General features: G+C 40.1%; 3 protein-coding genes across 3 annotated transcripts; 1 reads left to right on the top strand and 2 right to left on the bottom strand.

The window, feature by feature from the left end:
- Nucleotides 1-19,945: 19,945 nt before the first annotated feature.
- LOC139472368 (sorting nexin-19-like) lies at nucleotides 19,946-34,022 on the bottom strand. The gene is made up of 9 exons (XM_071254841.1): nucleotides 32,036-34,022; nucleotides 30,515-30,644; nucleotides 27,438-27,535; nucleotides 26,730-26,855; nucleotides 26,427-26,606; nucleotides 25,288-25,489; nucleotides 23,956-24,100; nucleotides 22,740-22,924; nucleotides 19,946-20,760 (listed from the first exon to the last, which is right to left on the bottom strand). Exons 1-9 carry the CDS (start codon nucleotides 33,914-33,916, stop codon nucleotides 20,582-20,584), a joined length of 3,126 nt encoding a protein of 1,041 aa, XP_071110942.1. The 5' UTR covers nucleotides 33,917-34,022; the 3' UTR covers nucleotides 19,946-20,581.
- Nucleotides 34,023-40,145: 6,123 nt separating this feature from the next.
- On the top strand, nucleotides 40,146-101,394 carry LOC139459687 (adenylate cyclase type 3-like). Its single transcript, XM_071241312.1, has 21 exons — nucleotides 40,146-40,472; nucleotides 45,417-46,423; nucleotides 50,434-50,583; nucleotides 54,424-54,542; nucleotides 75,980-76,091; nucleotides 76,297-76,424; nucleotides 78,094-78,252; nucleotides 80,729-80,867; nucleotides 81,865-82,005; nucleotides 82,375-82,469; nucleotides 82,995-83,156; nucleotides 83,957-84,044; nucleotides 84,330-84,449; nucleotides 89,427-89,689; nucleotides 91,495-91,579; nucleotides 92,126-92,284; nucleotides 92,918-93,064; nucleotides 93,855-93,956; nucleotides 98,193-98,313; nucleotides 98,441-98,565; nucleotides 99,454-101,394. Exons 2-21 carry the CDS (start codon nucleotides 45,779-45,781, stop codon nucleotides 99,607-99,609), a joined length of 3,216 nt encoding a protein of 1,071 aa, XP_071097413.1. The 5' UTR covers nucleotides 40,146-40,472; nucleotides 45,417-45,778; the 3' UTR covers nucleotides 99,610-101,394.
- A 5,239-nt stretch (nucleotides 101,395-106,633) lies between these two features.
- Nucleotides 106,634-118,567, bottom strand: LOC139459678 (uncharacterized). The gene is made up of 9 exons (XM_071241300.1): nucleotides 118,395-118,567; nucleotides 114,058-114,218; nucleotides 113,278-113,446; nucleotides 112,745-112,913; nucleotides 111,587-111,778; nucleotides 110,042-110,174; nucleotides 109,222-109,397; nucleotides 108,327-108,449; nucleotides 106,634-107,421 (listed from the first exon to the last, which is right to left on the bottom strand). Exons 1-9 carry the CDS (start codon nucleotides 118,397-118,399, stop codon nucleotides 107,200-107,202), a joined length of 1,350 nt encoding a protein of 449 aa, XP_071097401.1. The 5' UTR covers nucleotides 118,400-118,567; the 3' UTR covers nucleotides 106,634-107,199.
- Between the last annotated feature and the right edge of the window lie 6,635 nt (nucleotides 118,568-125,202).

The raw sequence follows: 125,202 nt of genomic DNA, 5'->3' as shown, positions 1-125,202 counted from the left end.
TCATGTATCAGGTATGTCATGTATCAGATATGTCATGTATCAGGCATGTCATGTATCAGGCATGTCATGTATCAGGTATGTCATGTATCAGGTATGTCACGTATCCGGTATGTCACGTATCCGTATGTCACGTATCCGGTATGTCATGTGTCCAGTATGTCACAGATCCGGTATGTCACGTATCAGGTATGTCATGTATCCGGTATGTCATGTATCTGGTATGTCTCGTATCCGGTATGTCCCATATCTGGTATGTCACGTATCCCGTATGTCATGTATCTGGTATGTCACGTATCCGGTATGTCATGTATCTGGTATGTCACGTATACGGTATGTCATGTATCTGGTATGTCACGTATCCAGTATGTCATGTATCAGGTATGTCATTTATCCGGTATGTCATGTATCTGGTATGTCACATATCCGGTATGTCCCATATCTGGTATGTCATGTATCCGGTATATCATGTATCAGGTATGTCATGTATCTGGTATGTCATGTATCTGGTATGACATGTATCAGGTATGTCATGTATCAGGTATGTCATGTATCCGGTATGTCATGTATCAGGTATGACATGTATCAGGTATGTCATGTATCCGGTATATCACGTATCAGGTATGTCATGTATCTGGTATGTCATGTATCTGGTATGTCACGTATCCGGTATGTCCCATATCTGGTATGTCACGTATCCGGTATGTCATGTATCCGGTATGTCATGTATCAGGTATGACATGTATCCGGTATGTCATGTATCAGGTATGTCATGTATCAGGTATGACATGTATCAGGTATGTCATGTATCAGGTATGTCATGTATCAGGTATGACATGTATCAGGTATGTCATGTAGCCGGTATGTCATGTATCAGGTATGACATGTATCTGGTATGTCATGTATCCGGTATGTCATGTATAAGGTATGTCACGTATCAGGTATGACATGTATCAGGTATGTCATGTATCCGGTATGACATGTATCAGATATGTCATGTATCAGGTATATCATGTATCAGGTATGTCATGTATCCGGTATGTCATGTATCAGGTATGTTCATGAGTCTGTCTGTATGCCAGAGCTGCATGTAACCACCCGTCCTGCGTCTGTGATGGGCTGATTCCACGAAGGACGAGTGACATTAAAACATATAACACATACTGTGGCCGGGTTAATGTTTTGATTAACATTTGAAAATTATGACATCACTACTGTTAAATGCCTGATCCTCAGTTTAGGATATTTGTTGTTTTTCATAGTTAGACAGCTGTTACATCTACTGCTAATACAACAATGTTATAAAGATTTAATTATAATTGTAACAGGAAAAAGAAGATATATAATCATTTTTGAAACTTTGAAACATGGGACTGACAAATTCTAAGATGTTCAAATACTCATCACTCCTTAGATGATCTGGGGGATTGTTTGACAAGCCCTGATAGATACATAGAGAATCTCACCCGAGTGTCTTTTGATATCAACTATATGAACACATGTCAATTTAGGTTTAAAACCCTGATGCTTGCTGAGTGTTTTTTAACTTTCATGAACAAGTGTTGATATGTTTATCAAAAGACGAGGTAGAGATTCCATTTATAATCCAAAATCAGTCTTCCAGATTTCTCAGTTTGGAAACGGTAAAAAAGTCAGTTGAATGTAAAAAGTACAGGGAACCGGCTTCAGTGGAAGATTAGTGATGTCATTTGATTGTGACATCATGATAACCAATGACATCACAATGGTCTGCCAAGCATGTGAAGCAGCTATATCTCCTGGGAGATTCCTTCATGTATATCACCTACGAATGATTGAAATGGTTGATGGTTCGACATATCACAAAGTCTAATTCACCAAAGAGTATTACTGAGTTGGTATTCCATCAGGTTTTGATCCTGTATGTTTCAGATTCATTCCATAGGTTTCTCCAGCGAACACTTGGTGCCAGGTCTCATTGTCCAAGTATGCTACGGGATGTTGTTTATAGGTACCGTATTCGACGTAATAAGCGCCCTGCTCTAATAAGCGCCCATGGCAATATTTGCTAATATATTGGCAAAAGAACAATCCCAATTGGCACCCCTTCCGATGGATCAATGTACACAAGACTTATGTTTTCGCGAATAATACGCATTCTTGTGTTATATGCACCCTTAATTATGGGCAATAAAATTCTGGAAAAATATATCTGTCGTACTTAAACATTTCAGGCTGTCAGCATAAACCGCGATATTTATCTTTGAACTCTGTTTTTTTTCACCAAAATAATATTCTAATAAGAACCCCCTATTTGTAATTTTGAGAGCGCCCTGGGCGCTTATTACGTCGAATACGGTATTCCAAATATGTAGATGTATCAACCTCTCATGAACATTGTATACATGGGTAATTTTACTTAATTGATGTAGCAAAACGATGGATCTTAATAGCAGCCATAATAGAAACAGCATTTGTATTGCCTAATCAATGTATCCTTGTAATTAGATGTGCTCTTAATATTATCATCAGTACAGCATTAATGGTTGGTGAGCTACAGCGCTCCTGTATTTGCTTGACTTATATATTTTTGTTTTATCAACATTAATTTTAAAGATGACTTTCTAAAGGGACAATATTTCCATTCCCTTTTTAATGTGCTTGTCTTTACTTTATAAATAGTCTTTACTTTGTAAATATTTCATCATATACTTGTATTCTACTCTTCAGTCACATTGTTTCCAAAAATATTTTTCATACACTTTTGGTAATATTCGATTCGTCATGCTACAGATTTGATATCAAAGTGTCTGTTAGCCTTTGTCAATACTTCACAGGTATGTGTATATACTACGTGTTTCCATCACCCATGAAGATATACGTCCACTTTGCAGTGTAGTCACTAATTTTAACAAACAAATCAAGCCATAGCCTTGTTCCAGCAAGACGGAAAACAGCGAATATTCAGACCGATGGGTGCTCAGCAATATTTCTCTCACAACATTCGCGCTAATTTTGCGGCCTTTATGCCAACTAATTTCGATTCAGTATCAGGCAATGGTAGGTTTTGCACCAAGTTTGTGTCACTCGTTTCCTTACCTAAAGGACATCACCTGGACATGCATCGATCACTATTACACTGCATAGCGGCCAGACCTACTCACAGGTGGTGGTGGAATGTGGTGTATACAAACCCATCACGTGTTGACAATGCTGTTGGTTGATACACAGCTGTAATTCATGTATATTTGTGCCATGTTCATATGATTCAACAATATATGTCATGTGGTCATTATGTTAGCGTGTGCATGCACTTACATACTCCACTGATCTGTTCACAGACAATTCTTGATCAGGATAGTCAGCTTTAGTTGTAGCTGGAGACTTGGGGAGAATAGGTCTCGAGTATCTCATGTTTGTCATGAGAGCTGACTAAACAGGATCAGGTGGTCAAGGTCTTTGACTTGGCTGATTCCTGTCATTGTGCCAGATACATCCCTAGTATCCCATGTTTGTCATGGGAACTGACTAAACGGGATCAGGTGGTCAAGATCTTTGACTTTGCTGATTCCTGTCATTGTGCCAGATACGTTCCCAGTATCCCATGTTTGTCATGTGCATGGACTAAAGAGGATCGGATGAGCAATTAAGCTCTGTGATTGGTTAGTTACATGTCATTGTGCCCAATGGCGTTGATCGTTGCTCATGCCTACACTGTTTTGTCTGGTTCAGACTTTATTTTTCCAGGCGTCTGATGGAGCTGAAGTATTGCTGACTGTGGCGTTAAACAACATTCACTCACTCCCTTCACTCAATCTGGTCTGCTCAAGTAATTGCATGCAATGCCTGACATAATGACTCCCGACCCATGAAGATCTAGGATAGAATAGGTCTTCAGCAACCCATGATTGCTGTAAAAGGCGACTGCTTGCCGTAAGAGGTAACTAACGAGATCGGTTGGTTAGGCTCGCTGACTTGGTTGATGCATGTCATCTGGATTGTCTTGTCCAGGTTCGATTATCTTCAGACCGCCTTTATATAGCTGGAATATTGTTGAGTGCAGCGTTAAACAACAAACAAACAAACAAACATTATGACTAACTGACATCTCATCTATTGGTGGTGGAGAAATGTGATGAAAGGTGTGTGACTTGCCGGCTGTGTTGCCATCACTACTGTATGTACAGGATTATTACAAGATTCTTACTCAGACTTACTAAGTGCCAAGTCAGTAGGATGTGGTATGCCATGAAAGTCTCTAATCACAAACATGTAACATGAATGTGGAAACTAGGTAGTGTTGTTTAATCGAGACATGTCACAAGGCCCTTCAAAAAAGTGCAATTTTAGCTACAGTTTAACATTTTGCGTCCTCTTTAGTGGATAGTTATTGTGTTGACATTGTTGTTGACATTGCAGAGTATTCCAGTATCCACTGATCTGTACTACCAGGTACAAAGTGCTCAAAATAGGTGGGACATTATTAGCCAAGTGACCTTCTGGGTCATGGAGGTCATGTGTCAGGATGAATGATACAGTTTTTGTATTCCTTTGTATGTGATAGTCATCATCTGGTAATACATACAATGTCTTTTTAAAATAATCTTCCAGATGAAGTTTTATCAACTGTTGTAACCTTAGAAACATATGAATACGATGCGAGAGCTAGTCAAGGTCAAGGTCACATTCTTGTCCGATTTCACTCTTCTGAACCACCCAATGGATGCCAAATGGTTTGATGTTGCGTTGCAGAAACACCCAATCTAATACCTGTATCCATACTTACTGGGATCGGCATGTTCAGTCTGACACTTTATAGCTGATCCGATCACTGTTACATATTCCTTTCAATTATGAGTCTGACAATTGATAAATATGTGTATGAGGATGATGTATACGATGTGTGGTATCTCCATCACTGAAGTGTTTGGGCCATCAGGTTTAATGAGACCTGTGTTTGCCACAAGAGCTCTTCATTGTCAGTAAAGTAACTCGCATGTCATTTAAGATCTCCTTGGGGTTGTAAAGGAGCTCTCGGACTATTGAGAAATGTCAATCATTAAAGGATCTCCTTGACTGTCAAATAATTATGGCCAACAAACGTTTTCAGGAAAGATAATGTTTTTGACAAAAAATGTTTTTGATTGAAAAATTTCATCGGTGTCGGTTTGATTGCCTTCCATACTTTGATAGTGTGTTAAACATTACTTTCCTTTATTAGCAATCAACATGAAAAAGACAATATCAATTATCAAAGCATTCGCTTATGACTATTATCATGCTTTGTAGTTGCAACATTACTCTGTGTTTGTACACAGGGATTTATGTAGGTACGGTACCTTAAGCAGGCAAACTGGGAAAATTGAATATTTTGTCCAAACTGATTTCTTTTATATACCGGGTATGCCCAATCATGTATGGTGCCAGAATTCCTTGTGCCTGCAAGAGTCTTGTGATCCAGGAATTGATTCTTCCTTGTTTAGATTCTTGGTTGTCAGCACTGTTCCATGCACCTGGGTTTCATCAAAGTGGTCAATATCTACAGGACCTGCATCACTTTAGGCTTCCCTCCATAATAAGATGACACCCTGTGATATGACTGAAGTACTATTGTAGTGGCATTCTATCGAACTCACTTGTTCAGTTAGTAAAACCAAGAGGATGTATGAAATATCTACTTTTTGAACTTTTTGTTAGTTTTTGAGATACAGAAATCAGATATACTGGTTTAATGCTCCGGTCACTCTGATTAGAAAGGTCACTTGATGCGACCTCCTTTGGTGTCTTCGTATTTTCTCTCAGAGAGGTGTCGTATCAGTATAAAAGATCTGATTGTAATGAGGGTTAGTTTCTGTGATGTGGGGACCAGACATTAGAAAAACAAGTAATTCTAATTTGTGTAATACTGAATACCTTGGCAGTATTGAATGTTACTATGCACATTTTCTTTGCTTCAAAGCTTCATGGCCGATGTAGTGCTAAGTATTTCTTCCTAACATGCACATTAGTGTATATAGGATATCATACTCTGTGTCTATTTAGGATGAAATAAAATTTATTTTTCAACCTTTGTTTTGTTGCCATGTTTTTGAAAAGGTAAACTCCACATTATCCTTTCCACAAGGTGGCCTTTGCCTGAAGTCGGTTGCATCTAAAAGACAACTTACTTAAAAACCGGATTTTCACAGTTGTTGCAGAGTTTGGAGAATTAGACCTTTGAATCTGCCTCCATTATCCAGTATATTGTATATCCATTCTATTATGATAAATAATTTCACTGGCTTTATTAATTAATCTGAACTTACAACATGATGAAACAGAAATATTGCAGAAGTGAATTAAAATGGCCAGTTCTTTTAATTTAATTAGAAAATGATTAAATCTTTGACCTAAGATGCTTTGGGTACTGTCTTTACAAAATCTTTAAAGAAAATGAGCTTGAGTGAAATACTTGGTAATATTCAGCTATTAGGAAATATATTTCTTCTGAAAACCTCTAAAATCAGCCTTTTGGCAGTTTAACCTTACCTCTCATCTTCCTGAGGCAAGGGAGTCAACAGACTATAAAAGTCCAGTTTCCACCCTTGCTGAACTAGGCTGGAATTTCATGGCTCAATTGTAGCGGCACCAGTGGGTATTACAAGTTATGTCCTTGGTATATCCCTCCTATTGACCAGTCAGATTCCACCTCTCATATCACATGCATTTGGTTCAAACAAAATGGTGGCGCCCTGTCAAGACAATCTGATTGATAATCAAAATCTATATTGTAATAAAACAGGTCTTACTTTGCATAATTCCAGCCAAGTTCGGCAAGGGTGGAACTTGACTTTTATAGTCAGTTAGCTCCCTTGCCTTGGGAATATGCTTACCTCTGTGTTCTGTGTTGTAATAAATCCAAAACATAGAAGTGCTGAAAAGTCATAAGTCTAATTCTCTCTCTCTCTTTAAACACACCAGACAACTGTTTCTAAATCTGTTGCCCATTTCTCATCGGCAGATCCTGGGGGAAAAAGGGCTCCTTCAACCTTGTACTTCACAACTAGTCAGACCCATTGCTGTACATTGTGAAGAGTTGCCGCCCTTGCGCATGACATCCACAGATTCACACTGGTGTTAGTCAGGCGTGTTGTCACTTTGGACTTTCTCCAGCCAATGAGCTGACTACAGTGATTGGACTGAAATACTGTTCAAAGCTGTGTCAAACCAAGGTGACTCTGAGGAATATAGTCTCATTCTTTTTCATATGATCGGATCACTGTGGGAATTCCAGTTTAAAGTAGATCCCAAGCAATAAACAGTTTTCAACAAGTGAACTAAAATATTCCACTGACTCTGTGTTTGTTGTTTGCTATATGACGACGGTCTGTAAATAATCGAGTCTGGACAAGACAATCCAGCATCAATCCACACAATTTGGACATGAAGACATGCATCAACCAAGTCAGCGAGCCTAACCACCCGATCCCGTTAATCATCTATTACAACAAGCATAGTTGCCGTTTACGGCAAGCATGGGTTGCTTAAGACCTATTCTACCCCGAATCTTCAAAGGTTGTTTGACCCCACACTCAGCAGTGTTCCAGTTGTATGATACAATCCAGTGATTGACATCATGAGCATTATATTTGGTTTGTTGTTTATTGTTTAACACTGCACCCATTGATGGATTTGTACGAAAATGTTGGCACTGGCGGTAACCAGGTACATCCTGCATGTTTGCGGCTATAGGGATGTATGGTGTGAGGTGAAATTGGGTTTAACGTCGCGTCCAAGATTATTGCACTTATATAGTGACTATGGTGTGACTAGGGGATGTACCAATGTGGCTATACGGATGTATGGTGTGACTAGGGGATGTACCTGATGGCTATAGGTATGTATGGTGTGACTAGTGATGTACCAATGTGGCTATAGGGATGTATGGTGTGACAAGTGATGTACCAATGTGGCTATAGGGATGTATGGTGTGACTAGGGGATGTACCAATGTGGCTATAGGGATGTATGGTGTGACTAGGGGATGTACCAATGTGGCTATAGGGATGTATGGTGTGTCTAGGGGATGTACCAATGTGGCTACAGGGATGTATGGTGTGACTAGGGGATGTACCAATGTGGCTATACGGATGTATGGTGTGACTAAGGGATGTACCAATGTGGCTACAGGGATGTATGGTGTGTGTAGGGGATGTACCAATGTGGCTACAGGGATGTATGGTGTGACTAGGGGATGTACCAATGTGGCTACAGGGATGTATGGTGTGACTAGGGGATGTACCAATGTGGCTACAGGGATGTATGGTGTGACTAGGGGATGTACCAATGTGGCTATAGGGATGTATGGTGTGACTAGGGGATGTACCAATGTGGCTATAGGGATGTATGGTGTGACTAGGGGATGTACCAATGTGGCTATAGGGATGTATGGTGTGACTAGGGGATGTACCAATGTGGCTATAGGGATGTATGGTGTGACTAGGGGATGTACCAATGTGGCTACAGGGATGTATGGTGTGACTAGGGGATGTACCAATGTGGCTACAGGGATGTATGGTGTGACTATGGGGATGTACCAATGTGGCTATAGGGATGTATGGTGTGACTAGGGGATGTACCAATGTGGCTATAGGGATGTATGGAGTGACTAGGGGATGTACCAATGTGGCTATAGGGATGTATGGTGTGACTAGGGGATGTACCAATGTGGCTATAGGGATGTATGGTGTGACTAGGGGATGTACCAATGTGGCTATAGGGATGTATGGTGTGACTAGGGGATGTACCTGATGGCTATACGGATGTATGGTGTGACTAGTGATGTACCAATGTGGCTATAGGGATGTATGGTGTGACTAGGGGATGTACCAATGTGGCTATAGGGATGTATGGTGTGACTAGGGGATGTACCAATGTGGCTATAGGGATGTATGGTGTGACTAGGGGATGTACCAATGTGGCTATAGGGATGTATGGTGTAACTAGTGATGTACCAATGTGGCTATAAGGATGTATGGTGTGACTAGTGATGTACCAATGTGGCTATAGGGATGTATAGTGTGACTAGTGATGTACCAATGTGGCTACAGGGATGTATGGTGTGACTAGGGGATGTACCAATGTGGCTATAGGGATGTATGGTGTGACTAGGGGATGTACCAATGTGGCTATAGGGATGTATGGTGTGACAAGAGGATGTACCAATGTGGCTATAGGGATGTATGGTGTGACTAGTGATGTACCTGATGGCTATAGGGATGTATGGTGTGACAAGAGGATGTACCAATGTGGCTATAGGGATGTATGGTGTGACTAGGGGATGTACCAATGTGACTATAGGGATGTATGGTGTGACTAGGGGATGTACCAATGTGGCTATAGGGATGTATGGTGTGACTAGGGGATGTACCAATGTGGCTATAGGGATGTATGGTGTGACTAGGGGATGTACCAATGTGGCTATATGGATGTATTGTGTGACTAGTGATGTACCAATGTGGCTATAGGGATGTATGGTGTGACTAGTGATGTACCAATGTGGCTATAGGGATGTATGGTGTGACTAGTGATGTACCAATGTGGCTATACGGATGTATGGTGTGACTATGGGGGTGTACCAATGTGGCTATAGGGATGTATGGTGTGACAAGAGGATGTACCAATGTGGCTATAGGGATGTATCGTGTGTGTCTAGGGGATGTGTACCATTTTGTTCCTCCAGGGGATGTATTATGTGACTAAGGTATAAAAGTACATATTACTTCTTAGACAAGCCAACAAATTAATTCCTATTTTGACATAAACCCATCCCTTTATCAGTGGGAGGTGGACGCTATTCATTGGCTCCTCATACGAAATATATCCATGTGTATCTAAATACGCTGAACTTGACACTGACAAATACAGGACAACAAGGTCTGTTATCTTCTTTCATAACATAACTTCAGGAAACAGAGGTGTGATGCTACTGATACGCAAAGATACACAATGATACACTACGTATCACACTGCAAGGACAGACAACTTTCAGCTGTGACAAGGTTGGTTCGGTGTCATCATTGTCAGGACGTGTTGTATTGTTGTAAATGCTGCAGTCAACAATGTTCCAGCTATACAACAGCTATACAACAGCTAAACAACAGCTATACAACAGCAGCCTGTAATTGAATCTGGGCCCGGAAAACCCATGACAGCAGCATCTCAGGATATGCTCCCACTCTGACAGCATGCATCACACTATCAACCACCAGTTTGTTCAGGCAAGGCTCGACTGTACTGAACAACATGAGTAAGGGATCATGGAGATTTTGGGGTATACTTTTTTGAAGTGAAGACCAAGTTTCTTGAAATATATACGGTACATACAAATATATACATCTTGTGATGTGTGATCTTGTCATCCTGTCACTTAAGCCACTGATTCACCGACTTTGTCTACAGTTCACAGTTCATCCCTTCCTCAAATTTCACAAGTGTGACATCCAGTCTACTTCAGACACAGGATATGGCCGCAATTGTGTGCTAGCTTATTGACTTTTTTTGTCCATGCAAGTAGACATCTCTGAATAAACATACTTACAGAAACTATATGGATATACTATTGTATGTGAATTGATAGACTTTCATCCAACACTTTTAGGTGGAAGGCAAATTAGTGTTCATTTACATGGCTCAAGATCTAAGATTTCAATCATTATTCAACTTTAATTAGAAATGATACCCTAATGATACATACTCTATATAAAGCTTTTATTAATAGTATATTCAGGGAGTATGCATGTGCAGGCAGGGCTATTTATGTCAACTCTCACTTGAAAGTCCAGAGATTATAGTGGGGACGGAGTGGGTGGTGGGGTGGGGTGTGTGGGGGGATTGGGTGTGTGTGTGGGTGAGGTGGGGGGGTGAGGTGTGTGTTTGGCTGGCATTTTATTGAAAAAAAAGCCAAATAGTCCCCGAAAATTATTGAAAAAAATAATTATGCTTCAGACTGTTTAATTGCCAGCCACAAAACTTACATTGTTGCAAGGTGTATTTCTTAGATTAAGCTTTAGGCTCATAGTTTTCTAATTTCAATACAAAATCAGGCCGCCGGTCCTTAACCATGCAAAGTAGGGCCATTATGTTTCTCTCTGTTCACCTGTACCAGAGACAAGTCAGTTATATACTGGTAATATACCTGGCACTTATTGGAGACCTAGTTCTAACACAAAGCCAGACTATTACTTGCTATAATAATAATGTATGCCTTTAATGAGAGTGGCATGCATGTTTGATCATCACATCAGAGAGAACCATGTTTCCGGTTGTATTTCCTCTTTGTATTGTTCAACCCTTGTAAAAAGATTGCCACTGTTACCATGGTGACCAGTAGACTGATGAAACGAGGACAAATAATGATAAAAGGATTCCTAATTACCACTTTTTCCACACATTTCATAGTCACACCACTACATAACATCAGAACATTTGATTAATAATTAATTCACACTGTTTGTATTGACTGTGGCATACTAATACATGATTTTCACTTCAAAGGAAATAATGACATCTAAATGATCCACAAACACAAAATACTTAAAATCAGACATTTATTGACTTATTGATACACTTAACAGGTAACAGTTACCACGGTTACACTAGCAATGTTGTTTATGCTAATAGTTCACCAGGTTTACAATAAATATCAAGTATTTGGTGGTTAAAACTGCATTGTATTGATGGAAATCATGCCTCCAGAAGCAGTAGTACAAAAAGGATCTATACTCAAAAACAAAAGTAACTGTAATCATTTAAATGTATTGATGACTGAAAATTAGAAATTGTGTTGATGAGGATAATATGGCCTTATCCATTTATCAGTGTGTACAACATGTCAAGACCGACGAGGAACAGTAGTCATTTTAAGACATATGGGTGAGTGAGTTGGGTTTAACAGTATTCCAGTTATATCACGGCGTGTCAGCTTAATATGGGAGGAAAGCCCGAAGTGATGCAGACGTTTACCACTTCGGTGAAACCCACGAGCACGGGTATGGTGCTGACAAACCTAGAAACATAATCGGGACGAACCAGGATTCGAACCCACAATCATAGGTTTCTGGCGTGCCAAAGGGACGCAACTCTGCACAGCGAATCGCGGCGCCTTAGACGACTGGGCCACCTGTGCCCCCTTAAGACATAAGACACGATTGTGATCTAACAGATAGTAACACTTTCATGCCTTTTGAACTGCTGTTCATCTAAAATGGGGAAAGAATATCCAGGTATTTCACCATAGTGTCAAGAATACAAAAAGAATATAATATGAATTTGTGTAAATGAGGGTTGCAGATTTGAAATTAATTTCCTCCAGATCGTAGGACTAACTATTTGAAAATCTTTCCAGTCCTTGTCAAAAGTTGTCACTCCCAAATTTTATGGAATCAAAAAGTTATGATACATCTCTAATTCTGTTGTCTGTTATGTTGAAGTTGAATTGGTGTTGTTCAGTTTTGAGTGAGTGAGTGAGTGAGTGAGTGAGATGTTTTACGCTGGTTTTAGCAATATTCCAGCTATTCCGGCAGGGGACACCAGAAATGGTCTTCACTCATTGTACTCATATGGGGTATCGAACCTTGGTCTTTGACATGACAAGCGAATGCTTTAACCACTAGGCTACCCCATCGCCCTAGTTTTGTACAAAATAGACATCACGGATATTACTAATTGGCAGAAACAATACGACCATCCACAGGACGGTCAAACTTTGTATTTCCGCTGTCTTTGACAGAATTAACCTGTTGTGGATGGTGGGACACACTATTATTTGCAATTCTGCATAAATTTGAATGATGAAAATACACAAGTCTATAGAAAGCCAATAGAGTCAGTCTGAATTTATTACCAGTACTCTAATTTAAAACTTAAAAGAAACGTTTCAGTCATGCTTTTCTAAAATGTCACCATATGATGAATAAGGAATCACAGTTACTTTTGTGTTTAAGTATATATTGCACAAGGTCATAACTCACTGATGCTAGCAATCCTCTCGGGAATGACTTACAGCCAGCCGTGTTCCACAAGGTGATCTCAGCACTACGATGATCGTAACTCGTACTTTAACCAAGGTAGGCTTGCAACAGTTATGGTGCTAAGACCCCTTTGTGCAAGTGGCCCTTGTCAGAAGATTCTAATGACGATGAAATGATTCAATGACATAACATCATGGCAACACAAAATGAAACCTAGTTACACATTTCTGTACTTCGTACTTGTATTCCATAAACAGCACTATTTACTTACACGAAGAGAGGTTCACTGTTTGTCAACACGATGACCTAACACACGAGTAAGTAAAATACAGGTTATACTGTAAATTTGGAAAGTCTTGCACCATGAAATTATTTCAAGTGGCTAACAATAACTTAAACTGTCTGGAAAGTCTTGCGACATCCTGTTGATGAGATTACCAAAGATCATATTTACTTATGCGCGTTAGTTTTAATGCTTGGGAAGCAATGTGATGAAAAGGTAACTTGGTGTCAGTGTTCTTCAAACTATAGATGCATGTGTAGCTGACAAGGAAAGTTGGAGGAGCGTGTTTATCTGACAGTAGGCTGGTTGGTTGGTTTGTTGTTTAACGCCGCACTCAGCAGTATTCCAGCTATATGACGGCGGTCTGTAAATAATCGGGTCTGGACCAGACAATCCAGTGATTGATATCATGAGTATCGATCCACGCAATTGGGATCGATGATATGCATCAACCAAGTCAGCGAGCCTGACCACCCGATCCCGTTAGTTGCCTTTTACGACAAGCATAGTCACCTTTTACGGCAAGCATGGGTTGCTGAGGACCTATTCTACCCCAGAATGACAGTAGGCTGGCATATGTCTGGTCTACTTTGTGATATGTAAGCAGCTTGACGAGATGTGGCAGGTTAGTGAACTCTCCTGATCAGACTCTGGACACTGACTGACAATGTGCAACTACGGAAACACAGGGTATGAGGAATTATTTATTTAACCATGCACTTTTTGGTTTGACAATGGAGAAGCAAATAAAATAAATATGCCTCCTAACGTTTCATGTTTGTTTGGTCTGCGAAATAACTGTGTCATGAAACTATTGCGAGTATGTGTCACTTGCAGTTTTCACTGTACTTTCCTGGTTGCAAAACTTTCCACGCTCACAGTAAATGATTGTACAAATACAAAATATGATAAAAACTAAAATCAAATTTTGTAACGTTTGTGACATTTGTATGATATGTGGTATATTGTCAAGCAAATATATACCTCTCCATGATATTCACTACTCAGAACATCTATTTTGTTAATACTTATCGACTAATTCATCAATTCATTTTTTGCCAGTGTCTACAGGAATCACGTGACAAAGATGGCCTGTTCATCTGGGGTGCATGAGGTCAAAGTTACATCAGTTGAAACAACCAAGTTGATTTGTAAGCATGTAGATCTGAATCCCTGAATAAATTTGAAAGTGTCATTTTTTCACGTCTTACTTTGCATTAAAAAATAGTGCCACAGGACTGTAGCTCACCTGGATAAGTAGTCACAATAAAGACAATTAAAAAAATTTGCTATCACAGCATTAAATTTTCTGCTATTATTGAGAGAGAAAGACTTTAAAAATATGGACACGTACATGTACATCAGCTATATCTCAAGGGCTTGCATTTTGGTAAACCTACAGTAACCCCTGGATCTTGTGATCTAAAACTGCCTGCCTACAGATCCAAGAATGCCTTGAGAGAGAATTTTAGGGTGTGGTAAAAATGAAACTGTTGTATCAAGACTAAAATTATAGTCAGAACATATATGATAGGGCCCACTAACTACAAATGCATCAAATTTGATTATATTTGGTAAAAAGATGGTTGAGTCATAAAATTTAATTGGCTTTTTCAATATGGCTGCCATGATGGCCATTTATAAAACTTGGATTTGAACCTCTTGAACAAATTCAGGTGTCATAGGTGGGAACCAGCACTTGAAGTTTCAATGTCAAGTCTTACACAGACCCCTATAATGCTGGATGCGGCAGACAAGCAGACCATGACAAACCCACACTTGACCTTTTGTAAGGTGAGCTAAACGTGAATTTTGTTCAATGGATCCACATTGTCATGATGCTGTTTTTTTTAGTTTCCATGAAATAAACGAATATATTTCTTATAAAATAGACAAGAAAAATAACTTTTCAAATGTCTGCATCTTTATGAATCTTCATTAAACAGTTTATGGTACATCTAAAGGAAAGTCATGCAGCAGTTCATTTCAGATCAACTACATCTGAGGCCTGACATTAGCCCCATGAAGAAAATTGGCCATTCCCCACAGAATCATAATGTTTATCAAAATATTCTAAAATTTACAGCTCAATTTCCTAATTTATTACATTTCTGATACAATGGAATGTTACTATCTTTTGCTATTTTAATCTAAATAAAATAAAATTTCTCTAAAAACTATCAAATATACTTGATGCTGAACCATTCCTGGTAAAGTCACAGGCAAATTTCATTAAAACGATTCTTGTACAACTATTACAAAAACCTCAAAACATACTAAAAATACGTACAAAATATACAACTATAAAACTGTGAAAATTGGACTCTTGAAAAGCGTAGCACAGAAAACAACAAGCAGAAGCTAACACACAGTGACACCTCAGTAACTATCACTTAAATTCCTTAAAACAAGATGACTTTATGGTCCCCGAAGAATACTGAATGATTATTGTCTCTGAATAATGTGTGTTTTATTGGTCTTATGATCTCAAGGAGTTGAGTGATAATGGTTTAACATCGCTTTTTGCAATATACCATCAAAATCATGGCAGGAAACACCAGAAATTTGTTTCATGCTTTGGAGAATTGAACCAAGGACTTCAGCAGAAAAAGCGAAAATTTAACCACTAGGCTATCCCATGTCACCTTTTCTCAAGGAACAAAATTAGTAGTTTGGCTTGATTTCATAAATACTGTTAGATCTAGTTATGTGAAACATCAGTAGATATCATGTACTAAACATATACCTGTATATTACAATAGTTTTGATTGTTATACATGGTACAATACCGGTAAAAATGCCTTGGTATTTGATTCATATTTCATTTTAATTACATGTCTTGCTTTTCTGATTACCCGTTATTGAAATATATTTGATAATTCCTATCATGCAGTACACTTGGGCAATAAACATGTGTTTTCATATTGGCAGGTGTTATATCTCGGCATCAAAACCTCAACCCCACCAGCAAGTCTTCTAAAAACAGCTTATCAGTATTGTAAAATACAAACTATTTCAGTAATTTTCCACAGCACCCTTTCTCGAACCGAACTGTCACTGTTGTGAGACAGCATGACGTCACTCTGGCATGTAATGGCGTTGGGATACACTGGATGACGTCATCCACTTCTCTGATATCTGAACCTGCATGGTCAACAATGTGGATAAAATCAACTAAATCCTGTCTTTCTGAGGCAAGGGAGTTACACAACAATAAAAGTCCAGTTTCCACACTTCCTGAACGAGGCTGGAATTTCAGGCTCTGTTTTAGCGCCACCATTGGCTATTGTTATGTCCCTTCTATGTCCCTCCTACCTACAATTGCTTCAACCAAATTGCAGTGCCAACTTAAGACGATCTAACTAAGTTAATCGAAGAACGTTTCACATTCCCTGTCTCACAAGAGCCCAGTCCATGTGGATTGTAGCACAACACTTGGGCATGTTGGTTAAAAACAATTAAAAGATTTGGAAAATACCGGTTGAAGTCCAGTTAAAGGTACACATTCTTTGCAAATATTGCAATCAACCAAAATCTGCTTGGCAGTCGCCATGTTGTTTACAAACAGGATGTCGATTCTGTTACGCAATTTTAATTGGACGATGCATAGACTGGTTAGTTCAGCCAAATGTAACTCCGGAATTCCACCCTAGTTTGGTAAGGGTGGAAATTGGACTTTTATAGTGTTAATTTACCTCAGGCAGATTTTTAGTATAGGTTGTTCTGATGAATTTTGATCAAACTTAATATTTTTTTAGCCAAGCCAAACTGCATTTTTTTCAAAAGTTAAGGAGGTTTCCCTGTACTAAGAATATGTGCGAAAGTGTCCAAATACCTGAATACTCTATGATATGGTCACCGTGACAACTGGAAAAACTCATTTTGCCCGCCCCAAAACATAATAGCTCTATTAGATAAGCACTCTATCTGTAGTAATCTCTAAAATAGGAAGAGTCTATTAATCTTTTTGGCATATTAAACATACTTTGCAAGGCACAAAAGTGAAAAATAAAACATACTGGTGTTTTACACTAGCCTATCAGAATGTCACAAAGAATCTGTATTAAAATAATTCCGGTGTGAAATAAAAATATGTTTTTTTCTGCCATCTCAGTCTTAACTCACTTGTCAGTATGATGTGACAATAAAAGGATGAATTCATAAACTCCATACACAAGTTATACATAACATAAATAAAATCAGACACAAATACTCTCACACAGTTTAAAGACAATCACAACATATCACAATATTACTTTTTTTTACACTTGACGACATGTAACATAATAATAATATTCAGATGCCTTTGACAATCTGCACAAATTATTCATCTCGTGGTTCAACAGACATCGTCATAGCAACAGCAGCCTAGGCATGAGGGAGTTCTACTCAGGGACTCCTGAGTGAGTGAGTATTGTTTTACGCCGTTTTTAGAAATATTTCGGCAACATAGGGACCGTGCAAAGGTTTACTTTGGTTTATATATCAGCATGTCCTGGGGACTTTCAGTAAATATTTTGAAGGGTCCCAGGCATTAAAGATGGAGTCCAGAGTGACCACTGTAACAGCAAGGGAAATAACCTGTCGGGCAAAAGAAAGTAAACACTTGAAAATTGGATTTGACCAGAAAATTACAAAAGTTATGAAAAGTTTACTAGGCTGAAAACAGTTGCCGCAACACTGCAAATGTAAGGTCCAAAACACAACTATGACACCCATATCAAAAACATCACCCTCAAATAACCATGTCTTGTTTGTTTCATTGTTAGCCACCATCAAACATGGATGTATACTTCCTGGTGCCAGGCTGCACCCAACGACCCATATAGTTACCAAGCACCAACAAACAAGCTAAACATTTTCAATTTTAACACAAAAATGTTGACATCTAGTTATTTTCCACAAAACAAACTACTGTATTCGACGTAATAAGCACTCGAGCGCTCTCAAAATTAGAAAAAGTCGGCTCTTATTTGAATATAATTTTGGTGAGAAAAAAAGAGTTGAAAGATTGTAAATTTCGTGGTTTATGCTGATAGCCTGAAATGATACAAAAGAAAAGTTGGTGCGTATTATACACGACAGATATATTTTCCAAAATTTAATTGCCCATAACTGAGGGTGCATATAACACACGAGTGTGTATTATACACGAATAAATAAGTCTTGTGTACATTGATCAATCGGAAGGGGTGCTAACTGGGATTGTGCACTAGCCAATATATTAGCAAATATCGCCGTGGGCGCTTATTAGAGCGAGGCGCTTATTACGTCGAACAGGGTATTCATTTGGGGCATATTTGTGAACACACTTTCCATTTAAAATATCTTTCCCCTCCCCAAGACATCCAATGGGTCCCCCTCAATTGTTCCTGTAAACATGTGTTGATGAGGCTGAAGCTATGTGGGAGACATCAGATGAAGAAAGGCAGAAATAATCTCATAAAATGAATCTTTGGATGACAAGATAACAACTACAAGCATGGAGATAACAACCAGTATACATGAATGCAATATATGAAGCTAAAACAATGCTTCATTCGCAAGAACAATTCACATTGCAGTCTGTCTAATGAGCTGTCAATTCATAAAGCATACAGCTTTTTGACATTCATAAATAATTATGACATTCACCACAAAATACTCATATTGCCTCAGCCCACATATTCTCAAACAAATTTTCAAGACATTTTGTTTACCTATAAACATAGCTTAAATTCAATGAAAATACAACATTAGGAAATTGAGTTCCTGCATGCTGATAAAATATGTCTATCATTTCCACTCTGAATTGGTAACAGGGAATTTAAAAATAAATAAACATGGGTTTATCTTCTTTTAAACTACAATTTTGATGACTTTACTTGAATATTGACAATATGTCATTTCAGTGATTTATTTCAGAGTCCAAACTAAGTGCCCTTGGCAGGCAATTCGGACAAAAATCCTTATTTTGTTTAAAATTGGAATTTTTATACAGTTATCATTTCCCTAAATTCAGGTGTTTTACAACATTTAATTTTATCAATGCATTCCATGCAGTAATGTTAAACTAAGCATTAACGCCTCTTCCTCGGTATAGGTCCTGTTATCAGTGAAATACAAATCACCTTACAAAGCCATAACATCAGTCATAACTGTAATAGCATGCAGTGGGAAATGTTAAATTCCAATTTGTGAATTTGTACTGACATCGGCTGCAGACTTAAGGGAGAATATCGGCCTCTGAGCAGGTCTAGATAAATCCCACATGCACCTAAAACATGGCAGAAAAATAACTGTAGACTAGATTTTCTGAAGAGTGTGTCCTCCCTTTGCATGAACATCTTCCTCTGGGGGGCTGCACTAACCCAGATACAAGACACTCAATAGATGAACTTATGCCGAGAAAAATAAGTGATGTTCCTTTGGTCAGGAGACAAGACTTGTCAACAACCATGAGGTAAGTTTAGGCAAGGAAAGATATTTCTGAATTTAGAATCTGGAGAGCACTGGCATTCCTAAATCTAATGTTAAAACACAACATTTACTGATAAAAAACAACAAAAATGACTTCCCTGAAGCCCAATCAACACAAAATGATGATAAACATTATCACGAACCTAAGCACTGAAATATTTATTCTCATGTAGCCTAAAAGACATTGTTCTTAATGCTTTGTGCTATCAATATTATGTATTACATCAAGCACTGTCTCAATTTTCAGTCTTCTGACCTTGTAAAGTCAATAAATTGTAGCACTATAATATTCATAGTAATAACACATTATAACTTCCTCTACAACCCCGTTACATAAACTAGTTCTTGCCGATCCTTTCAGACTCTTGATCCATATTTCTGGGTCTTGTGCATGAAGATGCTGTTGTCTCTTTATGTGAAGACATTTTGGAATGTGAAGAGCAACTGCAGTCCTCGAGAATGCAAGAAGCAGCCATCTTGGAATATGTGCATGAATACAACGGCCATCTTGGATTACATGGGGCACCTCCAATTTATTGATATTAGCCGAATGTATCACACAACATCAAACTTCATGGTCTTATTTGTACAATCTTATTCTACAATAGTGAAACTGAAAGGTTGACCAAACACAAAACCTCTGTATTTAAGAGAACTAACTTAAGGTTTCCCACACTCAATTATTGGAGCTGCCCCAGTCATCCTCCTTGAACAGGGAACTACTTTCTAAAACAATCTTGGGACTGGAGAACAACTTTCTGTGCGTACAATCTCAGATGAAAGCATCATCCTTGGTTGACAATGTCAGTTTGGAATATATTTCAAGTACTACAATCTGCTGTCTCTGTGTTGTATTAACTGAACAATCTATCTTGCAGTTCGGGTGCGGAGATTTCGGGAAACAGTTTCTCCGTGAGAATCCCCAGGAACATGTACAGTAGATGCCTGTTTAGTTTCTCATACTGCAGGGCATCAATGATCTGATCAGCTGCAATGTCATAATCCTCTGATCCAGCCAACTGCTCAATGAAATCTACAACATAAACAGGATCAGACAATTATCACCATTGATGAAGTTTCTTCAAGAAAGAGGCATGTTACTTCAAGGATTTATCTACGATTCCAAACTAAGTGCCCTTGGCAGGCAAATTTGCCAAAAAATTGTGATATTGTTAAAGAATGTTTTACTGTTTTTATTTTCGAATATTCTGAGTAAATGGGAATTTTACTGACATTTGCTGCAGACTTGGGGCTGAATATCGGCATCTGAGCAGGTGTAAATAAATCAGTGCACTTACCATGAAGACATGAAACTTCTTATGGATAACAGTTTCTTGTATTTTCAGGCTACTTCTTTCCCCTTCATCATTTGAATACTGAGTAAGTGTCAAGAGTTGATCTATACACAATGCTGATATTAATCCCACCCTGTGACAACATCTATGCATGCGTATGAACTCAACGTCCATCAACTCAGTATTCAGCTAATGAGGGGCAAGAAGTAGTCTACGTAATTTCTGATGCCTTACGTCACTTCCTCTTGCTAAAACAAAGTCTTCACTTTCGCGATCACTTTCAGCATTCTTTTTATCAACCCTGCTTAACGTCCCCATGCAGGTGTCCCTAGCTTTAAAATTTAAACTAGTCAGCTAACAACAACACCAAGACTTCCGTGTGGTGGTATACAGAGAATCTCACCCTCGTGTCTTTTGATATCAAATATATCAACACGAGTTGATAAAAGTGGAAAACTTCTGAGGCTTGCCGAGGATTTTTGCCACTTTTATCAACGAGTGTTGATATATTTGATATCAAAAGACACGAGGGTGAGATTTTATTTATCATCCAACATCATTCTTCCAACTTTTTCAATTTGTTGACAGTAATTAGCAGTGTCTTCAGTGTAAAAAGTACTGCTAACAGCTTCAGTAGCAGAGCCATTAGTGATGTCATTTGATTGTGACGTCATGGTAATGAGTGACGTCACAATGGTCTGCAAAGCATTGTGATGTAATTTCATTGCAGAGATACCTACAGTGTAGATATCGCTTGATCTCATCCAAGCGATACCTCCTGTGCAGTTTTGGATGATAAAGTGTGATAGCTGTTTTTTTATTATAATTTTCACAACTGTTCCCTTTTCATGTTTGATCTAAGCAGGGAATTTAAAATAAATCAAACTCATATTCAAGTGAGAGAGGTCAACTCAAGATTGTTAAAGGTTCCAAGTATTGAGGCTCAAACCTTTGAACATAGTCAAGCAGTGTCATGTACTCACCATGACTGGTGCAACTGTACTGGACACCTCACCACATGGGTAAGCAGCCCTTCTAATTAGGAGATTATTTGACAAGATTGCCAAGAACACAGAAGCCGCCATATACAGTTGGCAACTCATAACTGCTTGATCCCTTGAGTAAACAAACTGACCACACTTGACACGGTGCTGTGTGAGAAGCTATAAATCACGCGCTCATCTACATTGCTCCGGGGGCACAGGTGGCCAAGTCGTCTAAGGCGATGCAATTCGCTGTGCAGAGTTGCGTCCCTTGTCTATGCCAGAAACCTATGATTGTCGGTTCGAATCCAAGTTCACCCCAAATATGTTGCTAGGTTTGTCAGCACCATACCCATGCTCTTGGGTTTCACCAAAGTGGTAAACGTCTAAGACTTGCATCACTTCGGGCTTTCCTCCCACAATAAGCTGACACGCTGTGATATAACTGGAATATTGTTAAAAGCGGTGCTAAACCAAACTCCCTCACTCAGTCATTACATTGCTTATTGTGAACTTGCTCTGTCTGTCATTGTTTCTGGCATGTGTCATGAACCGAACATGACACAAAACTCCAATAGGTTGAGATAATAATGCATCACTTCATAAATGTTAGGAAGGAGAACTTGAACCATTTTGCAATATTTTCATGATTTTCAGTACATTGTCCATCACTGTCCATGTTGGAGCAGCTCATGATACGTCTATGAACATTTCTAAGACAAGTCATCACTCACCAGGGAAGAAGTCTTTCAGACATTGCTTGGCTTGTTTCTGTGTCGCCTCCTTCTCACTCTGTGGTTTAACTGGCTTATCTTCGGCCGACAGCTTCCCATCAGGCCATATTGCTTTACGCAGTAGCTGAGAGTAATACACCCAGCGCTCTGGCGATGTCAAGAAGCTGATCTGGTCAGACAACCACCTGGTGGCAAAACGGGATACCAAATACATTGATATTATACACATGATACCACAGCTGTGATAGATGCATAAGTTACATTATCAACATGTTATTCAGCATTATTACATAAAGGATGTTTAAAACATGTAATTAGTTCAAAGGAAAGCACTATTTTAAGGAAAGTACTATCTTTACATTTTCAGGTTAATTCCTAACAACATCCAACCGTATCAGTTTGCAAACAGTAATAATCAGTTTCTTGAGCTTAAAAGGTACAGCTAACCAGCTTCAGTGGCAGAGAGATTAGTGATGTCGTTTGATTGTGACGTCATGGTCATCAACATCTTCCTGAGGCAGGGGTGTTAACTGACGATAACAGTCCAGTTTTCACCCTTGCCTAACTAGGCTAGAATTTCCAGGCCTGACTGAAGCACAACCAGTGGCTATTACAAGTTATTTCCCTTCTATATCCCTCCTGTTGACCAATCAGATTCCATCTCTCATATAATTATGTTTCAAACAAAATGACGCGCCCAGTCAAGATGATCTGATCAATAATCAAGCTTCATATTGGGTCTTACCCCGCGATGTGCATCAAATGACTTGAACACCTTGATCAATAACATGAAAAGATTTACAAAATATCTGTTGACGCCCAGGTGTATACATGCTTTGGAAATCCTGCAGTCGACCGAAATCTGCATGTTCAAATCCATGTTGTTTACAAACCTGATGTCTAGTTTCTAACAGGATTTCAATAGGACTATACATAGACTCATTGTCCAGCCAAAATGTAACTACGGGATTCCAGCCTCATTCGGCAAGGGTGGAAACTTGACTTTTATATTCAGTTTACGCCCTTGCCTCGAGAAGATGGGTAATTGATGATGTCACAATGGTCTGCCAAGTATTGTGATGTAATTTCACTTAAGTGATATCTGCTTGATTTCTCCCAAGCGATATCTCCAGTGGGGGCCAGTTTGGGATGACAAATGTTGGTAATTATATTTCATACTTGTTAAGTCACTATCCTCAAGAAACAAAGGAACTACCTGTCAAGAGCCTTGCCAATCACAATCCTTGAAACAGAGAGAACTCTTTCACGTGTCAACCAGTGCTCACGACCTTGGATGGTCTGGAGAGCCAGGTCAAGGACAGCATTGGCAAGGGGAAGGTCTGGTATAACTTGACCCTTTCCTGAAAAGATTATTAGATTTGGTAAGCATTAATGAGTAAGGGACTGGTCATTTATTATGGTGTGTGTGTCTCGATGTGTGTCTGTGTGCATGTGTATGTGTGTGTCAGAGTGTGTGTGTGTGCGTGTGAGAGTGGTGGTGGTGGTCTTAGGACTATATCATATTTTTTACCCCAACCCCCATTTTATGTAACATATTTGCTAACATATTGGCTAGTAAACAATCCCAATTAGCACCCCTTCCAATTGATCAATGTACACAAGACTTATTTATTCATGTATAATACGCACTCGTGTGTTATATGCACCCTTCATTGGGGGCAATTAAATTCTGGAAAACATATCTGTCGTATATAATACACACATACTTTTCTTTTGTATCATTTCAGGCTGTCAGCATAAACCACAAAATTTATGATCTTTTACCGGGTAACTCTGTTTTTTTTTTCACCAAAATTTTATTCTAATAAGAGCCCCCTATTTCTAATTTTGAGAGCACCCTGGGCGCGTAATGTGTCAAATACGGTACATAAAAACTTTCTGAGATAGTTAATCTACAATGCACTACTTTTTTTACTGTGTTAACTACGGTACCAGATTATTCCAATAAAAGGTATGAAGCTGACATAAGTGGAAGAAAACATAGCTGTATGTTAATGGCAATATATTACAATGCATATCACAATACAGACCTAAGTTTCAAAATATAATGCAATATAAAATTCCATGCAAATAATCCAATACACTTCCCTGGCGTGTTGTGTGTGGATGTTCACATTATTGATTGAAAAATTCAGTGTGTGTGCTAATCACTTTAGGGTGTCTAAGTTTTGGTTCATATATCCATGTGTTGTATGGAAAGTAAATAACAATTAACACTCAAACATCTGGGGCTACAGTTGTCTCACGTCCATATTCGGCCTGCGGCTCAGCAAAATTTTGAAAAATAATTGTGGATTGAGAAGTGCAGTTTCTATGTCACGAAGTCAACTAAGTCAACAATATCCTGTACCCTTTTCAAATAATAAAATCATAAAAAGTCAGATACCTTATTATACCCAAAAAAGGTAAATTTTAAAGAGTAAGTACATTTGACATTACGATTGATGACCAGGCCAGATTTGCTCTATTCTTTAAATGCTTAGGAATGATCTGTGATCTTTCAAAGCAACTGATGAATGGAACATACCTTCTTGAACCAGTGTATCTGGAGCTTCTGAACCATCTCCCTGTAACCGTGGCAACTTGGCATGAATTTCCTCAAGCAAAGCTTTCTTCTCCTTCACATCCCAGCTTGTTGTTATGGTAATGCTTTCCTCATCATGTGTATCCTTCTCACAATTACTGATGTAATCCTCGACCGCCTGAAGCCACTGATTTGATACAGAGTCCTGCAAATACAGACCAATTTGGAATACAAACAAAACACCTCAAACCAAATCATCAATGACAGCAGTAGCACATGTCACAAGGACAAGACGGAAGGGGAAATGAAAAAAGCATTCATGTGTTGTACACAGCAGTACACATGACTAAATATCTTCCATGTAATGACAGCATGCAAAGTCATATCTGGCCTAAAACAGGACAAGTGGTGAACACATGTGTAAGTAATGTCATTTTCATCTTAAAGATGATGATAGTGAGTGAGTGAGTACGGTTTAACGCCGCTTTTAGCAATATTCCAGCAATATCATGGCGGGGGACACCAGAAATGGGCTTCCACATTGTACCCATGTCGGGAATCGAACCCGGGTCTTTGGCGTGATGAGCGAACGCCTTAACCACTAGGCTACCCGACCGCCCCATCTTAATGATAAAAGGTACTGTTAAATGTTAGATGATAAACATAACGAGATCTCATGAGAGCAAGACTCCATTCAAGATGGGTGTGCCGAGAGAGTGATCGCATACAATGTCACCAGGGTAACATATACCGTAACTGGTAAGTGATGTTCTATGTGATAGTATATGTGATGTAAGGGTTGCTGGGGAACGACAGTTAGTCATTAGTCTGGTTGAGAGTGCTGCTGTTATCAAATATATAACCGATAAACAACCTTGACTCGATATGTCATCTGGGCCTTATTCCGATCTTACAGTACCAATCTTCATGACACACCAAGCCAACCAGGTAAAAACAACCCCCTGCTTCCAGGCATCTTTAACAAAGAAACATAATTGATATGATATCCTTAGTAAGTCATTCCTACTTTCCCTACTTTAAAACTAACGTGCTCACTGCATCCCTGTTATTTGACAAATTGGGAATTGTGGAAGGCCCACATGTACATGGTCATGTGACAAGGGGAGACAACTGGCACTGACCGAGTCCGGATCCTGCCAAGAATACTCCAACTCCTGTCGGTCTGAGTCCTCTACGACCTTAGATTCCTCTTGCCTCTCTACAGAGCGGTCCCGTTTCGTTACTGCAGAGAGGACGTTCTGGGGAATGTCTGGAATTGACTTCAGCTTGTCAAAAACCACTGATGCAGTCTTGACAAACATCTGCAAAGGAAATTACCTTCATACTAAATCTTGTCTCATGGTAAATGCATCTTTTAGTGTATTAAACTTGAATTGGCTAAACATAATAAAAAAAGAGATGAATATTAAAATGAAGACACTCACTTTATCCAGCCTAGGCACACTTATCTCTCGCGCCTTCTTGACAAACGCAATATGGCCATCCCCCTCATAAGCCAGAAACTCCCGGAGCTCCGGGCCATTGCAGACTGCCTCAATCTGGATCAGCGACTGGCGAAAGTGGATAAGAAACCTCAGCACCCACGGCGATATTTGCTGATATACTGGCTGGTGAACAATCCCAATTAGAACCCCTTCCGATTGATCAATGTACACAAGACTTATTTATTCGCATATAATGCACACTCGTGTGTTATATGCACCCTTAATTATGGGCAATTAAATTCTGGGAAAATATATCTGTCGTACATAAACATTTCAGGCTGTCACCATAAACCGCGAAATTTATCTTTTTTTCACCAAAATAATATTCTAATAAGAGCCCCATATTTCTAATTTTGAGAGCGCCCTGGGCGCTTATTACGTCGAATACGGTAATACAAATAATTTCACTCTGTACATCATGTACACATGGTATAAACTCTAATGATACAAAAATATTCTAAACAGGAAGATGTTTGCCAACTTTATCTTTTGAATTTAATATTTTTAAGGTCGGCGGACTAATAATAATATAAAGCCTAATCATGCTGATGGTGATTGACCACAGTAATTATTAACCAGGGAAGTGTCCTGCCCTTGTGTTATAAGAGTGTGTAGAAGGTAAATCAAGAGTTGATCCATGCTTGTTACCTTCAGAAACTTCTCCAGAAAAACTCTTCTACTCTCCACATTGTCCTTGTCCATATTCTTGAATGGCAGCGTGTTCCACCGACTTGGGCCCTTCGTTTCTGAATTCATCGGGACAACAGCCACCATAACAACACTGTCACAATGGACTCCAACATTCATCGACAGCTGACATTTGTTGGTAAGGCAAAAAGAATTATAATCTTGGTTCTAAGGCACATCATAAAGTCTGCCACACATTTCCTTTTTACTTCCATTTTTAAAAAAAATCCAAAAATCCTTATACTTAACAAAAATGGGATCGAATGTAGCACGCAGTTACTTCCCTTTACATGTGTACTGCTTTACTGTGCATCTTGTGTTTTGGTCATGGCGGCAACAGGAGTTTAATTGTATGCTTGTTTATGTAGGGAGGCCCTTTCCTAGGTTGATTTTACGCAACTGTTAATTTGGTTACATACTAGTTTCAACAAGCGGAAAAAACCACCATGCGCCCACAATATATTTTCAAAAGTCATTGCCTGAGAACCAATTCTTTTATTTGTCTACGCCTAATACTTATATATCCACATGATCCATAGTTTGTTGTCCATGAAATCATGTCTGCAGGTGAGAAAAAATTCAGGAACCGTTAACAATGGTTAAAGTAATTAGGATTAAACCATTGTCGTAGATCAGGTCAATCTCATTAAATCAGATCTTAGTTCTCGCTTCCGCTAAACAAAGATCTGAGGACATCCCATTACGGGTCACGTCAGGACGACCTTGCACAAACTTTGACAGACCAATGGAATGACCAATCAGAAGGCAGCTTTCTTGTGCTTTACGGCACAATTTTCAAATTGGCACGTACACTTCGAAACATATTTTGACAAATTCTCGATTACAAATTTGAAACCTGAACAAAAAAACATTCTGGAATGGCTAACAGATGGTCTTGATAGTAAGGATTCAGTTGTTTAACCCGTAACTATCGGTCGGAATACACCATGTTAAAAGTTTTCGAGATTGCATGACTAGAAATCACATTCTGACTGTCACTTTCATAATCAGGTAAGCCATGCACTGATTGGTCGGATGAAAGGTCATTCTGACATGACCCCTAATGGGATGTCTTCAGATCTTTGTTTAGCGGTAGCGAGAACTAGGGTCTGATTTTGATGAGATTGTAGATCAGGTTAGAGTAACAAAGACAGTAAAACCACAGAAACTGGATACATCATGTACAGTCAAGTCTCGTTAATCCGACATCGTTGGTTGCACATGATTGTGTCGGATTAACGAGTATGTCGGATTAACGAAATTAAGTGAGTTGTGATCGAAAATCGGACGTCTTCACGATAGATAATAACCGTGTGTACCTTGTAATACAATCATTAAAAACGAAATAAAGCTTGAAATTCTTTATGATCCCGGCATCTAGTGGCTGAATGTGCGATGTGGTGTTTGGAGGCAAAAAGTGACATTTCACATTAGTTATGTCGACAGTAGCATGGGATGGGGCGTTGTCCAACAGCAATACCACGTGGCGTTGCTCCAATCGCATTTGCCGATCCAAGATCAGTAGCCAGGCTTTGAATATTAATGAAGTCATCCATGCTTTCTTGTTTACATACCAGTCGACCATGGTGAGTCGACCATGTTTTATATACCTGTTCGTATTTTAAACTGGCTTCATGCACATTTATCTGGCTTCAATTTGTAAACTACATTTGTATAGCTTTGTACATACAGGTTTGAATAGCTTTTCCTGTTAATTGTTAAGTTAATCTCTGCAGCCAGTGCGTGTCAAAACACGGGGTTGTGTACTCGCGGTCAGATGACCACGGAGTACGCTGACCACTGTGTCGGATTAACGAGACTGATTAATGAGTGTTTTCGTGATTTCGTTGCAAATCAGGTGTGTCGGAGTCGGAGTGCGAGAATGTCGGATTATTGGGACTAAATAGCACTGAATCAATCGGTTCCCATCATTTGTGTCGGATAAAGCTGAGTGTCGGATTAACGAGTGTCGGATTAACGAGACTTGACTGTACATAGTCTGTCACAATCATGTCCATGAGATGTCTTAATGTACTGTAAAGTGAGTGAGTGAGTGAGTTGGGTTTAACGCCGCTTTTAACAGTATTCCAGTTACTTCACGGCGTGTCAGCTTAATGTTGGAGGAAAGCACGAAGTGATGCAGGTCTCAGACGTTTACCACTTCGGTGAAACCCACGAGCACGGGTATGGTGCTGACAAACCTAGAAACATCATCGGGGCGAACTGGGATTCAAACCCACAATCATAGGTTTCTGGCGTGCCCAAGGGATTCTGCACAGCAAATCGCGGCGCCTTAGACGACTGGGCCACCTGTGCCCCCTACTGTAAAGTGTGGGCAAGTAGTGTGACTACTGATTCACTGCTGATTGTACATAACAGTGAGGTTCACTAACAACCCCAATGTGTAAATGTACACGCTGCAGTGATAATGGGGGAAATATATGTAGCAAGGGTCACCGCAGCTGGTCAATAGCACGGATTGAGTTGGTCAGTTTGTCACTCACATATGCATGGTAAGAAAATGTCTATTTTTAGATCTTTGGGGGTGAAAATTCAACATGACATTTATATGATAATCATGATAATATACAGTATGTATAGTATTCCTGACTTTTGAAATAGTTTGTTAAATCTATTAGCATGAGTAATGTTATATCCATGTACGTTATAACCAAGTTTTACTGTAATACCTACATCATAAATGCAACATCGCAACAGCTCAAATGTCAAGACACCAATATCTCAGTGAAATCAAAATATGCAGTTTCCTGATATTAATAAAGTACAGTTATATGCATATTTGTCCTTCAGACCTTTCAACATGTTCAAACACTGTTACCATGGTCATGATAGTTATATTTAATATGAAAACATAATCTTCTTATTTTCAACTCTTTGCATATAAACATAATAATCATTGATAATTTAAAAAAAAACACAACTTCATCATGTTAAATATACTAAAAACGATTTTACTTTTCACACAGTATTGACATGGTTAGTGATGAGTTCAAAATGGCCATTGTTGTCATGGTTACCTTTAAGTAGTTTCTTGTAGTTATCTTTGGCATCTAGTCTGGCCTGCAGATTAACAAACTCACGAAACCGGCGCTTGACACCCCCACTCTTCATCACTGGGGGCCCATCCGAGAAATACAGAGCATTGAACTGAAACAGTGCAAATAAAACTTACAAAGGACACGATACATGCTCTAAATCTAAAAAATGTAAAACTGCTTAGCTGTTAAGCAAATGTTCAGAGGATAGCACTCCATACATTTTTCTTTGTTTCAAATAATGACAAACATGTCCAATATTGCTGAGTAGTCTTGATAACTGATAACCAAATGATGACCTGGATAAGACATGCATAACACTGTTTGCGTTTACGGCATCCCTAATATAAAAATAAGCACTGAAAAAAACTGGCACGCAAGAAAAGAAACCTACATGCTTCCCCTTATGTGGTTTTCATTTTGAAAAAAAGTTTACTTGATGCATAACTTATAGTTGTTTTGTTTATAGTTTCTCTTGCCTCCCAAAATCCATGTGATACACACATAAAAACAGACACTTTAACATTTCAGGTCTACATTGGAAAAATGGCATGGGTGGGGGCATGCACACAAACCCCCCTAGATAGCTTCATGCCTGTGTGGCTTGCGGCTTACGCATCCAAGGAGATCCCATTATTTTGGAGACCAATGCAAACACTGCGTAACCATAACAACATGTTGTAATGAGCCAGTGATTATGGTGACATACATGATAAAAGCATGAGTGATATATATTTTAAAGATTCATTATGTTATGCTTTTTTGAATATCATATGTGGCCTCATAATAAAATATTCTTATTTTCAGTATCATGACACATATTATAAACATGCACTCAAAAATCCATAACAGATAATGACAAAAGCCACAGTGTCAAATGACATGATTAGCATATCGTCTGACATGCCTTAAGTGCAGATAAATAATAAATGTATTGAGCAATGTTGATATCATTGATGAAAATATCACTAATCATGATAATGAATGACTCTTAATCATGCTAATTGTGTAGTATATCACTGTGTCTTGGGACAGGACTGGTAATTCATTATTCTGGAGGGGGTTGGGAAGGGGTCGGGAAGGGGTTGTGTGTGTTTGTGTGTGTGTGTGTGTGTGGTGGGTTGGTGTCGAGTAGGGTGGGCGTCATGAAAACCAACTATCACAATAATAAGGAGTGGGGGTGGGGTGGGGGTGGGGGTGGGGGTGGGGGTGTGGGTGGTGGAGAAGTCATGAAAATATTATAAATGGTAACATAATATAGGGACTGGTCATATATTACAAAAATATCACATGCATATGTGGGCATGGAGTAATGTGGGGAAGGGTTGGCACAAAATGCTACCATCATAAAACCAATTACATTCTCCCTATAATAAATGACCAGTCACTTAACCGCTCTAACATCCCTTAAAAAAATACATGAAATAGGAATACTAACTAAAAGTATGGCATCATTTCTGGTCCCTTCACCATGGACACTGACAATACCATGATCATTCTCACCTCTATAGTATAGAGAGTGTACTTTGAGGAGCTTCTGTATTCCTGACGCTCCTCTGTTTCTGGAATACTCACATCCTGAAAAAGCAGTGAACTGTCCTCAACTAAATCTTTGTCTGCGTCAAGGGTCAATATGTCCATACTTTTGTCATTATTGTCATCCTGCAGAAAGAACTGTACCACTGCATCTCCCTTCACAGGAACAGCCTCCTCAGAACACTCAACACCAAAGTTCGAGTTTGCCTCTTCTTTTCCCTGAATAATCGTATGAAAAATTTCTCCATCGTCAAATGTATCTCCTCTTGAGCGATGAAATTCATCGCTAGAGCAAGTAGAGTTTGATGCACTGGAATCATTCCTGGATTTTCTTTTGAACAGATTGAACAAGGTGCTAGTTATTTTCTTATTGTCATTTTTTGACGGTTTTAAAGCATAATCCTGTACTGTTACAGAGTCTAACACATCTTTCTTTGATTCCTGAGAGGATTCAACACTTTGAGCTGGAGGAGTTTCTGGCTCAGCATAGTCATCAGTTTCATTTAACATGGTGGGATTTGGTGGGGGAACATCTTCTGTCTCTCTTTCATCATCTTTATCACAGTCCGATTTCTCTTCTATACATGTCTTAAACTCATCATTATCCATGTCAGTGTTTTCAGCACCTGTTATTCCTCCATCATGTTTATCACAACCAGCTTCTTCAAGCAATATCTGGGGAATATTTTCTGAGATTATCCTCTTCCTGTGCTTTTCGCACTCATCTTCTGATACAATGCCCTGATCTTTTACTTGAGCATTTCCAACATGATTTTCTTTAATGGTTTCACCATCTAGCACTATTTCTTCAGTTTTGACCACATCTGTATCTTTTTGTCTGGTAGGCTGATTTTGTTCAATGGAATGTTTTGTATTTGTGTCCTTCCATTTGTCATCAGAGCGGTTTTCTAATTGGTCCTCGTCTGATAGAAGGATAACCATGCTCTCATATAACCAGTCTGTTGATGTGAGCATATCAATTGCTGATTTAAGTACATTACATGCCATTATCTCAGTCATCACAACAAGAGGTGACCGACAAGTGTTTATACTGGTGGGTAAAATGTGTGTCAGCAATAACTTCGACAAGCTCCTCAAAAAGTTCATTTCACTTTCATCATTTTTTAATGCTGGATGGAATTTGATTTTCTGTTCAAATGCTTCTTCCAAGGTCCCACATTTTGTTGAAGAAGTACTCATTGATCCCCTTCTTTGACTTAGAAAAACTGATCTGGCTACTTGGAATGTTGATAGATGCTGGGTAAACAATTCTAAAAGATCCCTAGTGAGTCGCTGGGGGTGTATTTTTTGGCCTCGTTTAGTTAGACTGAAAGCAGCTGCGTGTAAAATCTGCTGAGATTCCTTCAGGGTCTGAGCATCGTGACTGAAGTCCTCATACCATGATTGTACAAAGTCTCGTATAACATATTTTACAAAAATACTGACTTCACCCTCAATAGTTTGACCTCTCAATGTTGACACATCCTTTGCACGTCCAATGTCAACACCATAACTCAGAGACATTCCTATGGATTCTTTGTAAGACGGTGATCTTTCTTTTGCTTCTTTTTGTGGTGACCCTAGGGCGAGAATACCCTGTTTCACTCTGTTTATCGTCTGCACCGCTAACAAGAGTTTGTCAGAAGGTGCCGGAGTTTTCCATTTCATGACGAGATGAAGTAATTTCCATGAAAGCGGTAACGCAAGAAGATATGCCACGAATAACGACCAGATATTTGTTAGGAGCGATACAATTACTATTCCAACACCGATCAGCAGTATTTTTTGAACAGTTGTTGTTCGACGCCAGCTGAACAGATCTGAGAAGACCGTCATATTTGACGCCATTGTATCCAGGCTTTGCAAGATGTCCGAATCTCCGTGACGCTATCGTGGAGTCATTGTTGTGAGGATCTCTGTGAGATAACGCCTTGTTTGCATTCGGACAAATGACTACAGCTTCTCCCGACATCCGCCATCTTGAACTAGCGCCGCAGCAATGATCATGTGAGCGTCACATGATCTCTTTTGTCACGTGACAAAATACAAATCCCATGAAATGAATCAGGGAGTCTATATCGTCTTTGTATTGTCTCAGTGCAAGCATGAACAATGCTTGCCTCTCACTTACATGTGTCATGATCTACCATGCAAGTCGGTTGGAAGTTTCAAACTTTTGAACCAGTGCATGCAATATTACTTTTCAATGTGATTTACAAGTTCGAAATATATATATTTGCCCGGGGCTGTTTGTTACAGCAGAGACCATATATCGGTATATATGGTCTCTGGTTTCAGCATTAAACCAGAAGATATGTAAGATAATTTAGAGTTGAGGTAGGGTGAAATTGGGTTTAACGTCGCTTTCGTGCCTTATATAGGGTCCAGGAACAAACTAATCATATCGCTTTATAACCATTACCGTATTCGACGTAATATAAGCACACAGGGCGCTCTCAAAACTAGAAATATCATTAGAATATCATTTCGGTGAACAACAGAGTTGAAAGATAAATTTCGTGGTTTATGCTGACAGCCTGAAATGTTTATTTTCGACAGATACACATTTCCAGAATTTGATTGCCCATAGTTAAGGGTGCATATAACACACGAGTGCGTATTATACGCGAATGAATAAGTCTTGTGTACGTTGATCGATCGGAAGGGGTGCTAATTGGGATTGTTCACTAGCCAATAACTTAGCAAATATCGCCAGGGCGCTTATTAAAGCGGGGCGCTTATTACGTCGAATACGAATATGGAGGCCGAACAATGTACGTGTATCAGGAATATGACGAAGTATTTTAATAAGTTCCTTGTTATCGGGGGGGGCAACTATTTCGTTTTAATATTCTGTGAACAACTTTCTATTTCGTAATTATCTCTGCTATTTTGTTACCCTGTCTGTCGCTCGGCATTAAGGGGCTGAAACAAGGACGGTATAGTGTGTCTGAGTAGGGTATTCATGTTAGGTACCTCATGTTAAGCTAAGGCATGATACCTCAGTGGGCTAGCTCTATAAAGTCGGCCATAGTCCGGACTAGTACAATCAGCCACACCTACGTGCATGTACGTCGCTACATAAGTGCAATGGTCTTAGACGCGACGCTAAACCCCATTTCACCTCATCTGTTATCGTGATAGCGACACTATCAGCTTGAGTATTTTGCATGTGCTATTGTCTGAAAATAACTCGAGAGATAACTTATACTTTCTGTTTGTATGTCGTATCATCTCCACCTGTCGCGATGCCATTGTTATCTGACGTATGACATATGGACACCTGTCAGTATCAGCACACGTGGTGCATCATATCACAAGTCATCATGACAGTTGTTTACTATATTGTTGTTTAGAAATGATTTTGACGTATATATGAGAATGCTGCGTGATATATATTATTAAGATGACATCTTAATTTAAATACAAATTCCCAGTGAGATGGTCCCCACTCCACAGAAACCGATATATGCGCTTGTCGTACAAGGCGACTTAAATGCATATGGTGCCATACTCGGTGACTTAGTTGAGTGCGTGTCAACGTTTTTTTGGGTTTTTTAACGTCGCACTCACAATATTCAAGCTATATATAGACGGTGGTCTGTAAATTATCGAGTCTGGACCGGACAATCCAGTGAGTTATATCATGAGCATCGATCTACGTAATTGGGATACGATGACATGCATGAACCATGTCAGCGAGCCTGACCACCCGATCCCGTTAGTCGCCTCGTACAAGCATCGTCGCCTTTTAAAGCAATCATGGGTTGCTGAAAACCTATTCTAACCCAGCAGATCTTCACGGGTGGTGCGTCAGCGTATCCAGGTTTCGTGGATCGATGTTCGTGACGTAAGTCACTGGATTGTCTGATCCAGACTCGATTATTTACAGACCACCGTCTGGAATATTGTTGAGTGCGGAGTCAAGCATAAAAGGAACCAACAGCATGATTTCTATATACCAAATCCGATTAAAAAAAATATAAGTTCAAGTTTCCCTTTGCAAAGTATAGAGTACGCTCTGCCCTCTGTGTTCATCACTTGATCAAACGTCATAATCCACATCGAAACGACGCTACTCCTGTAATAAGCAGTTGATCCAAACTATCGTGTCAGCAGTTTCATTCATAGAAGCGTACATAAAATGTGCAAAATGTTGAATATCGGTTCATGCAATGCTTGCCACTCTGAATCCGAAGTTTTGATTATAGTGTATGCCCTTTTTGAACTATAAAGTACCCATTAATATATATGGAGAGTAATATTTTATAGTAAAAGATACAGCATTTATGAATTTAATTATTTCTATCAGAATTTCGGGGAGCTGTGTTTAACGCCACCTTTAGCATCTTCGCGGCCATATTTATAGATAATGCACGGTGTAAGTAAAATGTCAGGGCTGATGTGTTGTATGTGGCTTAGATGAGTTGTATTTTCGTATGATTTGTCCAGTTTATACAAGTCTCTGAGAACAGCACCTCCCTGTAAAGTATATCGCACAATGTCCTTTACAGTCGTTCGTATATCTTATGTCTTCACAAAGAAGTCTATGATTGAAAGGTTACAGTAATTTGTCCATAGCGCCCTAAATGTGAGGCAACAACACCTGTCTAAACTATATATTTGAACAATGAATTAAAAAATAATACCGCATGCTTTCCTCTATGAGTGAGTGAGTGGTGTCACGCCGCTTTTAGCAATATTCCAGCAATATGACGGCGGGGGACACCAGAAATGAGCTGCGCACATTGTACCCATATGGGGAATCGAACCCGGGTCTTCGGCGTGACGAGCGAAAGCTTTAACAACTAGACTACCCCACCGCCCCTTCCTCTAAAAAAGCAATTAGTATATAAAGAAGTAAGAACCTCGGTGTATATTACAGATCTTTTATTTGTTTTATATCGTTGTGGGTTGCCAAATTATGCACAGGTATGTCCAAGTTAGCCGTGGAACAAGGACGATATGTAATATGTAATAAAAGTCACAACGTATCCAACCCATGCTTGCCGTAAAAACCGACTATGCTTGTCGTAAGAGGCGACTAACGGGATCAGGTGGTCAGACTCGCTGACCTGTTGATGCATGTCGTCGTATCCCATTTGCGTGGATCGATGGTCATGAAGTCAATCACTGGGTTGTCTGGTCCAGACTCGATTATTTACATACCGCCGTCATATATAGCTGGAATATTGCTGAGAGCGGCGTTAAACAACAAATAAACAAACAGACAAACAAAAGCTTATGTGTCCTATGTGACATTTGCTAAAGGGTGAGTTTCATTCTTATGATTTGTATAGTTTATAAGTCTTAGAACAGTATATCCCTGTAAACTATATCGAACAGTGTTTTTACATTCCTTAGTAATCTCATGTCTTCTCCAAAGAAATGTATAATTGAAAAGTTTCAATTATTTGCACATGAAGCCATACAATGTGAGGCAACATCCTCTCTAAACTGGGTATTTGAAAACTTAATGTAATAAAATACAACATGCTTTCCTCTGTGAAAGCATTCAGTATATACATGAATATCATTAATATCCTGTACGTGTGCCGACCTGATGTCTCATTGCTGTTACATAATATTATTCTTGTTATGGGTCTCCGGTCTATAAACCGTGACCCTTCAGTACAGAAATAAAGAATTGAATACAGTATATATAGTACTGGCTTCCGGCTGCAAGGAGTAACTATATGCTCCAAAACGTTGTGTTCCTCATAAAAAGAAGAAGTTGACATCCCTAAATTGTCTTCCTTATGTATATCACCTGTAAATGCCATTCACAGACTTGATTCATAACATACACTTGGAAAATAGATTTGACCCCAAAATTCAAACTCTACCTAAAACGTTCCTTGACTGAAGAAGATGAAGATGGAGTCCAGAGTGACCACTGTAACAGCAAGGGAAATAACCTGCCGGGCAAAAGAAAGTTAACACTTGAAAATTGGATTTGACCAGAAAATTGCAAACGATATGAAAAGTTTACTAGGCTGAAAACAGTCGCCGAAACACTGAAAACTTAAGGTCCAAAACACAACTATGGTACCCGCATCAAATAAATTACTATGGAATAACAATGTCTTGTTTGTTTTAGTTGTAGTCACCTCAAAACATGGGTGTGTTCCTTTCCCCGGCAGTTTACTCTAGGTGCTGCGTCAGTCGTCCTAACGTGGTATAGTTATGGCAGAAATAGACCCTTCCATATTCGAACGAGCCCAGGGGCGTTGACAAGAAGCAGCTTGACTGGGAGAGGAGAGGACGGCGAAAGTGTGATTCTGTTCACCAGATTAGCGGCATGGCGTAATGGCCGAGGTGTGAAACTCCCCAGTTGGCCACGCGGCAAATGGGCATGGATTGATATTTACTCCTCAAAGTTGTTGTTGAAAAGAGTAATTTCCGCGTTTGCTTTTCGTGTTTTGCCGAAGATTTTACAGGACGTCCCGAAAGTATTTCGCAATCTGTCATTTAATTAAGTTTAAACCACACTCCAAAGTAATGTTATACGTATTTACGCCAAATGTTCAACAGGGAAGGCAATGCTCGATACTTAGACTTCTAAAAGAGCACGACCTATTTCAACAGACCTGAACCCGTCAGTGATAGTGCGCCGGCAGCAGTGAATGGTTAGTTGGGATCCCAGTGCGAGTGTGTGGCGGAGTTATGATGCACTGGTGCTGACAAACCAAGGATCTTAATCATGGCCAAAGTGGGATTTGAACCAACGCCCCTCCCCAAGTCTTACGGACGGAGCTTTGTATTTCGAATTACGGTGACTTGGGTAGATTAAAGATTTTCAACACATAACCAATTCAGTGTTGACTGACGCCAATCCAAACACTGATCTGGTCCCTATATAAATATATACTCCGAACACACAGTGCTGTCAGTGACATTGTTGTTCATGCTATCAACCACGGGTTTATCTCGCCCTAGCTGTATTTTCTAAAGGACATCACAATGCAGTTATTATATTACCGAATATGGCGTAAACTAACACTAACACTAACACTAACAAAGGACTCGCACATACTAGTATTTATTCCCCTAAAGGCCCGGGTTTTAGAATTGGTCTTCTGCAACCTGTGCTTATCGTAAGAGGCGACAAACGGAATCGGGTGGTCAGGCTCAGTGACTTGGTTGATGCATGTCATCATATCCCAATAGCGTGGATCGATGCTCATGATATCAATCAACTGATTGTCTGGTCTAGACTCGATTATTTACAGACCGCCATCATAAAACTGTAATATTGCTGAGAGCGGCGTTAAACAACAAACAATCAAAAAATACATTGAACTATCCAAATATGTCTCCAAACATACAGGACAATCAGTTTGAAGGGTGGTAACCCATTTTGCTCTTTGTCCGTGAATATTTATGATAACAACGTGCTGCTGTCCTTGGTTCTAGCTGTGATCGTTCGGGATGACAAGTTTCCGGTGTAACGAGATCTCAACTAGCGAGGTTCACACACTAATCACCCGGCGGGCATTACCGGTTAGAGGAAGAAGAAGAAAATATTTTATTAAGGTGTCGCATCATATACATACATAAGGACAAACAGTTAAAAAAAATTTCCATATAATCCGGCCGTTGTGGCCTATGGGACACCACATATCTCATAAGTACAAATAAAAGCACATAATGTGCTAAAAACACAAATGTTACAAAAGAATACATTTAAAATACACGGTAAGAATAGAACCACAGCAGCCGGTAAACTTGTCGTACGCGGGAATAACATAAACCGATTGGTCAGTCTCGATATCTTGGCTGACAGCTGGCATCGTAACCCGACGTCGACGTTGCTCATTATATCAATCACTGGTTTGTCTGGTCCAGGTTTACAGGTTGTCATTTAGCTGTAATTATGCCGAGTGCAGCGTTAAACAAACTAACCAAACGGTAATAAGCCTCATAGACGTAGAAACCTGCCCAATCACCCCGCGCAGTGATGTAACAGCACGAGTGATATTGATCTCATTGAGGACGCGACCACAGGTAGTATCAGCCGCAGGGCTACTGAGTCGTGGGTACAAGTGCTTCTCATTATACTCTCCAGCGCCCAGTGGCTAACTACATCGACGTGGACATTTGTCCTGTGAGAACGACGGTAACGTTAACACGATAGTTACAGTGTGTGTATACACATTGCCATGATTCAACGTCGTACAAAGATGAGGTACCGAAGTCGTTTACAACGGTGCTGTTGTGTGGCGTCAACGACTTCCACCTGTGGTCATCACTTCAACTGTTAGGGGAGCCTGGATGGCGGATGAGTGTGGACAGTGGTCAGTTTGATCATTCGTGGTGGTCTTTATGTCGTCATAGTGGACTTTATTCGGAGTTTATGAATTTGGAATTTAATTAAGAAGATGGAATGGGACTTAAATGAATGGTAAGTAGGCATTTTTAAACCACCCAAATCTGCTCCACGAAACAGTCTTGTTCATGGATCTATCTGGTGTAGCTTGTTCTTCATGTCATTGTTTTTTAGTGAAGGTTACCTCAAGTCTGTGTCTAGCCATTCGAGAGACGTAAATTGGGGATTGCTCCACGACATGGTGTGTTCTAGGTCTCGACGTTGTAAGTGCCCTGTCTAAATCTGACAAACGTTTCTGTTATTAGGATACTAGTATTAGTTAACTGCCCGATACAGCTATATAATAAGATGTTTGTAAACAGATAAACAAAGGGTATAAGAATGAAATATATCGCAGTCCTGTTCCTTTTCAATTTCTTTACTCTACAATCGAATAGTATCACTGTAATATGTTTTGCTGCATTTAAAGACAATATAATTAAAGAAATTTTCAAGAAGAAAAATATTCTCCCTCCTGGCCGGTTAAAAAAACAGATGGTATAGATTTGAGATAGATGTGTTTGTTGCTGCTATAATAATATTAGCTATTTAATGTATCTTTAATCTTTTCGAATAAATCTATAATAACATTTATTTAATTTCTTTAATAAGACGTTATTGTGTTTTAGTTTGTTTACAGGATATCCACCAGACGCGTATACAACGTCACGTTTATGAGATCAGTTTTGTTTTGCATCTTTTTCTACTCAAAATAAACATGAATGAGTCATCTTGAGGAAAATGAAAAAAATATAGAACACGTTGAATAATATCTTTATCATCATTAGATTAAGTTTGTGTCGAGATATCATCTCACTTAACCGAATGTATTCGTCAGAATAAGGTGTTAAAAAGGATTTATGCGAAAGGTATGAGCTATTTTTACATCTTTTTATACGAATATATATTTTTTACATAAATAGTAACATGACAATGTGTAGTAAACGAGATTATAAAAAAGGATTCAGACGAAAATAATTCAACAAAACCTACACCGTCCTTGAATCTTCAAACGGGCCTGTACAGGTACCGCTTGCTAAGCGATCTTAGCACCAGGTTGAATGGGGTTCCCCAATGGTTAACGTTTTGACCCGGGTGCGATTTCCCTCATTGCTACATGTGAAGCCCATTTCTGATGTTCCCCCTGCCGTAATATGACCGAATACTGCGAAAAAAACTACCCAGGGCTAGGTTATTTATCTGCTTTATTTAATCTTTCACCCAGAACCCAGCATCGTTTTTTCCCCAAGCACCTAGTGTCGTTTATTCACCCAGCAACCATTATTTGACCAAGAGTCACAAAACCGGGGGTATTACTTCACATGTAGCAGACATAGCAGACTTATCACTTGAATAGAGTGTCTTCCTATGTTTGCATTACAGTAAACTACGTTTATAACGAACACGCTTATAACGAACTGACGGATGTAACGAACTTACTTTTTTGTCCCGACTATTTGCTGTAGTTATGTTGTATATATGCATATAACGAACTACGGCTACAACGAACTAAAATTAGTGTCCCCTTTGAGTTCGTTATAACCGTAGTTTACTGTATCACTAAATCATTAATTAGTACATTGTTCACAGGAAATTTGTGGCTTGTAAAACCTTGGTATGAGTGACTATCTGTATCCCCCGGGGTACATCGCCAGTAGCATCCATGGGCAAAAAGTGGTTTTTCAATCAATTCTGAAATAATGACACAAATACAAGGCAAACGCTTATTGATACAAATAATTTAAGTAGATATCTCACAACAGTAAATGCGACCTCGTTATATCATACAGAATCTAAGCGTTTGAAATGAGCGTTTCAATGTCGTCTGTCTAAATATATATTAGTTAAGGAAAACGTTCCATTATTATTCATATTCATTTATACATATTGTCATCAAATAATAACACTATTTTATTTGGTCACAGTTTTCTGTGACACCTGTCAAGTTTTTAAGGATATTTGATATAGAAATGAAAACACACGAATCGCCTTCTTTCAATATGACCTATTCAATAAACAAACGCGTGTTTTCGTTCCTCTAAACGGGGCGATGACAGGGCAGTTTTCTTGGAGCGATTTTCGATAAAATTATATCCATAGTGTCGACTGTGTATCAAGGACTATTGATAAGTAGAACAATTGACCATAAGATACTGGGTGATTAAGAGACAGTAAGAATCAATCGGTAGATTATCAGTTGCACCGATCGCCATCCCACCGGAGGACGCGTACACGTGGCAATAATGGCGCTTGGCGTTTTTGAGATGCTGCCTGTCATATGTTGCACGAGAGTCTCGCCAACCTTGTCACTGGCGTCACCTGTCACGTGATTGACGGATAATCTTTCTTGGAAGAGTGTACATGACAGAACCATTTGTAAATAGCAAGTGTAAACACAAAGACATATTGATCATGGCAGGTGACTGGAAAGTAACAACATAAATGTGTGGTTCTAGATACACGATTTCCCTACAAATTTAGATTTAAAACATTTTTACATTTCTTATGAAAATGATTCTAGTTTCAATTGATGAAATCCATCAATGCATGTTACCGTAAAGATAGGGGTTAGTAGTATTCGGGTGATAAGATATTTTAGATTTTCGCGAGACAAGTCCAATATGTGTGTGTGTGTGTGTGTGTGTGTGTGTGTGTGTGTGTGACAATTAGGCCGAATTTGAAGAAAACAATATCAAATTGCCATTTAGGGATATCTAAACACTGACCCTGACCCTGACCTTGACCTCTGTCTCACCCCACGTGCATGTCTTTCCATAGGGAATATTTACGCCTACACTATCTCACAATATACCCGAGTTTCATAATTTATTCAATCTGTTCCAGAGTTCTTAACCTATGTGTGTGTGTGTGTGTGTGTGTGTGTGTGTGTGTGTGATATTTGAATTTGCATTTTCACTGAGTGAAAGTAGTTCCACATAAAGTTATATTTCACTCCAGTGTTATTTTAACTCATGTTATTTCACATGAATAAAATATAGATTTCATATTTGGGAGTAAATCAATATTAAAGCTACATAATCAGTTTGTGTAATTAAATATAGATCGCCTCGAGGTTTTGGTACCCATTCGGAACAAGATGGCGGTTCGCATAACAGATGGCGCCATCTGCGCAAAACAACAAGAGAAACACAATTTATTCCATACCATTCATATACTTTTCACCGCTCGTTTGCCTTTTTATATAATTAGCGTTGACGATGTATATTGGTAAACGCTACGTCAAAAGTACATTTTAATCTATTCCTTCACAACCACGTGATAACCGGAAAGGCACGTGCTTCTGTGAAAATATTGTTCTCTTTACAAAACTCTGACAGGATCATACACGAAAATTATGTATCAATATTACAGGAGACCCGATCACACCTACAATACTACAATAGGTTTCTGAATACCTGCGATCCTGATTTGAAATTAATATATTAGAAGTGTAATGCCCCGCTGTTTCCCTTTGTCGGGGGAATACGACGTAGCAGACATTGGTTTAACTCATGTTTTTGAATCCATCACGTGACAATGTATATATGGAATCATTGATGGGTATTCTGTGTATCCTGTGTTTATTTGTGGGCGTATACTTAGAATATGTACACGCACTAATATGACACTATGACTCTGGATACAAGTATAGTCCATCGGACAGGGATGAATCCCGCGAAGATCCAGGCTAGAATTGGGTCTTCAGCAAGCAATGCTTGTCGTAAGAGGCGACTATGCTTGTCGATAGAAGCGACTAACGGGATCGGGTGGTCAGGCTCGCTGACTTTGTTGATGAAACGTCCTCGTATCCAAGTTGTGTAGATCGATGCTTACTGGATTGTCTGGTCCAGACTTGATTATTTCAGCAATGTCATATAGCTGGAATATTGCTGTGTCTGGCGTTAAACAAGAAACACAAGCTTTAGAATTCTTTTTGGTATAATGAGGTATCTGACCTACTCTGGTGAGTTTGTTCGACGTTAAACGATAGACAAACAAAAGACACGGATGAACTTTTAAAGAGGGGGTAAACTCTACATTTTCAACTGAGACAGTGTCCCTGTGTCGTCATGGTATTCACTGGCTCTCGTGTAATGCACATACAACTGCAGGGTTATCAGGCAATCAACGAGGTGTTTGAGTGACCTGCGCCCAGACTGCCAGCTAGCCCTGGCCTGGTGCATCTGCAGCGACAAAAACATTTCAATGATCACAAGACCATATGTTTGTGTTCAAATGATTTATATGCGATTGAGGATGTTTTGGGAAAACAGCATGTATGACATTTAATATGACATAATAAATAAAAGCTAAATTTTGTTTATTTTTATTATCATTAGATATTTCTACTAAAAGTAGAGCCCTTTGTTCGATTCCGACAATATGTTTGTGTTCAAACGATTTATGTGTGATGGAGGATGTTTGAGGAAACATATACGACATTTAATATGACATGATAAATCTAAGCTACAAAAAACAGTTTTATTATCTTAAGAAATCTCTACTAAAGGCAGAGTCCTTTGAACGATCCCGACGATATCATAAACATGTGTTTATGAATCATCATAAAATAGTGATAATACCAGGTGTTCGCGAAAAGGTAAGCATATCCTGCCCCACCTGTGGCACTCGTCACAAACACAGGCAGAGGCAAATCAATTGTTCACCTGAAAAATCCCACGGAACCATATAGAACAAGTTAAAATAGGGATTTGCAACACCATTTCATAAATAAAAAACTTCCACATGAAACAGTTATCGACCTATGATAACAGTATGTACAAAACACAACTTCGCCTATGGACATTTTGCACGTTAGAAAACAGTTATCTATTTTAGGCCTTCGACTTCCAAGAGATTGTTAAATGTTGGTAGCTCGTCAGCGCTGATAAAAGCTTGTCTCACTGCCGGTCACGATATATTGATATACAGTTTAATCAATAATATTTTTTGCAATCGGATGTTTTTTGTTTGTTTCAGATACAGTATGGAGGAAACAGTTTCAGGTGCAAAGATCCCTACTGAGTCTGAGTATTCTGTTACGCTAATGGATTTTATCAATAGACACACCTAATGTGATCAACAGTGTCCGGCGACATCAATCATGTGACAGAGACATTGAAATATACATGTGTTCATTTCATAAGGAATATGCGTATTCAAAGGAAATAATTGAAGGTTTGGTGGTCATTACACATTGTGATCCTGATATCTCATTCCGAAGGGTTCACTGGTTTGTACTTTAACTTAGCGTCATTTAAACTCGTGTGAATAAAAGAAACAAGATTATCAAGATTAACACCTCTAGATGAATCAGATGGTCAGTCAACAGCTTCCTCAACATGACGAATGGTGATGTTTGTGAAAACGGCAAAGTCTCGGACATAGTCGTCGACGTTCCGGTCAAGGTCATGCACATGATGAATGCCCGCGTGGGGCCGATGAAGGAACCGGAAGTCATACAAAATGACCAGATTGGCCGCTTATTCACTCACTTCCGGGACAAAGTGGACGAGAGGCTGTATCGTATCTATTACAAACGACAAAAACTGGATATGATTGATTCGTTTGTGGTTTTCTCAGCTATCTTTGACGTTTATATTCTCGTCATGGCCATTTTGAAATATTCGGAAAACGAAATAACCAAGATAGCGATTGTTGCGTTGCTTTTATTTGTGAATATATTACTTTTAGTTTTATGCCACATACAGAGGATATCAGTGGCAATGCGATCAAATGTGGCATATGTAATATGGACGTTATTAACAATACAAATATTTTTCGACTTGTCTTGGAACTCAAACTCCGGTCTACCGAGCGAGGGAATCACGTGGCTTGTGGTTCTCGTGTACCTGACCTATGTAATGCTTCCGGTCAAGCTCTTGCTGTGTATATTGCTCGCATCTCTAGTCAGTGTAGGTCACATGTGTGCTGTCATTATCATCTGGACCCAGAAAAGTAACAACGTCACTCTTCTAGGAAATCAGGTTTGTTACATTTTAATGGTTTCTTACTTGGTGTTTCTATTTCTAATACCGTATTTGGTGTAATAAGCGCCCAGGGCGTTCTCAAAATTAGAAATAGTGGACGCTTATTAGAATATGATTTTGGTGAGGAAAAAAACAGAATTGAAAAATCGTAAATTTCGTGGTTTGTTGAACACAGAAAACAATCGCCCTCTGTATTTAGACATACAATGTATATGTCTCTTACATATGATACCGCGTGCATGGTTGCACATATTGACTTACATATCTAAGTATTTGTGATACGGCAACTCCACATTAACAATGAGTAAAAATCATCGCCGATGCCCATAGTTCCAAACGGGAAGTACCAGTAATCAGAAGGTTGAAAATATCAGCAAATATCGCCCTGGGGGCTTAATAGAACAGGGCGCTTATTACGTCATACTATATGGTAATATGCTTTATCAACATCAAGGGATTACGAAGCACAAACAAAGAATCAAAGATAATGTTACTAATTTACAGCGGCCTTTATTTTGACAGTTAAATGAAGACTAGGATTCATAGTCTGTTGCTATTCAGCTATGCTCAGACTTTATGATCATTCCAAGTATGTAATTGAGAGAGTGTGTTCAGTGGATTTAGAGTATACATTTATCATTGTATTGCTTGTTTTTTGTTTAACGCCGCACACAGAAATATTCCAGTTATATGATGGCCGTCTGTAAATAATCGAGTCTGGGCCTGACAATCCTGTGACTGACGTCATACGTATCGATCTACGCAATCGGGAAACGATGACATGCATTAACCAAATCAGCTAGCCTGCCCACCCGATCCCGTTAGTCGCCTCTTTCGACAAGCACATGTTGCTGAAGATCAATTCTAACCCGGATCGTCGCGGGTCTATTTTCGCATTGATCTAGATGATAAAACTGTTACTTAATATGATAAGTTTTATTCCATACTGAAAGGCCACAGGTCCATAGTACAATTCTTTTTTTTCGGGAGAGGTGGCAGATATGTTTAACAGTTCACATTCTAATTAACATGGCATGATAAATGGACTATGATATTTTTTTACGTTCAGGTCTCACGAGTTCATACAACTACAGATTTAAATAGATCGTAACATCGTCAATGAAAATATCATATTCAAAACGTCGAAAGCGGCGCGTAAATAAGGCTTATTTGCACTTTTAAATACAGCGGAGGCGGAGCCTGTATATACAGAGGTTCCATATATGGTCTTGTTGGAGGACGTTACCTCCAAAATCACAGTGAGTGTGAGTGAGTTAAAATTTAACGTCACATCGGCAATATCTCAGCCATATAGCGACGACCAAAATTACACACTTGATCGCACTAGCCCGCCACTCCGTCCGCACTCCAGCATCCTTTCCACAATTAGCCATGACAATTTGTACACTGTATTTTCCTTCGTATGAGTGGGATTAAAGGATTAAAATATATTCCTCTTTCTTTCAACAACGAAAAAGTGACACAGGACATTTATAAAACAAATTGAGGTCAATATACGGTGAGACAACGATGTCCGAAACGTGCTATTTCTTCAATTGTTCGCGTTACGGTACGTATCTTATATGTTTTGTTGTAAGTTTATTCTTTGTTTAAAATATTGGCTGATCTGTAGATAACGTTATGAAGCATCATACTTACTTCGATCCTTGTTGCGTTATCGTGAGCTCAAATCGATCATAACTTTCCAATATGTCCCACTCTGTCAGTGACGCTAGTTTACGAGTTGTCATGGTGACGTGTGTGGAAGAGACACAAGTGAATCCCTCCATGTTTGAACCTGTGGCCGACAATAGCGACGAAAATAATCAGGATTATACCCATGTTGGACGCATAGATTACAAGCGAATGCAAAACACAGATTGGTTCGTTTGTTTAGTATTTTTTTCTCCAAATCACGATATCCCATTACAGTCATGAAATAGCACGAAAAGGATGAAGCGACATGTCATAGACTCTGTGAATCCGTGTCACTTGCTAACGTGTTACATTACACTATACACATGGCTGAGTGGTTTATGATGCTTGGACTGACTGCTGGCATACATTATGCAATAATCTACTGCAGGTACATGTTGTTGTGAGATGAGTGACTGTAGGTGAGAAAAATACCGTTCCGGTTAATTAGTACTAATTGTCTATCCGGTATTAAATATTCAACACAGGTCTCCCTACAACTAATGAAACGCACCACGTATATCGTATGCCTGGCTGGTGGTGATACCCAATCAGCTTGCAGGCCCCGCCGGCCGTGCTAATTAAGCCACGCCTCCTCGTTAGCGCTTTTAAGATTCGTTTGTGTACAGACCTAAAAATATGTACTTTTAATTAAGCGCACTAGCGCTACATTTACGTTTTCACATATTTTTTGGCCATCGTATTGCACAGCTCACTAGCTACAGTCTGATGTAAGAAAAAACTATTTCCGTTTTTTATGATACTTGCACTTTAAGAGTAGAATATATTTTTATTGAGTTGGATGTACATAAAAAGTTTACATATTTACTTTTTACGTAGTTGTAATTTGGACAGACTAATAGAAAATGAAACTCATCGTCATTCACATTTAAATCACATTAGATGCAGCTCTCATATACTTAAGACTGAAAATTAGCTAGAGAATTGAGAATGAGCACGCAATGTGATTTAAATTATCCGATCTAAACGTGTTGGCGCTGCCATTTGATTCCCTCTTTAAACCCAGGACTAGACTCGTTTCAGTTTGCAGCTCCTGCAAAATCTCTAGATGACCTGTCTGCTAACTGAAGGCCTTACAATCTGACCGATTTAGCAAAACATGGCTACCTGAATTACAAAGAGCCAATACCTTGATATGAAACAAGATACAGCGTCTGGAGACCAAACATGATGAGTGTTACTAAAGTAGAGTATGAGCATCCGGAAACGTCTTTGAAAATCAAGGGAGTAGATGTTCATTTTGTTAGTACAAATACATTGAACCCATTTACATTGATAGCCTTGCTTTGTGTCTGGTTTGAAATACTCGACGCTGAAAATAGCCGTACAAAATAAGTGAGGAAAAGCTTTTTGAAATATCAGTCACTGACCCGCCGGTCAGGATGGCGGGGATACAGATGAAACAGAAGGAGAGGAATGATGAACTCAACGCCAAAAAGTACGAGAATCCGTACTTTACTGAGAAAGAGTTATCCCAAATTTAAAATGTGTTGCATTTGACCACTTTCTAAATGACACTGTGTGTTCAATGATGAAACCTCGTATTTCAATAATACAAAGGTTGTATTGTTTGGGGTTTACGTGTTAGGGATGTGGCAATAAGAACATACACTATTCTCTGTTACAGCACAATGATCACCAACGTCTTTGAAAGAGTGACGTCGTACAATCAATACTCAGTGATAAATAGAAGGCTACATTAGGGAGCATCCATTTGATGTCTGACGGGTTGCCGGGAAGATTTTTTAAATGACTAATTTGTTCAGAAATAGGTCCAATATATATAATTTGTTGGCATTTGTAAAAACAATGATTATTGTTTGTTGAAATAGTCAAAAGTCACTTTTTTGTGTTTTAATAGTGAAAATAAATAGATTGTTTGAAGGTGCTCAGTAAATATATAGTTTGGTGGATTACAGCTGGGAAAAAACTAGATTGTTCTCACACACACGCACCCCATCCTCCCCATACAAACGAAATAGATACCCCTTAGTCGGGAAGTAAGGAAGGCATCGATGTCATTATCTGCTTGTATGCCGTAAAAGGCGACTGTGCTTGTCGTAAGAGGCGACTAACGGGATCGGGTGGTCAGGCTCGCTGACTTCGTTGATGCATGTCATCGCATCCCAATTGCGTAGATCGATGCTGATGCTGTGAATCACTGGATTGTCTGGTCCAGACTCGATTAGTTACAGACCTCTGTCATATAGTTGGAATATCGCTGCGTAAACAACAACAACAACAACACCAAATATGTTTGTATGTCAGGGTATCGTGTGTAATGTTGACAGGTTGGCGCCAATATCCTACTTGTCGTCTGCTCGCACGTGCTGGGTGTCATCTCCTACATTTTCTCGGACAAACAACAAAGAAGGTCATTTGTCGAGACCAAGTCCTCACTGAGTGTCAAGGTCACCATCGAGAAGGAATCTAAAGAGCAGGTAAACAAACAAAACCAAGTCTAGAAGTTACTGTGAATGTTGTGAAAGTGAAACTCCGAAAACTAACCCTTCCCCCTATTTGACCCCAAATCCAATTTGTTACGTTGAAAACGAAATTTAAAAAAAAATCAATCAAATTCTTGAATAACAGAAGGCGCCATTTCACAAATACAGATTATGGGGGAACGTGTGCACCACGTTTCGTACATGAAACCCTTAATATTGTCAAAATCCGGAAATGATTTCGGGGCATCGTTATTCACTCACTTCCGGGACAAAGTAGATGACAACAACGTTCTGCAGTCTGCCAATCTCACCCCCTTCCGTAACCGAAAAGATACGTCCGCTGTGAATGTGAGAAATGTAGTAAAAAGGCTTCCGCTAAAGACATTCGCGGAAGCCCATTTCTGCGCCTTAATTGTACATCTGTGTTTAATCTTCTTTTTCGTTACATTTATTCATACGTAGTTATTTATCCAAAATATATTCAAAAGATACAACCAGCTATATAAAATATAGTTCCAACATGGTGACTGTAAAGAAACGCACGGGGAACCTGCTCTAGAGGATTCATTGCGAGCACTCAACATCAATTTTTGCAAACATTTGTCACCTAAGGCGCAATGTAGTGATCTATCGCCATGATCTACTCCAGTTTTTTGCGTTTTTTTCCGTCTGACAAGCGTTCAATCCATGATGTATGCATCACGTGACAATCATGTGCTAGAGAAGTCGACTGGTCCCGGCTCACAATGGCTACGAGTAACCTCAGGGGTCCATTTTCAGCGGAAATGGCTGATCGTGACCAGAAAGCATCGCTGTGGCGTCCCGCGCACCACACAGTTGAGGACCTTCAGAATACCATCTTAACAAACCCCGAGTCCATTCGTGACCTACTCGTGTTAGTCCGGGACAAGCCCATCTTCATCTTCCCAAAACCGAGTAGCGACTCGTGCCCCTCTCGTGGCCATTTTGTGACTGGGTTCCATCTTAGCGCAAACGCACATAGCTGAAAGAATTGTCAACTCGTTGCATAATGATTCACTTATATTTGCCCCATATATCATATATATGATATTGAAAACACATCGGGACTTATGGTATTATACAGTATGATTGAACACATTAACTGTATCGTTGGTATATTTTTAGATGCAAGACATTCATGTAAAATCAAAATATATTCCTGCGGAATTCTTTGACCGAAGTACTTGAAGTCATACACGCATTCTGATTGGTTTGTCGTGTTTTCGTACATAACTTTCGTCGATATTCTTACAGGAACGGGCGAGTGGTGACGAATGCCTCGAGTCCCGCGAACCAAAAGGGGTTTGGCAGCCTCATAATTGGCATTCACCTAGGCTAATTGTGTCCGACGTAATTAGCCAAGAATTGGACTAGACAACGTGGCCGTCTTACTCATTTAACGTGCACAAATACAAAAGATAAAACACGACTCCGAAGTTTCGGTTGGGATTGTTCAACTGACCCGACCCTTTGCCCCGAGGGTTTTACTGTAAAACTACGGTGGCCCATAAGGGACATGGAGTCTGTTTTTCAATATTTTGATGTTTAACTTACTTTTATCTTAACCTTTTGCAAATTAACACAATCTGCCATACAAATATGTGATAAATCATGTATAAAAACATCCGAAAACATAGAAAATGTACTTTTAAGTAGCTTTTGAGTCGCTGAAATGTGAAGTGAAAATGTCAAAAACTAAAATGGAAATGTCAAAAACCAAAACGAAAAGGTCAAAAACTAAAATGAAAATGTCAAAAACACAAAACTAAAATGTCAAAAACTAAAATGAATACACAGAAAACTATTTCCACCGCGGTGTAAATATTATCACCGCGGTGTAAATAGTTTTCTGTATTTTCATTTTAGTTTTTGACATTTTCGTTTGGTGTTTTTGACATTTTCGTTTCACTTTTCAGCGATTCAATATCTTCTTAACACATGATTTATCACATATTTGTAAGACAAATCGTGTTAATTTGCAAAAGGTTACGATAACAGTAAGTGAAATATCAACATATTGAAAAACAGACTCCGTGTCCCTTATGGGCCACCGTAGTAAAACAAACAAAACCGAGGAGAGTTTTATTTCTAGTTTAGATACCTTCAAGTAAGAATAAAATATCTCAGAATACATCCCAAAAATATGTCATTGTCGAACGAAAACAAATATTGTGTGCATTCGCAAACATCTGGTGTCGTTACTGCTTTTCGACCGCCTCCGTGGTCTAGTGGTAGAGCGTCCGCCAGGAGAGCGGAAGGTCCGGGGTTCGATCCCCAGCCGCGTCATATCAAAAGACGTTAAAAGATGGTACTTGTTGTTACCCTGTCTGGCGCTCGGCATTAAGGGGCTAAAACAAGTACTGGTCGGCTCGGAGTCAGTATACTGTGTCTGAGTGGGGTATTCATGTTAAACTGCGACATGGTATCTCAGTGGGCTTGCACGATATATCGGCATCAGTCCGGACTAGTACAAGCAGCCACACACACAAACAAACACGTGCATGCACGTCGCTATATAAGTGCAATAATCTTGGACGCGACGTTAAACCCCATTTCACCTCACTTCACCGTTACTGCTTTTCATTGATCCATTTATATAATTGTCACCACTAATTTGGCTTTTGCACCGAATGGACTCTGTTCCGGGGGATGATCCAGACAATCTCATTAAAATCAGATCTAAGTTCTCGCTGCCGCTAAACAAAGATCTGAAGACATCCCATTTTCCAGAAACCTGATACCTGCTGATCCTGTATTGTGTTATCATTGAATGACATCTCCCCTTGAATACTACCCAGTGGAAATCATTTAGTAATTTCCAGGGGAAGTACAGGCCCACCTGATGCTTCTGTTGTTTGTGTACATGCAGCACGTCACGTCCATGAGGCGCGGGCGGTTAATACACTCATGCTGTTATATAATTGGTTGTCATGCGAATAGTATATTCCATAATGTACTCCAGTTAACACTAATGATGCATCGAATTAATTAGAAGTGTATTGAGACATACAAATATCTTAATGTTTATTTATATGCATGTGGAAAAATACAGAGTAAACGCTACAGTACACTACATAGTTATTTTGGGGGGACGAGTGGACCAGTTGTCTGAGACGCCTCAATTTGCTGGGCAGAGTTGCGTCCCTTGGGTACACCAGAAACCTATGATCGTGGGTTCGAATCCCAGTTCGCCCGGATTACGTTTCTAGGTTTGCCAGCACCATACCCGTGCTCGTGGGATTCGACAAAGTGGTAAACGTCTGAGACCTGCATCACTTCTGGCTTTCCTCCTACATTAAGATGACACGTCGTGATATAACTGGAATACTGTTCAAAGCGGCCTTCAACCCAACTCGAGGCACGGGTGGCCCAGTCGTCTAAAGCGCCGCGATTCGCTGTGCAGAGTTGCGTCCCTTGGGCACGCCAGAAACCTATGATAGTGGGTTCGAATCCCGGTTCGCTCCGATTATGTTTCTAGGTTTTTCGGTACCATACCCGTGCTCATGGGTTTCACCGAAGCGGCAAACGTCTGAGACCTGTATCCCTTCGGACTTTCCTCCCACATTAAGCTGACACGCCGAGATATAACTGGAATACTGTTAAATGCGACGTTAAACCCAACTCACTCACTCAACCCAACTCACTCCCCCACATAGCTATTTCAACTTCTTCCATCCACCTACCCATCTCTATAGGGTCGTTGCAACCCTGACTTTACTTGTTGCTAATTTCTTTGAGCCCTTTACGGTTTTTTTCAATATTGATGCGTTTAGCAGTTATCACACACTCGTTATATATTAGATCATTTTTCAGGAACGCCTTTTACTGTCAGTTTTACCAAAGCACGTTGCTGACGAGATGTTGCGAGACTGGGGCGAGGGTGGAGACGGTCAGTTCAGAAAAATATTCCTGACGAGATATGAAAATGTGAGGTAAGTGTGAACATGAACAAAGTAGCGGGGGGCTTGTGAGAACACTACTTGCAACTTTACGTCAGGGGCCATTGTCCTTTGTGTTCACACCCAGTGCTTCAAACCTTACACAAAACATACACAAAACATTAGCAAAATATACACAAAGTATAAACAAAACATACACAGAACATAAACAAAACATACACAAAACATTAGCAAAACATACACAAACCATCAGCAAAACCTACACAAAACATTAGCAAAATATATGGAAAATATAAACAAAACATACATAAAACATAACAAAACATACACAAAACATAAGCACAACATACACAAACCATTAGCAAAGCACACAAAAAACACACAGAACACATTATCGTGAACGATTTTTGTAAAACCTGACGACAGATTATTCTTTTCAAATAAACATTTGTGTGGAACAGGATTCCAGCTACTCCACCCTCTGGCGTCGTCATGATGTGATGACCTTTCAGCTGCAATAGTGCATGCTTTCTCCGAAGACGTCAAAGAGCGTCAGCATGATGGTTGTGATTTGTAAGAATTAAACAAGGATGCTTTCAACTGTTATACCCACCTGAGCTGGAAGAGAGGGAGGCCAGTGAAACCGCCTCATCTGTTTCGTATTTAGATCTAGGCTTAAACATTCAGACTGACAAAAAATATCAAGACGACTGTATGACAAGAGACATGACTTCAACTTCCCAATAGTCAATTCTCCCTTTATGTCGTGCAATATTTCAGCAGCTCCAGCCTTTTGTGTCTACATTTTACAACTTTTGGGGTACAATGAAGCTCTTTCTACAAAGATTTCAAAGATTGCTTGGCCAGAGCAAAGTGACAGTCTGGTTCCAGGTCGTTCAAACACCTGGAACAAGCTCATAGATTTGACCAAAAGGGACAGATAAAATATGGGAAGCAAATTATCGTTAATATTACGACATGTTAAAAGAATAGAACATGGTCCATGTGTAATTCATATGCAGCTGATGTTTGATTGTTTGTTTGTTTGTTGTTTAACGCCTCACTCCAGCTCATTTCCAGCTCTATGGCGGCGATGTGTAAATAATCCAGTCCGAACCACTCAATCCAGTGATTGACATCATGCGTATACGCAATTGGGATACGATGACAAGTATCAATCAAGTCAGCGAACCTGAGCACCCGATCCCGTTATTCGCCTCTTACGACAAGCATGGGTTGTTGAAGATCAATTCTACCCCTGATCTTCACGAGTTAGCTCACAATGTACGCTGCCAGAGAGTGATCGTGCAATTTGAATACCTACGGATGTTTTGCCCGGGGTAATTAGGTAATTACATATAATTAGATAATTACATCTATATACAAAATCCATCCCCACCCCCACCCCAAAATAGCAAATGGTCAAGTAATGCCTATCAAACAATTTAGCAAATGGTCAGTTCCTAAGTCCCCATTCCACGACAACACTAATCTCGCTAAAGATCAATCATTTATTCAGCGTGTATTACACGATCCAAGGGCCGCGTTCCACAAAGTGATTTAGCGTCAGGACAATGCTGGTTAGTCAATGCTAGAGTATTGGAGAGTATGGTTCTGTCCATCGATAGAGTAAATACATTAGTGTATTATTAAACCAATGATCACACGGGCGACGTGATTGGTATTAAACAAACAGATTCTTCTACTCATGTAGGTGTGGTGTTTATACAAAATAACAAGGGTGGTTGGAGTTAGGACATTTTTATGATGGATTTTTCTTGTTCATAGCCCGTATTTACTATTTCTCTTCCAACCAGTAAAAATCAAACTTAATTTTTTAGGGCTTTGTAGTGTATATGCCAAAGGGTGCTTGTATGTGGGTATGGCAGTACTGGCGAAATGAATATGGCCCAGCCTGGCCAGTGTTGTTAGTTATTGATTATTCTATCTCACTGGACTAGATGATATGCACCATAATAGAAAAATAATCATTTGTTATTTCGGATAGAATTTCAACCCTGTCCAATCTCATTATAATCAGACCTTAGTTCTCGCTACCGCTAAACAAAGATCTGAAGACATGCCATTAGGGGTCACGTCAGAACGACCTTTCATCCGACCAATCAGAGCGTCGCTTACCAGGTTATGAATGTGACAGTCGGAATGTGATTTCTCGTCATGCAACCTTCAACACGGGGTATTCCGAACGATAGTTACGGGTTTAACGACTTAATCCATACAATCTATTAGCCATTCCAGAATGTCTTTTTGTTCAGGTTTCAAATTTGTAATCGAGAATTTGTCAAAATATGTTTCGAAGCGTACTTGCCAATTTGAAATTAGTGCCGTAAAGCACGAGAAAGCTGCCTTCTGATTGGTCATTCCATTGGTCGGTCAAAGTTCGCGCAAGGTCGGTCAGACGTGACCCGTAATGGGATGTCCTCAGATCTTTGTTTAGCGGTAGCGAGAACTAAGATCTGATTTTAATGAGATTGAATCCTGTCATATCAACTGTCATTTGGAGGTGAGGTGAAATGGGGTTTAATGCTCATATAGTGACGTGTGTGTGCTTATATAGTGACGTGAGTGTTACTCAACTCAGATACCTAGCCACTGTTTAACATGAATACCCCACTCAGACACAATATACTGATTCCGAGCCGACCAGTCCTTGTTATACTCCCCTAATGCCAAGCGCCAGGGAGGGTAGCAATGAGTCCCATCTTTAAACCGTTAACGTCTTTTGGTATGAGGCGGTGGGGATCGAGTCCCCGACCTTCCGCTCTCCGGGCAGACGCTCTATCCACTACACCGTGGAGGTGGTCTGTAATAGAGGATGAGGGACAGTTTAAACTCCCATTCGTGACCAACTCGTGTTATTCCGGGACAAACCGAATAGCGACTCGTGCCCCTCTCATGGCCATTTTTGCGACCGGGTTCCGTCTTAGCGCAAACGGGCATATCTAAAATAACTGTCAACTCGTCGCGTTATGGTTCACATATATTTCCCCACATATTATATATATTTCAGATGCAATTTAAAGCATATCTGGACATGCGGAATTATACAGTATGGTTGAACACATTTAACTGTGCCTTGGGTATATTTTTAGATGCAAGACACGGGTATAGGGGAAATTATTTACAGCATTTTCAAACTGTTGCATTATTTTCATTGTTTGCGAAGAGGCCCATAGATACGTGACGTCATATGAACGCATTGTATATAATTGAAGATGACGTCATCGCCAAATGTCTTAGGGACAAAATGAATTCCCTGGGTACAGACAATCCATAGTGGCCCGTTGTAGCATGTCGTGGATTATTCTCTAGGCAATCACTCATATATAATGATGAACGGGTTCATTTGATGAAATGAATGACTTTTACTATCGACGTGACACGCAGTCTTATTAAACAAGCAATGCTAAAGGCGTGGTCGATGAATATATAATGGACGAAATGAGCTTACAAACAGTGTGTCAATACACATATATCAAGACTTTCTTGTGTAGAATACACGCCGAAACATTTACCTAGGGCATTGTGGTGGCGTGTTGCTGTCTACGTTATCTTTTGCATCCCGTTGTCATGGTGAGTAAGATGAAGTGAAACCGTAATACTGCCAATGCAGTGTTACCTTCCAGTCCCAAACTTCATGATTAGCAAAAGGGTTTAACCGAGGCCACGTGGTGAGCATGTCAACCACACCTGCAAACCCTGCTGGCAACGCACACTGCTCCATAAACGCAAAATATATTGAAGTCATTTTTTGAATAGATACGTTAACAATAAGAACATGAATACATGACATTTTTTATGGATAGCGACTTCTTTTATTCTTTGTCACGCTTTAGGGCTACTTCTTGCTCCTTCATCAGATGAGTGAGTGCATAGAGTGCATGACTTTATATATATATATATAATAAAATAGGATTAATGTACAAAGACAACAAGACAACGAAGCCGATGTAGGAAGATAACAACATAATAACGAAGCCTGTGAGATTAACAAGATGGGGTGATAACAATAATAACATATTTAATCATTAACACAAAAAGCTGCAGACACAACCTAATTACTACTACCTTACCCTTGCTGATTCAGTTTCATGTAACCGGACTCTTAGGCAGGCTAATAAACTAATGTGATTTTAGATTTCGTTGTTGCATTCGGAGGCCACTCCTAATCGTACACAAAGCCTCCTTCGACTGGCTCTCCAAGCTCCCACATGGCGGACTGTCATTCAGGTGAATTCTTGTACTACACTGATAGGAATGTCATACAGGTGAGGTGAGGTGAAATTGGGTTTAACGTGGCGTCCAAGATTATTGAACTTATATAGCGACGTGCATGCACGTGTGTGTGTGTGTGTGTGTGTGTGTGTGTGTGTGTGTGTGTGTGCTTGTACTAGTCCGGACTGATACCGATTTATAGTGCAAGTACCATCTTTTAACGTCTTTTGGTATGACGCGGCCGGGGATCGAACCACGGATCTTTTCCGGGTGGACGCTCTACCACTAGACCACGGAGGCGGTCGAATGATATACAGACATCTCTTTGTCATTTAACTAGTTCTATCTTAAAAGGTGTCTGGAGAGGCAAGCTTACCTACTGTACATGGTGTGTTATTGTCTGATTGACTATAACCTATTGTTTCGTGACGCTTGTAGCAACATTCCACTCATATCCCAGCAGTGGGACACACGACATGGATATTGCACCCATGTGGGGACTCGAACCTGTGAATTCGCAGTGACTAGCTAACACCTTAACCACAAGGCCACTCCGACGCCCCTATTCATTAACAGCATGAGCACGTGTTTTATTGCTGCCAGCTATTGTACGATGCAATGTGGAACCTCAGGATAGTATTATTGGTGAAACATGTGCATTTGTGTTATTGATACATAAGAGTAAAAAGTTGACCTTTTGTTTTTTATTTTTTTAGGTATAAATTTTTCCTGTCTCGCTATATATTGTGGCCTTTGGTTTCTGCCTGCGATCACTATCTAAAGAATGTATACACTCATATTTGGTATTACCTAAAATGAAACAAACAAGAAGAGGTTAAACGAGGGTGATGTGTTTGATACGGGCATCTTAGTTGCATTTCGGACCCCAAGTTTGAAGTGCTTCGGCGACTGTTTTCAGCCTAGTAACGTTTTCATAACGTTTGTCCTTTTTTTTGTTCAAAAACAATTTATTTTTTTAAATATTTTTTTCGCCCAGTAGTATATTTCTGACGAGCAAAGTATTACACAGTTGTTTTGTACGAGGATACAGCTATAATAAATAGAAATGTCCAGGTTGCATAGGCAAGCAAACTATATTGACTTCACTGGCATCAGTATAATCGCGCCACTATATAAGTCGGCATACTAACATGGTCGGCCTATTCTGTGCCCGAAAATGCTTGAAAACATATTGTGACGTCAGGATTCACAATAATGAAATCGTTGACAGTCTTCACTGCAGAAAATGTCCCCCAAAAATATTCATTATCCCTGACTTATTTTGTTCAGTATATATTCTGTCTCAAACGATAATCCAAGCCCCAACTCGATCCTCCTCCCGCATCCCGCATCCTCCTCCCCAGGATATTACGTTGTCACCACTATTGAATCAATCAGATGCCTTGAAGCCCGGCTAATGATAAATCTATGTGAAATAAGTGGGTCCTGGCAGATTCTCAGAGAAGTGCCTAAATCGTTTTAACCTTGGTTGGACTCAATTAAGACAATCTGGCTCTTGAAACATGCATTTATTTGTAGAACTGCTTCTAAGGACCTCCAAGGGTACTTTAAATGTCATCCCCGAATTGCACTATAACTACAAAATACCACAGCTGCTATATTAGAAATATACTGAACAACAAAAGTTCCTGTGACATTGAATAAGATTTAATGCAAAGTTATGTTTTTTTACCAAATCTGAAACAATTTCGATTTGCAACAGATGAAAGACTCCCGTAAGTGTTCAAATGGTTTAATTTGCCATACTAACTTCAGAAAATGCGTGATTTCATAAAAAAAAACATGAACATGCCAAAATGTCAATTTACAAATCAATAGCGTGTGTGTCTACCTCTGGTTGCGATGCAAGCAGCACATCTTCGTTTCAAGGAATAGACCAGGCGTCGCACAAAGTCCTGTGGGATATCTGTCCATATCTGCTGGAGCATGTTTCGAAGTTCCTTGAGTGTCTGTGGAACACGTGGTTGACGTCAAAGGCGCCGATCCATCTCATCCCACGTGTGCTCGATTGGTGAGAGATCAGGGGAGCGAGCCGGCCAGGGGATGACATTCACGTTGTATTGTTGAAATCCTGAACAAGTCCAGCAATATGAGGCCGGGCGTTGCCATGTTGAAAGGTATTGCCTGGGCCATGACGACGCAAAAACGGTAGAACAACAGGGCCGATAATATCGTCGCGGTAGCGCTGTCCATTGAGATTTCCTTCTACCAATTTCAAGTGGGTCATCTGTCTTGCTGTAATCCCACCCCATACCATAACGCTGCCGCCCCCGAATCGTTCTTCTTCCATGACACAATGATTGACGTAATGTTCACCTCGACGTCGGTACACTCGTATCTGTCCATCGCTGTGGCTGAGGTGAAAACGAGACTCGTCAGTGAATAGAACTTGTCCCTACTGCATGGCCGTCCAGTGTAGACCCTGTCTGCACCACTGCAGACGTGCATGACGGTGGTTTCTTGTCAAAATGGGACGTCTGACGGGTCTTCTGGCGACAATCCCTGCACATCTGAGGCGACGACGTACGGTTTGTGAAGATTTCGTCGAAGGCCAGGGATGCTTCTTGCAGTCACTGTTGCTGGCTGGAATCGATTTCGTAGGTGTGTTGTTCGAATCCAGTTGTCTTGTCGATTATTTGTTACGCGTGGCCTGCCACTCCCAGGATGGTCTCTGACTGCATTCGTCTGTTGCCAACATTGCCATAAACACCAAAAGGTGTTCCTGTGGACGTTAAATTATCTTGCAACATCACGCTGACTTGATCCTGCTTCAAGCATACCAATGGCTCGCAGACGCTCATTTTCGGACAGGCGTGGCATTTCGTAATGTTGAATAATTGCGTAATTTTGTTGTTTTTCTGAGAGGTTGTTGTCAGCACGATGCTAAACAATGCATATGGAATCTGTAGCAGTTGCTACAATGAATGCCCATTTATCTTCTTCGTGAACGAATTCCGTATGGGAAGTAGTGAGTGTGTAAATCGGGTTAACCCTGCCTTGAACCGCATTCGAACCCGGTATCATTGTATTCTGGCTTATCTAAGGGACGTAATGCTACACAACGAATAACGGCGACTTACGCAACTAGGCACGCTGACGATAGAAACACGTAATCACTGATCGCAATGTAGATAGTGTAGTCTGTGAATAAAATACAACTTGCTTGTGAAAAAAATATATGTTGGAAATTGATTTCTCTTAGCAAATGTTTTGGCTCCAGGGCTGAAAGAACATCAATAAACACATTATTGAATTAGTAGTAAACTACCAACTGGGCATATTTCTGATAAGAGAATCTTAACTAAAATAATGATATAATAATCATAAAATTCAGTACCAGAAGAATAAATAATTGTTGGTGATGTGGGATATATACTCACACGCAAAAGAAACGCAAGTCGAGTATGCAGTATACATGTGAATATTTATTTTCAACAGTAAAGACAAGAAATACTAATATTAAATGGATTAAAAGGCAGATGGCATAAATGTATTTTCAAATGTTGAGGGCTTACACAGTTTCGGATCAATACCCAAAATGTCAGTCAATACCTGGTGTTACCACCATTAGCATTGATCACTGCCACACATCTCCTGTACATTTAGTGGATCAGACGATTTGTGAAGGCCCTAGGGATCCTCCTGCACACATCCAGAGCAGCTGTGTGTAGTTCATCGGCAGTTGTAGGGACTGGGCGCACATTGTGCAGACGCCTTTGAACCTCATCCCACAAGTGTTCGATGGGGTTCAGATCAGGGCTGAGGGCTGGCCACGGTAGAACACGGATGTAGTGTTGTTGCAGAAAGGCCATGGTAGTTCTGGTAACATTAGGACGAGCGTTGTCCTGCTGGAACATGTGTTGTTGATGTTGTGCAAAAAATGGATTAACGTGGGGTCTGATCACTTGGTCGATATACCGCTGAGCAGTGACGCCCTGTCCCCGACCTTGACCAACATTTAGAAAGCACATGGGTCCAAGTCTCGCATTAAGTCAAATCCCTGCCCATATCATGACGCTAGGTCCGCCCCATGGATCCCTTTCCACAACGTTTCTGTCAGCGAAACGATCACCTCGACGCCGCCAAATTCTGACGCTTCCGTCTGCATGGGAGACACAAAAGCGACTTTCATCAGAGAAGATGACATGCCTCCACTCACGATGACGCCAGTTGTGAAGACCCTGTGCCCAGTGAAGTCGTGCTTGTCGATGCCGTGGTTGGAGAACAGGACGACGTGCTGGTCGGCGACATCTGAGGTTGTTAGAACGGAGACGTCGGATCACAGTGTCCCGGCTAATGTTTCGATTATGTGTTCCTATGGTCTGTCGAGCACTTTCACTTGCAGTTAGGGACGGATGTCGCTGGTGTTGACGGGTAATCTGCCGATCTTGTCGAGGTGTGGTGTCCCTAGGACGACCGCTCCGAGGAAGGTCATCTGTGGTCTGTGTAGCATTGTATCGATGCAGGAGACGGTAAATTGTGGTTATGTTAACGTTGAAATGACGGGCAACATCTTTGACAGACTCTCCACCTTCCGAACGTCCGACAGCCTGGTTTCTCTCAATTTGAGTTAGGCGTGGCATTGTTGACCAAGGAGTGGTAGGTCCAAGAATCGGCCACAGTTTTATACCCACTACAGTTCGTGACAGTTCGTGCATTTTCGATTTACAAACTCACCAGTCTCACTTGTCTTGAAAATACAAAAATAATGTTCAAACGGTTTTGCATTTGTTTCAGACTGGTTCGAGTTTTGTGTAGGGGATAAATATATTTTGGATGTATTCTTGGTCGACAGTAAAACATGCCGTTCGTTCTGTATCTAGAAATACACGATACAACGACACTATTCTCCTGCCATGGAGGCGGCTGTATTTCTTTGTTTGTTTGTTGTTTAACACCACACTCAGCAATATTCCAGCTATATGACAGCGGTCTGTAAATAATCGAGTCTGAACCAGACAAGCCAGTGATTCACATAATGAGCGTCGATCCAGGCAATTGGAATACGATGACTTGACGGGAAACTGGACTTTTACAGTCAGTTAATGCCCTTGCCTCGTGAAGATGGGTCACCTCCTCCACACACGACGACACAATAATTTTCAATCATGTACACTGCCAGGAACCGATACAAAAATAAATGATTCAAATAATGAATAATAGTACCTATGTGCCTATTGTTTTTTCCAATCGAATTAATTTCAAGTTTATCAATAAGATGATAGTCTTTAGCTGGTCAAGCGCATAACAATAGGATAAGAACTAAGATGATATAAATTATGAAACTCGGGTATATATTGTGATGTAGTGTAGGCGTAAATATTCCCTATGGGAAGACATGCACGTGGGGTGAGGCAGAGGTCAAGGTCCGTAAATGACAATTTGATATTGTTTTCTTCACACACACACACACACACACACACACATACACACACACACACACACACATTTTGTGATCAAATCATCTCTCTCTCTATATATATATATCTATATCTATATATCTATCTATCTATCTATCTATCTATCTATCTATCTATATATATATATATATATATATATATACAGGTCACCCAATAACAACTGGTAGATCCAATAGTCCGGAAATATGGACATATGTTGCTGTGGATGCGATTCACAATCTGAGGATATTGAGTGTTATATTACACACAGGCAGACGCAAACAGCACCCTTTGAGTAACATGATCATTGGCAGCGGGGGATGTACAAACATCGACTTAATTAGGCACCCAGGTAATGGCGGTCTGAACTCACCTGTAATTAATTACCGGACAGGTGAATCAATAAGGACGTGCATGTACCAGGTAACTGAGCACTCCGCAGGTATTCCGCTTGATCTAGCCGACTTCTTGTTAACAAAGCTTCCAATACAGATGCAGTGAATTTATTTAGCACTACATCAAGTCGACTGATCACTCAGTGACAGCTGGTGACTGATGAGAGCTCCTGCTTACTTTACCCTCGGCTACAGGGCGTGATTGTGTTAACAGTGCTATATTACACAACTTAGATGCAGACTGTAACTAGGCAGTGTCACATGACACAGTTTAGGTGTAGATTGTAACTAGGCAGTGTCACATGACACAGTTTAGATGTAGACTGTTACTAGGCAGTGTCACATGACACAGTTTAGGTGTAGACTGTAACTAGGCAGTGTCACATGACACAGTTTAGATGTAGACTGTAAGTAGGCAGTGTCACATGACACAGTTTAGGTGTAGACTGTAAGTAGGCAGTGTCACATGACACAGTTTAGGTGTAGACTGTAAGTAGGCAGTGTCATATGACACAGTTTAGATGCAGACTGTAACTAGGCAGTGTCACATGACACAGTTTAGGTGTATACTGTAACTAGGCAGTGTCACATGACACAGTTTAATGTAGACTGTAACTAGGCAGTGTCACATGACACAGTTTAGATGTAGACTGTAAGTAGGCAGTGTCACATGACACAGTTTAGGTGTAGACTGTAAGTAGGCAGTGTCACATGACACAGTTTAGGTGTAGACTGTAACTAGGCAGTGTCACATGACACAGTATAGATGTAGACTGTAACTAGGCAGTGTCACATGACACAGTTTAGGTGTAGACTGTAACTAGGCAGTGTCACAAGACACAGTTTAGATGCAGACTGTAACTAGGCAGTGTCACAAGACACAGTTTAGGTGTAGACTGTAACTAGGCAGTGTCACATGACACAGTTTAGGTGTAGACTGTTACTAGGCAGTGTCACATGACACAGTTTAGGTGTAGACTGTAACTAGGCAGTGTCACAAGACACAGTTTAGATGCAGACTGTAACAAGGCAGTGTCACATGACACAGTTTAGATGTAGACTGTAACTAGGCAGTGTCACATGATACAGTTTAGGTGTAGACTGTAACTAGGCAGTGTCACATGACACAGTATAGATGTAGACTGTAACTAGGCAGTGTCACATGACACAGTTTAATGTAGACTGTAACTAGGCAGTGTCACATGACAAAGTTTAATGTAGACTGTAACTAGGCAGTGTCACATGACACTGTTTAGATGTAGACTGTAACTAGGCAGTGTCACATGACACAGTTTAGGTGTAGACTGTAACTAGGCAGTGTCACATGACACAGTTTAGGTGTAGACTGTAACTAGGCAGTGTCACATGACACAGTTTAATGTAGACTGTAACTAGGCAGTGTCACATGACACAGTTTAGGTGTAGATTGTAACTAGGCAGTGTCACATGACACAGTTTAGATGTAGACTGTTACTAGGCAGTGTCACATGACACAGTTTAGGTGTAGACTGTAACTAGGCAGTGTCACATGACACAGTTTAGATGTAGACTGTAACTAGACAGTGTCACATGACACAGTATAGATGTAGACTGTAACTAGGCATTGTCACATGACACAGTTTAGGTGTAGACTGTAACTAGGCAGTGTCACATGACACAGTTTAGGTGTAGACTGTAACTAGGCAGTGTCACATGACACAGTTTAGATGCAGACTGTAACTAGGCAGTGTCGCATGACACAGTTTAGATGTAGACTGTAACTAGGCAGTGTCACATGACACAGTTTAGATGTAGACTGTAACTAGGCAGTGTCACATGACACAGTTTAGGTGTAGACTGTAACTAGGCAGTGTCACATGACACAGTTTAGATGGAGACTGTAACTAGGCAGTGTCATATGACACAGTTCAGGTGTAGACTGTAACTAGGCAGTGTCACATGACTCAGTTTAGATGCAGACTGTAACAAGGCAGTGTCACATGACACAGTTTAGATGTAGACTGTAACTAGGCAGTGTCACATGACACAGTTTAGGTGTAGACTGTAACTAGGCAGTGTCACATGACACAGTTTAGGTGTAGACTGTAACTAGGCAGTGTCACATGACACAGTTTAATGTAGACTGTAACTAGGCAGTGTCACATGACACAGTTTAGGTGTAGACTGTAACTAGGCAGTGTCACATGACACAGTTTAATGTAGACTGTAACTAGGCAGTGTCACATGACACAGTTTAGGTGTAGACTGTAACTAGGCAGTGTCACATGACACAGTTTAGGTGTAGACTGTAACTAGGCAGTGTCACATGACACAGTTTAATGTAGACTGTAACTAGGCAGTGTCACATGACACAGTTTAGGTGTAGACTGTAACTAGGCAGTGTCACATGACACAGTTTAGATGTAGACTGTAACTAGGCAGTGTCACATGACACAGTTTAGATGTAGACTGTAACTAGGCAGTGTCACATGACACAGTTTAGGTGTATACTGTAACTAGGCAGTGCCACATGACACAGTAAGGTGAAATGGTGTTTAACGTCGCGTCCAAGATTATTGCACGTGCACACATGTACGTGTGTGTGTTTGTGTGGCTGCTTGTACTAGTCCGGACTGATGCCGATATATAGTGATTTATTATACACTGAGATACCATGCCGCAGTTTAACATGGATACCCCACTCAGACACAGTATACTGACTCCGAGCCGACCAGTCCTTGTTTTAGCCCCTTAATGCCGAGCGCCAGACAGGGTAACAACAAGTACCATCTTTTAACCCGGACCTTCCGCTCTCCTGGCTCTCCTGCCGGACGGTCTACCACTAGACCACGGAGGCGGTCATATGCATGAAGAAACATAATAAGAATAAAGATCTGCAAGAATGGGAGCACATTGTAACAATGCTTCAGTCCCAAACTGTCAGCGTTCTTTGAAAAAGCTGGAATGTAAACCATTTCATGCCCCGAGCTCCAAACCAAGTACAAAATAAATGCGCAGTACTCGTTAACAAGGTGTTTTTATTTGTAAATAAATCAATACATGTTCAATATCCCAGAGGACGTGTCACACATATTAATGACTTTGTCAACAGCTGATCGTGAGCGGCGTGACATTTCAACGGCTTTGGCAGTATAATAATCAACGAAGTACGATGTTATAGATTCGACTGTATTCTATTGCAGGTCGTCTTACCCACAGGTTCAGTGATACCCGTCAATTTAGTTTCACTGCTGGCCAAATTGCTAATTGGCTACTTTACGCCCTTTGTTTCCATTGTTTTACGGGGGGCGATACTGCCCCTAACCCCGTGACGTCATGTCAATGTATTGTCGAAGTAATCGAGTATGGTCTTATCCATTGTGCATGACGTCAATGACGTTATGTGACGTCGTTCCAATCATAGACTAACTGAGTTGATGTTTCCACTTGTGATCTGGAAACCCACATTTTTCTACATTTTCTTAGAACATGCGACATAGGAGACATATAGGAAACCTATTTGCAACTCGCCAGGGCTCGGGACATTCAAATTAATTCACTCTGGACATAGAATCCCTTCAGATGGCTGTTCTCTAAATGTTGTATGATATATGCTATATTATATTGTAAGCTGTATGCTCTTTTACTTGATATAGGGGGCGGTCGGGTAGCCTAGTGGTTAAAGCGTTCGCTCGTCACGCCGAAGACCCGGGTTCGATTCCCGACATGGGTACAATGTGTGAAGCCCATTTCTGGTGTCCCCCGCCGTGATATTGCTGGAATATTACTAAAAGCGGCGTAAAACCAAACTCACTCACTCACTACTTGATACTGCATGGTATTTTATTCTATATTGTGCGATATATTATTCTATATTGTGTGAGTATTCATTGTATATTGTGTGATATTGTATGCATTATCATATTATAGTGTAAGTTATATTGTGTGATGTTTTACACTATATTGTATTACTAGGTATTATATGTATGATATTTTGTGATACAAGCTATATTGTATGATACTGCAATCTGTCCGTGTAAGTGGACGTTCTGCCAATATGCAGATACAGGTTAGCTTGGCCCAAACACGTGTGACAGAACAGAAGGACAACTGGCACGACAAAACAACTCTCTCTGATAGATGACATCCTGTCGCGGTCATTTCGTTCACCTAACAATGTGATGGCTGGCTGATAAATGTTCTCGTACCTTGCGAAGGCGCCTACTCGACTTCCATTACCGCTTGGGACTCCTTCCGGCATCGTCACATATGTCACCTCTGCGCATGTCTAATATAAGCTTCAAACGTCACATGTCCAGCTGCTTTCAGTCAGATACACCGCTCGTAAACGGAAGTGGGTAATTCACTTCCGCCTGAGATCCCATCGGAATTCTTCCGCCAAAGAAAGTAGTACGATGTCAGGTGTGTTAGGATATGGAAATGAGCGCAACGTACAATAGTGATTAGTTATAGTTGAGTGTAATAGATCGATCAAATATTGATATCGGCACCGTTGAAAGCAACGTGGTAACAATGATTAAGAAACTAGACACAGAACTTTGAAAGCTTGAATAAATCAAATATATGTACGATGTGGTGATTGTGCATCACGTGGGAACTTCATTACTGTATGAGCTACGATGTGTGTTGAAATTTCAAAAGTCAATTACATGCTTGTGAATAAACAAGCCCACAGAGTGGCGTATTAAACGGTACACTTTCAAAAATAAAATATAATGCTAAATGAATGCATGACCACGGGGGGTAGAAGAGGTCTTCAGCAACGCATGCTTCCCGTTAAAGCGACTATGCTTGTCGTAAGAGGCGACTGACGGGATCGGGTTGTCAGGCTCGCTGAGTTGGTTGATGCATATCATCATATCCCAGTTGCGTGGATCGATGCTCATGATATCAGTCACTGGATTGTCTGGTCCAGACACGATTATTTACAGGCCGCTATATACTGTAATATTGCTGAGTGCAGCGTTAAACGACAAACGAACAAAACAAAACAAACATGACCATGGCGGCAATGACTTTACCAATTTAACAATGTCTGAAACACCAGAGAATAACCTGTCTCGATTACCCACCGAGTCCATTCGCGTAAAAGGCAAAAGTAGCGGTGAAAATTTATGGTGATGGGTCACTGAAAATCAATGATAACACCAGGCGTTCGCGATAAAAAAACAAGGCATTTTGTAAAATCCAAACACGTTCAAGAATTTTACAAGTACTTGATTGATTCCAGAACATGTTACAGAACATGTCTGGTTCTGCTGAGGGGGGATAACTTTATCCAAACACGAAGAACGAGTCGAGATAGGCATTTTGGGGCCCAGTACATCTGTATGATGTAATATATGAGCTGAACGTTTTGAAATTGTTAATATTAAAGTTATCAGATATTATCAGATGTGTTTATATGCATGAGAATAAGCCTTTGTTCTTATCGACATTTACATTGTATGGCCGAATGACAACACCGAATGTAGAATGCCGCTAAATTGTATATATAAATATGATTTACACGTTTGGGAACATATTGCTTTACTGAATATAGGGATTTCCTCGACCTAATCTGGTTTTTGAAGGACATCTTGGTAAAACCAGAAAAATATGTCGAACAGCTTGGCTACGGATTTGATCATAGTTAGATTTTGTTGAAGGTAGAAGAATCGGCCACTTTCAGCCATTTTAGCCATTTTTGTGTTCTTCATGTCTTAAGTCCGAAAGGTGCCAGCGATGCATGCACGCACGCACACACGCACGCACGCACGCACGCACACACAAAAACAAACCCCAGGCTATACCCATACAGTATACTCTTGATATAAACTTGATCTTTGGCTACCTATTTCGTTGCCTGGTTGTTGTAACGAACTTACAAATTGTTCAGTTTTTAGAAATATTTTAGCCAAGAAATAATTCAAATCTGCCCCACGTGAGAAACAGAGATAAACATATGAACAGATCCATGTTAATCAATATGCAGATTTACAAAAAAACATATAAAAATTCCCCGACATTTTTCGACACTGAACTGATCCAAATGACTATGCAAAAACATGCTATAGTCATAGGTTTCAAGGCGACACTATATTCCTGGTACCATGTGGGGATTCCGCGTTAGAATTGTCCCCAGCAGCATATGACGGTGACTTGGTGTGAATCGTTGCTCATAATATCAATCACTGGTTTATTTGGCCTAGAGTCGATTATCTACAGGCAGCCGTAGTATAGCTGGAGTAGTGTGGACTGCCGCGTTAAAGCACATCCAAAACCAAACACACCACGCAAGTCGCATCGTTAGAGGCATGTTACGTAATGCGTTCGTGGGGCCAATATCACAGATTATACTTTGGAAACTAAACAAATGGCGGCACTTGGAATTATTGATTATAAAGACATTTGTAATACCCGAAAACTGTAATGAATGCTTCATCGCCCGGCAACCTGACGCCAATGTATTTTGATCGTGGGTTCATGAGAGCAAGCGACCAGACACCGATGACAAGTCACCGTACACGATACGTGCGTAGTGTAAGGTTTCCATAATGGCTGTAGCTCATTACATCTCCCAACTAGACTTTAGACCATTATCAGATTGACATTAAAAACTGTCCGACGTCACCAAGACCTAGTCGATAATATAGTAATTATCAAATCATTTAGCGTGCAATGGGAGCGATGTTTGTCCATGTTAAGGGACATGATGTATCGAACTCTAAACGAATAGACCTAATGGCCTCAGCGACATGTTTCATAATGTAATCTCAAGGTTATAGGGTGTTCAATAAAGCAACAATGTATATGGTTTAGTGACAAAACATGATCGCAAACCAATTAGTACCATTAGTTCGTCATATATATACCATGTGTCAAAGGATGTTGATGACATCCTCAACCAGGGCTGGTCTTTGAAGACCACTAGCCCATAACGATAAAATATGTTCACCTATTATCTTATTTGAATCAATGGAAAGTAATGAACATTGCTAAACCTGCAGACGCCGGGACGAATGGCCACCATTAGTGAAAGTGTACATGGTTGGTACCAGAGTTGGGATATTAACTAGGTTTATGTAGGAACTCCAACATAATTCATTGATGATGAAGGGAGTTATTGCTATGAGGAACAAAACCTCGTCTGTTGTTGCAATGTCAGGTACGACGGTCACCTATCCATCTGTATGTATAATGGACGCCGACATGTGTATGGAAGAACGCTGGTGTACAATTATCGCTGAAATATTACTGGGGCATGAAACCAGAGCGTGGTTGAACAGGAAGAGATTTTTGTTTATGAATAAGTCGATGTTTGATAATCAGTTACGTCTATCTGTTTACAGTGGGAGTCGGAAACTAACTCCATATTTGGGATTTATGCGCATGGTGTGTGTGTAACCTAAGAGGTTCTCTATAGACAAGAGAGTTTAGTTTACATTATGAATGGCCATATATTATCATAGGGATTGTGTTGTGACAGAACATATTTCCCTATATAGCTCAATTTGAAAATGGTACTAAAAGTCAGGAACTTGTCCGTGTAGACACACACACACACACATACACACACACATACACACACGCACACATACACGCACACACACACACGCACACACACACATACACACACATACACACACGCACGCACGCACGCACGTACACACACACACACACACGCGCACACACACACGCACGCACGCACGCACACACACACACACATACACGCACACATACACACACGCACGTACGTACGCGCACGCACGCACACAGCACATGGACAAATGTTTTTATTTTCATTTTACTTTTAATATGATGGTCATCATCACAATAGACATGAATTTTGTATCTCCTGACTTGTCCAGACAATTCTGTTACCATACCTGTAATACTGGAGCCGTTTCGTGAACAATTGTGATCTTTGCGATAGAAGCAGACATTTGCCACAGTTGTAGGTAATGCCTTTCCAAATATTTTCAGATATGGGGCAAACACCCAAACATCCAATAAGGCCGCAATGGTGCAATGAAATTAACGTATATTTCGTTAGAGCATGACCCGCAACCTAAAAATATATAGAGAAAAATGAACATTTTGGAATGTATTTACTCAACACTACATCTTTAAAGTAAGTAATTATATTTTAGTAGACTATTTGTTCTGATTTAGATAAGCTTATGTGTGAAAAAAATGTTCACACATGGGAGGCATTTCTGAGAACAGACGAGAACAAACAGAACTGTTCATGGTCTTGGCTGAACAAGTTATATCATTAGAATGTGGAGATAAAAAGAAATTAAGCGCTCACGGCAAACCGGTTCTATGTAACAAAGGGTCAGATGTTGTGATCATCTGCATCAATGTTCAGATGAAGAAACTGACATAAGACTCCTTTTGCACATGTCTAATACTGCCTGACTGGGTCATGGTAGGGTTTTAATTCGAACAGTTGATACTGATGTCATTGACCTGTCACTGCATTGTTTGACAGAATAGATGTGTCTCACAACTGGATAGCTTTCGGAACTGGCAAACAATTAAGATATTTGGCTGTTCACGTCCTTGTCGGATTCCATGAACCAGAGAGCTTTTCTTGCAATAACTGGCTGTGACCCGACGTCTTCTCCAGGGAAAAGCAAAGAGACAGCTGTGAAAACATAAAATGTATGTGATGAAGCCACACAGGCTTTCAATCTCATTGATTATGTACCAACCAAACAGGATGTGGCGAACATGAGGCCAGTCATTCAGCGTTTTGTGGCTTCAATGAATAACTGGGCCCGTATTTGTACGCGAGTTGATGAGGCAGCAAAGACTTATTCTCTAAGAAAGGTAGATGAATTGATTCTTGTCCTCTCCATCTGCTGCATTGTACCAACACATCAAAAGAGCTGGTCACTGTTGGGGACGAGGTCTGGAGGTCGTAACAGACCTTTCCACACCTACCGAGAGGGGATGGGTAGTATCAGCAGCACATGGCTATGGCCTTTGTGGACTACACTTCCACAAGCTTCTTAGTCATGCCCAGAGTTTCTGAGATGTAGCTGTAAGGCTGATAGGGGATGGGTAATATCAACAGCACATGGCTATGGCCTTTGTGGACTACACTACCACAAGCTTCTTAGTCATGCCAAGAGATGTAGCTGTAAGCCTGAGAGGGGATGGGTAATATCAGCAGCACATGGCTATGGCCTTTGTGGACTACACTACCACAAGCTTCTTAGTCATGCCAAGAGATGTAGCTGTAAGCCTGAGAGGGGATGGGTAATATCAGCAGCACATGGCTATGGCCTTTGTGGACTACACTACCACAAGCTTCTTAGTCATGCCAAGAGATGTAGCTGTAAGCCTGAGAGGGGATGGGTAATATCAGCAGCACATGGCTATGGCCTTTGTGGACTACACTACCACAAGCTTCTTAGTCATGCCAAGAGATGTAGCTGTAAGCCTGAGAGGGGATGGGTAATATCAGCAGCACATGGCTATGGCCTTTGTGGACTACACTACCACAAGCTTCTTAGTCATGCCAAGAGATGTAGCTGTAAGCCTGAGAGGGGATGGGTAATATCAGCAGCACATGGCTATGGCCTTTGTGGACTACACTACCACAAGCTTCTTAGTCATGCCAAGAGATGTAGCTGTAAGCCTGAGAGGGGATGGGTAATATCAGCAGCACATGGCTATGGCCTTTGTGGACTACACTACCACAAGCTTCTTAGTCATGCCAAGAGATGTAGCTGTAAGCCTGAGAGGGGATGGGTAATATCAGCAGCACATGGCTATGGCCTTTGTGGACTACACTACCACAAGCTTCTTAGTCATGCCAAGAGATGTAGCTGTAAGTCTGAGAGGGGGTGTGGGTGGGTTGGGGTGCAGAGCAAGGTGTGACTGGCACATTTAATTGGTTCATTACATTGCAAATGTCGTGGCAACTGTGATCACATTTAATTGTCCCTTGCCAACCAAAACCATTTGTCATTTACTGTATATTTCAACAGATACAAATTTTGTCCTTCAAATATTCTGTTGTTGCCATTATATTCACCATATTAGTATACAATATTGGTATAGTTAATTGGCCTTCATGAAGCATGTCTTAAAGATAAAAAGTCTATTGTGATAAGATTATTTACTTTACAGATAGGTATCTGTTGGGTAAATATAGTCCAAAATGTTCATTTTTTATATATTTAGGTTGTGGGTCATGTTCACATGAAACATGGGGACACGGGTGGCCCAGTCGTCTAAGGCGCCGCGATTCGCTGTGCAGAGTTGCATCCCTTGGGCACGCCAGAAACCTATGATTGTGGGTTCGAATCCCGGTTCGCCCCGATTATGTTTCTAGGTTTGTCAGCATCATACCCGTGCTCGTGGGTTTCACCGAAGTGGTAAACGTCTGAGACCTGCATCACTTCGTGCTTTCCTCCCACATGAAGCTGACACGCCGCGATATAACTGGAATACTGTTAAAAGCGGCGTTAAACCAAACTCACTCACTCACTCAAACTCACTCACATGAAATATACTGGAAGTTCATTCCTCAATGGCGGCCATATTGGATTTGGCGGAGTGGCCCCCGTATCTGAAAATATTTGGAATGTCATTACCAACAACTGTGTCAAGTTTCATGCTTTTAAAGAACACAATTGACCCTGTATATATCACGAAACAGATCCACTATGATAGTCGTATATGTATTTGGAATCACATACACAGTGGCTCGTTCCTAGTACTCCATAACCCATAGACCCTTTGGATCCCAACCCCCAACAACTATATAGTACAATAAGAATGGAATAACATAGTTTAAGAGGACAACATAGAGAGGTTATTAAATCTGTAGGATATAGTTTCATGGTCGACTGATCTACAAATAACACATCTTCATAGTTGGATACTTTCACTTTTAACATTTTCCAATTTTCTTTCTTATTGGGCTAAAAACTCCACTATATGAAACTTTTTGTCACGGCGAATTAATTTTTGATTTTTTTTCACACCAGGAAGGTTCTTTGCAAATACTAGGGTAACAGCAATATTTTAAACCAAGACAATATTTGTCAAAAGAATAATTGACTGTGCGGCTAAATATATTCACCTTGTCTTACCGGACATAAGGAGGTGTATTCTGATGAGGAATCATTAGTTTCAAACATTATTAAATGTCTTCTTACATGAATTGCCAGGCCAAGTTTGATATAGGCTTTTTGACACTCTGGTCATGGGAAGGTAACTTTTTTGTGCCCAGCAGTGTATCTGACCAGAAACATATTTTCTTTGACGCCAAACTGAATAATGTTACACCATCATTTCCAAAAACACCCCTTGTTGAATACATTCACAAAATTTGTTTGTCCTTCACTGCTGTACAGTGTACATAAATGGTCTGTAGCCCTAGTGAATTTATCCACGCTGTATATTCTACTCTTTACAGCATCCTGTTTGCCGACATCGTGGGGTTCACTGCCATCTCCTCCTCCTGCACTGCTGCGGAGCTCGTCAAGACTCTAAATGAATTATTCGCTAATTTCGACAAGCTCGCAAATGTAATTTGAAACTCTTTCAGCATTTTACAAAAGGCATCTTTTACTAACTGATTTGCAAAAGCTGTACGAAAGAATACACAGAACATTCTACAATGATAACGTATGACGTTGAACAAAGCGACATATCTAAAAATACAAATTCCTTTTGTCCAAATTATTATCAATGTATTCATAATCAAGTGTTTTACTTTCTATCTACTTTTAGAAGTTTCACCAGCACCGGATCAAGATTCTGGGGGATTGCTACTACTGTGTGTGCGGCGCCCCCGATCCCCGATCCGACCACGCCCTTCTCTGTATACACATGGGTCTCAAGGTCGTCGACGCCATAACGTATGTAAACCCGCCACCCTTCTCACGACAGGGGACCGGAGACATAGGCTTCACATAGTATACCTTCGGAGTGAACAGCGGACGCTTTGTCCACTGGGCCATCTGACCGCCTCCTTATACTTTTGATGTTGTTTTCTCTCGAGGGACTCGTGGTATCTTTTATCATTGCCAAGCACATTCCTGCTGACATTTAGAAGGTCGGTTGTTCCTGATTAGAATGGATGATGAGCTGGATATTGCAGCCATTTGTCGCCATTCTTTATTACAAGTCTGTGCATGGCCATGAACCAAATACGATTCCGCATTGCTTGACAAGAGTGTCTGGCATTACTCTTTCTCGTATTTCCCTTTTTTAAGTGGAAGACCTGGCTCGGCCAATTGACAGTCTCAGCAAATTTGATTGACATCCTTCAAACAGTTTCTTGATGTGCTGTTTTCAGCAATTACAAAGGGACAATGTCTCCGATTCACACTGGTTGTAATCAAAACGTACAGACCTAGGCAGTTTGGAATAATTTCATGACATCACCTAAATAGATCCCATTATTTCATAATATCCCCTGAATAGATCCTAGTATTTCATTGTATCCCCTTAATAGATCCAAGTATTTCATGATATTCCTTGAATAGATCCCAGTGTTTGATGATATCCCCTGAATAGATCCAAGTATTTCATGATACCCCTTGAATAGATCCCAGTGTTTGATGATATCCCCAGAATAGACACTAGTATTTTATGATATCCCCTGAATAGATCCCAGTGTTTGATGATATCCCCTGAATAGATCCCAATGTTTAATGATATCCCCTGGATAGATCCCAGTGTTTGAAGATATCCCCTGTATAGATCCTAGTATTTTATGATATCCCCTGAATAGATCACATTGTTTGATGATATCCCCTGAATAGATCCTAGTATTTTATGATATTCCCTGAATAGATCCCATTATTTCTTAATATCCACTGAATAGATCCCTGTGTTCGATGATATACCCTGAATAGATCCCAGTATTTCATTGTATACTCTGAATAGACGCCAGTATTTCATTATATCCCCTGAATAGATCCCATTATTCATGATATCCCTTGAGCAGATCCCAGTGTTTGATGATATCCCATTAATAGATTCCAGTATTTTATTGTATCCTCTGAATAGATCCCGGTGTTGCATGCTTGGAGGAAGGGATAAAATGTTGAAAGGGTGTTGAGGCTCTGTTACTGTGTTGTGCGCTGTGTGCTGTGTGTTGTGCGCTGTGTGCTGTGTGTTGTGCGCTGTGTGGTGTGTGTTGTGTGCTGTGTGCTGTCTTATCCCGATCTGTGGACTGGCACAGAGTCGACTATTTTGCTGGCCGTCATGAACTAACGTACATTCATGACAGACGTGTTGGTGTGGGCACGGGTGACCCAGCCATCTTTGTCGCCGGAAGATGCTGTGCAGGATTGCATCCTTTAGACGTGCCAGAGATCTATGATCGTGGGCTCGAATTCCAGTTCACCCTTTTAATGTTTCTAGATTTGTCAGCACCACACACGAGTTCGCGGGTTTCGCAAAAAATGGTAAGCGTTCCTCCCACATCAAACTGTGATATAACTGAAATGTTGTGCAAAGCAACTCACTCAATGTAACCAGGAACGAACCAGTGTGAATCATGACATGCTTTCGTTCCAGATACGTGCGAGAAAAGACCAAGAGAGACGTCAACATGCGCGTAGGAATACACACCGGCGCAGTGTTAGGAGGAGTGCTAGGGCAGAAGCAATGGCAGTACGACGTATTAGGAAAGGAGGTGATCCTAGCTAACAAGATGGAGAGTGGCGGAGTTCCTGGGTAGGTGGCCATATCCGTGCGCATTCGTGACCAACTCCTGTTATTCCGGGACAAGCCGAATAGCGACTCCTACCCCTCTCGTGGCCATTTTTGCGACCGGGATCTGTCTTAGCTCAAACGGGCATACCTAAAACAATTGTCAATTCGTTGCGTAATGGTTCACATATATTTCCCCATATAGTATATACGCAATTTAAAGCTCATCAAGACGTGCGGAATTATACAGTATGATTGAACACATTTAACTGTGTCTTGGGTATATTTTTAGATGCAAGACGTGTAAAATCAAAAATGAATACTGAGGGATTCTTTGATGAAGTACTTGAAATCATACGCGCATTCTGATTGGTTTGCGTATTTTCGCACATAACATTCATCGATAGGGGGACGAGTCTTCTTGCAGGTTACGGAAAGGGGCGAGTGGTGACGAATGATCCGTGCGGCGTCAGGTAGCAATAAAGACAGACTTGTTGTGAGTGGCCAGCACGGATGCTACCTGAGGCGGGACATGCTGCCATGTTCGCGATCATATGGTGTCAGCACTGGTATACTGTTATCCATTCGAGTAGTTTTCAGCGCCGTGTTGCCTTTTGCGTCCAGTGGCGTCCGTTTCGGTACTATAACATATATGCATACTTGGCCCTATAGAGTAGTGGTTTCTGGTGTCAAAATTTGGAACAGGTCTACCGAAGTTATTGCAAGGTGGTATCTTTGGAAAGCTTTTAATTTTTAGCTATCATAACCAATGTGGCCAGACTTGAAAGTGTCAGGGGTCATGTCTTTCTTTGTGTGTGTGTGTGTGTGTGGTGTGTGTAGGTGCGTGCGTGGTGCGTGCGTGTCGCGTGTTTTCGTGTGTGTGTGTGTGTGTGTGTGTGTGTGTGTGTGTGTGTGTCGCGTGTTTTGGTGTGTGTGGGTGTGGGTGTTCCCGATATACATGCAATTTCTGAAAAGAGCCCTACAGCTACATATGAATAGATATATCTTCACTATGAATAGATACCAATATTTTATCAAGTTGGAGCATGTTTATGTTGCTTCTAGCACTGCTATATCGACCCATGTCGGATTTGTAGCTATTCTTGCTTGAAATTCAATGTTGTATCGCGGATCATTCTTAACTGCAGAGCACACTATAAGTACACAACCATGTACTTGGTATCCAAAGAAACCTCGCAGATTCTTATTTCAGAAATTTTTTTTACAGGACAGTAAATGTTAAGACACATGGCATTTTGGGCGTTCGCATGGTAACCATGTATTTCAACTGAATGTCATTATCTCGCTAAATAATATTAACATGTTATTAATATTAAAGTGTTCATGCAATAATGTACCCTTTATACATGTGGATAATTATCTTAAAGGTCAAAGGTCATTCATAAGTTTTGTAGCTAATCTTGACTAAAATTGGATACTAGTATATGATTACAATATGGTTTTTGGCGACGTTTCCATGGTAACCAGGACTTTTAATGATTGTCTAAGATTTTTAAGAAATCAAAGATAACGTTAAAGTATCACTGTTTTATATGTCTTGGGGCTGATTGTATAACTCGACTGTCTACAAACATGCACATAAAAAACCCAAAGGTAAACAATTCAAGCTTACACGAATACGCTTGATACTTTCGTAATCAGTGAAGTGTTTTGTACAGTATACCACACAACTTGTAATGTACACGACATTTGTTTTATAAATGTATGGGCGATGTACGTTTGTGTTCGTTATAGTGGATTATGATATTCAGACATAGAACTCCAAGCTTTCCAACGATACCAAATACATCTTCCCGTAGACCTGTCTCCTTATTTTTGCAAGAAACCTGGAGATGGCCACGGTTTTCTCAAACGAAGTGGACGCGGACACTTGGGGGGACATTTGTATTTATATAAATATATTAAACAAATTCGTGTTGGGAGAAGGAAGTATTTAGTTTGTCCCAGTTGCAAGTCTTGATACTGATATCCATGTCCAGATGTCTTTACTGCCGTAATTACTTATCCGGAGCCATTACTCTATTTGGTATGATTGATTTTTAGCAGCAAATTGATTAGATATTTGTCGGCTTATTTATCCATAGTGGAGGGGTTTTATGTTTTTTTATTGACATATGACACAAAATGATCGATGTCATGTTTCCCTTGGTGATGTGTGGGCATCGTATACCTATTAGGGTTCCGCCATGATGGTTTGTGATAACAATAATTTCCTGAAATAAGTAAAACGGAAAAAAGAAGAATTGTTCAGCACCTCCTTTTAATGAAAAAGCAGTGGTCTAAAACATTCAGTGTTATTCCATTATAGACTGCCCATGCAACCTCAATATTTTCAACATCTTCGTTCAATGTCAATACTTTTATTTAAATGGAATTTAATACCCGGGAGTTAATTTTTATACATGATCTAAAACCCTAGTCATTCTGTAAATGTGTTGCACGTGTAGGCATGACATGTGACGTCAGACTTTTTGTCCAGGCGGGTGCACATCTCGGAGACTACCAAGTCATTCCTCCACGACGAGTTTGAGCTAGAAGTGGGCCACGGCGCCCAGCGAGAAGACTACATCCGTCTCCTGGGCCTCAAGACGTACCTCGTCAAATCAGTCCTCAAACCGGTAACTGGTCACCTCTTTGTTTGACGTTAAACCATCTTCTGTCAGGTTTCACACCTTGCACTGTATACCACAAGCTTTACGTTGAGGCTGCACATATGTGAATGACGTGACACCTGGGAACAACAAACTAACAAAACAAAACTTAGGATCCGGGTTTGGGTTCGATTCCCAAAACGGGTATATGTCTAAAAGACACAATTGTTTCCCCCAGCGTGATAAGGCTGGATCGTTGCATAAACCTATACCTGTCACCCACACATTTAGTAGACGATTTGTTTTGATTCTGGACCAGACCATCCAGTGATTGGCATCATGAACATCGACCTACGTAATTGGGATATGATGACATGCATCAACCAAGTCAGCGAGCCTGACCACCCGATTCCGTTAGTCGCCTCTTACGACAAGCATAGTCGCCTGTTAGGGCAAGCATGGGTTGCTGAAGGCGTTTTCTAACCCGGATCTTTTGTGGGTGATTGGCATGAAATGGATATACGTATTCTTTAACATCTGATGAACAATGATTCAGTTCAGTTTATCGTTTCCAAGGCCATATAACCCATATTACATGGAAGCAGATCATGCAATTATATTACATTACACATGCCTCATGATATTGAATAACATTAGTACATTTCTGTTCTAGTTATTAATGTAATGTACATATGTTTTGACAGATGAAAATGTTCTGAAATCTGTTTACAATTGATTAAGACATCATATCTAGGATGTGTTAAGAGTGAGTGAGTGAGTTTGGTTTTACGCCGCTTTTAGCAATATTCCAACAATATCACGGCGGGGGACACCAGAAATGGGCTTCACACATTGTACCCATGTGTGAAGCCCATTTCTGGTGTACCCATGTCGGGATTCGAACCCGGGTCTTCGGCGTGACGAGCGAACGCCTTAACCACTAGGCAACCCGACCGCCCCTAGGATGTGTTAAGAAGTATGGCAGTAAGGAGTAAGGGAATCGTGGAAATTGACTGTGTTTCAGCTTGAACCAGACCAAGTTAACGGTACTGACTTCAAGAACGACAACCACATAAACGCCAATGGCTTCTCCAAGAAAGGATCTCCTGGAAAGAGTCCGACATTGGAACAAGAGGAGGATGGCATCCCCATGAACACATATGAGGTAAGGACGGGTGTAGGGAGATATTGTCTGATACCTAGAACTTTCAAAAACATCAGCTTCTTCTCAAACATGAACGCGTGTCGTATCCGTAGAAATAACGACAGGGCCTACTCGACTCATGTATTTGAGAAAATATTTCATGTTCTGAAGCCCCGAAACATGTTCTGTCTATAACTAATTTCGTATTTTAAACCTAATGACAACTTATCAATACACACAATAAAACCACGATAGTCTGGACCAGAGACTATATGGTCTCTGTCTGGACGTTAAGGGAATTTGATAGGGCTACATATATGTCGTTTCAATAGAAACGGTGTCGTTCGGCTTGGGTTTCGCCTTATCAGGAAATAATGTTGCTTTTTCCAGCCATCTGGTCAGCGGCATGACGGTGATTTCGGGGATGAAGGGGAAAAGCTGGAACAACGACTTCAAGAGGCACTACTGGAGAGAGATAATGACGCGTGAGGCAATCGTGTTGTGTAGAGAGGGGTTGGGCGTAGAGACCACATGGTGTTTCCATCTACAGGACGACCTGGTTTTTTTTGTGTGCGCAGTCTTCCGTATTCAGCTGTGTGTAGAAAAATATGCTTGCTGATGGTTAATTGATTGATCAGCACGCGGTTGGTCACGGACTGCGGGTAACAGGCTCTTGTCAACACTGGAACGTTACCAGCGAGATTGATCGAGATCAGGTTATCGAATAAAATAACATCCAGAAATGTCTTGACAAAAATATTTATGCTTCAGACCATTGAACGAAATAGAAATGGTCGGCAGGAAAATTACGTTGGTGCGATGTGTTTTTCTGTTCAATCGTAATTGAACATAAACCCAATGAGTTAAGCGATATCAGGTAGCTTGGTCCCATATGGTTAATCGCTGAAGAGCCTGGCTGTTTGTTGCACGCGGGAGATGAAATAACATACACTTGCTGATCCCGTTAATTCATTTAAATATTAATACGCTCTTCGTTGATGTTTTCACAGGGGTGTTTCGAAGCAACTGTATCATCTGAGCATGCGCTTTACTGACCGGAAGTTGGAGTCACGTTACCAGGGCAGACGAGAAAGGTTCAGCGACATGGCTTCAGTGGGGCTGTGTTTGATCGCATTGTTCACGTTTCTGGCGCGACTTTGTGTTTTGCCTGTGTAAGAATATAATTGTATTGCATAACGTAAACCATCTTCCCGAGGCAAGAGCTTCCACTAGCCTTTTTATCAAAGTCTTGTCCCTCCCAAAAAACACACCAAAAAAAAAAAAAAAAAAAAAAACCAACAAAAAAACGAAAAAAAAGGTCCACAGATGTTTCAGTAAGAGTGGAGATCTTAGTTGTAATTTTCCTGTGTTTTTCGTGTTGTTTCTTGGACCTTTCAGTTGATGGTTTGACAGTAGCGGGTATTTCAGGGGCTGGTGTAGCTGGGGCTATCGCCTGAGTCTCAATTTGAGATGCTGAAGACCTTTCACATGGACTGACGGAATGATTTGTCTGACTGTCAGATGCTGCAGTCATAGTCAAAGTGTGTTCAGAGTATGTCCAGGTCAAGTCAGTCTGACATTCTATAGATCTAGAGGTAGAAGGGCGGAAACTAGGCTTTGATATAGGCCAGTGGACACGCTTGCCTCGAGAAGATGAAGACCATATCAAGTCCATGAGTTCATTGTTTAAACACGTTAGGTCTACCCTAAACTTGGCACAAATAAAACAAAATGCTTTTTGAAACAACTTTTTTTCATATTTGTTAAAATTGCACCTGGTGTTGAAGATATAAATCTATACATTGTGTCCTCTGAGCATATGCATATTAAGGGACATTTATTATGGCAGGGCATGCTAAACTGTTTCATGAATGCGGGATCGGACAAATACGACCAATCTCAGCGCCTACTCCCACTTTCTAAACAAACTTTATTTTACTGACAATATTTTGAAAACATCAATTTTTTTCAGAACATTCTATGCCCTTTACTCATTCATCATCGGAATGCTCTTGCTGGTAGCCATGACAACTTTCACGTTGGCTGTCAACAACAATGCAGTAAGTAAAGTATGTATTTGTTTGTTTGTTGTTTAACACCACCCTCAGCAATATTCTAGCTATATGAGCTCCGTCTTTAAATAATGTAGTCTGGACCAGACAATCCAGTGATTGATATCATGAGCATCGATCCACGCAAATGGGATCGATGACATGCATCAACCAAGGTAAAGTATGTAAGACGTACTTATGTTTGACGTATCATACTACACATCATATCTTATCCATCTTGTGCTCGCGTCAATGAAGTTAGCAGTTATTATTAATTAATGTACTTTTCTTCAGAATTCATGTCCCAGTTGTTTACTGCGCGTCTCCGAGAGAGTGGAAAAGAATATTGTCGCCCGGATCCTTTGGACTGGGTTCCTGGTCTTGGTTCTCACCGCAACCGATGTTGTAGATATAGTAAGTGTTTACATTTATTCCATTTGGAGCGACAAAGGAGCAGTTTATTTTGCAGAGACTCGTTCTACTTTCCCTGTACACAACGCTTAACGGTGGCCCAGTCGTCTAAGGCGCCGCGATTCGCTGTGCAGAGTTGCATCCCTTGGGCACGCCAGAAACCTATGATTGTGGGTTCGAATCCCGGTTCGCCCCGATTATGTTTCTAGGTTTGTCAGCACCATACCCGTGCTCGTGGGTTTCACCGAACTGGTAAACGTCTGAGACCTGCATCACTTCGGGCTTTCCTCCCACATTAAGCTGACACGCCGTGATATAACTGAAATACTGTTAAAAGCGGCGTTAAACCCAACTCACTCACTTAACGTAAGGATCGACGGAAATGAGGATCGGATGGTGACAATGGCTGACAGTGTAGCTCGTTACTTGAACGGCTATGGTGCTAATATTCCAGACAAACCATCTCGCAGATGAGGACGAAAAGCGAGTTTGTAGGTATAGAATATTAGCTGGATAGTCAAGTCCTCATACCAACGACAACCAATTTGGCTGATCAGAAGCTATGATGGCAAAGCTGTAACATTGACAACGGCATAAAACAACATTCACAGACTCAGACGTTTTGGAAAATATAATCACATAAAAAAATTCAACTTTTTTCGTGACTTTACCAACACGATTTCATAAACAACTGCGGCATTAATATTTACATCAAATAGAAAATATATAAACAAACAAATAAAAGACAACAAAGTTTTTATATTCAACACCACTATCACGAGAGTTAAATAATATTAAATTCAGCCTATGGATTCACAACTCTACTAACTCGGTTTTTACAATGTATGCATAGACGTCAGTTTAAGTAATTCTAAATGTTTCAACTTCATATGATCATATATGGATCACGTAAAATATTTTCCCGGTATAAATTATGTTCATGCAATAAAGAATTCACTGTTAGGTACTTCGTGAAATTGACAAATGAAGTGTTCTGGCGGACGTTTCATGAAGAGGTCAAAAGGTCACCAACAGCACATGCGTCATGTCTGACGTTCTATTAATAATATAACGTTTTATATGTGACCAATTTCTCGGGATTTTCATCACAAATATAACATTGACGTAATGCCACGCTGCCTTCATAAACACATGTTGTTATTTTATTGATCAAGGTTAATTGATTATCAATGACATAATTATAAGGCTTGGTTAGATGACGACATTGTCCAATTTCGGTACCGTCAAACATTATCACATTCAGTGGGGCCTCACTCGCTAACCTCAATCTCGTTGTAATCGCGGCCATTATTGGAAATTCATATTGGAACTAGATTCACAGTTTCACACGCTTCACACGTAGCAATCACATTACACAATCTGTCGACAGGTGTGACTCTTATATTAAATGCTGCTTGATATTGAATTGTATACCTGTTCTTTGAATCATTAAACGCTGCACGAACTATTAGCTGCGGTTGTCATGTCCCCTCATCCGTTCATCGTTTAATATTAGTATTCCAGTTATGTCAGAATATCAGTATATCAGAAATATTCCAGTATATCAGGTGTATGTAAACATATCAATACATAGTAAATCAGTGGTATGTCATAATATCAGTATATCAGTTATGTAAGTATATATTTTATATGTCAGTGTCAGTTTATCATTTATATGTCAGTATATTAGTATATCAGTTATATTTTACTATATCAGTTACATGTCAGTATATCATTTATATGTCAGTATATCAGTTATATGTCAGTATATCGGTATATCATTTATATATCAGTTTTTGAGTTATATGTCAATATAACACTTATATGTCAGTATATCAGTTATATGTTAGTATATCAGATTATCAGGTATATGACAATATATCAATACATAGTAAATCAGTTATATGTCATAATATCAGTATATCAGTTATGTCAGTATGTCATGTATATGTCAGTATATCAGTGTATCAGTTATATGTCAGTATATCAGTTATATGTCAGTATATTATTATATCAGTTATATGTCAGTATATCATTAATATGTCAGTATGTCAGTTATATGTCAGTTTATTATCATATCAGTTATATTTCACTATATCAGTTATATGTCAGTATATCATTAATATGTCAGTATGTCAGTATATCAGTTATATGTCAGTATATTAGTATATCAGTTATATTTCACTATATCAGTTTTATGTCAGTATATCAGTTATATGTCAGTTATATCGGTTTATCATTTATATGTCAGTATATCAGTTATATGTCAATATAACAGTTATATGTCAGTATATCAGTTATATGTCAGTTATATGTTAGTATATCAGTATATCAGGAATATGACAATATATCAATACATAGTAAATCAGTTATATGTCATAATATTAGTATATCAGTTATGTCAGTATATCATGTATATATCAGTATATCAGTTGTATGTCAGTATATCAGTTATATGTCAGTATATTAGCATATCAGTAATGTCAGTATATCAGTTATATGTCAGTATATTATTATATCATTTTGGATATGTCAGTATATCAGTTATGTGTCAGTATATCAGTTATTAGTCAGTATATATATATATATATATATATATATATATATATATATATATATATATATATAGCGGATCAGTTATATGTCAGTATATAAGTATATCAGTTATATGTCAGCATATTTATACATTGTATATCAGTGATATCTCAGTACTGGGAGCAACGGATCATCCCTTAGAAAGTCTGCCCAAGTGCGCTACATAGGATTTACAACTGTCATTGGCAAAAAAATCATAAAAATAGTTTTACAACCTTCACACCAATCCCCAGTAGTGAAATATAAACAGCCTGACCTACAAGTGTATACGCTTGAAAATTAGATTTGACCAAAACGTATGAACGTTATCATAGCATTACCAGGCTGAAAACTACGAAAGTCCTAATGGTGCCACTTTGGTAGCATTATTTATTTATTTTAAATCGAAATTTCTCGTTATTTCAATTTTTTTCTAACATATTACGAGTTCTTTCTCATTACTTCAATTATTTTAAGTCGAAATTTCTCTAAATTTTTATTTTTTCTCTCGTTAATTTAAATATTTTCTCGCTATTTCAATTATATCTGAAAAAATTCAATTTTTTTTCTCGTTGTTTCGATTAATTTCTTGTTATTTCAATAATTTTCTCTGATTTCGAGTTTTTTAAATAAACTTGAAATAACGTAAAAATAATCGAAGTAACGAGAAAAGAAATCGAAATTTCGATAAAATAATTGAAATCACGAGAGAAATTTGAAATAACGAGAAAATTTTCGAAAAGCGAGAAAGTAACGAGAAACAACTCAAAATTTCTTTAAAAACCAAACAAACTTAGAACAACGAGAAAAGAATTGTTATTTCGAGAAAATATTTGAAATAATGAAAACAAAAATCGAAAGTACGGGAAAACAATCGGAGTAACGAGGAAAAATCGAAATTTGGAGTACATATAGAAAACAGTCGCCGAAACACTGCAACATTCGTCCTTAAAGGGTGTACAGTGAAATATACAAATTAATACAGTACTCTTTTACTGCCCCAGATATCATGTAGGTTGTGGGTAACGGAATAGAGCGAGTCTAAGTGGCACACACGGTACTTCCTGCGATCCATATCTGACATTGAGTACTGGTCCTCTTCCGGGATGGACACCTTGATGGGCATTTATCTGATTAGTTTTGTAAACAATACAACGATTATCGAATGGCAATGTACCATATGGCTTGTTCTCTAAACTGTTGGATATGAAACTCTAGTTATTTCATTTGCTGCATTATTAATAATCGTGGGAGATTCATGATATTCATGATAGCTGCATAAAGTGGTAGCATATCAAGTATGCACAAACTAATTTGGGGACCAGTCGTTCCCGGATCATGTGTGGCCAAATTGTGATAAGGGCCACATTCGTAGTGCAGAGTAACCTTCCTCAACCACACCAGGGTCCGCTGATCCGTTAATTGTGTTAATATTTTCCTTCACTTGTAAAAAGCCTATTTTGTCGTTTTCTGTGACATAAATGATGAGGCCGGGGTATATCTAAGATACAGGTCAGAATGGTCTGACCCCCAACTCATTCACATTTGGTTTCGCGCAAGTACAAAAACGAATTTCGGAAGAAAACTAATAACGATATTTTTTCAGTTAATTTCAAACATATTCATCCGGTATGTTTTCTTTCTATGTAGAACCATTTTTCAGGCCTCAAAGTTGCAACTTAAACGGTCGCCAATTCGACCTAAATTTCAATTTGTCTACTGTCTAAAATTCAGAGGTAGCCAAATGACTGCCTTGAACCATATCTTAATTCTATTGCTGCACATACACATAGACACAAACATAAACATGTCTGCTACTATCTGTACTCGCAAATGATTCCCCCTAAACATGCTAAAGTAAAAAAATGAACCGAAATACATGAATATTAATGTAATTAGTATTTTAGTGTATACAAGTAAGTATAAGCAAGGATATACCTACAGTAAACTACGGTTATAACGAACACGCTTATAACGAACTGACTGATATAACGAACTTATTTTTTAGTCCCGGCCATTTGTTGTGTATAAGCTGTAAATATGCTTATAACGAACTACGGTTATAACGAACTAAAATAAGTGGTTCCTTTGAGTTCGTTATAACCGTAGTTTACTGTATATAATCTGGTAACATAAATCGTATCATTGTTCCAGTCACAAATAACAAAACTCAAGAACAGTTTCCATTGATGTACAATGCCAAGACTAGTAGTGCTTTGTCTTGTATATATAATAGTTATAAGAAGATAATTTCAAATGCTTTTGGCTACCTACAGTATTGGATTGACTTAATTCTACCAAACAAATACTTGTAGCCATATGGCTACTAGGTAAAAAATTAAACTTTGAGGCCTGTTTTTCAGTGCATCTATTGTTAACTTGATTTGTGTTTCTCTCCATTCCTAGTTCGGGTGCGTCATTACCAACCATTCCAACAGCACGAGCGCCAACTGGATGCAGCCTTCTGATCCCACGTGTAAATACCCGCCGTATTTTATTCATACCGGAAGTCTCGTTCTCATCGGGATTGCAAGTCTCGTGCAGATCGGACAGTTTGTGAAACTGGTGTTAGTAGTATCCATAGCAACCCTGTACTGCGTATTAGACATCGTTGTAATGGCGCTGTTGTTTGACAGTTACGACATCTCAGTCTACAGCCAGTATGAAAGGTGAGCAATATCTGTATAGCATAATACCGCCATATTATAGCTGGACTATTGCTAAGTGCGGCGTTAAACAACAAACAAACAATCTAATTATGCAGTTGATATTTTGTCATTCTTTTCCTACTCATCAAATGTTAGAGCACAAATTTATCAACCCTCTTGTTTCCATGCAGACCAGTGAAGACCCGGGGTAGAACAGGTCTTCAGCAACCCATGCTTGCCGTAAAAGGCGACAATGCTTGTCGTTAAAGGCGACTAACGGGATCGGGTGGTCAGGCTCGCTGACTTGGTTGATGCATGTCATCGATCCCAATTGCGTAGATCGATGTTCATGATGTCAATCACTGGATTGTCTCGTCCAGACTCGTATAGCTGGAATGTTGCTGAGTGCGGCGTTAAAAACAACAAACAAACAAACATTTCCATGCAGTACAACATGAACAGGTACCCATGACAAGTCAACAAACAAAAATCTTTACTAAATTTGTCAAAAAGGACAAGTATAATGTTGATTAAATCCTGTGTCGCCGATGAAGGATCTGAACGAATTGCTTTTAAAGCGCTGCCAGAATCACTAAAAGTGACTGTTGACGCAGGCCTATTTATAATTGAAACAAGCAGCGATGACACCAATATTCGTCTCGCTTTGTCATGCTGTCGTGATGACAGATCAGGATGGTAACATCACTTCCGGAATGAAGCTTGCAACTTGTGATTGGGTCCTGGGTCTATAACATAATAGAAAGGTATAGAGGGTAATCAAGGATGATTCCTAAATCCATAAAATACAGAAAAAACTGTAATAATAAACATATATGAATTTTATATGTATACAAGCCATTTTTGTATTATGGTTAGTTTAAAGATGTAATGATATAAATAATACATAAATTACTTGCCGAAAGAAAGTATACACCCATGTTTGATGGTGGTTGGATATGAATCAAACAAGAAATGGTTATTCTATGATGATGTATTTGATGTGAGTATCATGGTTGTGTTTTGGACCTTAGGTTTGCATTGTTTCGGGGACTGATTTCAGCCGAGAAATGTTCTAAGTTCTACATTATGGGGTCAAATCAATTTTTATACAGTAAACTACGGCTATAACGAACATGCTTATAACGAACTGACTATTTGCTGTAGTTATGCTGTATATATGCTTATAACGAACTACGGTTATAACGAACTAAACTTAGTAGTCCCTATGAGTTCGTTATAACCGTACTTTACTCTACTTTGTTACGACCGGCAGTTTATATCCGCCTGAGCAGACGAAGTTATTACGGTTTGTTTTTTAACATCGCTGTTACGTGTTCAAGAGGTTGTCAGAGCTCCAAATAAGCTTTTGGTGTTGTGGGTATTTTACCCATGCATTTTAAAATCATTGGGTATCAGTAATTTTATCTGGGCATTCAAATTTCTGTTACCCACTAGTTCTTACACATGTGGGTATTTAAATTAAATATTTGAAAACTCTATTCATCTAGTCCCTGCAAACTGGTGTCGTGTGGGTTCGAGAGCTTTATAGGACTCAAAAATACCACGATACTCCAACAAGAAAGTGTGATGGCAAATGATCATGATGTATCTGTCATCTTGGAGTTTGGCAAGGTTGACGGAATGCCCGTTTATAATTTCAAATTATGTTGCTGATTTTGCTAATTGAATACGCAGGGTTACGTCACAACATTTTGATGATACGCACAAGTTTGTTTTTTTGGTAAGGTTCGTAATATTACACAAACCCTAATACTGCATTAAGAAGACAATAATACCTTGGGTATCTCCCCTTCTTTCTCTACCAGAGACAACACGGTCCCGCCGTCCAAGTTCCGACTGACGGCAGCTCTGATCGCTGTCGCTGTGGCTGTCATCTATTTCGGCAGGCGGGTATGTTAGAGGGACATGGATTCAAGTGTTGTTGTTGCATTGATACCTTGTTCGCATCTTCATATCGTGGATTCGAACCCCAGACTGGGCCTGATTATGAGTCTAGGTCTGTCACCATGCCTGTACTCGTTATTTGTTTCCAACGTGGTTAACGTTAACGACCAGGCTCTCCTACCACACTAATACGTGTGGATGTATTCTAGGTCTGTAACAGTTACCATCTGAGGGTACATTGTAGAGACCCGTGGAGGTGGTGTGTGTGTGTGTGTGTGTGTGTGTGTGTGTGTGTGTGTGTGTGTGTGTGTGTGTGTGTGTGTGTGTGTGTGTGTGTGTGTGTGTGTGTGTGTGTGAGGCGATCGGGTGGTCAGGCTCGGTGACGTAGGTCATTGCATGCCATCTATCCCAATTGCGTTGATGTCAATCACTGGATTGTCTTGTCCCGACTTGATTATAAACAGATCGCCGTCATATAGCTTGAATATTGCCGAGTGCGGCGTTAAACAAAAACAAACACACATTGTATAGACACTCGGGTTATCTCCCCAGACGGACTCCACCTCCCGGCGCCTATTCCTGTTGGCGGAAGTTGCCGACAAGCAGAAAGAACAGGTGACCTTACTCAGGATGAAAAACGAGGCTCTAGTCTACAATCTACTTCCGGGCCATGTGGCAAAGGACTTCCTGGGTTCACAGAAGAAAGATGACGTATGTCGATATACATTCATAGAAATGGATAGTTTTTGCATATCATGTTGGAAAATAATCAATGCCATAAGTGCAATAAACAACATTGTAATAGACTAATGGACTCATAGATTTATTAGTCTTCTGTTTGCCTTGCTATGCCTTTTATTTGAAAATTTGGCCAACGAGCGCCCCTGCACACCGTCTTAATCATCTACTTTTTACACTTTGATGTAAGCTAGTGGCCACTCTTGCCTCGGGAAGATGGCGTCAATCATAAGTCTAGGAGAGCTGCATCTAAATTGTCCCGAGACTATTCTTAATCTTTTAAAATTGATATCAAACAAGTAGTACTCTGGGGAAATATTTGTCTTAAAATGATTGTAATAATTACATAGTTCTGAACAGAAAACTTCAGATGACCGTTTTTGTCAGTAGATATGCTTAAATATTAGGTGTACAGAAAATTAGAACGAATCTAGATTATTGGGTACGCATTAATTATGACAAACATACTCATAGCCACATTTTTACATCATATACCCAATTATGATTTTCATGATTTTCATACTACTACTACTACTACTACTACTACTACTACTACTACTACTACTACTACTACTACTACTGACATCCCCATGTGTTGTATTACAGGAATTGTACAGCAACGCCTACGACGAGGTCGGGGTGATATTCGCAGCCTGTCCCAACTTCCACGACTTCTACAACGAGAGTGCCGTCAACAACAATGGTCTAGAATGTTTCCGGTTCCTCAACGAAATCATCTCCGACTACGACGAGGTGCGATATGAGACTGACGGGGGATGACTCTCTAGCTTGTGGCTGTCAATACACACATGTGCATCAAGCATAACGTTACATTCACATGGCACTCCACAAGTACTGACGCCAAGAATGTAATTGTCGTTTCACTCAATCTCATTAAAACCAGTTCATAGTTCTCGCTATCGCTAAACAAAGATCTGAGGACATCCCAATACGGGTGATGTCACACCGACCTTGAGCGAACTTTGACCGACCAATGGAATGACCAATCAGAAGGCAGCTTTCTCGTGCTTTACGGCACTAATTTCAAATTGGCAACTACGCTTCGAAACATATTTTGACAAATTCTCGATTTAAAATTTGAAACCTGGAATGGCTAATATCTGGGCTAGATTGGATGGATTCAGTCGTTAAACCCGTAACTATCGTTCGGAATAAAGATTTCGAGGTTGCATGATTAGAAATCATATTCCGACTGACACTTTCATGGTCTGGTAAGCGACGCTCTGATTGGTTGGATGAAAGGTCGTTCTGACGTGACCCCCTAATGGGATGTCTTCAGATCTTTGTTTAGCAGTAGCGAAAACAAAGGTCTGAATTTAATGAGATTTAAATTTAAACACTGATAACTCACATATTTAAACCTTGACTTTTAATAATGATCTGGACTTATAGGCATATGAGTGATCGTTAGTCAAAATCTGTATGATCTAAATTCTTCTTTGTTTCTCTTTGTTAAATACCCGGGGGTACACAGGTGGCCTTGTAGTTAGCGTCATAATTCCATGTCTGAATCTATTTGCAGCTGCTGTTGCAAGGTCGGTTCTCCTCCATATGTAAGATCAAGACGGTCGGACCTACCTACATGGCCGCCAGCGGTATGACGGGCACTGTGCAGGTTACCAAGGTAACAACACACATCACATGGACGATGTCCCACTGCCCAGTCGCTCATCAGCAATAGATACCATGACATTATATAGATAATCACCCCAGCTTATGTCGGTCTAACTTCTGACTAATATGTGACACAGAAAAGAGTGAGTATGGTTTTACGCCGCTTTTAGCAATATTCCAGCAATATCACGGCGGGGGGCACCAGAAATGGGCTTCACATATTGACAATTGTACCCATGTCGGGCACAGAAAAAGAAAAAATTTGTTGGAAATATGTTCTGCCAATTTCATTCGTGTCGAGACAAGACCATGTCTAACCTTGCTGGCCGGTTTCAAAATACAGTCAAATACGTTGTGGCGAACTTTGCTGTGTGATACGTTGGTTCCCTCGCAGTAAAAGCTTGGTCCCTTGGTATTCCTTCGTCATTCATCAATTTCGGTTGTATCGAACCCGGATAACTCGAAGTATGTACGTAGGTCCATTCAACTTCGACACAACAGTGTTTGACTGTGGTGGTAAACCTCTCCAAGCTCCGTCATGTTTTGCCTTCCTCATCCACTGAGCTGACATTTGAGTATTTTTAAAGCGGCGATAAACCCATCTCACTCACTCGTGATCTCGTGATCTTTCCCAGAACTTATAAAATCAGCGTCCAATCGTCCGTTACTGAATTGCCGATTTGATCGCGCGAATACTGAATGCAATAGACTACCAAATTGGACAAAAGCACTGAACCCTTTAACATTTATGAAAATCGATATATACTGAACAAAAATAGTTAAGGATTATGATATTTTTGGGACATTGTGAAATTGTGTGCTTTGGTCTTACCTCCGACAGACACGTAGGATATTATTGATGCTTGTCACATTAAATAAACCCTATGGAAATTCCGGGTTGGAAAGTGTCCCTGGCTACATATGCTTGCCTGACGGGACTTAATGGATCAGGGTGTCTGAATCGGTGACCTTGTTGATAGCGGTAGCCTGACAGCCTAGGTGCTTTCTCATAAGGATCCCTGGGTTGTCTGGACCAGACTTGCCTTGCACAGGTTGCCGTCACATTGCTGAGTGGGGCGAAAAAACAAATACATTAACAAAATTAATCTAACACATTACCATGGCTGACGATTCCTAATATTCAATTAAAATTATTTGAATTTCCAGTTTACCATACATCATGCCAAAAAAGATATGACCTGGTAGTAATAACGCAAAAAGTCAACAGTGTCAACGTAACACGAATGACTACAGGCTTTCGTGATTCTAAATGACAGAAAATCGAAATATACGTCTTCCGTTCTTTGTAGAAGGAGGAGCGGTTATGGATTGTCCATTTTATGATGTCAGGTTTCAGCAAAAAGTAAGCTTTTGCGAAGGTAAAATCCATCGTTTGCCGGCGTGTCGCGTATATATGACGATACCCATCAGAGAATATATTAAATATCAGTCGCCAGGCCCAGTCAGCTGTTTTTGAGCCCACTGGGAAATGAGATGGTTGCTGCAGCGGAATCAATTGATAACGCTGATGGATCTGAAAGGCTATAGCAATGTACTGCAACTAGTTATTTGAATTATTATTGCATTTCTTCTTAGCCTATTACAGAATTAAAAATATTGAATAAACGTAATGGCTACAGAGCAAATAATTGGCCAAAAAAATAAATTGGTTTAAAGGTGGTTCTGACGTGCTCTGGAGCGGGATGTCCTCGGTTCTTTGTGCAGAGGTAGGGAGCACGAAGATCGGAGTTTAAGGAGATTGGTAGAGTCGGTTGCATTATGCGATATTATTTGATTAAATTGCTGTCACTCATGTATTGCATGCAATGCAAAATGTCCACAAGTTGAAGGTTGGTGTTGCGTTCAGATCAGTTGGTGATTGGCCATGTTATAACACTGATAACAACACATTGATATAAATTAGTAATATTTCATTCATATTTCATGGTATTATAGACTTTGGGAGCTACATTATACCCTTGTATGTATATTGAAGGTAAACTTGGCTGTCATTGTTCTCTTAATATATTCTAAACTGAACTTGGGTACAGGTACAACTTGTCAAAAAGAACAAAGCGGGGTTTATTTCACGATAAAAAAACAAACATCATGACGTCATTTCTGGAGATTCGAACGTGCGCTCGCGACTTGACGACGTCGTAAATTGGACGGTTTTTTTTTAGACACGTCTACTGAGCTGTTCCTGCAGATGTAGCTTTACAAAGGTAATAAAACGAAATCGCAAATTTAAACACACACACCCCCTGCTTATAATAATTTTAAAGCTTGTGCTTCTTACTAACATCCCTAAAGTGGCTGTACATAATGTTTATATCTCAAATAAGAAATAAACAACTCGTGGTCGTTGTTTATCGTACAATAAAACACTGCTGCGCCCCTCATGGTTTATTGTCCCTGCAGTGTTTTATTGTACAATATACAAGAACCGCGGATCGTTATTTCTCATATAGGTCCCAGGACGTGAGGTCATTACTTGGTACAGAATCAAAGCTACCGTTCTGGGACTACATACACAGTTGCGTGGTTGCGTTTAGGCATCCATGGTCTCCTCTCTGTGTTATCTACTAGACCCGTGAAGATCTGGGGTATAATAGGTCTCCAGCAACCCATGCTTGCCGTAAGAGGCGACTATGCTTGTCGTAAGAGGCGACTAACGGGATCGGGTGGTCAGACTCGCTGACTTGGTTGATGCATGTCATCGGTCCCAATTGCGTAGATCGATGGTCATGATGTCAATCACTTGATTGTCTGGTCCAGACAAGATTCTGTACAGCCCGCTGTCATATAGCTGGAATATTGTTGAGTGCGGTGTTAAACAACAAACAATGTTATCTACTAGTGGATATTGTTTCTTTGAATGCCTTGTTTTATCATCAACATAAGTCAGGTGCATCCTCGTCAGTGTTATTGATATAATAGGGGGGCCGTCGCATGATGTTGTACAACGACGTCTCTTTAAAAATAAGGAAATACATCGAGTTATTGAGTGATTCATCAACACTTGCTCGTGATATAGTCGGGATCCTACACAATATTTCTTATGGTTATAGAAAGGGTTTTGCCGCTGCGTTTTATTTGAATCGTCCTAGGGCCCGTGTCAATGATGCGCATAAAACTATTTAGGGCAAAATTAGAGACACAGCTTAAATTGCCGCGCTAAATTTAACCATTGATACCTCACACTGCTGATTCCCCCTGTACATTTGTGTAATGCGTAACGTGCATCCTGAAGAAAAAGAAATCTGCCCGTGTGTTTGCTTGGTAGGTTGATGAACTTTGAAGCTCTCATAAAATGTTGATATCTTGCCACTTGCTGTCCGTTTGTGAGAGAAACTGACCGATCAATTACAGCATTTGTTTGTTTGTTTGTTTGTTGTTTAACGCCGGTCAGCAATATTCCAGCCATATGACGGCGGTCTTTAAATAATTGAACTTGTATGTGAATAATGTTGAAAGTATGAAGACAGTGTATGTGTTTAGGTCTTTCAAAAGTTTGTACATAAGATGTTATAGAAATGGTCATGGTTAGTGTAGTTTCTTGCGTAAAAGGGCAGCGATTGACTAATGTCAAAGGCCACCTGATTTGGTGGGTTAGTTTCAGTTTCACAGTTGTAAAAGATAGAAAAACCAAGGAGTCCTCTGTATACTACCATCGTATTTTCTGATACCGATTAAAAATAAGTAATTATAAAACGAACATATATATATATATTCCCACCCGTGATGATCCGGATTAGAATGGGTCTTCAGCAAACCATGCTTACCGTAAGAGGCGACTATACTTGTCGTAAGAGGCGACTGACTGGCTCGCTGACTTGGTTGATGCATGTCATCGTATCTCAATTTCGTGGCTCGATGCTCATGATGTCAATCACTGGCTTGTCTGGTACAGACTCGATTATTTACAGATCGCCGGAATATTGCTGAGTGTGACGTTAAACAACAAACAAACAAACAATCTTATTCCTCTGATGCATCATCCTTAGGTTGGTAGAGATATCCTGGTTCAAGCTTCCGCTCGTCACGCCAACATCTGGGTTCGAATCCCTAAGTACGAACCAGGCAGACCAATAGTTAACAGCATGGTCAACGACGACACACAATCAGCCAGGTCACACATTGCAACCATCCAGTCTTCAGGAGGTCGAAGCCTAGGACACTGGGGATTCTATTTTGTATATAAGTTCATACTCTGTGTAGTCTGGTAACGTTTCTATATTTTCAGAGTACCGGCATCTGTGGTAGATGGAAGCACCTTGATGATCTCGTCCAGTTCGCCTTCGCCATGAAGGAGACACTGCGGAAAATTAACGAGCAATCATTCAACAACTTTATTCTGAGAATAGGTGGGTCTGCTGTGTCGTGTTGTGACATTTATAACGGGAATGTGTCATGAATTAAATATGCAACCTTTTCCCATGGCCAAATGATATAAGATATGACAGTGTTTGAAAGTCAGAGGTGCTGTTCCAGGAATCAACCACGGTCCCGTCATAGCGGGGGTGATTGGGGCGCGGAAGCCACACTATGACATCTGGGGAAACACCGTCAACGTGTCCAGCCGGATGGAGTCCACGGGGCATGCTGGGAGAATTCAGGTAGATTCCATTGTCATGACTGTATCCCATTAATATTACTCCTTTACGACATCAATCTGCATGAAAATATGACAATCTCTCCACCGGTGTACCTTGAGTGAACTTTGACCGCCCAAACGAAATAAAGGATGTGTATGTTATTCAGCCAATCATTTGTCGGGTTTCACATGAAGCGATTCACTTTCAATTCTTTGCCACCACGAGTCGGAAATGTTGAACTGAAAAAATGTAACTCAGAACACAAATGTTCCTTCGTGAGTACATCCTTTGGGGTGTACATGTAGCTGCCACCGTGCTCAGAAACGACAGGGGGTAAAAAATAGCCACAACACATATAGCGTGTCCATTATTATTTGCCCGTTTATGTTCGTTTTCGAAATATAGAAATCAGATGTACTACTCTGAATTCTGCGCTCACTTGGATAGAGAGGTATCATATCCATCTGAACGATCTGATTTTAATTAGACAGATGAGGGTACTAAATATGTGAAATGTTTCATCCAAATAACAAATGGTTCAGAAACTCACATTTAATAAAAGTATATATTTATGAATATTCATCCGAATTAAAACACTTAAAAAAATACACAGTGACTTCAAATCTTCAAGTAGGTAATTTTGTTCTAAGAAACCAGACTATGAAAAAATGATAGCATGATTACAGCAGCTTTTAGGTGTGATATGCCATGTATCAATATGTGATCTTGTTGTTATGGGGAGACGGGTGGTCCAGTGGTCTAAGTTAGCTCCCCAGAGTTGCGTCCCTTTAGCTTGCCCGAATCAAGCTGACACGCCGTGATACTATTCAAAGCAGCATTAACACACTCACTCATTAGAAGCTAGTTTATATAAGAAAGCCAATATTGATTTTTATATCTGCACTACAGGTGGTAGAGGAAACGATGGTCATCCTGAAGGAATTTGGCTACGAATTCCAGAAAAGAGGCCTCATCAAGGTCAAGGGCAAGGGCGAGCTAATGACCTACTTTGTCGAGAACCGGACGGAGGGCGAAAACGTTATGCTGAATGGACTACCATATTAGTCCCTGTGGGCGTGGTTTAAAGACCACGGGTGCCTTAGCAAGATTGCACCTTCAATTTAAGACGTATGAAATGAGATGAAACATCTAAAGTGTTTTATGTCATGGTGAAGCTTGAAAAGTAAGCTGACCTACTGTCAGTACATTCCACACATGACCAAGAGTCAAGATTCTGATTGGTTGTGACGTCGTATGCAGTTTATACACACTAAATGGACTTATAGAGTTTCGTGTCAACAAAGATGCTAACACAGACATGTCTGATTCTAGTGTAAAAGTGCACTAGGTCGAGGGTATTCTCAGAACTCTCAGGTCCATGGTAGGAGAAGGTGTCTTGCTGACAAAACCAATGACTGGCTCGCAGAGGGCTGCGCCCCAATCTTTCAACAGTAACACAGATAGCGAACATTGTTCCCTCATCAATACAATGATAAAATTGACCCCGCTGTAAGTGTCTGATCAGTCAAACATATTACTCACGTCATACTTTAGTTAGTACATCACCACGGAAAGCACAAGGCACCACCAGGAAATTGTGTCTGTGGGTGAGTCCACACTGGCCTCCATGTGACGTAAGCAATAAAACGACCAGATGTTACAGAACATTCTTCCGAGCCGTCAGTGCCATGGATGATGTTACTTCTACCTGGTACCTGGTGAAGCCGTGAACCTGATGATATAGGGTTTTGTTGAATTGTGGATTAACATTCGTCAGGCTTAACCAGATGTGACAAGCGCAACAAAGTCTGAAATAGGTCTGACAGCCTCCTCTGAGACGACCCGTATGACAATGCTGCATGGTATTCCAATGGTTCTGTGTTAGCTATGTGGACGATATTGAATGTATGTCACTAGAAGAAGAGTCTCACCAAAAGCATATGCATGACACGTGCATAAATATAAGTAGGGACACGTGCATAGGCACATGCATACAGGTATGTGCCTTTATATGTACACACGTTTAAAGGTATGTTCGTGCATAGACTTATATGCAACGTTTGTACGTGCACACATAGACACACATACACGTAACTTTGTGCATGTAAGTGCATGGATATCTTCAGATGCATACATGTATGTGCGAGAATATGCATGATATTGACCATGTGAAAGGGATGTCTGCCGATTGACAGAAATGAAGAATTTTAGTGAATTGAATCTACAGACACCATCGGGATTATTATTCACCCGCCGAATAGAGAAAAACATCCCATTCTACCATGCATCTTACGAAGTGCCTTGAAGTTGGGAGCGGCCCTCCTGGCTATCCATTCACTGTACATCATATGTGGGCAAGGCTGGTGGAGGACCTTTCGTCACAGAAATCAAAATCTTGGAAATGTGTCAACTCTATTTTATTACTAAACGCCAAATTTTCGCAAACCGTACCTCCTCTGGTATGCTCCATGACCCGGGCTCAATTTCTCCACCCCAGGTGAGTGACTATTCCCTGTTGTGTTTTCTCAATGGGGTTATTTTATTTAATGTTTTAAAGAACCCGACGTCTGTTAGAGTCCCGGCATGTATTTCAACACCCTACATCTATATAGTATTGGCATCTATCTATCGAGACACGAGTCCGGTGTTCTATTGAAAATCCCGTCAACTATTTAAAGTCAAGTATTGGCATCTATTTAGAAACCCGGCATCGATTTTGTGATCCGGCATCAGTTCAGTCCTGAGATCTATATAGAAACCCGACATCTATTTAGATTTAACCCTGACATATATTTGAGGAAATACGGTAATATATGTCAATTTTAGTTATGCAGTGTGTGTGTGTGTGTGTGTGTGTGTGCGTGCGTGCGTGCGTGCGTGCGTGTGTGCGGGGAGGGGTGGTGGTGGTGGTGGTGGGGGGGTGGTGGGGTGGTGGGGGGTGGTGGTGGAGGGCGTCACTGCCATTGTCACGAACCAATACTACCCAGGAGGTTCACAGAGAGACTTAAAGGTCACGTTATCTGTGTTGGGGCGTTGGATGCACAGTCCTGTATCCCGCCCCTGCAGCTCCCCCACCCCCCTGGGTACGCCAGCGGGTGCAGCAACCCCCGGAGGTGAAAGCAGCGTAGCTAAGACTATAGTGCCGTGTTTCCTCGATTAGACGCCTGAGATGATCTTTACCTCGGCGTATAACCGTAAAGATAATGATGGGGAACATCCCATGCAAAACAACTAGCAGGCTTTTAATCAATGCCCCGGCGTTTGTTCAGGTAGGGAGTCATAATAACGCTATTTCCTTTATGCAAATAGGTCATGATTTTAATTTCGCATTCCCATGTACATATTGACTTCTTGATTGTTAATTCTGTTTTATATTTGGATGTAAATAAAATATTTATGAGTCATCAAATCCAAGCGTTTGTGATATTGCCTGAGATACATACTTACCATTGTCACGTGTCAATTCCCAAATTGAGACAATATGTTAACCAAGAAACCTGTACGTAAAAGAACTTAGTGTGAAACGAACAAACGACCACCAAGTGGTGTACAGTCAAGTTTACATATTAATACAAATTACTGCACAGCACTTACAATGGCAGTTAACAATAGACTGGTTGTACAATATTCAATGGAAATAAATGATGGCAGTGGTCAGCATCAATTACACGAATACGGTGTTGATAGCAAAATTTAGTGATAATAATATATATTCACTCAGCGGCGACCATGGTCAGGCTCTCGAGATAGGCTAGTATCCCGGGCTGTTACGTTTGGGATATCTGTCCTTCAAACACAGGAGTCCATCAGTGGGTCCACAACACGTTATTTGTGATATAACAGTTACTGCATATATTTCTCTTACACCACTGCTCATGACAAACAAAACATTACGAGCGGATCTCAGACGTACTTAAAACATACATTCATACATCAAATAGCAGTGAAACAACGCCCTAATCAAATTGAGATATTTTAGTGCATATTACAAAACGGCGGGAAGGGGCACAGGCTACTAAGTTGACGAGACATATACACACGGGTGTATGCTACAGCTGAGAGAAAAAGGAAAAGGGACAGATAATTGTATACATGTACAAAGAAAGCGTTAATTGGTGGCAGAAAGTAATTAACAGGGGTGGGTGGATTGAGGTGACACTCTTGGGGACTCAGGTGGTATAACCCACAGTGGACGCACTTGTATGGGTGTGTGCGCATGGTACACTGGGGGTGGGAAGATGGGAGGTGGTGGGATGGTGGGGGAGACCAGTGGGAGGGAAGGGTTTGATGGGGGAAAGCCTTGTTTGGGGAGGGTTGGAAATCAGTTGTTGAGTTGTGTCGCTCCTCCTCTATTCTGTCCAACTTTACTTTGAGGGATGTAACGACAGACATGATTCCCTCCATACCAGATTCTTTGTGTATGTGCTCTGCTGTCTGGGCACTCTCTACCATATCTGACAACGTGGCATGGCGCCGGGTGAGAATAAACTGAATGATGTGAGGGAGGGCATTTCTGAAAATGAGGTCTTGTATAAATTGATCAGTGTTACATTTCAAAAGAGATGCCTCATAACGAATAGATTGAAGAAATTCACAAAAGCCTTCGTGCTCTTTTTAGTTTCTATCAATCAGGGCATTTTTGCGGTTTATGACTTGAATTGACGTTGGACCATACCATTTTAAAAACGATTGTTTGAGTTCAGGCCATGTCATGTTGTCTTTACATGGAAGTCCTTCATACCAAATTAAAGCAGTTTGGGATAAATATAGGGGGAAAACGTTAATAATTTACTGGTGTAATTTTGAATTGAGGTAAATTTCTGAAATGTACCTAGCCATGAAGGTGCAGAGCGGGGATCATGTCCGTCAAACAAAGGCATGGGGAGGGTCGTGAAGCTGACGCGAGATGGGGGCTGGACAGTGCGGTGGTCAGCGGGTGGAGAGGGGCACGGAGGGAGAGAACAACAACGGCCCTCACAATGGGGGTTAATAATTCGGCAGTGGTGATCAGGGGGTTTAGAAGTGGCTGGCTGATGAGTAGAAGATGGAGAAAGGGAACGAAGAGGGGTTGTCTTCGTATCTGCCTGTTTAGGTTTACGTCGGATCCTCGAAAGAAAACTAGGCTTACTGGAGGGCGTTTCATCATCAGAGCATGTAGTTTTGAATTAACAAGAATGACCAAATTGTATAAACACTTACCCAGTGGAAAGATTAACAAAAAATTACTGAACAATCACTATAGTCACTGAAAAATCACAAAGTCACTGACACAAGGTGAAACAGAGTTAGTTGAAATTCTTTGCCTTGATGGAGTCCTTGGTTTTTATTTGTTTCCGCACAAAGGATTCACAGATAGATATTCTTTTCTTTAGGGGCTGTTGTACGTGCATTCGTTGCTTGCAGTCGTGGATGGTGAGGAACTCACGGAATTCTTGCTGTTGTTCCCACTTGCCGAAAAAACACGTCACTGTTGTAAGATGTGACGGAAACCTTTTCACAAAGCTGCAGAGCGTCCCAATTGTGGATTCCTTGGCACAGTTGAAAGGCAGTGTGGTCAACTGTTCTCCGAATTCACGATGTTAGTGGCTGTTTTGACGTGAGTTGTGATGTGGACCCAGGATGGATGGATATCGCCTGACTTGTGGGGAGATTTCGCTCACGAACGTTGTTGCAGAGAGGTTCCGAGATCTTGGATTCCACCATGTATCCCGGGCTGTTAGGTTTGGGATATCTGTCCTTCAATTACAGGAGTCCATCAGTGGGTCCACAACACTTTATTTGTGATATTACAGTTACTGCATGTGCATAATCACAATTGTGGTGATGGGACAGACATGGCCAGGCAGCATATCAGAGGCGTCAGAGGGCCAACCTGTCTAGCCGCTGTCCGAGGGTCAAGTCCCACTCACAGAAAGCGTACTATCTTTAACCCTCACTGTCAGACTGCAATGTATCGTGTTACGTTACATACATGGTCAGCCTGCAGTATCCCGCACCTCATCCACAAAGTTAAGCTTCAGTGGTCAACCGGCCATTCTCTGGCACTAATTAGGAGCCACTGACCTGCACATGACTCCGTGCTGTTGGCCATAGTAATAATAGCCCAGCTGGTGTTATAATTTGATTTGGGCAACGATGTGAATATTTATCTATATATATATTTAACTTATTTAACTCAGGGAATATATAAGACATATGTATATTCCCTGATAAAACCTAAACTCTGCCAAACTGCCTACGATACTAGGCAGGGGATCAGGGATGATGATCGATCCTCATATGAAAGCTGGTTCTGAAGCGATGATATGCGTGAGAGATCCCTAAACATGCTATTGTCCCCTTATTTACAACCTACCCAGCCACTGGAAAGTTCCACACAGTGCCATAACCAGTTAATCGGCATCAGAAGTTTATACACGACGCAATCATCTAAAAATAGTAACTTCCTGACGACTCATTACTGTCTAAACACAACGCAACATAACGCAATGAGAAACAGTGCAATAAAACTACAATCACTGTTAATTAATAAATTACACTGCCATGTAACACCACCACTGGATTGTCTGGTCCGGACTCGATATTTACAGTCCGCCATCATACAGCTGAAATATTGTTGACTGCGGCATTAAACAACAAACAAACAAACATTTGTTAGACCAAATACCCCCAGGCTGCCTGCATTTGTTTCAAACAAGCGTGTGAGTTTAATGATCTTCGTAGGTACCGTGGGAAGAAATTATTATTATGCAGAAATGAATCAGTATAGTAAAAGTCTACATACGCAGTTAGTTAAATGCTTCAAAACTTCCATCACATCTGCTTCCTAACACGAGTATTGCGTGAAACCTTTCCACAAACAAGATGTCTACAACAAAGGCCATCTTTGTCCAACGTGGGATATAAATATGCATTTATGTTATATTTACGGCAACCAGCTGATATTATAATATCTTTGTCATTGTGCGAAAGATATAGGTTAATTTGAGAACATCTTGAACCATATAAGACGTAGAAGAATGTGAGTGAGTATAGTTTCACGCCGCTTTTGGCAATATTCCAGCAATATCACGACGGTGGACACCAGAAATGGGCTTTACACATCGTACCCATGTCGGGATTCGAACCCGGGTCTTCGAATACGCCTCAGCTGTCAGTTACAGTTACTGACGTCACACCGATATGTGGAAGAGTCAGAGTGAAAGAGTGAGTCTACATTTATAGTCACATAGGCATTATGCCAGCCACACAACAGCTAGAAAAAAGCATTACATTAATTATATCAATCACTGGATTGTCTGGTCAGACTCGATTGTTTACTGACTGCCGTCATATAGCTGGAATATTGCGGCGTTAAACAACAACCAAACAAACAAAACATGTCTCGATCCACGCAATTGGCAATATTCCAGCAATATCACGGCGGAGGACACCAGAAATGGGCTTCACACATTGTACCCATGTCGGGAATTGAACCCCGGCCTTGGGCGTGACGAGCGAACGCTTTAACCACTAGGATACGATGACACCCGAGCCTGACCACCCGATCCCGTTAGTCGTCTCTAACGACAAGCATAATCGCCTTTTGCGGCAAGCATGGGTTGCTGAGGACCTATTCTAGCCCGGATGTTCACGGGTCCATGTAGGATCCCCTTGCTCCAGTGCAGGTTACAGGGGAACGATATTTCAAACCCTCAGAAAGAAGCCAGAAATTTCATCCTCTCTCCATTCAAAGGAAATATTTACAGGAAATTCGAGGAATCACTGAGATATTTACTTCAGAATTCCTTCTGGGAATTGAATCTTTGGATTCTTGAAAATGAGCACACTGTATAAACAATGATCTCGGGCTTCAAAGATGCCGCTGAAATGAGATAAGCGTCGAAAATTATGCATATAAACATGTACTTTTCAAACGCAAATAGATTATTGAATATACATGTACTTTTAGACCTTTAGCTTCGTTAGAAACGTGTACAGTGCGGTTTTGGGTCCTGTGTAATACTCCGTAATTAATAAGGTCGCTGCTACACACAAAAAACAGATGTTAATACATTTTTATGAAACATATTTATTGTAAACAGTAAGTACATCAATTGCCGCGTTGAACATGTGAAGTGGAATGAATGATAATTATATTGCAACGTGAAATGTGGCAAGGAAATATTGCAGTTCTCAATACAAATGAACTGATTCTACCAAAAGACTTTTGCTAGGACCACCTAATAATCATATTTCTCATTTTTTTTTAAATGGGTCGGGCGCTATCGTCAGTTTCTGGCTAATTCATGAACGAAATAGACTGGTTATTCGTTGTGTGATCCGTACAGACGGACTTGGCTGGAAGTATAGATCTGCAAGGATTCTAAATTCCGTGAGGAAATTAAAACAATATTTGTTTCTGTGTGATCTTACACAAGGCGCAACATGTCAATGGTGAAGAATTAAAAGACTGAACTAGATTAATTTGAAATTCCTAAGATATGACACATTCCAAAAAACTCATACATTCAAATTTAACTGTCTCTAAAGATTTTAATCCTGATTTGTATAACATTTTCTTTTGAAACACATTTACTGCGAGAATGTATTTTAAAACGTTATAAATAAAGCCATCAAGACATAAAACTTTACGAGACAGTTAAACTTTCATAACTACAACTCTTCGTGTTTCGATTTGGATCGATCCTTCTGAGTTTTTCCCTCGTTGGGTTTATTAAGGATAGTAGCGACCCTCTGTAGTTGGTCGTCGTTCAGCTGGTGTATGTCGACCCGGGTGATATAGTTAAGACCGCGTTTCTTGTCTCGATTCTTTATGTTGACGATTTTCTCCTTCAAGATATTAAACACCTCCTGGGCGGGGGGTGCGTCTCTTGCCTGGAAAGGGATGAATATATAAACAGATGACTGGGACAGTGAGGAGTGAATGTGAAGACTTTGCGCCCCTTAAATTCCCGCAACATCACGTCAGGGGACACGAGAAATGAGCTTCTCCCATTGTACCCATCTTGGGAATCGAACAAGGGACTTCGGTGTGACGGGCGAACACTTTAACCACTAGGCTACCCCACGCCACAGTACAGGAAGGACACAAACACGTAATGATCAACCATTCGACAAATTAGATACCGATAGTTATACGTTAAATTATTAGGCAACGATTTGTGTTTTATTCATAGAAATGAAACCCTCGTTGGGGTTCATAGGTAGAATGGGCCACCAGTACCCGAATACTTAAACATTCAATTTGTTTTGGTAGTAAGAGTCTGGTGACATCTTGGTGCCTTAATGTGTGTCATCGTACACCGACAATGTGGATCATTGCTCACGCTATCAATCACTTGTTTTTCCTGACCCAGAATTATTTACAGGCCGTAAGTGACACATGTATAAACTGCTTGGTAAAGGAATGTATACACTCATGTTTGATGATGGGTAAAAATGAGACAAACAAAGAAATGGTTATGGAATGGTGTTGTACAAGTCACAGGTATCAGAGCTGTGTTTTGGATCTTCGGTGTTTCGGGGACTGTTTTCAACCTTTGGATAACGTTTGTAATTGTTTGGTCAAATCCAATTTTAAAGTTTGTGATAGGCATTTAGAAGTTGGGACAACATGAATACGAGGCACTTTTTTATGGATAGATACTTCGTACAAAGAATATAAGAAGTTCCATCCATACAAAAGTGTCATGTATTCAATTGTAAAGTGTTTTCAGTCTTAAACCTCTATATGCCTATCAAGACTTTACACAAGCGAGTGAAGACTTGAATGTACATACCCAAGATGTGGCTTCGCTGTAGAAATGTTCAAACCTCTCAAAGTAGATCTGTCCCTGGTCTCTGAGGAGCGACATGAGATGGTGGCGCATGCTCACTCCGTCCAGACGCCGGTTACCCAGACGCTGTCAAGGAATAGAAGCTGTTATGGAAGACCCCAATCTCATTAAAACCAGCTCATAGTTCACGCTATCGCTAAACAAAGATCTGAGGACATCCCAATACGGGTGATGTCACACCGACCTTGAGCGAACTTTGACCGACCAATGGAATGACCAATCAGAAGGCAGCTTTCTCGTGCTTTACGACACTAATTTCAAATTGGCGACTACGCTTCGAAACATATTTTGACAAATTCTCGATTTAAAATTTGAAACCTGAACAAAAGAACGCTGTGGAATGGCTAATAGATATTCTAGATTGGATGGATTCAGTCGTTAAACCCGTAACTATCGTTCGGAATACACCGTGTTAAAGTTTTCGAAGTTGCATGATGAGAAATCTCATTCCGACTGTCACTTTCAATCATAAGTTTCTTCAAGTTGTCTAATCTTCATTGTAATGGTAACATATACTGAATTTCAAATTACAAACGTCCTTCAATGTTGCGTCTTCTTTCAAATGCATACAACAGGATTTGCAATAATGTTGGCAATGTGAACACGTATGTTTGTTATACCAGTGTATTCAGAGTGCTATGTTAGTTTTTATAGACACAGCATAACATTTACTGGCACTCGATCCTGGTTGGAGACCGGCCAGCAAATAAATGGGGAGTGGTTGGCCAAACTTGGCCGATAGCATGTCATAAAAAACGATGGCGTTGGTCGTTATTCATGGTTGCAGACCATGGTTTGCCAGTTCTAGTCTTGTCTTGAAAGCCCAGTCTATACATACCGTCTTCCCGCCATCATAACTCCATGTGAAGGTTGCTTCTGACATTGGTTTGAGTGTATTCGCGGTGCCCTTCCTACACGGAGGTTCGTCCACATCCTCGTCGGTGTCGGAGGTGGGGGAGAAGAGGATGGAGTAGGAGATGCTGCGGCCGTAGGCGTGCACGTAATGGAGGTAACCTGGAACAGAGGAACGCGCGTCCATGAAGAAATGTAAAACCCATGGTGATTCTTTGACACCTGGCTTTTCAGGTATAATCATACTGAACATTATCACTGTTGACTGTTTCGTTTCGGTTTTTAAGTGACACGTTTACATAACGTACCGTCAATGGTTATACGGACACAGGGAGCATTATGCCGAAAATACGATACCCAACATGAGTGAAATGCTTGAACCATATTTGTGATGTTTCCTGCTGTGGTTGTCTTGCATCGTGTTTTGCTACAAGAGTTTAAACAAACTAACTCACTCCAACATTTATGAACGTCACTGTCAAATTCTCATTACGTCCTTGTTACAAGATTAGATCGAAATACGTGAAAACTTGCAAGATCCAAAGTTGCAGCCTACAATTCTGTGGTTGATATATTTTCTAGCATGGCAAAGTCACAGAGACGATTGTCAAATATGGCACAACCTTGAAACGTCGTTTCAAAGAATAAGAAAGATCTAAAAGAAAGCATCATGTATTCATGCTCTTCCAAGTTCTAAATGCTAACCGAAGACTTCAGATTCAGTGTTACTAGTTGTTAAGGTCAATCTGTGCCTGATACAGGCACGTAAACACACTTGGTTATGTCGAATACCAATAGGTCGTTACCTGATGGTATGAGAATACAGTCCCCCTGTTTGACAGTGGCCCATGTCCATGGCGTCTCCTTCACCTTCTTGTGTTTGTAGACGTTGATGTTCTCCATGTCGATGGGGGAGGAGCCCTCGCCGGAGTTGATGTACTGCAAAAATGTCAGCCATCAGGTGATACTTATATAGCACTAGACTCAACACACAAGGTGCTTGTTCAAAGTGCTAACATTATTACCGGACTCAATGGATCAGCGTACACGCGTTTATCATTCTCAGCTCCCTGGGGAGTATACAGCCCAAGCTGGCGGTGAGACGCTAGAAGGTTAACTGTCCCTATCTCATCCTACCGGGTACCCATTCACTGCTGAGTGAACAGCGGCACATTTGTACAAAGGCACTTGCCAGACACTAAGTGTGCTACATGTGCTTCAGTGTGGGGCAGGACCGAAGCCCTAGAAACTCTAAGTGATGGTTTCTCGTTATCCTCCCATAGGTGCTGATGTCCTTCAGGATCATGCAACAAATGGGAATTGATAAATGATGGGTCAAATGTGTCAAGAAAAACATCATTTTCTGACTTGCAAAGATTCTGCCTAAATCAAAGACCCATCTGGCGGATTCAGCAAGACAAATATATGTTTATACATGATGCAATGTGTCTCCGATGAAACTATGCTTGGACTCCACAAAGCGATCTTGGCGCTAAGGTGATCGTAACTGGAATACTTTAACATTAGCTTTCGATAGTCGTGGCGCTAAGATTTCTTTGTGAAATGAGAAACTGGAGTATTCTGTGTACATACATACGTAGGCAAGAAGGTTCCTCATACCGTGAACAAGAAAATAATACCTCAGCGTGGCCAAAGTTGCTTTATATTTCGAGGTAGTTTGTGACTGTTGTTTTCGCCGATGTGGTTTGCACCTTGATAAACCTTACTTAATTAATCCACCTCCCAGGACATAGTCTTACATCCACGCATGATTGTCCTCAACCAAAGTGTAATAAAGACCACAAGAACTTCTGGGCCCTGTTCCACAAAGCGATCGTAACTACAATCAATCTTAGAGACATACGTCGATTTTAAAATTGTCTTAGCTAAAGTTTACAACCGTTCCACAAAGCCATCTTAGGGCGATTGTAACTTTACAAGTTCTTAAGTAGGCGATCTTAACAAACACTCCTCTTTCCATATGCATACACCAGGAATTAAAATTTCAATCAAAAGGTCAATACAATCGGGAATTGTGTGGCGATCGGTCTCAATGTGAATTTGGCTTTGCAAACCGTTACTTTAAAGTTTAAACACCTTCTCAATACCTCCTCCTACGTATATGTGTTTATTTCACAAAGTTTCCCGATATTCGTACGTTCTTGGCGTTTCTATGAACCCATGCTAATATACTTGTGATCGGCAAAGACTTAAGAACGCTTCTCAGATCTAAGTCAACACAAGATGTTCTCAAAAGACCACACATTTACAAAACTGGTGATCCGATTACAGGGCTACAAGTCTAACGAGGCTACATGTTTGGCGTCTATCATGGCGTTATAATGACTCACTGTTTCCTTGAAGTCAAAGTTGTATCTGTACTTGTTTTGGATGATGACGTAGTCGCGTCTGCCGAAGAGTACGCAGTGGAGGTTGTGGTCGTGATGGCTGTGGAGCTTGGAGGAGATGCTGCCACTGGACATCCATAGTTCCGGCAGCTGCAGATACCGGCTGACCACCCCGCAGTTGAAGATGGTCGGCAGCTGCACCGGAAGGATTGATATACCATAGTGTTGATATATAGAGAATCTCATCCGAGTGTCTTTTGATGTCAAATATATCAACACGAGTTGATAAAAGTAGAAACACTCCGACGCTTGCCGAGGACTTTTTCCACTTATATCAACGAGTGCTGATATATTTTATACTCGGGTAAGATTTTATTTATCATCCAACATCATTCTTCCAACTTTCTCAGTTTGTAGACAGTAATAAGCAGTGTCTAAGTGTAAAAAAGTACTGCTAACAGCTTCAGTAGCAGAGCCATTATTGATGTCATTTGATTGTGACGTCATGTAATGGTCTTCAAAGCATTGTGATGCAATTTCATTGCAGCGATATCTACAATGTAGACCTCACCCAAGCGATATATCCTTTGATAGCCAGTTTTTGGATGATAAGTTTTGAAAGTGCATATTCATCGTTACGTTATGGTGTATCTGAACCAACCAATATACCTATTACACAGTGTTATAGCACCTTCGTAATGTGCAACGTCCTCAATACAGAGATTAAGATAAGAGGTATCTACTCTAAAGTGGAACTTCATCAAATTTCACAACACAGTAGGTTTATCTCCTAAATTAGCAATGAGTTGGCTGCTGCAACTACTTGTTTTCCATCACTGATAGCATTCGGGGTCGTCCATATTGGAACGCGATTAGTTAGTTTCACTAGTTCACATGACTTTCACCAACACAATCTGGCGGAAGTCGTTGCCATCGTATAAGTGTTACTTGATATCGAATTGTGAACGATAATTCTACTTAGCCACGACAAACAAAGTTTACAAAAATAGGCTGTCATGTTATAGGAACTATTTGCGGAGGGGTCTGTCGGAATGCGGTTAAAGTGTAATCATTTCATATCACTACTCTACTGTCCGAGGTACCGTTATTGTGAGGGTAACGGAATAAGCCGACTGGACCTGAATGAGTTTCTAGACTGACCGAGAGCTGCTGCTGTATCTCCTGTGGGATGACGGAGGAGATGTACCAGTCCTCGTACTCGTACTCGGACAGGAAGCGCTTCACCTTCATCACCTGGGTGGTCCGCTTGATCTCGTCCTTGTGGAAGATGGGGCGCTGGGTGACAACGGTGACGTTCATTTTGCCAAACCTGTGAACAAGGAGGCAACTGCAGACTGAGCATAGGCATTAAACTTAAGCCAAACATTATTATTTCTTACTTTTTGTAAAAATACATAAAGGTGAAATGTATGACGTTCCTGGACGCTGTTCCACAAACGATTGTTGTATACAATATCAACCACAGTGTATCTCACCCTTTTATTTCTCCTTCCTGAACTTCTCGTTTAAGTTCGTTTGCTAAATACGGAAGTCAGATATGCTTGTTTAAATGCTCGGGTCACTTGTACCCAGAAATTAAAGGCCTCCACTCTGATTGGTAGATTAGAGAGTTGACCTGACGCAACAGCCAATGGACGCAGAGACATATCGTATCGGAGGCATACACTACTTACGTGTCCTTCAGGTATTTGTCGGTCGCCCAGTTCCTGAACACCTCTGTGTCCTTGAGAGCGTTTCGGAACACCACAGGTGTCCGCTGTTTGGAGTAGCCGTGGTAGAACACCCTGATGTCGGGGAAGCCGTCCAGTTCGTCGGCGGGGGAATCAGCCGGACGCTGGTAGCCTGAATAGGGAGAAGATATTACACGTCAGTTATCGGCGGTGGCATGACTGTTGTTGTACGCCGCAGTCAGCCACAATTCCTGCATCGCTATGACGTGACAGACAGCAATATTGCCGCTATAATACGCCTCAGTTAGCAAATTATATGCACAGCTACGATATATGCTACGACAATCGTAAGCCTATGTTAAAGTATGGATGTCACGGTCATCTAACATCGCTTTTTGGAACGGGACACTACGGTGGCCCATAAGGGACATGGAGACTGTTTTTCAATATTTTGATATTTCACTTACTTTTATCGTAACCTTTTGCAACTTATCACAGTTTGTTATACAAATATATGACATAGAAGCGTTCTTATGAGTGGGCAAGATATTGCTAAAATGCTATTAATTTATGTAGACTTTATTTATACCCCATGGTTTTATCCACGGATCGTAGGCATCCAGCTGCCCTTTACAAAGATGTCTTTTCTTAGGGAGGTATAACTTTAAGGAAGATGCAGTTGTTTTCTTTTATCATTTTGCTTTAAAAAAAGAGCGCTGTTTCCGGCGAATGAGTAATCACTTTGTAGTGCCTTATTTGGAACATATGACTGGAGACAATTACCCAGGGGTCGGAGATGCCCCTCCGGAAGGCCCGCGTCTCTCCTGATGGGGACAGGAAAAACAGCTTCCATTGACAAGTCCTTCTTAAATCCAATCCTAGCGTCCGCCGTCCATGTCACCGTCATCAGCAGCAACAACAACGACATTTTGATTGATAAGGGGCTGAAATAAATGAATGAGTCAGTTTTAAGGTTGTGTTGGAAGTAAATGAGTGCGTGAAATGTTTAATGTGACAATAAGCAATAGAACAGCTTCACCACGTCGACACGTTACTACATAGTTTCCACCGGATCGTCCTTCTCACGACACGTCAACTATTGGGTGTCTTACTGGCCCTTTGGTCTTCAGCGACCCATGCTTGTAAGAGGCAACTAACGCGATCGGGTGGTCATGCTCGCTGACTTGGTTGATGCATGTCATCGTATCCCAACTGGGTAGATCATTGATGACGATGCTAATCACTGGATTATCTGGTCCAGACTCTATTATCTACAAACCGTCGTCATAAAGTTGTAATATAGCTCACAATTCCAATCCAGGTTTAGAAGTTAGTTACACTCTGACATTGCTCCAATGCAACTGCGATGTTCTAAACGGCTGGTTGGTATCGTTAAATTTGAGTTAACAGAGAAACAGAGCAGGTTTTGAGTTTTTTTGTTGAGAACTCTACTTGATTCAAAACTGATGGGACTGCCATTTGTCTCAAGCATTGTTCACCTTTAACGGAGCTTCACTCTTCTTGGAGTGGGCGGTCGGGTAGCCTAGTGGTTAAAGCGTTGGCTCGTCACGCCGAAGACCCGGGTTCGAATCCCGACATGGGTACAATGTGTGAAGCCCATTTCTGGTGTCCCCCGACATGATATTGCTGGAATATTGCTAAAAGCGGCGTAAAACCAAACTCACTCACTCACTCACTCTTCTTGGAGTGCGGCGTTAAACAACAAACAAACAAGCAAGCAAATCACGCAGGCCCTCGGCGTTGTATTGATGTGTCAATATGTCCTTTCATATCAAACCCTGAACGACTATTTCACACTTTATCTGAAAGTTTACTGACAATGCATATATCTTATATTACTTACCTATGGTAACCCTTTTAAAGTTCAGTTATTGTTAAAAGTCATACATAGTTTCAACATGTATAAAGTATGAAAACGATATTTGTTTTAAAGAATGGAAACAGCAGCCACGGGTCGATGTATTGTAGCCGTATGAATTACAATGTACGCGCACTCAATCGAATGTTCCTTCCTGTTGTCTGAGCATTATTGAGATACGGTTGCACATGTGTTCCGCTTCAAATCGAATAATCAATGAAACCTAAGCAAAGGCACATTTTCAACCGGTATATCTAATGCAACGCACCTATTAACATACCAGTCGTTCGTATCACACAGGATAGAGGACAATATGAACATGACATTTGAAGAAGGCTTGTTTGCAGGAACGCCATTGTTTCTGTTATTCATACGCATGGTGAACATCACATCGCCAGTGTAAAAGATCGGATCACTGAACAGCTGGCGCATGATATTACATGTATGTTTGTACATTAAGTTCATACATGAATATTATTCTTGTTTAAACTTATGGAGATGACTGGACGAGATGTTGCCCTTCTGCCAGATGAAGACAATGTGTTCTGAAAATAACTGAAGCGTTCATAAAACCTATAGCTATTGTCTTGTGAACACTTACAAATGTTTAATGTCAAATTCAGCGGTGTGTAACTAGAATGATTGAAAAACATTCCAATTCGGTCGTTTGTGTTAAGATTATTTGTATTGGGCAGGGGACATTCTCTCAGTAGGTTTTCTCCAGGAATTTTTTCAATGGATTTTAGCCATTCAACTTGATGTCATTAAACTGTAAAACATTAAATATTGTTTTTAAGGGTTTACCAACATTAGTACATGTAATTTGTTAATGTCAGTGGACCAAAAAGCCATTATAATACCTCGTCCTTTAAACCGTGCGTCCTGCTATTTAAACAGAATACTAATGGTGATGACACTGGCAGCACATATTGATTGCACCACACAATATTGCTGGAACATGTATTATTACCACCTGTACTAGAACACTAAGATAGAGATCTAGCTTCCATAGACAGACTTGAGTCGAGGTTAATGTACTGTAGTCCGTGCAGGGACACCGTTACTCGTCATTCACAGGTATAGCTAGACTAACACCTAGTTTCTGCATTGAACATATTCGAATATAAAAACAATTGTTATAGTTATAAAAATATAATAAAAAGGAGCCCAGAGACTATCTTTCATTTTCAGACACATGATACTACAGTAAACAAGACTTGCCAAATATTATGGACTTGCATGGGCTGTATTGGGTATATTTGTTTGACGGTCTGTGTGACAGACTAACATATAGCCACCAGTGAGTGCGTGAGTTTTGTTTAACGTCCATTTGAAGAATATTTCAATTATATCATGCAACGGAATGTCGGCTTGACGAGGGAGGAAAGCCACAAGTGATACAGGTCTATGACGTTCACGACTTTGTTAAGGCACACAGGTATGGTGCTGACAAACCTAGAAACATAATCAGGGCGAATCTTAGATTCGAACCCACGATCATAAGTTTATGGCTTTCCTCTGGGCCTCATCTCTACACAGCGCATTCCGGCATCCTAGGAGTGGATGACCCCGTCACTCACAAGTATATAAGTTCGTTTGCAAGCCTCATGATTTCTACAAGTATTACCATGCGTAATTCACAAACATAACATTGCCCGTGTTTCTATGAGCTCCGTGCTCTTGCTGACGAAAGTGCCAGAACATATCAAATGCCAATAATATAGGGTATGTTGTACTCACGTCAAAAGTACAGCTGCAACAGACATTTCTGACCTTCATCTTACTGTTTCCAACCTAATTGACTGATTAGCTAGCAAGTTAATAAGCCATTTAAGATGGTTGCGCGCAAAATGTCTAGAGAATAACTTAAAGGTCAATATGGAATGGCGGTTTGCATTGATTTCAATCCGATTGTGAGTACATGTAAAATCATACGCCATATTATGTTGTGTTGGGCACGTTTTTAATATATGTACATGTCATTGGATATTTTGTCCTCCACGGTTAGGCGAGTGAGTTAAAGGGTAACGTCACAGGGGCACAATCTCGCCCATATGGTCTCGCCAAGGTCAAATCTCTTGCAGCCTAATTAACGCTGACATTATTTTCAAACAACCGGTATATTTTAAGCGAGGATTTTTGGTTCATTTTTTAATGCATGTAATTTGAGGTTAGAACTCCGATCACGGGGACTGACTGACGAAAGAATGCCTACATGTCATGTCAATAAGTCCCTGTGAGTCGAAGTGTCGTAAAAGATGTCAAAGGGACGTAACTCTTTGCGTCAAGATGCAAACGGTGTCAATTGTGTTCCTAAACTATTTTTGACGTTGTCGAAATTTAACCATTTACTGAGGAGTAATTGATGTCCATTTACCTCGCTGTTATTTGTATATTTTATAGAGAATGTTATCAGTTTATTCAAAAACTGTTCTCCGTAACCTCTTTTCACGTACATTATCTTATCAGTTACACGAAGGTGATGATGTGGACCTCCATGGTAAAATACTACGGGCAGAATATAATGTAACGCTGCAAATCGATATTCCTGAGTACAATTTTATGAAAGTCAAATTGAGAATACAGACTATGTCTAACACGAAATACATGTCAGCAAAGCAAATAAGACGTTCAGGTTAAAACCAAAAACATTATATCAAGCAACAACAACCTCGTATAATATACTCCAATTTCGATAGTAATATAATTCATGTGATATATATGATAGTCGAAGAGGAAGGGGGGGGGGGCGTATTAAGGAATAAGAAAGCACCGTTGTGGTTCACACTGCTGTTATAGTCTTGTGCCTTGTCCTTCCCCTAGGGTGTGGGGTGACTACCCAACTACATATACATAAGATGGGACGCTGATGAAATACTGGGTATTCAATATAAAGAAGCCGTATAACGGTAATGTTGTTATCACACAACGATGATGTTGTGGCGAATTTGTTACTCAAATATGTTTCTCAAAATGATCCAACAAATATATGACAAACAAGCACAATTTCTAGCTTTAATCATTTGCAGAAAAGATAATCATACCTTAATGAATGATAATGTGTTTGAATAAATAACAAGATAAGGAAAACAGATCTGAGATAGGAAAGTTTCTGTAATTATGCCATATATTCAGACTTCAAATAATTTATCATATTTCTAGTGCGTATATTCTATTTGGTTAATCCAGTATCAATAAAACTTCGCAGAATATCATCAAAAAACATTCAAGAAATACGTACCTCATTGTTTGAGCAGCGTTGTGACTACCTGTAATTATCCGAGGTGAGAAATGTTCCCCAATTCCTCTCCTAATACGTCAACAACGTGTGGTAAAGTGTAGATGTGCTCGCAGGAAGTTGGCCACAGCGCCACGTAGTTGATCAACGTAACAGTGCCGCCGACTTTTGACAAAGAGTTGTAGCCGGTGATAAATCGAATCTGAATATCGAAGTCTTGGCGACAGATGTGACGTGTGGTATTCGGGGGGTGAGCGGGGGGAGGCGGTGCACGCTCGGCGATAACGCAGCTCCTGCCGGATATTGAAATATTTCTTTACAAGTGGTTTGTACTTAATAAATCATGGCTATCTGTAGTGTTGTTCTCTTTAATTTAATCATTTGTAGTATTGTTTCGAAGGTTGTGGTTTGTTGTTTACTGTGATGTATTCCTGCATGGGGAGTATTTAGGGAAATATATATTAGACTATTACTTAAAAATTTCACAACAGGGAAATATTTATTTATATATTATTTTATTTTTTTACTAGAAAAGAAATGAATGTTTCATTATTTAATGATATAAGTTGCATTGTCAGTAATGAAACTGTATATTAATAATTGTAACATAAATGTAGGTATGTTCCCTGATCTGATTGGTTAAAAAGTGTTGTCGAATGAGCATAACATCGCTGAATTTTTGGGGTCTCATCACCGTGTATGTATACATTAATTAATGGAACTATTTTTGAAATCATCAACATGGAGGAACAGATGGAAATTTACCCTGACTTCCACATCGGAGATTTCGATGAAATATTGAGTGAATGGGGCGACGAGACATTTTCTGAGATAATACAAGAATTTGAAGGTAAATGAAATTTACCTTTTTCCATTAATTACAAAATCATAATCATAAATAATGTAATTTTCTTGGGCTTGGCCAAAGGAAAAAACAAAACAAAATCAATTTTTAACAGAGTAAAAAACATTTATTGCAACTCAATAATGACTTTCATACATCCACCTAATTTTGTTCTTATTATAACCCACAAAAAGCTGTTGAAGCTGAAAACCGTTCTGAGATGGCCCCCGAACTAGGAAATACAGCCAGCGTTTCCGTAGAGCCCAAAGTTCAAGCGTCCAGTCACCGCTTCGCGTCCCTTGATACAAAAGCAGTACAGGACATCGTGGATAGGAACCTCTCCAAATCTACTGGGAGTTAAAATATTTCGACGTAAGCCATTGAAACATAAAAGAATACATAAACAAATAAAAAAAAATTCCTACGAGAGTTACCTCCCTTACACCATTGCCATAATAGCAATGTAAAGCGTGACCAATGTGTCATCGCAAAAATTGGCAATAATATAACGAGATTGACCAAAATCTTAAAATAAATTAAATATTTCGTTTTGTAAGATTTGAGATATGTTATACTAAATGGATATACGGAAATTTCATTTAAACACGACACCGTAATAATAACGAAATACTCCCACTTACCGTCACATTTGTACCCTGAACACGGCAATCTTTTCACTTCCAGAATGGCTTGGTTTCCGAGGTTTTGAACCCACGTTCGAAGAGCTTCCTGCTTTTCAACTGAATGAGAGACTGAGGTTCTTTTATGCCGAAGTCAGAAATGCTGAGGGAGAACTTTACTCAAAATCGAGTTTTGTTGGGTTGCGTGCTGCCATACACAGGCACATCAGGGGGCCGCCATTTGAGCGCAGCATAAACATTATCCAAGACCGGGAATTTCACACTGCAAACTGCCGTCACTTTACTCTCAAACGCAGGTATTGAATCGCGAGATTTGCAGAATTACCGGCCACAAATCCGATGAATCGTTGAAGTCGTATTCCATTGACTCGTGCTCGTCTCAAAAACGACATTATTCGAACATTTTTCAGAGACAGGAGCAGCTCGCTAACGAACGTAATTTGGTACCTGTCATAGATACAAATATCCTGCCACTGTCCACTGCTCCCGTGAGTAATTTCCAGGTTAATTCTTCTGCTAATTTCCACGGCCTCTCACATATGTTATTCCACTGTAACAGTAAACAACTTTTTCAATCCCAGCTAAGCTGCATGTCTGAAATTTCGCACGTTTGACGTCTCTTGTCACCACCTCAGTTTCAGACGAGTTGACACTATCTTGTACAGGGGCCAAACAGTATGTACGTCTTTTCTAATTTTGATTATTTGTATTTCATAGTTACGCATAACTACAAATTACAAGTAAGATGAGGAACTGTGATAAAGAATTGAATTTGTGATATTTCCTGTTGTTTGTTTATTTCCTGAGAAATGAGCTTGAACATGTGACCACCCCTTTCGTAAAATGGACCCTCATTATTGGAGTACCTCGAAACCATTGATCGGTTTCGCGGCACCCCATATCATGCATCTTTTCGAAGGTGAGCACGAGGAGACGTATTACTAACGACAGTTTTGTTGTGTCATGCGCTCAGTAAATTAGTTCCTCCTAAATATCGATTTAATTAACGTTCATGTTACAATTAGGAGATAAATATTTCGTTTTGTAAGATTTGCGTGATGTTATGCTGAATGGATGTACGGAAATTTTTCATTTGAACACTCCGCCTTACGGCGTCGTGTTCAAATGAAATTTCCGTACATCCATTCAGCATAACATCACGCAAATCTTACAAAACGAAATATTTATCTCCTAAATGTATTATAGCAAAAATGCACATAACTATACGTATTTCAGAGCTCAGATAAGCTTTTGGTGCTGTGGGTATTTTACCCATGCATTTTAAAATCTTTGGGTATCAGTAATTCTATCTGGGTATTCAAATTTCTGTTACCCACTAGTTTTTACACATGTGGGTATTTAAGTTAAATATTAAAAAAAACTATTCATCTAGTCCCTGCTAACTGGTGTCGTGTGGGTTCGAGATCTTTATAGGACTCAAAATTACTACGATACTTCCACAAGAAAGTGTGATGGCAAATGATCATGATGTTACTGTCATCATGGAGTTTGGTAAGGTTGACGGAATGTCCGTTTGTAATTTCAAAATAAGACGCTGATTTGCTTATCGAATACGCAGGGTTACTTCACAATATTTTGATGATACGCACAAGTTTTATTTTTGTAGCGAATCTGTAATGTTCGTTGCGTATTTGATACGTTTGGATTTTATTTAACTGCGTATTTCTGCATTTTTTATGCGTATTTTACGCAAATACGCAGCTTATCTGGAGCTCTGTTATAATTTCCATTATTTGAACAAATACATTGAAAATGTCCGATGAAGCAGATCATGGCATGCATGGTTATCGATATCAGCAGGATCAATATACAATGAGTTCTGTTGTTGTTGTTATTGTTGTTGTTATTGTTGTTGTTGTTGTTTAACGCCGCACTCAACACTATTCAAGCTGTATGACTGCGGTCTGTAAATAATCGAGTATGAACCAGACAATCCAGTGATTGATTGACATCATGAGCATCGATCCATGCAGTTGGGATCGATGACATGCATCAACCAAGCCAGCGAGCCTGACCACCCAATCCTGTTAGTCGCCTCTTACCACAATCATAGTCGCCTTTTACGGCAAGCATGGGTTGCTGAAGACCTATTCTACCCCGGCTCTTCACGAGTCCAGTGAAATACTAATAGTTCATATATCGCCGTATACATGTAGGTACCTGCAATGTCACCTTGATTATTGAAGTAGCTTTACTGCCTATGTGAATGTTTTAGCTGAAAAAATGTTCTTGCTGATGTTATTAAACAGTAAGATTTATATGGAATTTATCATGAAAACTCTAAATATTAATTATTTTATGTTTACTACTGCTTCATTTCATCAGTGTAGATAATAGGTATTTTATTAACTTGATCTCGTAACGCATTCCAGTGGCTCATGATCTTTAAATGTGACTGTGAGCGTTTACCCCCACTTAATTGCAAAACTCTGAAAACAGTTATGTAAAAACTGAACTAAATAATGAATAGAAATGACGTAACAATCTTGCGGAAGTTGACAAAACTGCAATATATCACGTATCTTCCAAAACATGCATGAATGTGTGGATGTATTTTCTGTAAATGTTCGTGTATGTGGGATTAGTGACAACTGAACTAAATAATGAATAGCAATGACGTAACAATCTTGCCGAAGTTAACAAAACTGCAATATATCACGTATGTTCCAAAAGATGCATGATTGTGTTGATGTATTTTCTGTAAATGTTCGTGTATGTGGGATTAATGACATGACTGAATGCACCTCGGTGATTCACTCACTCACTCACTCAGGCTGTAATCCAGCCTATCAATTAAGGAACAATTAAGGATTAACCCACGTGTTGCACCAAGTATGAAAAGTTAATTGATTCATGCAGAGATTAATCCTTGTTAAGCGTTAACTGAGTGTTTAGAAGGTTGATATCAACTCGTTTCGTCTAATTTTTGAAAACGGGAAAACAGTAGCTATTAGACAACCCAGGTATAGTCAGGGATGAGTGACGAAAATGAGGATCCGCTTGTCATTCCCTTTGTCGTGGAGTTGGACCAAGTTTTACAAGCAAATCATTCATAGTCTGTATAGTATCCGTTTGCTTGTTCCATCTGTGCACCTCCAGTACACACAGCCGTTCTTCTCTCTGTCCATAGAGTACTTGTAGCCTGCATGATACACACCTCCAGCACACACAGCCGTTCTTCTCTCTGTCCATAGAGTACATGTAGCCTGCATGTTACACACCTCCAGTACACACAGCCGTTCTTCTCTGTGTTCACAGACTACTTATAGCCTGCATGATACACACCTCCAGTACACACAGCCGTTCTTCTCTCTGTCCATAGAGTACTTGTAGCCTGCATGATACACACCTCCAGTACACACAGCCGTTCTTCTCTCTGTTCATAGAGTACTTGTAGCCTGCATGATACACACCTCCAGCACACACAGCCGTTCTTCTCTCTGTTCATAGAGTACTTGTAGCCTGCATGATACACACCTCCAGCACACACAGCCGTTCTTCTCTCTGTTCATAGAGTACTTGTAGCCTGCATGATACACACCTCCAGCACACACAGCCGTTCTTCTCTCTGTTCATAGAGTACTTGTAGCCTGCATGATACACACCTCCAGCACACACAGCCGTTCTTCTCTCTGTTCATAGAGTACTTGTAGCCTGCATGATACACACCTCCAGCACACACAGCCGTTCTTCTCTCTGTTCATAGAGTACTTGTAGCCTGCATGATACACACCTCCAGCACACACAGCCGTTCTTCTCTCTGTTCATAGAGTACTTGTAACCTGCATGATACACACCTCCAGTACACACAGCCGTTCTTCTCTCTGTTCATAGAGTACTTGTAGCCTGCATGATACACACATCTACCACCATGAAGATTAGGAAAGGAAGATAACTGTACTATTGCATAACGAGCGTTGGATGACTGTAGAGACGTGGTTTTATACTGAAATTGGTGTTTAAGGAATTATATAAACTTCACATATATTCAAAACAAGTGCGTTTATCCAAACTCCACTCCGAATCTTAGCTTTGCTTCTCTGTTCGCCAACTATACTTCTCCGTGCATTTAGGTAATTAATTCACTTACAGTTGTTAATTGTAAAAAAACTGTTTTTAATCTTATCCCATCACTAGGTGTTTGATTCTCTTATCTACTATTAATGTCCATATTGTCAAACTAGCTCAGTTCACTTACATTTCTTAATTGAAAAAATCCCTTTAATTTCTCTAACCCAATTCCTAAATACTTTAATAAATACAGTGTTGTTAACCTCTATAGTGTAGCACTATTTTAAGCTGTCCCAACCCATACACCCCTATGTCCATAGATAGTCCCTCCCAAACAGATTATACGTGTCAGTGAATACACTGAGCCGCGGAGAAACCACTCATGCATGGTTAGATACCCAGGCATAGTGAAGCTCTGACAGTTAGACGACCCGGGTCGTAAGCATTAGGTTATATACTAAATACTAAATTGTATTTCCTTTGTACGAAAAGTCTCGTGGCCTACAAGTACTAGATAAAGTGAATCAATGAATGAATTAAAAAATACTAAATACAAGCACTAATCTTAATGTAAACATTGTCGCTTAAGGATACAAAAAATACGAACAAAATCGTTTGTTTACTGAAGGTTTTTCTTCTGTTGATGTCGGATTACAAAGATCATTTTTTTTTATGATAAAAACATTTTGTCAGAATAAGTAAAATGTCATATTACACAGAGTCTGCTTGTGCCGAGCTTTTGCGGCACCAGTGCATAAAGTTAATTTCAAATATGCAGTGGATCCCGTTAATACCATGTGGTTACAAACCCAAGCTCTCAAGCGAATCAAGGGATTTAATACCCACACGCCTTGGCAAGTTAAGGGACACAACTCTGAACAGCTTCATGGTGTCTTTATGGACATAAACTGTTCTTGTACCTACGTAAGTTTAGTCTATATTCGGAACACACATACAGGAGCAGAGATGTCGTTCCAAACACCTTCCTACCCCGTCCCTACCAGTGGGATTAAAGCTCTCCGTGCCTTGTACCCGAGGATTATTGTCATGTTTGGTGTCACGTAAACTTAAACGAGATTAATTAGTCTTGCAGATCATCAGAGCGATGAGGGATTAGCGATCAGCGCTTTTAAATCGGGTCGTCCAATCGAGCGCGTCCATGGAATCAAACTGTCTTATGCTGATATTCTTACAGATTTATCGAAGAAATCCGATTTCGTTTTGAATCGATCACTTTTGTAATGTTTAGGTATACCATTTTTTAAAATAAATATTAATGTTGAATCTACGTACC

Source organism: Haliotis cracherodii, unplaced genomic scaffold, assembly GCF_022045235.1.
Source record: "Haliotis cracherodii isolate W230 unplaced genomic scaffold, xgHalCrac1.p SCAF_1, whole genome shotgun sequence".
NCBI lineage: Eukaryota > Metazoa > Mollusca > Gastropoda > Lepetellida > Haliotidae > Haliotis > Haliotis cracherodii.
Note: the sequence above shows the minus strand (reverse complement) of the source record. Positions and strands in the feature narration are given on the sequence as shown.

Coding starts and splice junctions, on each gene's coding strand:
- LOC139472368 (XM_071254841.1), bottom strand. CDS start 33,916: ATGGCGTCAAATATGACGGTCTTCTCAGATCTGTTCAGCTGGCGTCGA. Junction 27,536..30,514: donor CTACAAGAAACTACTTAAAG/GTAACCATGACA, acceptor CGATGAATTCAG/AAACGAAGGGCCCAAGTCGG. Junction 20,761..22,739: donor TCTGAAAGACTTCTTCCCTG/GTGAGTGATGAC, acceptor TTTATGTTGTAG/ATTTCATTGAGCAGTTGGCT.
- LOC139459687 (XM_071241312.1), top strand. CDS start 45,779: ATGACGAATGGTGATGTTTGTGAAAACGGCAAAGTCTCGGACATAGTC. Junction 76,425..78,093: donor AAGGTCGTCGACGCCATAAC/GTATGTAAACCC, acceptor CTTTCGTTCCAG/ATACGTGCGAGAAAAGACCA. Junction 98,566..99,453: donor GGCATGCTGGGAGAATTCAG/GTAGATTCCATT, acceptor TCTGCACTACAG/GTGGTAGAGGAAACGATGGT.
- LOC139459678 (XM_071241300.1), bottom strand. Junction 112,914..113,277: donor GACAAATACCTGAAGGACAC/GTAAGTAGTGTA, acceptor CCTTGTTCACAG/GTTTGGCAAAATGAACGTCA. Junction 109,398..110,041: donor CTGTATTCTCATACCATCAG/GTAACGACCTAT, acceptor CCTCTGTTCCAG/GTTACCTCCATTACGTGCAC.